The 142,954-nt window shown below is 47.7% G+C and overlaps 4 protein-coding genes and 3 non-coding genes across 11 annotated transcripts in view; 1 reads left to right on the top strand and 6 right to left on the bottom strand.

Annotated features, from left to right (window-relative positions):
• PCARE (photoreceptor cilium actin regulator) overlaps positions 1-2,610 on the top strand; it is a 7,995-nt gene extending 5,385 nt beyond the window's left edge. The window contains exon 2 of the mRNA XM_040992756.1: positions 2,418-2,610. Coding sequence (XP_040848690.1) covers positions 2,418-2,610 — 193 coding nt within the window. The remainder of the gene's footprint in view (positions 1-2,417) is intronic.
• Positions 2,611-11,335: 8,725 nt separating this feature from the next.
• On the bottom strand, positions 11,336-44,642 carry TOGARAM2 (TOG array regulator of axonemal microtubules 2). Of its 4 annotated transcripts, none has more exons than XM_040993969.1 (19): positions 44,615-44,642; positions 43,927-44,040; positions 42,540-42,818; positions 41,410-41,594; positions 40,544-40,740; positions 38,664-38,710; positions 37,013-37,182; positions 35,821-35,971; positions 34,889-35,050; positions 32,908-33,061; positions 32,048-32,153; positions 31,044-31,279; positions 29,744-29,902; positions 26,570-26,687; positions 26,100-26,194; positions 24,436-24,565; positions 22,677-22,893; positions 15,010-15,096; positions 11,336-11,658 (listed from the first exon to the last, which is right to left on the bottom strand). In XM_040993969.1, the coding sequence occupies exons 1-19, from the start codon at positions 44,640-44,642 to the stop codon at positions 11,342-11,344; spliced, it is 2,952 nt and encodes a 983-aa protein (XP_040849903.1). In that variant the 3' UTR covers positions 11,336-11,341. The 4 variants fall into 4 exon arrangements, with proteins under 4 accessions (XP_040849903.1, XP_040849901.1, XP_040849904.1 ...); XM_040993967.1 differs by having other exon boundaries at positions 24,436-24,628; positions 41,425-41,594; XM_040993970.1 differs by lacking the exon at positions 34,889-35,050 and having other exon boundaries at positions 24,436-24,628; positions 41,425-41,594.
• An 18,429-nt stretch (positions 44,643-63,071) lies between these two features.
• Positions 63,072-102,326, bottom strand: WDR43 (WD repeat domain 43). Its single transcript, XM_040993011.1, has 18 exons — positions 102,099-102,326; positions 94,120-94,257; positions 89,141-89,262; positions 86,875-86,995; positions 86,014-86,153; positions 84,811-84,913; positions 83,359-83,423; positions 79,894-80,065; positions 78,787-78,873; positions 77,961-78,092; positions 74,615-74,743; positions 71,329-71,415; positions 70,403-70,434; positions 69,482-69,545; positions 68,695-68,808; positions 68,292-68,361; positions 64,327-64,373; positions 63,072-64,227 (listed from the first exon to the last, which is right to left on the bottom strand). Exons 1-18 carry the CDS (start codon positions 102,321-102,323, stop codon positions 64,057-64,059), a joined length of 2,019 nt encoding a protein of 672 aa, XP_040848945.1. The 5' UTR covers positions 102,324-102,326; the 3' UTR covers positions 63,072-64,056.
• Positions 77,511-77,585, bottom strand: LOC121165485. The gene has a single exon (XR_005885266.1). It is a non-coding gene; the product is annotated as a small nucleolar RNA SNORD53/SNORD92 (small nucleolar RNA).
• LOC121165484 lies at positions 78,321-78,399 on the bottom strand. Its single transcript, XR_005885265.1, has one exon. It is a non-coding gene; the product is annotated as a small nucleolar RNA SNORD53/SNORD92 (small nucleolar RNA).
• Positions 86,438-86,522, bottom strand: LOC121165486. Its single transcript, XR_005885267.1, has one exon. It is a non-coding gene; the product is annotated as a small nucleolar RNA SNORD53/SNORD92 (small nucleolar RNA).
• A 12,699-nt stretch (positions 102,327-115,025) lies between the features above and the next one.
• On the bottom strand, positions 115,026-140,939 carry SPDYA (speedy/RINGO cell cycle regulator family member A). 2 transcript variants are annotated; one of them, XM_040993965.1, is made up of 6 exons: positions 140,687-140,939; positions 138,512-138,570; positions 135,213-135,298; positions 131,556-131,727; positions 121,144-121,423; positions 115,026-115,714 (listed from the first exon to the last, which is right to left on the bottom strand). In XM_040993965.1, exons 1-6 carry the CDS (start codon positions 140,919-140,921, stop codon positions 115,626-115,628), a joined length of 921 nt encoding a protein of 306 aa, XP_040849899.1. In that variant the 5' UTR covers positions 140,922-140,939; the 3' UTR covers positions 115,026-115,625. The 2 variants fall into 2 exon arrangements, with proteins under 2 accessions (XP_040849899.1, XP_040849900.1); XM_040993966.1 differs by having other exon boundaries at positions 115,026-115,735; positions 121,159-121,423; positions 140,687-140,936.
• Between the last annotated feature and the right edge of the window lie 2,015 nt (positions 140,940-142,954).

Here is a 142,954-nt window from a genome sequence, read left to right as displayed (position 1 = left end):
GCCAACACTTGGGGTTTGGGGGGACTTGTCGCTTGCAAAAGAGAGGAGGTTGCATAAAAGGGAGCCTAGCCCAAGGTCACATAATGACAAACCCCACTCCCCTGCCATTGGCACCCCCACACTTCTAAGCCATGCCAAGCTGTGAGTAAGTGATGGGAAGATGCTCAAGCATGAAGCTGGTGTCTGGGAGCAGAAGCGCATCCGTCACAGGGCCATGAGTCTTTGCACAGGGCATGCATCTTTGTCTGCCATCCTGCATGCTGGGAGCTAGCACCAGAGCACTGGTTGTGATTTCCCCAAGACTGCACAGCAAGCCTGTGCCAGAGAGCTGGAGACTGCTCAGCACAGTCTGTTCCCCCAAGTAGGGACTTGCAGGAATGCAACCACACCCGTTGTGACTTGCAGGTGGACAGGCCTCCTCCCAGTCTTGACTCCCATCCAGTCATCCTCTGCTAGGCAAAAGCTTCCTCTTCACAGAGGAGGCGGTTAGTGTGTGTTTGTATTTTCCTGGACTCAGGGCCCTGCGGAATGAGAACGGTCCTTGGAGGCTCCCCAGCAAGCTCTGTTTCTGAGCACATCCTGAATACCCTAGTGCAGGCACCTGTCTCGAGGTCTCAGGATGCTGCAGCCCTACGCGAAGGCAAGAGAGAGCCAGACCTCATGCTCCAATGGCACAGTGTCCAGTCTCTGCACTGTGCAGTGTCCAACCTGGTCTGTACCACCACCCATGCTCTGTCTCAGTGACCAGCAGGACGGCAGGCGGGCAGCCTGCTTCCCCAGCAGTGGTAGAAACATGGCCTCATGGTGCCAGCTGGGTGTGCTGACAGGGCCTTCCTAAAGCTCCAGAACCTCCTAGGGATTTGGGAGATACAGTCCTAGACCCACCGTGGCAGTGTCCAGAGGCTGCCCGCCACAGATGTCCCTCTGGAGATGCTCTCTGCTCCCTCTAAGCCCTTGCAGCCAGGGAGCAACAAAGGAGCAGGTCACAAAGTGCTTTCCCCTGCTCCAGGACAAGTGAGTAAGGTGGGATCCATGGAGGCCCACCAATCTCAGTGGCCCCAAGCACCTGCAGGGACCTGGGGTAGGACCAGGGGGCTACATGGATGAGACTGGCTGTGACCTCCAGGACACTACCTTCCTGTCTGACAGCCATGATATACAGCAGTCTCAGCACCCACCCATCTTGTCCAAACCCAAATGTAAACTTGTTCTCTACCAATCAGCCTCCAAGGTAGGCCCTAAGTGCAGAGCTGGGGACACTAGGAAATAAGGTTCACATAGTGGGCAAGTATGTGCTGCCGGAGGGGAGAAGTAGGTCTTCTGGTCCATGTTGTAGGGAGCAAGGCTCCCATCCTGGTCCTGAAGTGAGCGAGTGGGCACTCCGAGTGAGGTCTCACCTGCCAATGGTTGGTAGTCCTGGAGTGCCAGTCAGAGCACTTCCTCCTGTGAAGCAGCACTACAGTGCCAGTTACCCACCTCCTGGCACACTCAGAGCCCTGTGCACTGCCTCCAGCAAGGATGCCCATGAGTGCCCAGTGAGACACATGCTGAGATGCTGATTTCCATGTTTACATAGGAGGGTGTGGAGACCCAGAGATACGGATGAGCCACAGGGCATGCTGTGCCCACTGAGTGGGATGGCCACAGCTGGCCCTTGCCAGCCAGTTTCTGACCTCTACACTGTGAGGACCTGAGACCAGCCTGCCAGTGAACAGCCAGTGTGCCCCCTCTCCCCAGAGCTGGTCTCCCTTCTAGCTGAGGCTTAACCTGTGCTGCTTTCTGAGTTTCCACAGCATGCAGCCACACCGAGGACCACATGGGGGGGGGGGGTCCCTTGGCACTCACAGCTCCCCCTGGCTCTAAGCCAGCAGCTAGGACTCTGCATTCTACTCCAATGCTGGCTGGGGCTGGATCAAAGTGTTTCTGTTTGGCTTCATGTTGGAAAAAGCACAGCAGCTGGCAGAGCTGGTTTGTGTTTTGCCATTTCTTGTTGCTGTTTTTAATCCAGCCAGCTAACTCCAGCCCGTTATTAAACAAGAAGTGCTTTAGAAACAAAAGCAAAACAAGAGCTGGGCTCCCAGCACTCCTGTGCAAATTGCTTTGTTCAGAGCGGCAGGGCCCTGGCACCAACAGAAAGAACAGAACTCCACCTGTCTGTCCCAGGACCCAAGCTGACTTCCCACAGAGCCCAACCAACCACTGCAGGCTCACAGCCCCACCCACCTGATAGGGACAGTCTTTGGCACCACAGAGGGATGGGGCGGGGCCAGGGAAGGGGGGAGGGCCAGGAGGGCCAGGAGGGCCAGGAGGGCCAGGGGGGCCAGGAGGGCCAGGGGGGCCAGGAGGGCCAGAGGGGCCAGGAGGGCCAGGAGGACCAGCAGAGCAGGGTCTGATCTCACCCTTTGTCTCTGCAGCAGCAGCAGTGAAGAGAGCCCCAAGCAGGACACAGAGACCTGGGGCAGCCCTTGCAGCCAAGGCGGTGGCAATAGGCAAGCATCACCCCCGGAGCTCTGTGTGTTGGGCCACGGGCTGCAGCCAGAGGCCCGCTCCAGCCACATCCAAGACAAATCCCAGCTGGAGACACAGCCCCAGCAGAAGAATGCAGCCTGACAGGCTGGCCACCAGATCACACGGATGCCAGTCACCACAGAAGGCAGAGATGGTGGGTGAACAGCTACTGCCGAGATGTCCCGGAAAGCAACCTCAGCAGGGCACTGCCCAGCAGGTCTGCTTGGCCTCAAGCAGGCACCATTTTTTCAGATTTGGCTCTTGGTTTGCCTTGGGGTTCAGCGGTTACCCAGAACTTTAGACTCCACAGTGGAAACTCTGTAATCCCTCAAGTGCCTCCGTCTTACTTTGGGGTGGAGAAGAGGTGGTTTATTACACACTTCATAGGCCAGGCACTTTCTCGGGTTAGCGCCATCCTCACCACAGCAGCATTCTCGGGTTTGGCAGATAAATGCTGGGGGGTAGGGGCCCCCCTACCTTACTCCCTCAGAGTCTTGCCTGAGGCCTCAAGGCTGAGAAGAAGATAGAATAACACCATGCATGGACGGTTCTGGCTCTTTCTATCTCATCTCATTGCCCACGATTCCCCCACCACTCCATCTGCTGAAGCACACCCAGCTGTACGGATGGTTGGAAGGCACTGTGTTTTTAAGGTTGAATCATGGCATAGCACTGAAAGCCTCATTAAGATCTTGGTTTCTATGCTGATTAGCTAGCAGCTCCCATCAGGCACAAACTGAGCTGGGATCAGAACACACAGCCTCTCCCACCCTCTTCCTCTCTTGCTTGCCAAGCCCACCCCAACACCAGCGAACTGGTTCCATACCACCTCCCGGCCTCAGCAGAGTCCAAACACTGTTGCCAGCCTAACCCATCCATGGGTTCTCCTCCGAGTGGGCACAATCCAGCCTCCCAGACAAGATGCCCTGTGCCCTAATGGAGGCACTTGTGTGACACGCACATGACTGTCTCCTTCCACCACCACCCAGGGCTTCTTGGTGGAGTGTATTCCCAAGTCATCTACAGAACTTCTGCTGGTATTGAAAGAATGGCCAGGCATGCCAAAAACCTGCTTCTGCCGATGAGCTGTGCGCTTGCTGCACATCTTGGAGTTTTTCCACTGGAGGCTGCGGAGTGCTCTCTGTGTGGAAAAGAACTTGCAGTAATTGGGTGATTCAGTGCCTGCTCAGTGGGTTGTCAAAAGATAAGAACACTCACCCAGCATCATAGCTAAGCGGCCCACCCTCAGATTTGCTGCCAAGTTGACTTTTTGAATCTGGGGGAAATTATAGGCCTCAAATCCTTTCTTTTCAAATAGAGCATGGGCTCCCCATGTCTCAGGGGCTCAGGCTTCCTCCCCAGAGAGAGGTTGACTATGACTAATAAATTCTACCTGCTGGTGTTGGAACTGGCTTGTCTGGTTACTAAGGAGGAGGTAAAGGCACCCAAAGCTTAGCTGATTAAGCTACCAACAGGGGCCACCACCCACCCCTCTGGGGAGAGAGGGCTTTTTATGCCCAGCCATGCACTTATATTCACTTGTAGAGTGGCACTACTGACTTCAGAGAAGGTTCCAGGCCATAGGCAGACCAGCAGATGCACAGGCAGAACCATACCTATAGCTGGACATGTGGGGACCACTTGTACCGTCAGCCACCCAAATAGTTGGGGATGAGGTAAGAGCATGGGAGGGAACCAGGCTTGGATGTCTGGTTCACTCTGCCTAAATAGGAATGACAACATGGACAGCAAAGCAGAGCTCCAGGTGAGCTGGGCCCCGGCTGAGCAAGCAGGAGCTGACTGGCAGGTGGCTCAGGGCAGACAGGTTGGCAAGGGGGCCTTACCCCGTGCTAGGGTTTAGCAGCAGGATCCTAGGAGCTTTGAAGAAACAAGGTCTGGCTGCAGGAACACAGGACAAAGTGGATGAAAGTGTGGTACCCTGTGGGGGAGTTGCCACAGAGGTGATAGGGTAGAACCGGGTTAGGAAGAAAGAGCAGATGAGCCCTGGACAGGAAAGAGGTCTGCTTCCTTAAAGGCAGAGCTGGGTTGTGCTGGAGGCTGTGTGCCCTCTGCTATGGCAACCAGGGCTAAAGGCTGGAAGCCAGCCCCATGTTTTCTCGGCAGAAAGATGGCCTAAACGAGCCTCTGCTGCCCCCTAGGATTGTATGTGGCCAGAGGCTCTTGGTACAGGAAGTCACCTCTACAGCAGGCCAGGTTGGGAAGCAGCAGCAGCAAACACCCCCCTCCACAGTGCCAGTGACAGGAGGGGGCCAACAGCACCTGGGTGGATCTCCCAAAACACCTTGTCCCTCGAGGGAGCCTGACATTTATGGAGAGCCTCCTGTGCCATGAGTGGACCCAGCTACCCCAGAACCAGGCAGCAGGGATGATAAGCTAATATAACCCTTGTGTGACCTAAGGGCTGTGGGAATCTTCACTCAGCTTATCCCAGACAGATGGAGAGGGAGCACTCAGACAGAGGAGCTGGGGAGCGGGTGGGCAATGAAGGGCAAAGGTAGAGCAGGTGCACGGAAGATGTGATTTTTGGCTGCTGTAGTAACTCCCAGGTCTGATTCAGATCACATGTGAATTGGACTTTGGGCTACGACATCCATTGAGGGTTCTGCCTTGGCCATTGCTGGTAGCCATGTGCTCAAGCCTGACTGCACAGTGACTTCTCTGATGAGCCTCTCTTGCCCGCTCGCTCTTCCTGCACCCAAGAACCGCATCCTTGCTGCTGCCAACTCCACTCCCTCAGCTCCAGGGAGAAGGGAGGATGGCTCTTCTCTGTTTAATTGCCCTGCTGTTAATTAAGGCCACAGAGTCAACCCTTGATGGGCTTGGGTCCACACATTTTGTACACAGACCTAGAAACCAAGAAGGAGGGCTAGGTGTAAGACAAGGAGAAGGTCCCCCAGCTCAGTTCGAGGGGTGCACATCACACCGAGCTTTGTATTTGGACCAACACCCTCCCAGGAGTATAAGTCTTCAACTCATCCTCCATACCCACACAGACCCCAGATCAGTGCAGAGGTGTGTCTAAGCCCAGCCTTTCTCCAGCACATTAGTAACAACAAACACAATTTTCTGGTTCCTTCCAAAGGATTCATGGAAGGCAGAAAAATCAAATCTAATACTGTGGCAGAACCGCGATAGGTTTTTGCAAGTATACGTACAATCTGAAATGAAATGCAATCGCTGTTACAGCATGAGCCTGTGGCGTTGTTTACTGCAAACAAGGCTATTTTCCTTCCTTGCATCATCAGCCCATTTTAGAACCTAGAATAATCCACGCTGATTGAAAACACAGGGCAGTCAGACCAGGGAGGATTTTCTTTCATTGTCAAGGGCTTTTATCTGGTAAGACTTACTTCATAAATGCTGCAGTGTGAGTGGAAGGGGTTTTGAGAAATATCTTCTTTTTCTAAAATGAGCCAGTGTTTTGCACGTATCAGGGGAGCCAGTGCAATGAACTGAAGTGTGGACATGTTTATCAATGGACTGTTTGTCAGTTGACTGTTACACACTGCCAAGCACCCACTCCAACTTCCAAAGGAATCTTCTCAGAGGTAATAAATTTTTAAGTAGCTCCACAGCAAAGATTCTGAGGAACTGCCATAAAGTAAATGGGCTCTGAACTTGGATTAACAGAACATGTTATACTGTGCTAACGTCTACTCCCTGGGCTTACCTAAAGTTTAAATAAAGTTCCATCAATCCATCCAGACGTTTTTATGAAATGTAATTAAAGATGTATTGCACATGAAGAGGAACAAACAGTTAATTCGCTCAGCACTCTAATTCAAGTTTATGGAGGGCTCTGGGTGCTTCCGGCTTGATTAAATTCAGGGACTTGAGAAAGTAACTTCCTGGGTGTGGGATTCTGCTGGCCTAACCCCACCCCAGGTTCTCAATGAGATCATCCCAGACATCCCAGAGGTGTAGCACACAAGCCAGGGACGTTTTACGGCTGCAGGGGTGGCAGTAATGGGACCCAGTGTCATCCATAGACAACAACGCTGAACAGCCTGAATTGGAGGAGAGAGAACAAGCAGGAGACAAGAGAGGAGGCCACTTGCAAGTCGCGGCAGTCAAACTCCTTCCAGTGGTTGGGACCGGGTCACAGGAGCCTGACTGGCCCTGGGCACTGGCTTCCCTTCACCTGGAAGGCAGGGACAACACCACCCACTGCTTCTCCAGTCATCTGCAAAACAAGGCCAGCCGGTTCTTTCCCAGCCCTCAGTGTGGGTTCTCTCCCAGCCCTCAGTGTGGGTTCTCTCCCAGCCCTCACTGGGAGCCACCTTGGATCCGTTGTCATGCTTTGTTCTAAATGCTCTCTCTGTACTCAGAATTCTGACAAAGAGAAGAGCTTGCTTGCATTTCCCCCTCAGTCAGAGCTGTGCCTTGATGGGACACAGCTGTCAGAGTCACAGAGTCACGGAAGGGTTCCTTGTCTCTCAAGGTGGAAAGAAAAGACTTCAAAACATGTTGTTTGTGATCACAAGTACAGATGCCAAACACACTGTGAGAAAAAGCAAATTAAGCCCCTCCCTCACTCATCTGTTCCCACACAAGAGATGGTCTGCCAGAAAGGCACCCGTTGACATGTGTGTGGACTGGATAGTGGGGCTGGTTGGGTTGAACCAGGCTTCAATGCCCATTGACATGTATGAGAGCTGAATGGATGTGGGACAGACTGGACTAGTCTGCTGTACATACTGGCAAGCACGGGAACCAGGGTAGGGGGGCAGGCCCGGTGGGGGTTATTTTGGGTCACTCCAACTAGGCTATAGCTCCCACTGGTTTATGTGAGGGCCGAGTATGTGCTGGGCAGAATCAGGCTGGACTGCAATACCCATTGGTTCCAGTCGAAGTCGGGGCTGGAAACAGAACTGACCCAGCAATTGCAACCACCAGCTGATCGGGGCAATGAGCTGTACCAAGCCCTGTACTTACAAGTACACACAAGAATCTGGTCTGGGAACACCTCAGACAAAGTTTCTTTGGAGATCTCCCCAATCAAAATGCCAGACTCAGAACCCTAACCATGAAAAGACAGAGGACAGAACAAGTCAGTCAACTACCTCAGCCATATGTTGGCAGTGAAAAACTGGGCAAACGGAGACTCTATCATGGACTATGTCAATCAGTGGATTCTTTAGTGACCTCATCGTGCTTGGAACGGTGAGATTGGCAGCGATTCATAACTGTTGAACTATCAAAACCACTTGAGCAAGTCCCTTGGCACATGCTGCCCCACATCGGGACCTGGGATGGGTGGGAGACTGGGTGGGGCTTCTCCCTTTATCTCCCCCTTTACCCCAGATACATGAAGAAAACAATGTGGAAATAATAGTCTTACCCACTTTCCTGTAGCCCTTGAGCTTTTTTGCCCTAATTAACTATGTAAAGATTGTCAAAAATAAAGAAAAAAAAGTAAAAAAAAGAGAGAGAGAGACGGTCTGCCGGTCAGACAGGTGCTCAACACACACCCTGGGTGGCTCCTGAACAGCAGCTCTTACACTAGGAGATAGGCCAAGGCCAGGTCAATAACAATGATATCCTTTCTCCGTAGGTCACATTCCACCCTTTCAAATATAATGATCCATGTATTTCATTGAATATTCAAGGAGGAAAAATCCTATGACATTATGAACCAAGTATTATTTTAGCAACATTTACAAATGAAAAAGAAAAATGAGCCTGAGAGATGGCCGAGGCCCTCCTCCAGCCAACGGCAGAGGAGGCTGCAAGCTCTCACTCAGCCGTAGTTCCAACACCTGCTGTAAGTGGTATTCTGATTATTCCCGAAGGACAGATCTACAGGAGATTGCATGGTGTTCTCTGAGAACTTTTTTTCTCTGAAAGCTGAAAGGAGTAATTGAGGAGAATAATTGAGGTTTACAGAAGGGATTATTATAACTATTTTTAATTTATTTGTAAAATTTTAATTTATTTGAAAGGCTACACACACACACACACACACACACGAGAGAAAACAATCTTGTATCTGTTGGTTCAGTACCCAATCGCCATCTCAGCCAGGGCTGGGCCCAAGCCTGCAATTTCTTCCTAGTCTGCCATACTGGAAGCAAGGGCCCCAGCAACTGAGCCATCTTCTGCGGCTTTCCTAGGTGCAACAACAGGGTGCTGGGTTCGAAACAGAGCTGCCCAGACTTGACCTGGTACTCAGATGGAATACCAGCATGGCAGGCAGTAGATTAACTTGCTGTTCTATAACTCTGGCCACTTATTTATTTTAAACATTTTTGGAAAGGCACAGTTATGAGAGAAACAGAGAGGAAGAAAGAGATCTTTCATTTGCTGATTCAAGTGGCTGCAATGGCAGAGGAAACTCCATCTGAGTTTCCTATATGAGTGACAGGGTCTCAAGTACTTGGCCCGTCTCCTGCTGCTTTCCCAGACACTCTAGCAGGGAACTGGATCAGAAGTGGAGTGGCTGGGTCACAAATCAGTGCGCATATGGGATGCCAGCATTGAAGTGGCTGATTAACATACTGTGCCATAATGCTGGCCCTGGAATTATTATTATTGAGATTTATTTATTTTTATCTGTGAGGCAAATTTATAGAGAGAGCAGGAGAGACAGACACACACACACAGAGAAAGAGAGAATCTTCCATCCATTGGTTCACTCTCCAAATGGTGCAGTAGCCAAAGCTGATCTGATCTGAGAGCCACAGGCATCCTGAATCAGAGGTCAGGACTTTGTGATCAGAGCTGAGCCCCTTTCCATTCCCACAGAATGGTCTCCTACGGCCCCCACATCAGCAATACTGCCTGGAGCTTGTGGGTAACACAGGGTCCCCTGCCTCACCCAGGACTCCAGGCATGTCCCGTGCATTGGCTCAAGCTGGCTCCAGCCGGCGCCCAAGCACTCTGCCTCCAGCAGTGCTAGTGAGAGAACGGGAGAGAGGAGGCAGACTGGAGCAGCCACAAAGGGAGAGGAGCACCCAGATCTTCTTCTGATGGGAGGGGGGACAGGAGGAGATGGCGGTGAGAGCAAGAGACATGGAGCTAATGTTATGCCTGGGGGCAGGTGACCATGGAGTGGGTGCCACTGGCAGACGCTGCCGGAAAACTCACTGGCACCTGTCACCAGACTAGGCAGGTTTCTTGGCAAGGACCAAGGTGCTGCACCGAAGTCAGCACCCTGCTAGACCTACCTCCCGCATATTTGTAGTCATGGCCTGAGCTCCAATCATTTCTGCTCACACCACTACTAACCCCTCTTGGCCCCAGCCAAGGCAGAGCCACCCTTACTGTGCCCAGAGCCTGAGCTCCACATCTCAAGTCCCCCTGCTAGGAGCTGTTCTGCCAGCTGCTCCCCAAGAGGCCCTCCCCTGCTCCCTGCCTCCCCATTCTGCACCCCCCCTCTCCAGTGCAGCCACATGACCTGCCAGTGGCAGCCGGGGGCTGTTGTTGCTGAGCCCGTGTGACATCTGTATACCACATGGCATTATGTACTCCTCCAAGTGTTTCCACTTAGGATGCTTCAAGGGTCAAGAGTCCTCCAGTCCCCTTCAGAACCAGCCAGAATAGCAACTTCTAGAGTCCAGAGGAAACATTCAGACACAAAGATGTCAACAGCGCCTTGTCTCTCGCTGAGCCTGCAGGTGCTGGCAGAAGGTTCCCACGGCACCAGGCTGCTGCACTGCTGAGCTGGCTGGGCTCAAGCACACAACATCCCCATGCCAGCGATAACTGCACTGGCCTTGAATCACAGCTCAGAGGCCTGGAGGGCTACCCCCCTAATCACAGATGGGGCACTCTTCCCTCAAATGGGGTGACTCTTTATCTCCCCAGCTCTTCACCTCCATCTGACCCACAACTGGCTTTGCTGCTCTCATGTTTTATTTTGGTTGGCATCAAATCCAGCTACTGGAAAATTCTCTTGAAGTTAGAAATGTTCAAGAGATGGGGGACAACCCTGTAACATAACGGGTAAAACTACCACCTGCAGCACTGGCATCCCATATAGGTGTTGGTTCAAGTCCTGGCTGTTCCAGTTCTGATCCAGCTCCCTGCTAATGTGCCTGGGAAAGCAGGAGAAGATGGCCCAATTGCTTAGACCCCCTACACCCACATAGGGAGACCTTGACAAAGCTCCTGGTCCATGGTTTCAAGTCAGCCCAGCTCTAGCAGTTGAGACCATATAGGGAAATAAACTAGTGGATGGAAGACCTCTCTCTCTCTCTTTATCTCTAACTCTGTTTTTCAAGTAAATAAATAAATCTTTACGGAAGAAAGAGAGAGAAGAAAGGAAGATGAGAGTGGGTGTTTAGCTCAGTGGTTTAGACGTCCACATCTCACATCAGAGGACCTGGACTCGACTCCTGGCTCGGCTCCTGAATGCGGGTTCCTGCCAGACCCTGGGGTGCAGCAGCAGCTCACGGAATTGGGTTCCTGCCACCCAGTGGGACAGCTGGCAGTTCCGGGCTCCCAGCCATTGCAGGCACTTGGGGAGTGGACCAATAGACTGTAGTGCCCTCTTGCTCTCTCTCTGGGTTGGGAGTCAGTGGGTCGGAATACTGTGTGTGTGTGTGTGTGTGTGTGTGTGTGTGTGTGTGTGTGTGTGTGTGCATTCCTGTTTCTCCAATATGTGAACAAATAGTCTTTCAAGTGCAAGGAAAAGAACTTAGAAAAATAAGCATCTCTTTTATTTCTACTTCAAAATAAACTATATACATCTGGAACTCTATGGGGAGGGGTGAAGCAGGCCAAGAGATTATAGCATCATAAAAATAAGATTGAAATCTGAATTGCCCCATTTCAGCCTCAGGCTTCCTCCAGCTGCTGAGGGGGCAGTGCGTCAGCTACCTGTCATCTTGCTGTCCGGTGGCAGCCCTCTGCTGATGACCCTGCGGCTGCCTGCTGGTGGTCTGGCATCCAGGAGTCCCTGCAGAGTTTTGAGGACATGTTCCGGCTGGCCAGTGGCCGCGTCCTGCAGGCGGGAGCCCATCTGCTCCCACAGGCTCCTGGTCAGCCGACGTACCACTGCACCCACATTACCACAGTGTCCAGGCAAGACGCCGCTCCCCAGCATGTTGTTCAAGAAGTACCAGAGGACGGGCAGCACGTGGCGCTCCACAGCTTGAGGTTTCCGTGGGTAAGCCGAGGCCACCAGCGCTGGTGAGCAGAGAACAGGGGTGGGCACTTGAGCAGGGCATGCACCTCCTCTCACAGGCCAGCAGCTCTGCCCATTCAGAGCCCACGCAGGAAGCAGCTTGGGCTGGCCCACCACCACCCACGTGAGGATCCCAACAGGCTCCTGCAAGCCCAGCGCAGGGGCAAGAGGCAGCCACACCTGGTGACAAACCTGACTGTGCCTGCCAGCTGTGCATGCCTGAGCAAGCCACCCCCATCTTTCTGAATCTTTCACAAAGCTGTCAAGAAAGGGAATTCAACGCAAATCAAGCTCTGAAAATGTTTACAGATTTGATTTAAAGTATATATATATATATATACATATGCATGTACTTCAAAAGGCCTGCCCGGAAGTCAAGGCATCCGCATCCCACGTGTTCCCAGCTGCGTTCAAGTCCTGCCTGACGCAGCTTCCTGTTGATGCAGAGCCTGGGGGCAGCAGGGCTCAGCTCCCACGTCCCTTCTCCCAGCCTCAAGCAGACACTTTGTCCACTCCATGCCCTCTTAAGCATTTGGGGAAATCTGAATTAAAGTTATTCTGGTGCAAAAATAATAATAATGTATAATCAGTGTTTTTATCCTTTATGAAGACCCCTCACGTGCATGAATTTCAACCTGATCTGCAATAAAATAAGCTTCTCTGTTGATCCCACTTCTCTGGGAGGTTTTTGAAGTCCCATTACCTGTGCGCCATGATAGGCAGGCGACGACACTAGCTGGTGTGTCGCATGGGTCTACATCACAGTCTAGGCGTGAGAGGCCACACGGGCACACGCTGTTCCACAGAGGGAAGTCAAGACGCAGTGAGGCGCCGTGGCAGGTGGAAGCAGCTGGCAGGGAACAAAGCCACCAGGGACCTCCCAGCCTCTGGGGATGCCACGCACAGGGCACAGCAGCAGGCCACAAGGTTACAAGCCTTGAGGCTCTGCACAGACCTGCCCCCTTCATCACAGCCTAGGTTTGCAAGGGTTATTCAACCTCTCTAAACTCCAGAGAACCCAGCAGCCAGCTCCACCTGCCAGCCAACCCTCTATTGCCAGAGGACCTGCAGCCAGCATCATGGGCTATGCTGGGTCACCACACGGGGACCATGCCAGCCATGGGGTGTGGCCGCATTGCCCCATGTGCGTTGGTGTGAGCCATGCCTGCTTGCCAAGCAGTCTGTTCTGCCTGTGGTCCTGCCAAGGTGAAGACAAACAAAGCTGAGAATGAGGCTGTGTGATTCACAGGCAGAGACACTAAGTCTCCACCCCCGAACCCAGCTGCTTCCAGCCCCTCATGGCTGTTTTCAGCTCAGGGCACCTCTAGATTCAGAGGCTGGCCTGGCGTTTTGCTTGAAACCCTCAATTTGTCTTCTCTCATAAGGCTATCAGTATCCAACCCCCACCCCGGGAGCCCCTAAGACCCCTCTGATTTCAGGATCAACCCAAAGTGTTAGAAGCCAGAGCCGACCTGGGTCCCTGCTCAACCCCAGAGCTCTTGTAGTGGCACTTCTCACTGAGTGCGTATGTGGGTTGCAAGGCCACCCCCTCAGGGTTTCTTTATCCCAACCTATGTTGCCCCACCCCCGGAAACGTGCAGAGGTCCTTCAGAAGCCAAAGGGTCGTAATCCTCATAGAGGCAGGACTATGCCCCGTGGAGACAACCCCAGCAGTGACCAAGAGTCTCAAGCAGAAAGAATCGTTCTTGTGGGGTCTGGCCCTGGCTCCCTCAGCACCAGTGGCTCCTTCTGGGGTCTTCCCCCACTGCTTCCCTTGAACGTGTGCCAAGCAACTCGAGTGTCTGAGGTGCCAGTGACTGGGGGGGATAGGTGGATGCCTCTGTGAGGTGTGCCCCTAAGAAGTGCACAGAGTCAGAGGAAGAGCACCCAGCAGGGCTTGGTGGGCAGGGGAGCACGCGTGGACAGGCCAGGTGAGTGGCTGGGACAGCAGGGAGGGCTGCAGGCTGGCGCCGGGAGGCTGGGGAGAGGACACTCAGGGACATGCACACAGCGCGGAGGCTGTGGCTCTGCAGCAGCTCCTGGCTCACATCCGACATTGCCCCCAAGGGACACTTCCCCATTCCCTTTTTCTGATCTCTATAAAAAGGACATTCTGGGGGGTCTTCCTTGTGGGGGTGTCAAGAGGACTCCAGGATCCACTGCCTGCAAGTCTGGGCAGGAAAAAAGGATCCAGGCCTGTGTGTGCCCTCCAGGAGACTATGACATCATCCTATAGACAGCTTGGGAGCCCGGCAAGGATCCCAGCAGAAGGATGCCATGACCGGTCTGTTTCAGGGGGCGCGCCCACAGCCCTGGACATAGAGACAGTCAGCCTCAGGCCACCCAAGACCCTACCCTTCTGAGGTCTGGAACAAAGAGCTGCTTTGGGCTAGCTAGAAAGCTGATCAAACTAAGTTAGGGAACCGCCCACGCCTAGAGCTGGAGGCGGCAACCGAGCCCGCGTCCTTCCCGGCGCTGCCACCAGAGGGAGCAGCTCTCGGCCTGCGATGACCGTGCTCGAGGCAAAGCAGGAGGAGGGTGGGAGAGTCCTTTCCTCCGCTGATGCCTGGAGCCACGGCCAAGGACCCAGCTCCCCGGGACACCGGAATGTATGCATTTCAGAAGTTTCTGTATCAAAGAATTCCATCTTTTGCTTGTGTTTTCCCACGAACTTGCTGAAGCAGCCTTATGTAGTCCCAACCCCGCTCTGGGCAGGGCCAAGGGCACTGCAGCCGCAGCCACAGTCTTGGGCACTGACCAAGGCACGCATCCTCTAAGGGCCCTCCACCTGGAAGGGGCAGCCTCCCCTGATGCACACAGAGGCGCTCTGTGGGCCAGGGGAAGGTGCACAAAACCAATCCCCATCCAAACCAAAACAAAGATTTTCTTCTGGCAATGTAGACTTATCACCAATAAATAAATCAAAATAAAGCCGATCATGACCACGGGAGCTTGACCTAGTTCTGAGATGCCCACAGTCGTCACCGGAGTGCCTGGGTTGGACTGTGGCTCTGGCTCCCAGCTCCAGCTTCCTGGTAATGCAGACCAGCAATAGGGGATACCTCAAGTAATTGGATTCCCCATTCCCCATATGGAGGACCAACTGAGTTCCTTGCTCCTGGCTTCTGTCTAACCCAGTCCTGACCATTTCAGACATGAGGAGAGTGGAATATGAGAGTTCTCTCTCTGTGTCTCTCAAATACTATAAATCTGAAAAAGTGAGCTATCAAAAATGTGAAATGGCCTTTGGGGATTATTTCAAATCGCAGACAAGCGGGTGGCATGGCCACATGACAGAGAGAGGTACAGAAAGAAACTGGAAAGCCACAGTCAGGGGTAGACGTGGTGCTCACCTGCCAGGCGCTCCGTGATGTCCAGCACCGCTCGGCCACTCAGGAAACGCACCCGCCCCGCGAACGTCTGCAGAAGGCAGAGATGGTCTGCAACAAAGACAGCATCAGTGACCACGAGGCTGGGGGCCAGACCACAGCCCCCGGTGCTCCCAGGGCAGCTGCCCACAGCACCTGCACAGAGTGGTGGCCCAACCTGGGAACACATCCACTGATCCAGGTCACACTGGAGCCGCACGAAACAGCAAATGCGTGTGTGGTGCTGGGGAAGATGGAGTGACCTGAAATTAACTGACTATCAAGCGGCCTCAGCTCCTGCCACAGATCTGATTCCTATTGTCTGCTCCTCAAACAGGGCAGACGCATGAGAGAGAGAGAGAGAGAGAGAGAGAGAGAAGGAGGGGAAAAAAAGAAGGAAGAGATGGATGGATTTAAAAATAATAGGTGAAAGGCATGGATGATGGAAGAGATGGGTGGATACATAGAAAATAATAAAGAGATGATAGATGAATAAGGACATTGATGAATGGGTAGACAGATGATTGACACATAATAATAAAAACAGTGGATGATGGAAAAGATGATGGATGAATGTGCAGATAGGTGATCGCTAGATAAAAGACAAAGGAGACAGATGTTGCTTAGATGGATAGAGACATGAATATGTACATATGCAAATGTGGTTTCAAGGGAATTGGAGGCACTGATCCATGTACACACCAGGTTAGGCACTGGCTGCCCTCAAAGCCTGCCCTGGGTTCTAACCAATAGGACATGCCCACGCCAAGGGACTGTGTGTCCTCCTCACTTGGAACTCACCCACACTCTCTGTCATAGGCTCTGAGCTGGGAACTAAATAAGTCGAGGTCCCCACCTCCACACCTCAAGAGGCTCCTCTGACAAGGACTTGACAAGGGTGGGAGCCAGTGTGTTCAGGAAACCGAACCTGGGGCCTGAAGCCAGGGTGGGCGACTCATCTTGGCCCGCCAGGCCTGTTCCTTTAGCCCCTGCATCCCTGGATGATGGCTCATCACCAGGAGCAGAGGCACCTGCCAGCCCGTTGGGGGTCAGGAGGGGGGCGGGAAGACAGTAAGAGGAGGGAGGTGTGCATCAAGGGCATTTATTACTTCTCAATGACAAATAGAAAACCTCCCAGCCTGGCCTGATTTCTCTTTGGTTTTGAACCCCAGTCTGATACCCAGGCTCCAGCACTGACAGACTTGCAGCCAGCAAAGTTCTTTCTCCATCTGCCCCAATTCACCTCTTAGAAGGCTGAAGGTTAGAAGAATGTTTAACCTCTTTTTCCTGAATTATCCCAGTGCCTTCCCACACACCCCAACCCCAGGAGCACAGCTCACCCAGCTACCCAGCCAGCCCTGGACTGAAGGCCGGGACGGAATGCTTCCACACTGGAATCTTGACAGATTAGCAGAGAGGCGTCACCAACAGGACAGCCACGGCCAGCAGGGAGTGGAGGTTCTGAGGTAAAGGACCCCTTCAGCAGCCAGATGTGTTTCCATAGTCAACTCCACAGGACCCCACCTGCCCCGGACTGGGACGCCACCCCCTCCTTCCCACACATTCTCCAATCATTAAGATTGAAGCTGTGCCTTCCTCAGAAGGACATACAGACAAGCCTTGCCCTTTTCAGGCAAGCTGAGCTACCCTAGGAAATGCTCCAGACCGGAATGTTCTTGTACATCCATGTTGTCCCTGCCATGACTGGCTGGCGGGGCGGGGGAGCGGTCCCAGCACACCTGCCTGCCCGTGTTTTACAACCCCAGCAGTCGCAGCCTAGATCAGTGGGAAGCAGAGCAAGTAAGAGAACATCATTGTTTAGGAATGAGGTCTTGGGGTCTCTTTGCACCTGTCAGAGAGAGGAGGATGGGAGGCCTGCACAAATGTCACCAAGGCGGCCCCAGCCCAGCGTCCTAAGGTCTCAATCTGTTCTCTGCTATTAGAGCAGACCACCACAGACTAGGAAACTTAACAACCACAGACGCTTGTCTGCTTCAGGTTGGGATGCCCTGGGGATGCCCTGGCACCTGCCAAGGACCCTTGTGCTGCTATTCTATATGGGGCACCAGTTCATGTCCTAGCTACTCTACCTCCCATCCAGCTCCCTGCTTGTGGCCTGGGAAAGCAGGAGAGTACTGCCCAAAGTCGTGGGACCCTACAGAGACACGGTAGGCCCCAGCTGGCTTATCGATCCCAGAGCACCAGGACTGCCTTCCCGCAGCAAAAGCTGCCCTGCTGAGTCACTGCTGGGTCACATGCAGAGGGGGTGACGGATAACACAGCAAGTGGGCAGGTTGTGAATCACCTGTGTTTGAACCCTAGCTTTTCTGTGTGAGGTTAGACAAACCACTTTGTCCCCTTCTGCCTGAGTTTACCCCTCTATGGAACAGGGATGGGATGAATACCTTTGTTCTGAAGATGCTGTGATAGTTAAAGGAGTTTTCATAATGCTTAGGTCAGTGTCTCAGGACTGTCGTGAGTATCAACCATCAATGCTACTGTTATTACCCTGGAATGATCTCAAAGTTCCACATTGGAGAGACCAATCAAGAGGCTGGAATCTAACCAGTGGAAATGACCAGACAGGTCCCCCAGCCTTCCCTGGAGTTTCCATTGGCTCCTCTGGCACCACACAAGGAAGTCCAGACCAGCCCTGCATTGATGAGCTGGTTTCCAAAGCCTTGCAACAGAGTGGAAACAGCCACCAGTAGCAAACTGGAGACCCCCTTCCCTGGGCTCCAGCTCCTCTGTCCACAGGGCAGGGGGCCACAAGGCTCTGGCATTTCCTATTCAACCAAACTCCCAGGCCACTAGACCACACCGCCCTCAGGTCATGGGAAACAAGAGATGAGGTTTTAAGAAACTGAAAACCACATAGTACAGACGGTAGTAGCAAAGACACAAGAGTCCAACTGGACCCTCAGCAACAAGCAAGACTCAGAAAGTTACAACATGTGTCATAGCTGGCTCCTCAGTAGCTGCCTCGTCTGTGCAACTCGGGACAAAACTGGGAATCCACCTGCACTGAAATTCATGATTTTTGGCACATCACAATGAAATGACTGTTCAAAATAATTCAAGTGTAAATGCTCACACTCTGATTTTTTTTAAAAGCAGGACGCAAATTCACACATTTAATGCTACAACCAAGCACACAAAGAAACACAGAAAAAAAAAATCTAGTAAAAAAAAAAAGTAAAATGAGGGGCAGGCATTGGGCCTAGCAGTTAGCTACCTGGGCACAGTACCCTACTCCTTACAGCAACAGTGATGCTTCAAGAAATTGGATTCCTGCCATTCACATTGATTGAGTCCAAGGTACCACACTTGGTGCCCGGTCTGGCCCAGGGTCGCTGTGAACATTTGGGGAATAAAACAGCAGATACTTCTCCTAATCTCCCTGACTCTGAATTAAAAACGACAATGACCAAAACAAACACTTTGAAAAAATAAAAATTTAAAAATAATTAAAATGTTAAAAATTGCATCACAAATATAAATAATGTTTTTAAGGAGCTAGAAGTTATTAGAAGAGTTTTCTTCCTTCCAAATGCTTTGTATTTTCCATTTTCTCAATACTTGAATAACTACATTTTTTTTTTAAATTTTTCATATCTGAGAAGCAGATTTACAGAGAAGAGAGACTGAGAGAAAAAAGAGTTCTTTCCAAGAGGCCACAACAGCTGGGGCTGAGCTGACCCAAAGGCAGAAGCCAGGGGTTTCCCTGGGTCTCCCCTGTGGGTGTAGGGACCCAAGGTGTTGGGCCATCCTCCACTGCTTTCTCAGGTCATAAGCAGGGAGCTAGATAGGAAGTGAGGCAGCCAGGACTAGAACCAGTGCCCTTATGAGAGGCTGTCACTGCAAGGTGGAGGATTAGCCTGTTTTGCCAGCCCAATAAGTATGGCTTTTACAGTAACAGAAAGTAAACTTTATATTTCTTAGTTAACTTAAAAGAATACATGGTGTCATGTGGAAGACTGCAAAATAACATAAGAAACTGACTATTGTTAAATGAAAGAGCCAAAGTCAGAATTACATGTACATTACAATTGTTCACTAGGGAAATTTGTATACTGATAGATAAGAAATAGAAAAATGACATATTTCTAAACAGTTGCTATGTTGAAGAGGCATCAAGGATGGGTTTTTTAATTCAACTAACAATGTGATATTGAGAGTATGATTCATGCAAAGCAATGAATTTAAAATCAGACAGCAAAATAGTGAAATTGGACCTGAAGCCACCCCCATTCCAAGCTTATCTGCTGTCCCCAGCACTGGCTGGAAGCTAGACTCAATTAAAAGAGTGTCTAGTGGCCCTGAGCAGCCTGAACTGGTGGTCTGACCCAGAGGGGATGAGCTGTCGGCAGCCTGACGCTTTCATTAGTGTGGGTCCTCCCATAGCTAACCCAGCCACAGGGCCGGCAGGCTGCCAGCAGAAATCAGCCTGCACTCCGCAGGTCTAGATGCTATCAGACAGCCCCCAAGGCAGGCAGTGATGGGCAGACAGCTGCCCAACACTTCTCCTTCCTCAGCACTCCCAAAGGGGACATGGACCAAAGCCCCCACCCATTCCATGACAAACACAGCACTCAACTTCACCCATGCTAAAGAGAACAAAGAACAAGTCCAAGACAATGACTTTGGTGAATGGGTCCACCACCACATTGCAGAATCCAGAAGGAATGGCAGAGGTCACCTGAGTTGGCCAGCATCTTGGATGGTCTGGGCTGTCTGGGCTCCATGGCAGAAGACAGCCTGACCAGGCACCATTCTTGGTCTCTGATCCCATAGTTAGCAGAAAACCCTGTGACTGGCTAAGCAGTTGCTTTGTGACTTCTTGGAGCCTAGAATCCCAGGGGCGTAGAAAGCAAGCTCTGGAGAAATTTTTTCCCATCAAAGGATTCCAAGCATTTCCAAAGGGGGCTACAGGGCAATAATTCTGCCCTCCTCCCCCGACTCCAACCAAGGAACCACTAAGACCACCAGGCTCAACTTGGATGGCTTGGGAAGGCCACTGCCACTGCCCCTTGAGCCAGTTCTGCTGCCACCACCCATCCAGACCCCTGCTTAGTGGGCACTGTGGGAGGCTTCCTTACATGCACGCACCTCAGCCTTTGCGAGCCAGATTCAGGCCACGCCAGCAGGTGAGAAGCATCCTGGCTCTGACCTGCATGGAGGTAGCAACCAGCTGTCACCACACAGATAGCACTTTCAATTCCAAGGTTGCAGGCTGAACTGAGAGGATGTGACTCATGGGAAAGCTCATGATCACACCGGCAAAAATGACCTAGAGCCAAGGCAGTGCCTTTCCTCATGTGGTTCCACAGGATCCCCCTGCCTGGGATGTATCAAACTCTATGCATCCCCTGAAGACCAAATCCTCCTATTCCCTCCAAGCCTGAGCACCTACCTCAGTGTTACACAGGAAGACAGTTACCCCTCACACCTGCTCCATTCTCCCTGCATCCAAGTCCTTGGAGGTTGGACCAGGTAAGGCATCATGAGCCACATCCAAAGAAATGGAAAACATAGGCCTGGTCCTGGCAGGTGCGACCCTGACTGTGGCACAGCCAGACCTCTGTAGCTGGAATGTGTTTTTCCCTCTTTGAGGCTCACATGTTGGCTGCTTGGTCTCAACATTAACAATATTGGGAAGTGGCACATACTCTAAGAAGTGGGGTCATCAGGTCCCTGGAGGCCTCACCTGCCCAATGGGATCCTGCTGTACTGTGACAGTGAGTCTGTTCCCACGGCCCTGAGCCCTGGATCCCTGTGTCCCTGTGTCCCTGTGTCCCTGTGTCCCATGTGCCTCCAACCACCGAGAGACCCTCACCAGGGCCAAGTCAAAACAAGTGTTCTGGGACTTCAAGCACTGGGAGCTTAAGAAACCTCTTTTCTCTACATTGCTCTGTCTCAGGTATTTTGTTATAGCAACCAGTGAAGGACCAGCCATCCCACTCACCCTCCTCTCCACGTTATGGAGGGGAGCCAACTTCACAGCAATGTAAGACATCAGGCTCTGCTGCCCAAAGCTCCAGACAGCCCTACCACGATCAAGGAGAACCGGAAACTGAAACAGCGAGAAGAGGAAGAGTTAAAAATCCCTTTCCCCAGGTGTGGGTGCTTATCCTCTTCAAATAGCTAAAGCCTATTTTGCTTGGTACAAGTTTTCCCAATAAATCCAGGGCCCGCAGTGATTTACCAAAGCCTTGGTTATTGGCAACAGCAATCTCACTTACCCAGGCAGCACGGAGAACAAGCTGTAATTTAGAATGGGATTTATATTGTTTGTTCTACAGCAACAAACTCAGCAAATCATAAATTCCCTCTGAGATGAAATGCGGAAATTGACAATATTTATGAACTCCAGAGCAGAGAAGGGTTTGACCAGGCCTTTGATTTGTAACCAAAACTCCTCCTGGAGGTTCCAGCCAAGGACGAGGCAGCTGTCCCAGCCTCGGGGTGCTGGCCCTGGGCCAGGGTGTGGGGGCACAATGTACCAGGGGGTGTTTCCAGCCTCCAGCCTCACCAGGACACTTAGGGCTGCTCACCAAGATATCCGCAACAAGGTAACTAAAGCCATTTTTCAACCAGAAGCTTCCTCACAACTTATTTGTGAAAATCCACCATTCCCCTGGTCTGGACTCACTTCTATTATCACAGCACACCTGAAGTTTTGAGCTTGCACTTTCCTCTATGAATAGATCTGCCAAATGCCACCTTCTAGTCACCCATGAAAGGAATAAGAGAGGAGTCAGTACTGTGGCTGAGTAGGTCAGGTTGCTACCTGCAACCCCAATATCTTATATCAGACTGCCAGTTTGAGTCCGAGCTGCTCAGCTTCTGATCCAGCCACCTGCTAATGTGCAGGGAAAGGTATCAGAAGATGGCCCTGGCAGTTGAGACCCTGCCACCCACGGGGGACTCTAAATGGCATTCTAGGCTCCTGGTTCTGGGCTCCTGGCCCAGCCCCAGTCATTGCAGCCGTTTGGGGAGTGAACCTGAAGATAGAAGTACTCTCTTTCTCTCCCCCTGGGTCACTCTGCTTTTCAAATAAATAATATACATCTTTGGGGAAACAAAGTGCAAATGTTTCATCCAGAACAGCAGTATACACATTCAAAACAACAACAACAACAACAACAACAACAACAACAACAACAACAGGAAGGACAGGAGTAGATGCTGCACAAACTCTCCCTAACGCTCAAAAAGCAGGTTGAGGAACAGGGATTTCCTCGCCCTTCCTGATGTCTCCTCCAGACCTCCCTCTTTCTGCTCTTTCCTCTCCCACCCTCTACTCCCTCTGCCCTCCCCACCCTTCACCACAAACCCTGCACCCCAAGCTCTGACCTTCTTGGGCCCTCCCAGCACACCTAATCTAGCCCTGGAAAGAGAGAAGGTTCCATCACCTTCCTCATGCGGCAATGAAGCTAGGCCAGGCCATCTCTACCTCACATCCACTTCCAAGTGGTCTGGATGCATGGGTGGTCTGGCCGTGGAAAACCCTGCCAGCCAGAGCTGTTGAAGCCCTAGGGTGCCAGTTCTGCCCAACGAAGCCTCGAGGGCAACATTTGTCTGGAGACTGCTCAGGGCAGTTGGCCACTCTGCTGCAGGAGGCTGTGGGAGTCGGGAGCCCCGCAGCTCACCCAGGTTCTGGACCATGGCATCCAGTGCGATGGCAGCGGCGGCAGAAATCCCTGAGTTCTTGGAGTTGAGGTTGTCTGCAACAGCGACCGTGATGGACAGCAGCATGGGGTGCAAACTTCCTTTGAGGATGGGGATCATTTTGGCAAAGGACTCCAGTGCCCACTGGTTCACCTTCTTGTTGGAATCCTGAAGCCTTGGTGTGAAGGCATCGAAGACCTAGGGAGGGAACAGACACCAAAAGTGCATGGGTATCCAAGCTAGCCAGGAGTCCCAGAGCACCAGGCACGTGGAGCCCACCCTGCTCTGGCAAGCACCTTGGCATTCTGGAGAGAAGTCCTCCAGTGTTTGCCACAACAGTCCAAGGGATGCGCAACTTGTTGTCCCAAAAGTGGGAGTGAGCACGAGGCCCTCACTGCATGTAGGGCACCTGGTTAGGTGCCCTGCACCCTTGCCCTGAGCCACCTTAGCAAACCATGAGGCCTGAGTTATCACCCTATCTCCTCACAGACAACAACTGAAGCTGGGAAAGGCCAAGCAACTTGCCTCAGATCACACAGCCAGTAAGAGACTGGCATGACCACCCAGGGCTGCTGGCTCCAAGCCCTCCTCGTCATCAACCCTGCAGAGGAACAGGAGGTCCAGAGCATCTCAGAGACTTTCCAAGGTGCCCAGGAGAAAGCCTGGCCCCTCAGCTGCCCCAAGCAGTCTTTATTTTCTTTCTCAAGATTTATGGGTTTGGGGCCCAGCACCGTGACCTAGCAGTTAAAGTCCTTGCCTTAAATGCTCCAGGATCCCATATGGGCTCTGGTTCTAATCCCAGCAGCCCTGCTTCCCATCCAGCTCCGGCCTTTGCAACTGCTTGGAGAGTGAATCATCAGATGGAAGATCTTCCTCTCTGTCTATCCTCCTCTGACTTTCTAATAAAATAAATCTTTAAAACAAAAGATTTATTTGGGCCCACCACGGTAGCCTAGTGGCTGAAGTCCTCGCCTTGCACAAGCCAGGATCCCATATGGGCATCATATTGAATCCTGGCTGCTCAATTTCCCATCCAACTCCCTGCTTGTGGCCTGGGAAAGCCCTGTACCCAAAGCCTTGGAACCCTGCACCCACATAGGAGACCTTAAAGAAGCTCCTGGCTCCTGGCTTCAGATCAGCTCAGCTCTAGTGTTGCGGCTGCTTGGAGAGCGAACTAGCGGATGGAAGATCTTTCTGCCTCTCCTGTTCTCTGTTAATCTGACTTTTCAATTTTAAAAATAAATTTAAAACCAGATTTATGGATTTACTTGAAAGTTGGAGTTACAAAGAGAGAGAGAGAGAGAGGAGAGACAGATCTTCCATCCATTGGTTCCACTCCCCAGATTCCACAACAGCCAGGGCTGGGCCAGGCTGGAACCAAGAGCCAGGAAGTCAGAGCGTCTTCCAGCTCTCCCGTGTGGGAAGCAGGTCCCCAAAGCCTCCGCTGCTGTTCCTGGGTGCATTAGCAGGGAGCTGGATCGGAAGTGGAGTGGCTGACACATGAGTTGGCATCCATGTTGGTTGCTGGCATTACAGGGATGGCTTGTCCTGCTATGCCACAGCACCAGCCTCCTCAGGTAGCCTAAATGTGCTTCTTGAGTGCCTTAAGTCCCAAGAGACCTGGCACAATGCCCAGCTACTGTCTTCTGAGACTTCTAAATTGGAGCTGCCCCCCCTGTTCCCCCACCCCAGGGGAGACAGGCAGGAGGGCAGTGGGAGTCAGGGCCGGCTAGGCCTCACCTGCATCAGGTTGGCCGTGATGAGCTCCGGCTTGGTCTCACAGTGCTCCAGGAGCCGCCCCACGCCGTCCATCCGGGACTGGTACTCCTTGGCCTCCAGCAACCGCATCAGCTCCCGGAGCTGCTCCACTCTCTCGGTGCCACCCCTCACAGAGGAGCGCAGCCCCACCAGGCGTGGGTCATTGGAGCTGAGCCTGTGTGCGAGAAGCATCTGTCCCCTGGGGAAGACCCTGCCCCACTTTGGAGATGAAGTCACCTCTTGTCCCCTAGCCCTTTCCAAGTACAGGGCAGAGACACACTGTCCCCCTGCAGCTTAGTCCATCCCTAGCTTTTCTTCCACCTGCTGCTGGGAGACACTGGACATCCCCTTTGGGAGCTTGGGGCTTCTCTTGTCCTCAGGGGACAACCATGTGATGGCCTAGGGACACTCTCTCACTCAAGGGAGAGGCCTGGCTCCTTGTCTCTCTCCCTCCCTTTTCAGAAAGTACCAGCAGAACAAGAGGGACAGAGCAGAGTGAGAGGAGAGGATGGTGCACACGGGCCCTACGATGGAGAATGGGCTCACAGGCCCTCTTGCACACTTTCTGCCTGGTGCTCACCTCCTCCTGAGCCCAGGCAGCCAAGGCCCTGCTCACATGCCTCCCGTGGCATGCTTCCTGCTTCCTTTGCATCGGCCCCTCTCAGCCCAGGTGAGAGCATCCCTGCATGGACCACCTGGGGAGGGGGAGTGGTCCCACCACTTGCTGGGGCTCACAGCCTACCCATACCTCTCTGCCACTCAATTCCTGCAGTCTACTCTTGGCCTCCTGCGTGTCAAGAGCTGGGTTGGTCCCTGAGAACAATGAGATGCAGGCCTAGGCTCTGCTGAACAAGTTCACAGAGCAGTGAGAGGGAGAGAAGTCAGCTGGAGTGATGGGATACGAAGAACAGGGGACCGTATGTGCACCCCAAGACCAGCAGGGCTCCAAGGGCCCAAGGAAGCTTCTGGGAGAGAGCCAAGGGGGCACTAAATCTCGCAGACTCATCAGGCATGTTCTAGCCTAGGCATCAGGCGCAAGCAAAGGCACAGCAGAAGGGAGGATGCTGAAGGGCAGGGAGCATGACTAGGAGAGTTCAGGAAATTTCCACTGAAGGGTGGAAGGAGGGCTTCCCCTGGTGCCTTGCTGGGGAGTCCAGATGGGTCCTCCTGGGACACCGCAGAGGGTGTAAGTCGTTAGCATTAGGGTGACAAGGGATTCCCACTTGCTTTCCGGTGGCTCTCAGCTCCTCCATCCCTGCCTTCTCCTCCATCTTAGCTCCAGCACTGCCTCTGAACCACCACAGGGGTTAAAGGATCTGCTGGTATGAGAAAGGCTCCATTCACACAAAAGCCCAACTAACAATACATCCTGCCCAGAGCAGTAGGACTATAACCCCTCCGCTAAGACTGCAGGAACCAACTCAATGCGGGCAGATGCTCCTCAACGCTGGGTTTGGTTTCTTTAAGATTTGGGTAGGGGAACACATCCCTTGGATACATCCCTTAGAACTACAGACCCCGCTGGGACTCAGCTACGACCTGGATGCATACATCCACTCTGGGGCTACCCTTGGCCATGGGCAAGCAGAGCATGCCTCAACTGGCAGCCTTGCACATGGAGCACGAAGCGACAAGAGTGGCCATACCCCTCCTCCATGGGCATCCCGTTCTCATACGCCAGCAGACTCCGGGACACCTTGCGCCCTTTGGCGGATGGGACTTCATCACTGTCTTCCGTTCCCTTGAAAAACACAGACAGAACATGAACCAAACAGCGTGCCTCTCTGAGAACACCCCCTCCCACCCAGGAGAGCACTCGCACCCTTTCAGAACCCCCAGAACCCCAGAAGGATCGAGGGCAGAGCTCAAAGCTCCCATTCGACACATGAAGCTGTGGAAGCTCTGGGAGGCTCCAGGGACACAAGCAACAAGAGGAGACCAAGTGTAAACAGAGAGGACGGACTCTCACTCCCCCTAGCTGCCAGGCAGAGCGGGTGAAATGAAAGCCGTCTGGCATACCCTCCTCACTCCCCTGACCCACTCAAGGGCTGCCAGGCTCCGTTCCAATCCACCAAACCCAAAAGCCCACAACCCACTCGCTCCCACAGCAACTCACCCACTGCTTAATGGCTGCCATGACCTTCCGCAAGTCATGAGATGGGAGGGACTGCTTCAGAAACGCATCAAACTTGGCGTTAGCCATCAGGGCGTTCACCATCTTCCGGCCGTAGAACCTGCCATCAGAGGAAGTGCAGGAAGAGGAAACAGCCTCTGAACTCATGACAGTTCTGCCTTCCTGCTCTGCCCACGGCCCTCACTCCCGCAAGGAAGCCTGGGATGCTGTCTCCAACCTTAAATCTCAAACTTCAAACTAGTCATGGAAGAACTTACAGCAGCCAGAATCCCGTTAGCAAAAGGAAAGGAAGGCTTCATAAAAGAGATGAGCCTTGGGTTGGGACTCAAAAGATGAGTAGGAATTCACATATGGGGAGGAAGTAGAAGGAGAAGAGCCATTCCAGGGTCATGACACAATTCAACATGCCAGCAGGATGTGGCTGGAGACCAGTGGGCAGGGGCTGGGCAGAGGAAGGGCACAGCTGCAGAAAAAGGCAGTGCATGTTCAGCAAGGCTTGAAGGAGTCAGGCCTCAGCCCTCAGGCAGGGGGACACTGAGGGGTGATCTGATTTGCCTGTTGGTCAACAAGCCTTGCAGCAGTGGACAATGCACTGGTGGGCACATGGCTACGGGCAGGGAGACCCAGAGGCCACCCGGCCAGTCCAGGACAGGAGTGATAAAGATCTGAAATAAGGCATCAGAGTGTGGATGAGAAAGGGCAGGTCAGAACTGCCAGAGGCTTGAAACTGTAGGATCTGGCAGCCAGAGGCAGAGCAGGAAGCATCTAGAATTATCATAGTTCATCCAACCTATGACTCCATTGATTATATACCATTTATCTCCCACTTAAAAAAAACTTGGCAACTTCCACCATCTTCCATGATGCTCCCCCGTGTAGGAAGGCAATCCTTTCACACACCACATGGATATTTTTCCTCCCTTAGGTCGGGTCAAGGTCATGAATATTGCAAGGTTAATGTGAAACTGTACCCATTCATTCAACAATTAAGTTTGCCCTACTGATGCCTAGTAGATGCCTGTGCTGTGTTTTTATGCCTTTTCTCAGATCGGTAACCTTTCATTTCAACGTCAAATGCTGGTGGAATATTTTTAAGATGTTTGAAATGGCAAACTCAGCAATTCTCCAAGGAGCATGCAAAATGCCTAATGCCTTCTTTTTTTTTTTCCCCAAAATGCCTTTTTAAAATAAACCAAGAGTTGACAAGCAGAGAAAGGCTCATCCTATAGTTTCCTCAGTGTGAGATGGAATTCAAAAGTTGACGCTGTGAGCAACAACGGCCAAGTTGGCCCTTCTGTGGAGTCAACCCCAAATGATAGTGGCTGCCCGTTCACCAGCAACTGTGGGACACTTCTGACTGTCAGACACACACTACTTTGAACATTCACGTGTCTCAGACCAGTTGAAGTGTGGGAACTCCCACTTAGCATCCTGGGTGGTTGGGTGACAGGCAATGAGCTCCTTAAGGGACACTTTGCTCTGAAGACGACAGTAGGACGTGGCTGCTGGGTCCAGGGTGGTACTGCGGATGCAGCGCCGATGCCCAGATGAGGGTGTGAGCTGTGGAGAGTAGCCAGAAGGCATCAGAGCCCCACGGATGACCGGGGCCACAAGAAGTGAAAGGTGTTAGGGCAGCCACCTCCACACTGACAGGACAGGACAAGTGCGAGAGGCAGAGCTGTGGGTTCAGGGGAGGAAAAGGAAGTGTAGCAAACGTCACTGAAAGGAGAAGAAGGTCAGACCGCAGAAGGATGCCAGTCGGAGGGCCAGTGGGTCCTGCCTCCACTTTCCTCCTGAAAATCTAACGCCAGCCTAGCAGCTTCTCCACGGCTGTCTCGGCTTTCAGCCACGGGCACTGTGCTCACACCGGGGTTGGTTTAAATACCTCAAATCCTCTTCAAAAGCTTCTCTGTGCACATCCTGTTGGCTCTGTCTTCAAAACACACCCTAAGCCACCTGCTACCCTCCTCATCAGAGCGTCAGCTCCCACGTCCTCCCCTCCACCACCCCACAAAAGATTTTGTTTCATCAGAAATGCTGCTCAAGAGAGAAAGACACTCATAGTCAGTAAGCAAGGGGGGGAACCTGGGAAAGTGCCTTGAGCTGAAGCCTTTACCTGTCAGTTGGATGGACAGAGGTGCAGAGATGCAGGGAGAGCTGCATGGTGGCACAGCCATGCAGGTGGTGGATCTGGGTGCCACACTGCTTCTGGGCTAACTGCCAAACACCTTCCCATGGGGCCAGGGGCACCAATGGCAGGCCTTGGCTGTGCCCTTCACAATGGTGAAGCGGGAGGCGGGTTGGGAGGTGGGAGGGTTACATAGCTGCACCCCTCCAGGCGCATCTGTGGACATGAAGCCTGCCACATGTAACCCCTGGAGCCCTACACCTCACAATGTAGGCATGGCCCCTGGAGCCCGGCTGGTCCTCAGCAGCCATGGGGGAGCCTCACTCACATCCAAACCAAAGTGGTGATTAGGTGTCCAAATCCAAGGTCAGGTGCACAACCTCAGGGGAGCTACCTGCCACTGCCCATTCCCCTGCTCCATCTACCTGACTGGCCTACTCCTTGGCCACACTGGTGCCCATCCTGGGGCTTTTGTGCCACCCCCTTTGCCTGGTGTCTTGACCCCAGATCCTCTCTGGTCATTCAGTCCTCAGCTCAAGCCTCATTCTTTCAAAATGATCTGCCCCAACCCTCAGCCCCGACACCATCTGTCACTGCATCTTGGTTTTTTCCTTCCTATCCCTTCTCTGGATCTAAAATCCTAATGGCTTCTTTATGACCTGTCTCCCCTTGCCAGGAGGTAAGCTCCAAAACAATAGGGGTTTGATTTTTCTTATTCACTGCAGTAGCAATAATAGCAAAATGCATGCTCCTGAAGCCTCTCTCTATATATCTCTCTCTAAAAATGACGGGTCTAACAGCATGTGGCTGGCTGGGGAAAAGGAAGAGCAGCAATGCAGTGGGTGGAGGTGGGATGGAAGGTGAACAAGGGTGAACGAGGCATCCCGCCTTGGCCATGATGTGGGAGGGAGGTGGATGACAGCTGCAAGGAGAGGTTGTCATGTCTGTCCCTCTCATGGTCCCTCCTCATTTTGGGGATGCTGGACCGCAGAGTGCTGAGTGGCCCCTGGCCCCTGGCCCTGCCCTACCTGGTGTCCTGGTTGGAGTCCTGGGCCAGCCTCACCAGGTTGTGCACCAGTGTGTCCGTGCTATCCCGCGTGCCCGACAGAAGCTTCTCGGCACCGATCTGCTCCAGGACAGTCAAGAGGTGCTCAGCGGTGCACTTCCGGACTAAAGGGTTTCGGTGGCTGAAACAGAACACAAACACAGCCAGGGGTCAGGGGTGGGGTAGGGGAGCAGGTGTGCCCACACGTGATCGACACTTGCAGCCCCATGTTTGGAATCAGCCAGGAGCTACAAAATCTGTCCTGCATGGTTACAGGGGAGGGTCTCAAGCAAGAAGTCCTCTCCTCCTAACAGGACGGCAGCAGGGGGAGTGGGGAGAACAGTGACATGAAGCTACAAGGGGGCCCCCAGAAGGCAGCCCATCCCCGGCACCCCGAGGCCTCCCTGAGCACTCACATCTTTCCTCCTATCCATCTGCACTTACCCAACTCCTCTCCCAGCTCACTTGGCACCTCAGCCCCAGGGGTGGATTCTGATATTTGCCTGGGAGTAGCTCTCTCTTTGTCCCTGGGGCAATCCAGCTGTACCATGTGACCTGCAGTCTGGCAGCCAGCTCCCTGGAAGCACCTGCTGTATCCACCTGGAGCCCCACATATGCCCCACCCTCAGCAGGTGCTTGCTGAACTGACAGTGGGAGGGAGGGGACTCATGGGGTTTCATCATCTTCACTGAGTTCTGGTAAGAGAAACCCATCTGGGTCACCTCCTTCCAACAGGGCCTCTTTGTCACAGCCATCAGGCAACCTGGGCCCCCACCACCCCACCCAGGCTTTCACCTAGGGGAAATGCAAAGAAGAGCATTGGAGCTCTCCACACAGAGCAGCCCAGAGGCCAACAGCACCAGCACCGGGATCAGAATCTGCATGTTAGCAGGTCCCCAGCGCATGAGTCCCAGTCAGGCTCCTGCCAGGCCCCTGGCTCTGGTTGACAGTGATTGGCTGCCCCATCCTCTCCTGTGCCACCAGCATCAACCCAAGTGTGGCATTTCCGCACCTTGTGCACCTTATAGACCTGGTTTCATCAGAAGGAAGCTAGGCTGCACCAGTTGAGCAGGAGCCCAGCAGTCTTGTCTCCCCAGCAGGCAGAGGGACCTTGCCAGGACCACCTTGTACACTCCCTGGTCCTAGCTCCTTTCCTTATTGGAGCCTGTCCCGGAAAGCTGGGGAAGCTGAAAGCCCTGGCCCTTGTAGGGAAAGCACCTTGTGCACTGTAGCCCTGGGACCCTCCTACTTCTTCCCCACCCAGCCAATGCAGCAGCCCATACTAGACGCCTGTGGAGGTGAGAGCCACCAGGGCGCGGGCGGGGGTCACACTCTCCACCATGGCCCCCAGGGAGCGGCTGGCAGCCCTTTGGATGAACTCGCTGCTGTTTCCCATCTTTTGCAGTAGGCAACGGGCCACCTCCTCAGCCTCCTGGTCCATATTCTTCTTCAGGGCTCGGAACAGGTCACCCAGGGTGCTGATGGCCAGGCGGGACACCTTGGAGCGGAGGTTGGTGACCTTGACAGAGAGAAGGAGAGAGAGGAGGGGGTCCTCCACAACTAAACCTGCCAGGGTCTTGAGCACTGCGATATCCTCCCACCACCCTTCCCTCAGTCCAGGCTAGCAAGTGAGGGCTCTGGCCAAACCGGAAATGAGAGGTAAATCATGCAGCCCTGGGCAGAGGGGTTCCCCGTGTCGTCAGGACTCCCATGACACTGTTAGCACCTGAAACACACAGCTGCCTGCAGGCTTCTACGCGCGTTTGTAGAGAATGCCCAATTGGAGTTTCACAGCTGTCCTTGGGGGTGCAGGAAGGAAGCTCACGGTGTGCAGGAAGCAGGGAGCTCAGGCCACTTGCAGGCCGGTGGGTGGCCAACCCACCCCATCCCTGGTGTCAGCACAGTGTACGGGGTGCTCTGTGGTCATGCCCACTCCTGAGCCAGGCATCGGTCCAGTGAGTTCCCTGATCTCTTGTTGCTTCTCCCAACCCAGCCTAGGCCAACTCCAGCCACTGGAGGAATGTGACAGATGCCCAAGGTTGGGCCAGGGACACCCCATCCCTCCTGGTGGGAGTGCAGGGGAGGGTTGAGCAAAGAGGACAGTGTTCACTGCGAGAAAAGGCACTCAGCAGTCCAGCTGCTTCCTTTCCAGGCAGTGAGCTCCCCCACCCACCACTCCATAGCTGCCACAGAACCCCCCAAAGCAGCATCTACAGCAGGGCAGGGGAGCAGTGGAGTAGGGGCAGGGGACACAGTGCATGGTACACAGGCTATGGGGTGCCCTCACCTCCCCGGACACTGCCAAGGAAACGTCGTGCAGCCTCCCAGCGAGCACTTCGGGGTGACAGGTGGCCAGGCGCTGGACGCTCAGCAGGCCCTTCTCCTTCACCTGCCTGGGGAGCAAGGTGGGACCAGTCACTGTGCGTGGGAGGAAAGGATCCCCTGCCTTCCTCACACCTGGGCCACCTGCTCCTCACCCTCCCCACGTCACCTCACAGCAGGGTGGGGGTGGCCCTGGGGTAGAGCTCACTGGGATGACCATCCCCTACAGGACTAGCTGCTCAGAAGGCGCCACCTTTCCGGGGTTGGGGGGGGAGGCCACCTGCCCCAGGACCCATCTGGGTCCTTGACATCAAGCTGAAGCCCTCTGGAGAGGGCAGCCCGAGGCCTGCAGAGGCTACTCCACGCATGCCCAGCACCCTGAGTCTGTGCTTTGCTTCTGGCTCTGAGCAGGTAAGATGTGATTCGCAGAAATAATGGTATGGGCGCTCCCTTAGGTCCAGGTCCTGGAATCAAGTTCATACTTGTTATGTCCAACTCTGGAACCACTTAGAGGGTCCCAGGGCTCACACAGGGGTCTGGGAGACATCCACATAGGCACATGCCCAAGCACAGGCACACACATACACCCAAACACATGTGTGCACACTCACACACACACACACACACACACACACACACACACACACACACACACACACACACACCTAAACACATATGTGCACACACCAGAGCTCATACATGCACACACACACTCATCTCCCCACAGTACCAGAGCCCAGGGAGGGACTGCCAGGCGGCTGGGGGACAGAGCAGTACCCCACCTGGCGCCGGCCCCAGCACAGGCAGGAGCAGCCAAGTCCTCACCAGTCAGCGCTGCCGAGGCATTGCAGGGCGTCCGTCAGGCCCAGCTCGGGATTGGAGAAAGGCCTCAGTTCCCGCAGACCTCTACCCTCCAGGTCCTCCTCCTCTTCCTCCCACTCAGGAGAGCCCAGCGTGAGTACCGCGGGCAAGGAGTTAGCTGTGGTCACAGAGAAGGAGGGGGCAGCAGCTGTCAGCCTGGCAGATAGGCCGTCACCTGCCCCAGCAGCTGCCCCTCCCCAGCCTGCCCACCTAACCCGCAGAGGCCTGGCAGGCAGCACTGGGCCCACGGGTAGCAAGGGAGTGGTAGGAACAGGGAAGACATCCCCGGGCCACACTCCCTGGGCAGCCAGGGGAACCACCCGGTGCTCCGTGGACTACTTCGTGCAAACTTTGCGCATTCCCACAGTTACTGGCCTGAGGGCCATGGCCAGGTTCACCTGCATTCCTGCCCTGCCTATGGTGGCAGTGAGGCTCAGTGAGCTGGTCACAGAGGCCCTCTGTGCTCACGTCACACCCAGCATCTGAGTGACCAGCACCTCCCACCTCCTCCTGGAGCACTTGTGAACAGATGAGTGCCCCAGCAGTACAGCCACGAGAGACACTGGCAAGACAGGGGAGCCACCCAAAGGCTCGCAGCCAAGGCCTGGCCACCCCTGCAAAGACTGACAGCTGGCCGAGTGCTGTTAGCCATTAGATTGGGCAGCTGGCACGGAGCCCAGCCGGGAAGGTGCCTGCCTCCCACATTGGAGGGCCTGTGTCCAGTCCCCAGCTCTGGCCCCTAATATCAGCTTCCTGCCAACGCAGACCCCAGCAGGCAGTGGAGATGGCTCTGGTGTTTGAGCTCCTGATACCTAGATTGAGTTCCAAGTGCCCAGCTCCTGCTGGCCCCAAACCCTGGTCATTGCACGCATTTAGGAAACAAAGCAATAGAAGAGAGCTCGCTCTAGTCAATGAATAAATAAAATTGCTCAAGTAACTTGAGTAATTCTTTGCTGACTACCAGGAGAGGCAGGGGCGTGCAGTCGCATTCAAACTCAGCTTCCCAGGAGATGGTGAGAAAAACTGAGAACGTTGGAATTTTTTTCTTATCTCCAGCAACCTAACTTCCCTGAAGACCTGATTTCTACCCACTCACCCTTCAGACACACTCAATCAAGAGCCATGGGATAAGGTCCTAGTTCCCGTGGCCACCACCACCTGGGGTGACCCTGGGTGACCGTTGCAGAACCAGGTCTCAGCTCTGCTGTTCCGACCCGAGTGGGCTGCTTCGCACAGCCCAGTTCTTCCAGGAACCACCTCTCAGCTACCACCGCGATGATGTCTTCCTCTGCTAGTCTTCTGAACTTACCTCAACTTTCCCAAATACTGCACTTTTCTTCAAATTCTAAATAAATTTATTTTCGAGGGAATTCCATGTCCCTGCCATAATGGGTAAACTAATATTACCTGTCATCACATACGATAAATACCTGCCGATCGCAGTGAAACGCTCTGACTGGAGCACAGCCTGTTCGGCGCGGCTGTGTCAGAAGACACGGAACTCAGCTAAGTCTCTGTCTAAAACCATCAAAAGGACAGAAAGGGGGCTTGGGAGGGGAGAGGAGTGTACCTGTGACCCAAGCAAGGCAAACTAAAAGCTTTTGTGGCAGACAGGCAGCCAGAGCCCCCGCCTCTTCCCCCAGCACCTTCCCCAAGGCGCCTCCAAGGAATCTTAGCACCTTCTTTTCCCGGTTACTACCTGTCTCCTACCCAGTGTGGCTCAAGTGTTGCTTCCTGGGATTGACTCTAGGACAAGCCACACCAGCTGATGTAATATCTTGGCTCCCCTGGGTCCATAGGCAAGTAAGAATTCCAGAAACTCTATGACAAGGCAACCTCCATCTCAGGTTGCCCCCAACTTCAACATGCACCATGGCAGAAGCTGAGTGGTCCAAGGTGGCACCAGCAGAGGTCCACCTGTCCACCTGTTGGGTCTGGGCCGCACCTGATGCGTGCCGGGCAAAGTTGGGTTCCTGCCTGCTGACCGGGATGCTGGGCAGGGAGGACCGGCTGGCCCGCTTCCTCAGGGGCATGCCGATGTTTCTGCGTGGGCTGTTTGTCCCCGTGGGCACAGATTGAGTTCCGCTGGTCCGGAGGGGAAGGAGGCCTGTGGAGGCAAACCAAATCCTAGGGCTGAGCTCCAAGTCCCCCTGTAGGTATGACCCCTCGGCAGGCTACCCCCAGCCCCCTGCCACTCTCAGGGGCAGTGGGAAGCCAGGCAGGGAGGTTCTTCTTGAGGGCTCAGCTCAGCAGGTGTTTTTGCACAATGGTTAAGCCTCAGCTTGAGAAACCTGCCTGGTTTTATGTCCCCACTACCCCGCTTCTCCCAGTCCAGCTTTCTGCTCTCACACGCCCTGGGAGGCAGTAACGATACTTGGGGACCCTGCCACCCGTTTGGGAGACCCAGAGTTTCTGATTTTTAGCCTGGCCCAATCTTGGCTGTTGCAGGCACTTAGGGGTGTAAAGCAACAGATGGAAAATCAAATGCAAAAATAATAGGGGCCGGCATTGTGGCACAGCGGGTTAAGCAGCTTCCAGCAACGTCAGCTTCTCACATTAGAGTGCTAGTTTGAGTCCTCGCTGCTCCATTTCCCATTGAATACCCTGCTCGGACACCTGGAAAAGCAGCCGAAGACAGTCCAAGTGCTTGGGGCTTTTCTAGCCATGAGGGAGACCGAGTGGAGCTCCTGGCTCCTGGTTTTGGCCTGAGCAGCCATTACAATCATCTGGGAAATTAACCAGAATGAAATGTCTCTCCTCCCCTCTTTCTCTCCCTCTCCCTTTCAAATAAATAATTTTTTTTATAAACAATAACAACAATTTTCAGAAGAAGTTGGACAAGCAGTGTCCCCAGCTGGAGGGATCCTGCCCCTATACCTTCCTTGGCCACGGCCCTCCAAGGCAGGCTGTGAGACGCGAGCTCCCGGGCCGCGTCTGGCTGCTTCGCCCTGTACAACACCTCCAGCTCCTTCGTCTGCTGCTTCAGCCGCATCTTCTGCTGGGCAGACTTGGAAATGGTGACGTGGATCTGGCACAAGGTCAAAGTCACAGGCTGTCAGGGACCCGCCCGTCCTCCCTCTACCTTCCCCCACTGAATCGTCAAGGCCACCAGTGCCCCCTGCAGGCCATTCCCAGTTCTGGAATGGAAACCCTGGTCCCCAGGAACTTCATGGGACAATGCAGCCCCTTACTGGCCCAGCAGGCAACGCACGTTCAAGGAAGAGCAGAGAGACACAGAGGTGGCCCAAGGGACGCCCTGTGGAGCGACACAGGTAAGGGAGGGAGAGGGGGAGAGCCATGGAAGAGGCCCCAAGGCTGGGGTGTGCCTGGGGCAGGCAGGGGACACTGTGGACCCCAGCTGGACTGCTCACCCACAGGGCAGAACCTGACTCCTGTTTAGTGGCTGGACTCGGGGGAAGGGTGAGAGCACTTGACCACATGGGGCTGTTACTGCTGTCGCCCCTGCTGGAGTGGGAGGCCTGGGAGTCCAGGACCATCCCCATTTAGCGCCGAGTGGGTCACCGGCACAGAGCATGCGCCCAGTTGCCCTTCAGAGCTTTGTGCAACTGCCCGGAAGCATCTCTGCACAGGGCATCTTTGCCCAGCTCAGATACACTCCAGGGAGAAAGTTGTCCCAACCCAGCGACGGGAGCTACCTCTTCAAGGTCACCTTGCATCAGGGACATGTCAGCCTCTCAGGCCCAGCCGTGGGCCCTGCCATCGCCACCACAGTCAGCTGCTTCCTCGGGCATCCATCCCAAGGATTCAGCGTGGTTCACCTGGGTCCCTCCGTGCTGTCTCCCTCCCTGGCCTCCCTTGACCCCAGTGTCACCTCCTACTGTGCTTCTTCAACCCCCACCCCACCCTTGGCAATGCTCTGCCTTGTCCCTTCATCCCTAGCCCCTCATCCTTGCCTTTCTTCCCTTCTTCAAACCCCACCCGGAATCCCACTGTAGGTTCTAGGCTTTCGGGGAGGCTGCCTTGGCTCCATTCTCCCACACGAGGGCGCCACACTACACAGGTCAATAAAAGCCTCCTGGTGTTCCGCCAAGCATCCACTGCCAGGTACCTTGGTGCTGGCCTCCTTCGTGTCCTCCTGTTTCCACAGGGGATGGGCTTCTTTGGCATGGCTGAAGGAGAAGGCTGTCAGCGTGGGAGCTGACCGAGATGAAGGAAGGGCAGGCTTCCGGGAGGCGGAGGCTGACCCCTCTCTGGGGGTTGGGACTAAAGGTCTGGGCCCTGAGGAGACAAGGGAAGGAGTGGAGCTGAGGGCGCCCAGCACCCTGGAGGCCCCAGTGCTCCCTGACCCTGCAGCGGCTGCCGCTTTGCTGCCCAAGCCCTCAGCCTGCCCCGAGCTTCCCTGGCAGGGCAAGACAGAGCTCAGTGGGCAGTTCAGGTGGGTAGGAAGTGGGCATTGTAAGGTCCCACACTCATGATGGGAGGCTGCTTGAGACTGGAGTCCTGCATGGCTCCTAGGTCACCCCCAGTCCCCTGTCTAGCCTGCAATGACTAGAAAGAGTCCCCTGTGTGGGACCCGGGCATAAGAGGGGTATGGTGGGGCCAGCATGGTGATCCAATTGGCTAATCTTCCACTTGCAGGTGCTAGCATCCCATATAGGTGCCTGTTCATGTCCCAGCCACTCCACTCTCCATCCGGCTCAGCGTGGCTCACCCGGCTCCCTCCGTGCTGTCTCCCTCCCTTGCCTCCCTTGACCCCAGTGGCACCTCCTACTGTGCTTCCTCAACCCCCACCCCACCCTTGGCAATGCTTTGGACACTCGGCAGACACCTTGGTCAGCCTGTCTGGAGCAGCCTACCCTGTCTGCAGGCCCCCGACCCTAACTCAGGCTCTCAGGGTTTCCTCTTCCAGGCCATGCTGGGGTGCCAGTATGTGTCACCCCAGGAGAAGCGCAAAAGCAACTGCCACACAGGCTTTGTGCCTTTCCCTTTCCCTGTGGTCAACTGACCATGCTGAGCAAAGGGGCCTGTCGATGAGTCCCCTCTTTCCTGGCAGCCCAGGCTCAGGATGTTGGGCTCCCCAAATGGGAAGACAGGTCCGAGGTCAGTTTCCACCCCACCTTACTTATCAGGCCCAGAAGGGCTGGCTCAGCCCACCTTTAAAATGGCTGTCCTCTGGTCCCGGTGCAGTAGCCTAGTAGCTACCTTGCCTTGAATGCACCGGGATCCCATATGGGCACTGGTTCTAATCCAAGCAGCCCCACTTCCCATCCAGTTCCCTGCCTGTGGCCTGAGAAAGCAGTTGAGGATAGCCCAAAGCCTTGGGACTCTGCACCCGCGTGGGAGACCCAGAGGAGGTTCCTGGCTCCTGGCTTCAGATCAGTTCAGCTCTGGCCGTTGCACCCATTTGGGAAATGAATCATCAGATGGAAAATCTTCCTCTCTGTCTCTCCTCTCTGTATATCTGACTTTCCAGTGAAAACAAATAAACTAAAAACAAACAAACAAACAAAAAATGTCTGCCCTCTAGCCCTCACTCCCTGACTGGGCTAACCCTGATCCCATATCTGGAGGAAGGGGACACGGTCCCCCATCTGGGCACCCTGACCACTGCTCCTCTCCCATCCCCACCCTCAGGCCTGCCGCAGCACCCCCACCCCCTCTCCGAGTGCCTTCAGCTCTCCTGGAGCCTGGCACACCTTGTCGTGGGCAGGAACACACACGCAAGACAGGTGGGAAAGACACACGTGGGGAGTACGTACCCAGAGACTTGGGGGTCCTCTCCCGCGGGCCATGGTCCAGAGCCAACCTTGATAGAACGGGATGAGCACAGTTCTAAGAAGAGGCTCCAGAGCGGGGCCGTGCCACCCTGGGGCACAGAGCGGGGCCGTGCCACCCTGGGGCACAGCGGCTCATCTGAATACTGCAGGATGTGCAGCTCCTTCTGTAGGCACGAGTGACCCAACCCCAAGGGCCCGCAGGAAGGCCTGGCAGCAGGCGGCATGCCTGACACTGGCTTCAGCTGTTACTGTGCCGATGCCAACTACCACTTCCTCATTCAACAAATGTGTGCCGAGGCCCCAAGATGGGCCGGGCACTGTCCCAGACTGCGCGGCCGGGTCTCCCAAGGATTAACTCCACAGCACAGCTTGTTTCTCAAGGGTGTAACAGGAAGGGCAATCATGGCCTGATACATTTAGCCTGTGGCTTGACTGCAATCTCCTTCCTTCCTGCTTCCCCTTGTTGCATGTCCTTGGGGGAGCTTAGGTGTGGCTTAACCATTGGGAGGATCCTGGGAGGGGCCAAGCAGACTATAAAAGATGCAGCTTGACTTCAAATAAACAGCATTCTCCTCACAAGAATGACCCACTGTGTCTGTGTGTTGTCTGTCTTGTCTGTCTCATAACCCTAGTCCCTCCGCTCGACTCGGAGCTCGGGGTACGTGGCGACACGGGCGTTGCCAACACCAGACCCCTTAGCACTGGGCAGCACCAAGATTTCCAGGATCCCAGGTTCCCGGGGAGACCACCTCTGTGCGACCACACCCTTCCCCTTGCAGGAAGTGTGCTGGGGCCGAGACCCACGCCGCGTTGGAGTAGCGCGAGGCCATTGCCAAGGGCAGGAGCACAACGGGCTGTACTCTGGCCTCAGACTCACTCACAGAATGACCCACAGGAGGTCAAGGACTCCCTGGGTCCACTGAGGGGCCAGACCTCAGACTGTGCCTGGGCAACAAGACCTCAAGCGCCTCTTCTGGGGAGTGCAGCCACACAGAGGACCACAAGCAATGCCACTCACGACCTGTCCTGGGCCAGGGAACTCGCCACTGCCTGCCACACTAACGGACTGGTGGGGTCGGCGACAGGGCAACAGGAGCCGGGAGCCCCTCTGTGTTCCCTGACTTCTAGGACCTCATGGGGTCTCAGGCATTTCCAAGGGAGCTCCTCCTCCGAGGCACAGCTCCATCTGCCAACAGCTCAGGCTCTGCATCCAGGGGCGGGCTGCCTTTCCTCCCCTCCCGCTGTGGGGAAGCCCCTTGCTGCCCCTTTCCCTGAAGACCCCTCAGCAGCAAAGATGGAGGCCCAGGCTTTGCTCCCACCCCTAGAGCACAGAAACCCACAACTGCTGTGGGCCTCCAGGGGGCAGTGTTCCCAAGCCTGGTCCACCACACCATCGCTGTCTCCACAGCGCGCTTGGGAACTAGGCAGCTGCTGATGCAGGAGCCCAGCTCAGCACCCAGTCTGTCTCTGCCTCCCACATACCCCTGGGCATGCTGCTCAGGGGTAGGCAGTGCTGTGCAGGGGTGAGGGAGAGGCAGGGGCTGTGAGGACAGTGGAGAGAACTGCAGAGACTTGGTACAATAAGTCCTCAGAGGAACAGGACGGCAGGGGCCAAAGTCGTGGCACAACAGGTCAAGCGGCCACCTGCTGGTATCCCTCCTAAACGCTGGTTGGAGTCCCCACTGCTCCACTTCCAGCCAGCTCCCTGTGCCCCTGCACCCACATGGGAGACTAGGAGGAAATTCCTGGTTCCTGGTTCCTGGCCCCAGAGCTCTACCCCATGGCATGGAATCCAGGTAGCACCGATCTCAGCGGGCAGACAAGGAGAAGGTGGCAAGGTTGACAGGGCTTGGGGCTCTTACCGGGTGCTTGGGGGTGCCAGCCCTGCGAGGACGTCCTGGCCTGCAGGCAAGGGTCCAGAAGGGGAACCCAGCAGTGCTGTGGAGGAAGCAGCCCTGCCTGACGACCCAGTCTTCGCAATGGGTGGGATCACCATGCCTGCCATAGACTTGAGCAGCTTCTCATCCTTGCAGTGCAGGTACTGGGGGGACACCTGCACCTAGGGGCAGACGCAGGGAGGGAGGGCGGGCTGCAGGCTCCCCTCCCAGGGGTACTGCCTCCTCCCAGGAGCCGCCCAGGGGCAGAGAGCTGGCAGGGGTTCCTCTGGCTTCTCTTCCCATCCCTGAGACCTTCTAAAAACTCCCTTGCTCACCACCTCTAAGTAGGAATACTGGATGCCCCTTCTGTTGCTAGCATTTGCTTTTCTATTGCTCTCATTCCAGAAAAATCCTAGGACCTCCAACCACATCCAGTCCAAACCTCTAGTTCTATAGATGCAAAAACTAGGGCCCAGAGAGGGAAGTGACCTGCCCAAAGTCACACAGCAAGGCGTGTGACCCCTGCCTCGTCTCCACCAGCATCCTTTCTTCAGCCACCCTCCCCCCCCTGGTCTACACCTAAGGCAGGTGGAATTTCAGGCATCTGGACCAGAGGGGCCCTAGGGACCAGCAGGTCAGAGACAGGTGGCTCTGCAGCCCCTTCCCTCCACTCAGCCTCCCTGCCCAGCTCAGAGGTCTTGAGTGTAGAGTGAGGGGGTTATGAAATGAGGGCCCTGGGCCTCCCCCATCCTGAAGGGCAGCCCCGGGGGCGCGCAGGATACAGGAACTGGCACTGGTACAGGATGGAAAGACAGGATGGGGGCTGAGAAGCTCCAGCTCAGACGGACCGCAGTGGGAGCACTCACCTCTGGGGCACCCTGCCGGCTCCCTGGCGGGTCCAGGCCCCTGTCCTTGGGCTCGGGGGTGGTGGGGATGCTCTGGATGGGTGGCATGGGCCTGGGCACCCTCAGCAGCCTCTGGGAGGTGGCACGTGGCACAGTGCTCCTTAGGGGAACACCACTGGCATCCAGGGAGGCTTGCGGAGAGGGGAGGAGTGGTGTTAATCCTGGAAGGCAGGGAAGGGAGGGAGCTCCCGATGGGACCAGGGTCTGTGTCCTGGGAGAGGGCAGAGAATGAGAGAGGCCTGTCTGCCCCCGCCCCCGTACCCACCAGTAGACTAAGTCAACATTCTCGTTCCTGTGAAACTAGGGAGCAGGACCCGATCAGTCACCACTCAAAACTCAGAAAATAAGATGCAGATTGGGGTGGCCAGCATGACAGCTCAAGTGGCTAATCCTCCTCCTGCTCGTGCCAGCATCCCATATGGTACCATCATGTCCCAGCTGCTCCAGTACCATCCAGCTCCCTGCCTGTGGCCTGAGAAAGCAGTCCAGGAGAGCCCAAAACCAAAACTTTGCACCTGCGTGGGAGACCAGGAAGAAGCTCCTGGCTCCTGGCTTCAGATAGGCTCAGTGCCAGTCATTATGGCCACTTGGGGAGTGAACCAGCAGTTGGGAGAGTTTTCTCTCTGTATCTCCTTTTCTAGGTAAATCTGCCTTTCCAAAAATAAATAAATCCTTTTTTTAAAAAAAAGAAAGGAAACACACACTCTGATATGGATTGAATGTTGGCATCCCAAACAGAAAAAAAAAAAAGCAGATTGGGGGTGAGAGGGCTAGCGTCATGGCATAGCAGCCTGATCCTCCACCTATGGGAAGCTCACAGAGCAGTCACTGTGAGGAGGGAAGAGGCGTTGTTTCAGAAGCACCCCCCAGGGAAAGACAGGCAGTGTGGAAGCTGACTGGGGGCTGCAGTGGTGACCAGGAGGAGATGCTGTTACAGGGAGGTCAGCACGCCACACAGAAGGCACACGCTGACCAGCCCCAAAGGTCCCCAGCATACACCCAGGCAGGTTACCTGCTGCTGGTCACCTGGGTGACCTGGGGCCGATGGGCACAGGCGGGCAGGGGCTGCAGCTCACCTCGAGCAGACGCTGCCAGGCCCTCTGAGAGCCTCCTCTTCTTGAGTTTGTCCTTGATCTGGATTGTGTCCCGGGCCACACTGCTGGCCTGCGACTCCAACGAAGGCAGGGGCGCCGGAGGGCGAGGCCCCAGAGACAGGAGACCAAGGTCCTTAGGGTGACCATTCCTGGTCTGCCAGCCCTTCCAGAGAGTGTCCAGTTCGAGGCCTCGTGAATCCCCAGGTCTGTTCAAGAGCTGTGATGGCTGCTCCCCAACGCTAGGCTGGGCCTGGAGGGAGGCTGAGGGAGACAGGGTCATGAGCAGGCAGGACCCAGGCTGGCACTGCTGCAGCGCCATCTGCTGGCCACCTGCAGCCTGTGCCAAGGCTGAGCCTGGACAAGACCCGGGTTATACTCAGGGTACCCGAGGGAAGGGACAAATGTGGGTCCTGTCATAGCACAAATGGGAGCCATCAGCACTCAGAGGCCTCTCCAGGACCTGGCATGTTTGTGGAGTGTGCCTGACACCTGAGTGATGCTGGAAGACTGGGAACAAACTCAGTAGACATGAACCCATCAAGTTCTCGATCAGCAAGCACTTAGCGACCAGCACTGCCCAGGCAGGGGAAAGTCAGAGCTGAAGGGGGTGCACTCTATTACTAAGGGACTTTCAACGTATGCAGGAAATCAGCCCACAGGGAAGTTCAGAGCCAGGTCTCCATGAGATAAGCAGTGAGTTCGAGACAACTCGCTGAATGCACTCAGAGGTGACAAGGAACCTAGCAGGACTTCAGGCACTGGCGGCCTTTAAGCTGCACCTGGGACAGAGAGCAAAGCGAAGAGGACTTGATGACCAGCTTGCTGTAGCTTGGCTATGCACACACCCCTGGCATGAATTGTAAAGCCCTGGGACCCTGGGCCACAAAGGGAAGGAACTGCAGCTGGCACCAGCCTCAGGGCCACAAGGAGGCTGGCAGGACATGGGGCCAAGTTAGGGCACCACCAGGTTCTCCACCCAGAGCCAGGGCGCCAAAACTCTGCAAAGCTAATGAGAACGTCACGGAACACAGAGAAGTGCCAACCAAAGAGTGAGCCAGAACCCACCCAGCAAAGCTGGACACCCCCACCTCCGACCCTGAGAATAGCGCCTTCTCCACACTGCATAGCCAGCCCACCCACCCCATCCCTGGCTCCCCCGCCTAGGGTCTCCTCCAGTCCCTAGGGTGCAGAGTTGGAAGCACCTGCTTACATCAGCAGAGAAGCCCAGCTTCCCCTAGGGCGAGGCCCTCCGTTGGCTGTGACCACGGCCCTGGCCCCAACTGACCAGGTAGCACTGGCCAGCTGAAGCCCCCAATCTCTTTCGAAAGCCTCCAGAGAGGCCTGGGACTTTGGCAGGTCAGCATCTCACCTTCTTCATGAGCAGGCAGGCTGGGGCTGGCACTTCCAGGTGGTAGCAGACGGGGCTCGGTGCTGGTCCGAGGAATGGTGCCACAGTACACGGCCATGGGAGCCACCACCTTGGCTGTGGACCGAGCCACACAGGAGCTGTTCCTCAGAGGCCTCCCAGGCCAGGGCGAGGGAATGGCCGGAGTGCACACTGGTCCCCCGGGGTCTCCAGGCTAGCAGCCCCAGCTCCCGCCCAAGGATCAGCAGCTCTGCACCCCACAGCACACCAATCAGTGAGGCAGGACCCATGCTCGCCTCTGAGGGGGAAGTTCAAGGCCATAAGGCAGGCCAGGCGTGGAGCTCTGGCTGCTGATGCTAACTGGGGTCACCTACTGCCTGTGAGGGCCAAGGAATCAGGCCACGCTCCCTGCTACCCCCACCCCACGCCACTGGCCCTCATCCTCAGCCCTGACTCACACTCCTGGCCCTAGAAGAGCATCAGCCCGCCTGGCCTCTGAGAGTGGAGACAAAACTCAGGCCAAGTCCCCAGAGTACCCTGAGCCGCTCAGCAGGCAGAGCCAGCACCAGGGCCTGACAACCAGCTGGGCTGTTCTCTGCCCCCTGCCCCCAGACAGCCTGAGCACCCCCTGTGTGTTAAAGAGCCTCCAGCCTAGGACACAACAGCAAACAGCAACCCACATCGCCCTTACCTGGGGTGGCATCGTCACGGGTGCCCATGCCAGCGGTAGAGAAGGTACCTGCAGGTCCACCCCAAGGCAGCTGCTGTTCTGTGATGACCGTCCTTGGGAGATACAGAGGGCTGTGCCCAGTGACAGCCAGGGCCCTGTGTGGAGGCCACGGAGGGGTCCATCAGAGCCTCCACACAGGGCCCTGGCTGTCAGCATGTCAGAGAGGGTGGAACTCAGACACGGCCATCTTCAGTTGGTTCCATTCTCTGACATCTGAAGTCCCAGAGGAACACGGAATCCCTATGCCCTTGGCTGTCGGGACTGGCGTGGCCTCCCCAGATGAGGCACTGTCTGCCAGCACTAGGCCCTCACCCCCACCTGGGTGAACAGCTGGTAGGGCCAAGCCTCTGGCCCCTCAGCTATCTCGGCATTCCGGGGCCCTACCAGCTGTCAGTTCTTGGGCTGGATCTAACTTCTGTTTCCCTGGGATGCAACCACTTTGCAGCACTTGTGAGTTCTTTGCAGACGTTAAAGGCGGCTCCTATGTCCTGACAGCAGGGAGGTGCACCGGGGGTGGAGTCAGCGGGGGCGGGGCCAGCATTTGTCACAACAGTTAAGTCACTGCTTGGGATGCCCACTTGCCATGTCTAAGTACCTGCCAGTACACACCCTGGGAGGCAGCAGAGACTGGCTCAGGTCCTTGGGTCCCTGCCACCCTTGGGGAGACTGGCTCTTACGAGCATTTGAGGACTAAACCAGCAGGCGTCAGATCTCTCTCGATCTATTTCTCTTTCAAACAGACAGTAGAGCACCTATTTCTAGCCTCCGGGAGCCCCCTGGAGCTCTCATCTGGAGACAGGGCACTGGGCTGTGCCAACTTCCTTTGGCTGAACTGCTTGGAAATTGGCAGAACCTGTCTTCCCACTGGAAGCCAGCCAGCTACTCTCCTGTCGCAGGCTCCAGAAGGCAGCAGCTGGGACTGACCCCACCTCCCCAGCCTGGCTCAGCCTTGGACTGTGAGCCATGGGATCCCCTGCATAGGGAGGCCCAAGATCAGAATTTATTTAAAGTGGTCATGAGAGTGAGACCCAGCACCTTCCGCAGACAAGGTGTAGAGGAGGCCGTCTTACACATGCCAGCAGGTGTCTGGGAAGAGGCTCCTTCCTGGGTAAGCCCCACAGGCAGCCCCACAGACAGCCCCACAGACAGCCCCCCTGCTGCACTGGTTTCTGAGTGACTCCCCTCCCTGTCGATGAGGGTGTCAACCACATGGAGCATGTTTCTTCTGCATCCTCTGAGATCCGCGCAGTGTGGAGTGGGAGCCCAGTGTCTGTCCAGAGCTGGACCTGGCATCCCACTGAGCCCGGCGCTCTCAGCCCCGCTGGGTCTACACCCACCTGGGGGGGTCTGTACAGCAGGCAACCAGGGTCACTCAGGGACCCGCAACCGTGTCTGATGTGACAGTACCAAAAGGCAGCTGGTCAGGAAAATTACTGAGACCTGGAGGCCAATGAAAGATACACAGCCAAACCTCAAACGCCAGAAGCAGAGGCGGTACCCCATCCTGGAGTGCCTGGCTCAAGCCCTGCTGCCTGCTCATGATGTAGATGTCACTTGGTTCCTACCTCCTTCAGCAACCCTTAAGAGGTCAGACATCTCAGAAGGGAATGGAGTGGCACAGGCAGATAGAAAGCTTAGACTCGGGAACTAGAAGTCATACCACCCTTCACCCTTTATAATACAGTCTGCCTACTTGTGAGTCAAAAGGCACTTTTCCCGGGCTGGACTTCCTCTCACCTGGGACTGGAGGATGGCATCTCGCAACTAACTCCCTCCCCAAGGTCATGAGATGCCAAGCAACAGGAAGGAGCACTCTCTGTCACATACGGACACAAAATGAACACAAAAGCATTCCTCGCCCATATCTCTGTCTCTATCCTTGAGTGTGCCTTTGACTTTCTCACCGCTTAAGTACACTTGACAGAAAAAAAAAAAAAGACCTGGATGCTCCACTTCCATCCCAGCTCCCTGGTAACGCACCTGGGAAGGCAGCAGAGGGGCCCCAAGGGTGAGCCCCTGCACCCACGTGGGAGACCCAGATGGAGTTCCAGGCTCCAGGCTTCAGCCTAGCCCAGCCCTAGCTGATGTGGGCATTTGGGGAGTGAGCCAAAAGATGCAAGATCTTTTCCTTTCTCTCTCTCTCTCTCTCTCTCTCTCTCTTTTTCTCTATCTCTGCCACCCTGTCTTTCAAGTCAATCAATGCTTTTCAAAAAGTGTTCTTTGCTAATATACAGAAGGAATAGTCAGAGCCCACATGGCCCAGGTGACAAAGGGCCTGTAATTGGTGCTGAAAGCTACAGAATCCAAAGTCTCCCCATCCTGCACCTGCCTTTGGGTAGCACATGGATGTAAACAGAAATTGGAGATGAAACCAGATGTGCACGGTGACACGACGCAGTTGCCTACACGTGCTTCTCCCGTTCACCCGTGACTTCAAGCAGACAGATCCTCACAGCTCATCAAGTTCAACTGGAGGCCCTGAGCACCTGCAAAACCAAGCTTTCACTTTCCTGGGTCGCCATAACAGCCCCCCAGAGGCTGGGCGGCTGGTGCAACTGATAGAACTGGACTTCACGGTCACAGGACCCCTGCTGAGGACTCTTCCTTGGCTATGGCAGCCACCTGCTCCCCATGTGTCCTACAGCAGAGAGGGCGCTCTCTGGGCTCTTCTAGGACATTAAACCCATCACAGGGGCCCAGCTCATACCTCATCCAACCCCACATGCACCTCCGTCCCCCCTCAAGACCAGCACATTAGGGACAAGGCTGCAACATACAGGGGGACACAACTGTTGTGTCGGGAACACACACCCATGGCCTTCAGGAGTCAGTCCCCACGCCAGCACATGGTGACAGCCAGCAGCCACCAAGGCCTCCAGTGGGGCTGCAAGCAGAGTGGACTTCTGTAGCTGCCCACCAAAGCCCCAGTACAACAGCTGCCACAGCCCTGTAGGCCCTGGGGCGAGCCTGTGGCTCTTGTGTGGCACCTGCATGACAAATCGTTGCAGTGAATCCTGCTGCAGCCATGGGCTGGGGACTTCCTGCCATGGCTAAACTGTCCACCCTGGAGGAGAAGGTTCTAGCTCTTGGCCCTACTCCTGGGGACTTGACAAGAAAAGTGTCCAGCTCAGGGCTCCAGGAATGCTGTGTGCAGGGGCTGTTGGAGGAATGCCTGCTCCACCAGTGGGAGCCCACACCTCCAGCCTGTCTCTGAGCCCTGAAAGTACCCAGGGCTCAAAGTAACTGAGTGACTGAGATCCCAAACACCCTTTCCCATGACAGTCCCTGCAAAGCTGCCACGACCGGACTTGGGCATCGACTTCTCTGTCATGTGCCAGGAATGGGCACATGACAAGAATGTCCCTGCAAGGAGCTCAGAGGGCTCCAGTCGCAGCTCTGCCCTTCCCCCCACAGTCCACAGGAAGGTGGACTCTCCAGGGACAGGCCTGGACATGCGCCTCTCCAATTCATGTGCTCAGCTCAACCTCAGAAACATCAATGGCTTTCCCCGAGAAATCCACCCCGCCTCCAACCTCTCCCCGCCCCGCCCCCGGGCAGGGACTGCAGCTGGGCTGAGCCAAAACCCAGGGGCTTTGAAATGAAGCCGGAGTCTCCAGCTCAGCCACAGAGGGCAGGTCTGTAGCATGAAGCTCAAGGGCAGAGAAATCATGCTGAGGAGTGAAGCCCACCTCATAAGATGGGAGAGGCAGGGGGCGGGGGGCGGTGCAGAGGGGCAAGGGGGCAGTGAGATGCCCAGAAGGGAAGGAAAAGTAGGAGGGAAAGATAGGCTGGAGGCAGGTGTCCAGCTGCCTGGCAACACAGCTGCCACCCTACCAAGACGGGCATCCACAACAGTGAGTGGTAGACCTACATGTGGACCCAGACCAGGCTGACAGGGGTAGGCATAGGCACTCCAGAAAGTGGCCTGGCCTTGACTACCAGGCCCAAGGGCCTAAGGGCCAGCGACTCTGCTCCTATATAGGCTCACACACAGCAATTGTCTGGATGGTGGCCCAGATCTGGAACTGACCTGAACGTCCCACAGGGAAACAACAGGATAAATTACACTGAGCGTGACTGGAGGATGCTGCTGCCTCCAGAGCAGGTGTCCCCAGGGCTCGGGCTGGCAGCTCCCACCCCCCATCCACTGCTGCGCCTGTCTGCAGATCTGGATCCACGGGTACCCATGGAGCCAATGTAGGCAGCCAGGTAACCTGCACCACAGAAGCTGCTGGGGCTTCACAAGGCACAGGATGGAGTCCAACCTAGGTCCTGGGGCTGGGCACCAGCTGACTATGCAGCCTGCCTCCCAGGTGGCCCTGAGGTCACACTAGCCCTGCGAGGTCCCCAGGCAACAAGTCCTGGAGAGGTACTTGGTGAAGCCTTAGTGAAGGGAAGGGCCATGAGCTCCAGGGCAGAGCATGGCAGTTCCTGTGGCAACAGAAGTGACCATGCCAGCCAGCCGCTCTCTGACCATCTCCACTGTCGCAAGAGGCACCCCACTTTACAGCGGGGAACCTGAGACTTCGAGACGGAAGCAGCCCAAACCCACATGGCTGGTAAGAGCATTGCTGATTTGGTGTTAGAGCCCAAATCCTGAGCTCGAACCAGACACCCCCATGCCTGCCGCCCATCCCTCAGGACACCACCACCCTTGGCACCCCCTGGGAGCTTTACCCCCAAACCGAGGACACTGCCCACTGACACAGGCCACGAGAGGCAGCCCCTCCTCCTCCTTCTTTGGAGTGAACGCACAAAAGCCCAGAAAGGGGCAGGGTCCTGCCCACAGCCACACAGTCCTCTGGTGTCACATCTTTCCTCTCGCCACACCCCTTTTGCCCTCCAAGGACTTCAGGGGTCTTACCCCTCCCTCCTCCTCTTCCTCACTTTCCTCCAAATAGCCCGTGGACCCACAGTTTCTCACCTCTCTGTCCAGAGGTCAAACCCCTGTCCCCGAGGAATCCAGGGTCCTTGATCCCTCCAAAGGCAATGCTGCCCGTGAATCCGGTTGGGGCAAGGACAGGGCAGCCCCAAGCTTGGCCCGCCCTGGTCCCTGCCTGCCCTCCTGGGCAGCAGCCTCCTGTCTGGGCAGGTGCTGGGGCGGCCGCTTCTGTGTGCCAGACTCTCCTTGGATAAACAAGGCTGCATAGCAACCAGTCTCTGAAGGAGCCCACAGCTTCCCGGAGCCTGGAGACCTGTCCTCTGTGGGCACTCCCCAGTTACCTACCTGTCCCCTGGTGGCTGTGAATGCCAGAGAGAGAGAGAGAGAGAGAGAGAGAGAGCTTGAGAGAGAGCAAGCACACAGCCCCACCATGTAACAATCAGCAAGGATGGCTTGGGGAAGGGCTATTGGTGCCAAGCCCGTTTCTGCTCACTGGCTGCTGGGCATGGTCAGGTTCGGCAGACAGAGGAGCAGGTGGGGTGATCAGCTAGGTATAGCTGAGTACGAATCCTGCCCCTGCCAGCTGTGCATCCTCTGACCAGGACTTAACCTTCCTTGGGCTCGGTTTCCTCATCTATAAAATGGGTGATATAACAATATTGATCCAATGGCACAGCCCTCTGCCCTTTAAGCCTAAGGTTCATGAAGGCTCCAACAGGAGCAGTCCCGGGGGCTGCATGCCCCCTGGCATCTTGAGAATCTTCTCATTCAGCTCACCTCTGGTCAGCCCACAGCTGTCTCCCCAGCCAACACCCACCTGTTGCCCAACCTCACACCTGACTCCTGGCTGTGTACTTCTCCATGTCCGTATCCCCACTGCTCCGAGAGCCCCCTGAGGACAAGGCCTAAGGGTGACTTGGTTCCACACACCCAGCTGCCACTAAAAGGCCCATAGCCCGCAGAGCTGACACACAGCAGCCTTAGAGGACTAAATTTACCTGCCTCCTGGATAGTGCCTGGTCACCAACCAGGAGGAGGACCTGGAGAGCCCCAGGTAAGTGGCCGTGCTCACACTCACCTTCATCCGGCCCAAATCCACTTCTGAAAACCACTAAGATCTCAGAGGGACAGCTTCTGTGGCTCAGCGGTGGATATCTACCTCCCATGTCAGAGTGCCTGGTTTGAGTCCCAGCTACTCTGCCTCCTACTTAAGCCTGGGAGGCTGAGGATGACGGGCCAAGTGCATCATCACTGCCATCACCCACCTGCCTCCTGGCTTCGGTCTGGCCCTGCATTTGGGAAGAGAATCAGCAGATAGAAGATAGCTTCTCTCTCTCTCTCTCTCTCTCTCTCACACACACACACACACACACACACACCTCTAGACCCTGGTGCTATAAAGGTCAGGGTCTGTAAAGACACTTGAGGCAAGGGCTGAGAGCAACACCCATCAGATCTTTCCCTTCCGTGTTCACGCTTTGTCTCTGCCCAGACCTTATCTTTGCTGCAGACAGAAGTCTGGCCACCACACATGTAAGGTGGAGGCCAGCCAGGGGGCCACTCTGACATCCTTAGCTGGCGCAGCCCCAGCTGGATGTCAAGTCACAGGTCCCTCCTTGTGGGGGCCCCAGGGAGGGGGATGCTCAGGCCACGCCTACCATCCTCTCTGCATCCAGGCTCCGCCCCCACCCCAAACAGGATTAGGATTATTGGTATGTGACAGGCCCGAAGGTTCATGACAAGGGGACGGGAACTCGGCTTCACAACTTTGCTGTGTGGCCTCCTGCAAGCCCTGCCCACCCTGGACTTCCACGCTAACATGTGCGACAGGAGGAGAAGTGGTTGATGTCCAGCTCCCTGGACCCTGGGTTTCCTGGTTTCCTATAGTCTGGAATCCACTCCAGTCTGGAAGCTTCTCTCCCTTTCATGAAGGAGGCAGGTTGGCACTGTCTCTGGACGAGACCCCTCGGTAAGGAGGGTCTCAAAGCCCCTTCCCCAGCACAAACCACAACTGCCCCAAGTGAAGAGCAGGGGAAGGGAGGACAGAGCCAGACTTCAGAGCCTAAGGGAGCACTGCTGTGAGGAAAGGCAAGGCCACGGTCAGACTGACTCCTGCTCCCCCGGGGAAGGACACCAGCAAATCACAGCCTGAGCAGAGGGAAAGGACGTGGCAGGTAGGACCTCAAGGTCACATCACAGAAGCTACGGAAGACACCGCTGGGCTGCGGTCACTGCACGGTCACATTGTATGGGACAAATGTGATCAGAAATAGGAAGAAGGAAGCCCTGGCTTTGAGAACAACAAGCCAGTTCATGCACATCCCACATCTCCGAGTCTGCACTGTGCACTGTGACATTCCAGGAAACAGCGGAGCAGGAGGCAGCTTCCGCACCTGCAAGTCCAGAGAGACCCACTGGTTCATGAAATATTTCTGAAGACCTGATTTTTCAAGAACACATAGCAAAACCACGGCTGTAGTCTGTCTTGAAGTTGCTAAGGCAACAGACCAGAACTTGAGTATCATCAGATAACAAATGTATCATTCAGTTCAAAAAATATTTTGCTTCCTGAGACCAGGGAGAAAAAGCAGATCTCATGAAAGGTATGCGAATGGTCAGGTGTTGTCCTCCATGCCACCCTGCCCCGCTTGCTCCTGTTCTCTCTCCAGCCTACCCAAGGACATGTTTGCTGCGTCCCTCCAGAGAAAGCATCAGAAATCTAAAGAGAAGATAAAGCCAGAAGTCCGGGGTCAGAAAGGAAAGAACGCAACTCCCACTGCAGGAAAACCAAAGCGTGAGGTCCTACAGCACCTGCTCCCTTCTCCAGAAATCTAATCCACAGAGAAGCCTTTGTGAGCAGTGCCAAGCCCCCTCCAGGATGTCCCAGACAAAGTCCCCAGGCATCCCACCTGCTAGCTGGGGTGCTTGGCTTCAGGAAAGCCCCCCTTGGCTGTGAGGTACCAGCACTGGCTGCAGCATCCAGGCCTGCTGGGCCCTGGGATGTGGGGTGAAGCTAAGACAGAAGAGGTTCTGACATCCTCCCGGAGTGGACAAGCCAGGGCCAGCCAGCCAGAGGACAGCCGGGCCCGCTGGGCTCTGGGCACCGACTCTGTCTGATGGCAATAGGGACAGACTCGTGTTTCTCACCATTCCCAGAGTGACAGTTGCCACGACTATAATTCAGTTTTTTGGTGACTGTGCCTCACAGTTGAATATCAAGGAAGTCACAATCAGACACATACAGGGACTGAAGCAACAGTACACACACACACACATACACACACACACACACACACACACACACTTGTGGGCCTGTACTGGACCCTTGGGTGGACTCCTTCTCCCACACACATCCACAGGCAGGGTGGCCGGGAGCCTGAGACATCCACAAGGCAGCAAAGCCGCAGCTGCCAACCGAAGTACCGGAGATGCTTACCCAGTTACCTGCCCAATGACCCTTGGGGCACATGCCCTTACACTTTTCTGAGGCTCGAGAGGGTCCCTGGGCTAGCAGATGCAAGGCCAGGGTAAAACCCCAGCTTGTGGGGTGAGCCTGGGGTGCATCTGTTAAGACAGTTGTTGGGGGTCTCCCCTCTACAAGTTCCCAGCTCTGCTCCCAATCCAGCTTCTTGCTAATGCACGCCTAGAAGGCAATAGGGGATGTTCCAGAACTTGTTTCTCTGCATGGGAGACCCAGATGGAGATTTTGGACTGCTGGCTTGAGTCAGGACCAACCCTGGCTAGGGTGGGCAGTTAGGGGATAAACCAGCCAATGGAAGATGTCTCTCTATGTCATTCAAATAAAAAGAATTAAATACCAATTTAAAACATCAAGGCAAATGTATCACTGAAGCCAGAGCATCTGGCTGTGAGGCAGCTCCGGGATGGGAGACTGCAGTCCCAGCCAGAGCCCATGGGGCGGAGGCACCCAGAAACGGGCCTTCAGGGTGATGATGGAATGGCCTCCATCTGGAGTATGTGGCAATAAAGAGGCCTGCACACTGGCTGAGCCTCACTGCCTGGAGCGGCACACTTAGGATGTACTTTCATCCACTTCACACTGTATTTCCATGACCTCTTCAGGGCAGCTTACCTAGCAGTGGCGTGACCCAGGCCTTGATGCGCTGCTACACATGAAGTACTCAGCCTCACCTCCAGGTCTTGTCAGGACTGTCCATGCCAGACACCTGCATGGTAGTACAGTGGGTTAAGCCACTGCTTATAACACCGCACTTCGGATCCAGCTTCCTGTTCACATGCCTGAGAAAGCAGCAGAAGATGCCCATGTGCTGGGACCCCTGCTATTCTCACACGGGAGACTCGATGGAGCTGCTGACTGCTGGCTTTGGCCTGGACCATCCCAGGTCTTTGTGGCCATTTGCGAAGTGAACCAGCAGATGAAAGATTTCTCTCTCTCTGCCTTTTAAATAAATAAATAAACCTTTAAAAAAAAGGGGGGGGGGAAGCAAGCACAATAGCCTAAAGTTCTCACCTTGCATGCGCCAGGATCCCATATAGTCGCCACTTCTAATCCTGGCAGTCCTGTTTCCCATCCAGCTCCCTGCTTGTAACCTGGGAAAGCAGTCGAGGACACCAAAGGCCTTGGGACCCTGCACCCGCGTGGGAGACCCGGAAGAGGCTCCTGGCTTCAAACAGGCTCAGCTTCAGACACTGCGATCACTTGGGAAATGAACAAGCAGATGAACTTTCTCTCTGTAATCTTGACTTTCCAATAAAAATAAATAAATCTTAAAAAAAAAAAAAAGTCCAAAGATCTGCTGTCCCATCCCAAGCCACTAGTCACATGTGGCTACTTAAAGGTAACTGAATGAAAATCATACAAAGGCAGAAGTTACTCAACCATCCCAGCCTCACTTCCACCACATTGTGAGCACACACAGTATCACCATCATCAGCAACAGGTTCACAGGAGAGGGTCAAGACATGACCTCCAGATCCCCCAAAACACAGGACAAAAACCCACAATAGGGAAACCACCAGACCTGGTCTGTGGCTCACGCCACCCAGCAACCAGTGTCGCCAGTGCCACAAGGAAACCAAGGGAGCAAAGTGGATCCAGATTCAGGGGACAGAGTGACCCAGGAAGACAGAACACCCAGACCCCAGGAGTGGATCCTGCTGGGCCCTGATCTGGGGTCGAAAACATCACCCAAACAAGGTGACAGCAGCACACTGGGTATCCCATGCTGAGACGTGACTTTTAGTGCAACAATGGCACTGCATGGTCAGCAGAATGTTACTCCTGACTCTAGGTACCATGCACTTGGGTACCTAAGCTATCCTCTTAACTCCTCTGTAGATGTAAATGTTGCTTAAGGTAAGAAAAATAAATGTGGGGCCTGGCACGGTGGCCTAGCAGCTAAAGTCCTCGCCTTGAAAGCGCCGGGATCCCATGTGGGTGCCAGTTCTAATCCCGGCAGCTCTACTTCCCATCCAGCTCCCTGCTTGTGGTCTGGGAAAGCAGTCAAGGATGGTCCAAAGTCTTGGGACCCTACACCCGTGCAGGAGACCTGGAGGAAGTTCCTGGCTCCTGGCTTCTGATTGGCATAGCACTGGCCGTTCCAGTCACCTGGGGAGTGAATCATTGGACACAAGATCTTCCTCTCTGTGTACCTGACTTTACAATAAAAATAAATCTTTAAAAAAGAATATATAAATGTGATTCATGGTGTACATGGATGGGTCTCATGGACAAAGGCTACAGACGGTGCAGGAGGGGATCAGCAGCTGTCACAGTGTCGCTGCTGGTTGGGACTCCTAGCAATTGATGCCTGTGGGTGGCTGCAGGAAGGCGCAGAGGGACCAGCTGCCTGCCTGGGAACTCTGCCCACAACAGCGTGGCTTGGAGACCCCATTGCCTCCCCATCCAGATTCCTTCTGTGAGAGGCATTTGGGCCCTGCTCCAGGACCTGCAGGCCGTAGAAGAAAGGGTAGCAGAACGTTCAGTGCCACCCTCTCCTTGGGAGCTGGTGTTGGGAAGCATCCCAGCCACTGCTGCTCTGGAAGCTGTCTAGGGCTGGAGAACAAATTTGCAAAAGGCAAGGCTGACACCTAGTGGTCCTTGTTATCCTCACATGTGCACTCCAGCAGGGCAGTCTGTGGAGGTGATGTTCAGATAACCTCGATGCGCGTGTGCTATAAAATACAAACACACACAGTCCAGTAGGGAAGAAAGAACAGGCGAGGTAGTTTAGGCTCTGTACACCTCAAACTTTATTTTTTAATACTTTTTTCTTATCACCATTTTATGATACAGTTCCATAGGCCCTGGGATTTCCCTTCCCCCTCCCCATGTTCTCTCGCCCCTCCCCACTGAGTTCCCCTATATTATTACTATAGTATAGTTCTTCATAAACAGTCATATGTCCATCGTTGCGGGCATGGGCGGTGGCAGAGAGTTCAGTATCCTATTGTCAAGATACAGTAAACAGTTTCGTTAGGAGTCCATCTTTGGCTAGAAGTAGAGATGCATATTGCATTGTATCCTCACATCTGGATACTATAGTCTCCATTACATAGTTACTATACATCCCCTTAAATGAAAAGCCACAATACAAAATCAACAACAGGAAGAAAAATTTTAAATGCCATGAAGTTAAGTAACATACTACTGAAGGACTAATGTGTCATTGAAGAAATGAAAATCAAGAACACTCTTGATGATGCTGCTGTATGATCTATGAGTCAGTGAAGAATTTCATAAGGAAGAAAGTTTTTGAAGAGATGAAATTAAATTTTTAAAAAATCAAAATCCATGAGATACAGTTTCTGCTTATTTATGTTGGTGAGATATATATTCTGCAGGCAAAAGAATAGATGGGTTTTGTTGTTTTAGTCTAGTCTACTAATCTATGACCTTTGATTGATGAGTTTAAGCCATTTACATTCAGGGTTAATATGAATGGGTGGTAATTTCATCCTGTCATTTAGTAATGGTTTGTTCATTGGTTTAGTCTTCTGTTATTTTACTAGGATGTTCTTCACATTTGCCTTTGTTTTGGTGGGTGCTATTCCTCTTCTCTATCAAAAGAACATCTTCCAAATATCCTTTGTAGGGCAGGTTTGAAAGAGGCATATTCTTTTCACTTTTCTTTACTGTGGAAGAATTTTATTTCATTTTCAAAGACAGAGAAAAACTTTGCTGGGTACATTATCCTGGGCTAATAATTTTTGCTTTTAGAATCTAGATTATGTATCTCCATTCTCTTCTGGCCTGTAGAGTTTCCTGTGAGAGATCTCCTGTGAATTTAATTGACATTCTTTTATATGTCAACTGACTTTTTTCACGTGCACATTTAAGGATGTTTTCCTTATGTTTAATTGAAGAGAGCTTGATTATGATGTGTTGTGGTGAAGATCACCTTTGGTCAACCCTGTTGGGAGTTCAGTGTCCCTCCTGGATGTTGTTTCCCAGTTTTTTATGGATTTGGGAACTTTTCCTTTATTATTTCATTGAATACACCTTTAATCCCAGTTTCTCTTTCTGCATCTTCTGGGACGCCCATAACTCTTACATTTGGTCTTTCAATAGTATCTTCCAATTCTTGAGTATTTTTTTTTGGCCTGGTCCAGCTCTGCTTCCAGTTTTTTGTTTATTTTCTCCTGGTGACAGGAAGTATCTTCTAATTTTGAGATTCTTTCTTCTGCCTCCTTCATTCTATTTTGGAGACTCTCCACTATACTTTTAATTTGCTCCACTGTATTATTTCTGATATATCAGCTTTCATTTGATTCATTTCCTGTGACATATTCCTTAAATTCCTTGAACTCCTGCTTTACATGCTTCTTCTTGTTGATAAGAAGCTTTATAACAAGTGTTTTGAATTCTGTATCCCCCATTTTCTTGATGTTTTCCTCAGTTAACTCTGAGGTTGGCAAACTTTTGCTGCTTTGCAGGGGAATCTTCAGTAATATGCATTGTGCCTCTGTCTCTTATTTTGCTCTTGGTCATTGTACTTCTGGTTAGCAGATTTTCTCCTTGGGGCAGGTTTCTAAGCTGTGTCACCCACAGGTCTACAGTTCAATTTTACTTACTGCAGTTGGTACACAGCTCTTTGTTTGCAGTCATTTGTGCCACTCCCTCTGATGAGTTCCAAGTCTGGGTTCTTATGTTAGATTTCCGCCACGGTCTCTGTAGCCCCAGCTCCTGGCTCACCACTCTCCTCCTATTGTGATATCGTGCTGAGGTTGCACTGTTGTCTGTCTTTCTCGCACTTTCGGTTGGAACAGGTCCCAGAATTAGGGAGACACCAGGTGTCCTATATAGTTGTTGGTGCTGATCTCGCCAGAACCTGTTGGCTGTTAAGTCTGAGGGCCACATGGACCTATTTTGACCAGTACAATGCTGAAGTTGGTATTATTTTCCCTGTGGGACCAGTGCAAAGGACTGAGCTCAGTGAGTCTGCTCCCTGATCAGCGCATGCGCAGCTCACTGTTGTCCCTGCAGTCTTAAAGCTTTTCTACACCATACAAAATGGTGCCTGATGTCCCACTACTAGAGTTCTTGACCTATTGGCCATCAGGTCTGAGGGCTACCCAGATCTATTCTGGGTGGAACCTGTCAGATGCCACATTGTTGCACTTCACTAGAAATGAGTTTGCTTCCAGCTCTGTGAATATGCAGTATCATCACCCACAGCCTTTCCTTTCTTATACAAAATGGCGCCCAATTAGGTTCTAGAGGGGCAGACTGGGCTATGAAATCTACCCTGTTATGGCAACACCTGTCTGGGACCTGCCACTGTCTCTGCTCCTGGTCAAATCAAACAGACCAGCAGGATGGGCAATTCTTTGGGTTCCCCTCTTGAGCTCCAAGAAAACACCCCTTCCCACCTTGTTGCTGGTGGAATTCCAGCTGTCAGTGCAATTCAGATTGCCACTTGCTGAATGTAGCCTGGGTATCAGTCACTGCCAACACCACACTGTTGTGCCCGCTCCTTTCCTGTATCTGTCAATCTCCAAGTGCCCTTCTGCTGTCATGTTGTCCTTTCCCATTTCCTGGTATGTGCCCTCTCTGCTTTGCACTGGCTAAGGTTTCTCCATCTGTTTAAACATGTCCTTACCCTATTCCACCATCTTCCATTTTCTTTCTTAAAACTACTTCACAGCATGGGGCAGAGGAGGGTAGCACCAGCCCTGTGGCACAGTGGCTTCAGCTATTATCTGCTATGCCAGCATCTTGTATGGGCAGAAGTTCAAATCCATTTCTGATCCAGCTCCTTGCTAATATGCCTGGGAAAGCAGAAGAGGACAGTCCGGATGAAGCTCCTGGCATCGACCTGGCCCAGCCCCTGGACAGAGTAGCCATTTGGGAAGTGAATAAATGGACAGATCTCTCTCTCTCTCTGTAACTCTGCCTTTCAAATAAACTATTTAAAACAATAATTCTTGGGCCCAGCACGGTAGCCTAATGGCTAAATCCTCACCTTGAACACACCAGTGGCCGCCCCACTTACCTTCCAGCTTCCTGCTTGTAGCCTGGGAAAGCAGTCAAGGATGGCCCAAGGCCTTGGGATTCTGCACCCACATGGGAGATCTGGAGGAGGCTCCTGGCTCCTGGCTTTGGATGAGAGCTCTGGCCATGGCGTCCACTTTGGGAGTAAATCAACGAACAGATCTTCCTCTCTGTTTCCTCCTCTTCTGTACATCTGACTCTCCAATAATAATAATAAAGACATTCGGGCCTGGCGCGGTAACGTAGTGCTTTAAGTCCTTACCTTGAACATGTAGGGATTACATAGCGGTGCCGGTTCTAATCCTGGCAGCCCCACTTCCCATCCAGCTCCCTGCTTGTGGCCTGGGAAAGCAGTCAAGGACAGCCCAAAGCCTTGGGACCCTGGACACACATGGGAGACCCAGAAGAAGCTCCAGGATCCTGCCTTTGGATTGGCTCAGCTCCAGCGATTGCAGCCGTTCAGGGAGTGAAATATCAGAAGATCTTCCTCTGTCTCTTCTCCTCTCCGTATATCTGTGTTTCCAACTTGCACAGGCACAAAGCACAGTGCCTAACTGGAAATATTTATTTTGAAAGAGTTAACAAGAGAGAAGATGGAAAGAGATCTTTCATCCACTGGTTCATTCCCCAGATGGCCACAAGAGCCATGACTGGGCCAGCAGCCTTGAAGAGCCAGGTGCTTTTTCCGGGTCTCCCACATGGGTGGTAGCAGCCAAAAACATCTGGACCATTTTGTTGCTTTTCCCTGGCATCAGCAGGAAACTGGGTCAGAAGTGAGACAGCTGGGTCTTGAACCAGCACCCAGACGGGATACTGGCATCACAGGTGGTAGCTGTTACCTGCTGCGCCACAGTGCCGGTTCACTTAGCATCTCTCACCTGCTGAAGCATGATGCAGTACACAACAGCCAGGCAGCACTGCTTTTGGTGTGGGTTCAACACTGACTTCGAATTGCAGTAAAAACCGCCCACACAGGGTTCTAACGGGAACAGCACATGGAGCTCTATCCTGCCAACCAGCCAGCAGTATGGGGCCAGGCACCAGCCATACCATGCCTTTTCCCAAGATCCCCAGCATGAATGCTGCTGTAATCCTGCTACAACGCTCTGGTCCCTCATTCTGCCACTGCTCCGTGAGCCAGCGTACAACTTTCAGCATGAGGCAGTGCTGAGGTGCCTCTACAAAGTCTGATTTTATCCCTCCGTTGAACACAGGCAACCATATGAAGAGTACTGTGAAAAACCACGGCCCTCTTTACAGAATCAAAGGTGATGACACCCAGAGCCTATCACCCAAGGCTGCTCACGAACTCAACTGCAAGGAGCCAGGAGAACAGCCTACCTCCTTTCACTCAGTGGCCCTGGGGCTCCATCTTCTTCCCATGCAAGAGATCCAGGTCTGTGGGCTTCTCTGTTTATGGAAGTTTTTGTGGTTAGTTCACAATTCTCTGGGCTTATGTGGTACATCCAAGCCAACACCACCAAACTGGAGACTCCATCCCAAGTCCACCAGCTATATCAGTGTCCCCTAGTGGAGCTCCAGAGCATAACACAACTACCCCAAAAGCCCCTGAAGCCCACCACTGGAAATCCAATGTCAAACAATCCCCAGAACCAACCCATTGCCCTGCCACCACCACACACACCCCACCACCCTGGTCACACACACACCACCATCTCCTCTCACTGACTGCTGCTGTTTTCCTTCAACAAGGAAAAATGGAGGCCAAACTCCTCAGCTGAGGCGCCACAACACCCTTTCAGCTCCAGCATAAGCTCATCCCATCATGCCACCAGACCTTTCTGATCCAACCCTGCAAAGTTTCTCAAGGGCACAAGCAAGCTATCACCAGCACACTACCCTTAGCTCAAGCTTTCCTTGCTCTCCACCTAAGTTGGCTAAAGGAATTGGCTCAACCTGAGTGGTATGGCTGGCCCTAAAGATTCTAATCCCTGGATTCAAGACACCATTCGCTTCTGCAATGGATACAACCTGCTGGCCTGGCCTGGGCAGAACCTAGCTACCACCCCCTGCAGGCAGACCCCAGACTTACTGTACTGCTGACCAAAGGAAGCTCCTGAGTACCACTAACCAGAAATTCAACATGACCAGAGTATGGGCCTCTCAGCCCAATTTCAGTAACTTCCCTGGGAGCCCAGGGGATTGAGCCATGGCTGTCCAGCTCCGTACTCTGCAAGTGAACACCTAGCCCCATCCCCACCCCTACCTCAATGTGCATCAATTGGCTATCTGCACAGTGGGCAAGAGGATCCAGGTTTGAACCAGGAGGAAACTGGTCCAGGAAACTTGGGAGGCATCATCTTGATGGACTTACCCCCGTTTTGGTCACAACCATCTCTTGGTGTTTTGTTATGTACACACACACGCCTTAGTCTCTGCTTGAGGTGTGGCCTCTGCCTGAACTTTCTCTTCCCCAGAGGCACACTTGGCAAACACTTGATCCCCTGTTCTCTGCACTTTCTCTCTTTACACTCAGTCTTACCTTCATGCAGTCAGACCACAACCCCCAACCTCCTTACTCGTTTCCCTGGCCTGTCTCGTAACTCAAGGTGCAGAGCCCACTCAGCTATGACGCACTGCTTAACACCACCATCTTCATGGCAGAAAGGCATTGCCCTTCCAAAGCAGTCAACCTGCTTTGTTTTTATTTTTAAGGTTTATTTATTTGGTAGGCAGAGAGAGGGGAGATTTTCCATCCACTGGTTCATACCGCAAATCACTACAAAAGCTAGAGCTGAATTAGGTCAAAGACAGGAGCCAGGAGCTTCTTCTGGGACTCCCATGTGAGCACAGGGGCCCACTACCTTGGGACACCCTCTGCTGCTCCCCCAGGCACATTAGCAGAGCACTGGATTCAAAGAGGAGCAGCAGGGACTCCAAGTGGCATCCACCCGGGAGCTGCTACACCACACGGGCAGCTCATCTGTACCTGAAGAATTAAGCTGCCCAAGTTCCTTCCACCTACTCAAGTCATACTCTAATCACGGGGTACAGTCAACTGACAATGCCGGACACTGTGCAACAGTTTCACTGGGAGCGCATGTAAACAAGGAGACCAGGATACATACATATATACACATACACCAGGAGTTGGGAGGGGGGAAAGAGTATTATGGATAAACAGAGCTAAAGAACACCCGCTGACATGTGGCTGAGCATGGCTGAGCAACCTTGAACATGAGATATTTTTCAAAGAAATAAATGGGGAAGAAAAATCAATCCCTAAGTTAGCAAAATTTTGTTACGAGTCTACATTAAGAATAGAACAAGACACTGAAAAAGTCTGAAACTTAAAAGTTCTTCTTGTAAGGAACCTAATTCTGGATTTTCCTAAAGCAGAAAGTAATTAGTGAAAAATCCCTAGATGTTTGTCTGTTACGTAAGTTAGGGGGCATGGGGAACGTGACCCCTCACAGCAGTGTTGGGTACTGGTTACAGGGATGAGACGTGACAACCTGTCACTGCAGTCGGGGACGGTAACTAGCACCCAGCCAACAGGCGAAACCGTTGTCCCTTCTTTGCAGAGTCTCAGTGACCCCACAGGCCTGAAAACATCGACCTACAAAGGCTGGAGGAGGAAAACTGCTTTCCAAAAATCACACCACGAGCCCAACCACGTGGCCATGTCCTCCACACACACAAGACAAGCACCAAGGAAAGATGAGTGTTTATTTACTTTACAAAGAACAATGGCAGGAAACCGCCATCGACAGGTCCACTGATAGACAAGTCACTGCACATCCCTCCAGAAGCTCGGGCAGGCCTGCCCAAGCTGCTCTTCCGGCCCCACTTGCTCAGCCGGGCACGGAAATTGCTGTTCGGCTGCTGATGCTGAGCAGTCCCTCCGAGATGATGGTTTTGTTTTACATATTCACAGGTGGGAGAAAAACCAATCCGCGTGCCCAGACCTTCCTGAGCCGGGCCGCCTCCGCCTGGGCCGCCGCGAGCGTGAAGCCCATGCCTGCTCAGATCCCCAATTCTTCTCAACAGGCTTCCATAGCACGCCACAACACTTACAGATATTTATACACACATAAAAATCTCTTGAGTCAGGTTTATTATTTTTTTAAAGATAAACAGATACCCTAACACTGCCAGAGTGGATAATGAAAAGGAAGATAAACATTAAATTATTGGATTATAAAAATATTTTCTTTGGAAAAAACTTCCAACAAGGTTATCAGTAATATCTAAAACCAAAGAGAAAAAATAAACAATTGTCCTTTGATCCATTAGTAATTTAAATAAAAATGAAAACCTCTTCAAAAGCAGCAGTCACTTTGAAAAAGTCGCAGGCGAGGAGCACCTCGCTCTATACATGGTGATCGTTACAGGCAAGCGGCAGTTGAGAGAAATCCTTAATATGGCTAACTCTTTCATTATTAATTATCATAATTTTCTTATGTTGTTCTAAAAAAATATTTCACATGACAGTTAAAAAATAAGTGGCTCTCCTGGGGAAGCACTCCAACGCTCCACCTGACTCAAGCCACATCACCACAGACAGGAGATGTGTGGGGAACATGGCCGGTGTTTGCTTAAAACCTCCATCATTTTGACTCTAGCTTGCAATTACCCTTGTTATCTCATGAAAACGTAACAAATTTAATGTTCTGCTTGTGCTGTCCTGCACTGGACTCACCGGGAGGAGAGCCTGTCGACAGTCCGGCTCCTGAAGCCCAAGGGGATGGGGCTTGAGGTTAATTCTGGACACAACCAAACGTACTAGGATATTATATTATATTATAAAAATATACCGTATATTGGACACTGGTGTCATACATTGCAGAAAATGTATCTATTTACTGTGTAAAGTTTATTAACATTTGAATGAAACACTCTTATTTACACAGTAGGAGTCTGGGGTGCCCAGGACAGCAGGGTGCGCGGGACTCACAGCTATGGCCTGGGCGAGGCGGGCGGCCCCGGGCGGTCCAGCCCACGGCCCACCTCCCCAGGAGGACTCGGCAGCACAGCACGAGGCAGGCCAATGGGCGCTCAGTCTGGGGCTGGCTTCTGCAGGCTTCATTCTTCCTCACTCTCATTCTCCGGATCTAAATCGGAATCTCCATTTACTTCTTTTTCACTTTCTCCATCTCTGTCCTCACCATTTTCTTCACCATCCTCATCGTCCTCTTCCTCGACATCCTCATCAGTCTCACTGTCTTTCTCTTCCTCATCTTCATCCCAATTATCCTGGTAGGAACATCAAGGCAGACACACATCATGAGGCCTCATTCTGACAGGGCACAGGACAGAAAGGCAGAGCCACCCACCGCCAGCACAGCCACTTACGTCGGAATCCTTATCCGGCAGCTCATCCTCCGACTCCTCCGATGATTCTGGCAGGGAAAGCAATAACAGAAACACACGGCTCAGGATTACCACTGCACACACAGCACAGCACAGCCTGCACATTCAACAAAGCAATAGTGCTGAATGCACTTTCACAAACAGGGACACGCAGCGCTCAGCCATCTACGAGTCACTGCTGTACCCTAACCCTTATCTGCTTAGAAGCACACTTGCCTTTGTAATCTGAATCAGATCATGCACTAAAACCTCATCTTAGAATTGTTACACATTTCTGGAGTACCTAAAGCCCCAGTTGATAGGAAGAATTCTACATGAAAACTTTACTTGAGAAATGTGTAAGAAATGGAAATCAGCATTACCTTATAATCACATAAGAGTGCTGATTATATACTGTGAATTGACACACTAAATGTATTTTGTAACAAATAAAATACTGAAACATCCCCAAAAGCTGGCTCCTATTTTTTTTTTAAAGATTTATTTATTTGTCCCAGAGTCAACATCCCTGCACGACATGGTAGCAACTGCCAGGGCTGGGCCACATTGACCCCAGCAACCAGGAGCCCCATCCGGGTCTCCACTCGGGAGGCCAAGAGCCACATGGAAGCACAACAGCAGGCCTGGCTTGGATTTGTGGAGCAGTCTGGGGGGCTCCTCCGTGCTGTGCTTTCCTTGTTGCGCGAGTGAGGCCGGCCTTCTGCAGTGCTTGGGGTGTGAGCCAGCTCAGGGAGAGCACTGTGGCACACACAGTAAGCCACCACCAACACTGCAAGCATCCCCTCGGTGCCGGCTCTCCTGCTTCCAATCCAGTTTCCAGTTACTGGGCCTGAGAAAGCAGATGAAGCTAGCCCAGCCCTGGCCATTGTAGCAACTTGGGAAGCGAACCAGTGGATAAACTGTAAATGATTTTCAAATGAATAAACAAAATCATCTTCCAATTATTTTTCTTAAATATTTATTTATTTTTATTGCAAAGTCAGATATACAGAGAACAGAAAAGACAGAGAAGAAGATCTTTTGTCCAATGATTCACTCCCCAAGTGACCAGAATAGCTGGAGCTGCACTGATCTGAAGCCAGGAGCCTCTTCCAGCTCTCCCACACAGGTGCAGGGTCCCAAGGCTTTGGACCATCCTCAACTGCTTTCCCAGACCACAAGCAGGGAGCTGGATGGGAAGTGGGGTCACCAGAACTAGAACAGGCACCCATATGGGATCTCAGCAAATTCAAGCCTAGGACTTTAGCCACTAGGCCACAGTGATGGGCCCCCAGCTATTCTGTTTAAAAGGAGGTAAATCCACAACCACAAGATGGTGCATCTTGCTAGAGAAGCTCACCAATGCCTCTAGCAACTCTGAAAGTAATCCTTCCCAGCTGAAGGGGTGAAACACCCCAATCCTGGACTGAAGCCTACTCTCAATAAACAAACTATCATAGACATTTTCAGGATACGAAGTGATGCATGAAGGTGAATCAGACACTGCATAAAGAATTTGTTGGGGGACCTAGCACAGTAGCCTAGTAGCTCGAGTCCTCGCCTTGAATACACCGGGATCCCATATGGGCGACAGTTCTAATCCTGACAGCCCTGCTTCTCATCCAGCTGCCTGCTTCTGGCCCTACATCCACCCAGAAGAGGCTCCTGACTCCTGGCTTCAGATAGGCTCAGCTCCAGCCGTTGCAGCCACTTGGGGAGTGAACCACTGGACGGAAGATCTTTCTCTCTGTTTCTCCTCCTCTCTGCATGACTTTCCAATAAAAATGAATCTTAAAAAAAAAAAAGAAAGAAAAAAGAAAAAAATTTGGTTTGTGTATTAATGTCAGCCAAAAGAAGAATATATATTTAGTAAAACACTCTAAAATTTTACTTTTTATTTTTTTAAGACTTGTTTATTCAAGCGAAAGGCAGAGTTATAGAGTGATAAGTAGACAGATATTCCATTTACTGGCTCATTACTCAAATGGCCACAAATGCTGGAGCTAGGTCAGGCCACAGCTAGGAGCCAGGAGCCAGGCTCCTCCTCAGGGTCTCCCAGGTGGGTGCAGGGGCCCACACATCTGGATGGAAAGTGAATAGGCAGGACATGGGATGCTGGCAACAGATAAATTCCCCTTGTACCCATCTCCCTAGATCTGGCACTGTGGCATAGCAAGCTAAGCTTTCACCAGCAACACTGACATCCTATATGGGTACTGGTTCGAATCCCAGGTGCTCCACTTCCAATCCAGCTCCCTGATAATGTGCCTGGGAAAGCAGTAGAAGATGGCCACATATCTGGGACCCACACCCCACATGGGAGATTCTGGCTTCTGTCTGTACAGAACACAGCACCGGGACTTGATTTTGTGACCAAACTTATCCATGTTGTGTCCCCACTTGATGTGATCTAATTTAACACTGCATCCACTCAAACAGGTCACAGACAAACATAATTAACAATTTTTGAATATCTGTCATGATCCTCAAGCTTTTTGGTCACAAAAACATGAGAACCCTTAAAGCTCTTTTTCATACTGAATTAGTCCATTTACACAAAAAGCTAAAATGCAATTTCTTACTTTAAAATGTGCAGCTTGGGTGGGCACTGCAGGTAAGGTGATGTTTCAGGCACCTGCACCTACAGAGCCCAAGGTTCCTGCCACCCAACAGGGAAGACCTGGATAGAGTTCTTATTTCTCAAACAAATAATAACATTTTTTATAGGTAATTAGCCATTAAAAGATCCATTTATTGCATGTCAACATAAATACAAAGTCTAAAGAAAATAACAATGTTTTCCATATAATTTTACTGTTAGCAAGCTTTTCATAGTCGCCACTGCATTCTGTTCTTTGGATATGGTGACGTTTTTAAACTACACATACAGAAAATCAGCACACCGAATGTGCACTTACACTCCAAAAACTCCACATGGAGGGACTGACTCTCGGGGATGCACAGAAGCGCGTTACCCACAGTCTGTTACGAGTACACCAATTAACAAGCAGCAGGTGCAATGCAGTGTGGTGCCCTCTCGATGGACCATGAGGAGCCACCACCGATGCTGCCAGGGCTGTTGCAAGTGAGGCCTGTGCCTACTGATAACTCCCTTTTCCACGGTCCTTTTTTCACGTTTCTTCTAGTTCTATTACTTAAAGGTTATTTTATCCCTTATAAAACAAAAACAAAACCCATCTGGGGGCCTGGCACAATGGCTCAAATGGCTAATCCTCCCCTCTCAAGTGCTGAGATCCCATACGGGTGATGGATCATGTCCCAGCTGCTCCACTTCCCATCCAGCTCCTGCTTGTGGCCTGAGAAAACAGTCAAGGATGGCCCAAAGCCTTGGGACCCTGCACCCACATGGGAGACTTGGAAGGAGCTCCTGGCTCCTGACCGGCTCAGTTCAGGCCATTTGGGGAGTACACCAGCAGATGGAAGATCTTTATGTCTCTTCTAATCTCTGTAAATTTGCCTTTTTAATAAAAATAAATCTTTTAAAAAACCATGTTTAAAGATGATCCAATGTTACTTTCCTGCTAATCTGTCTCCAATAGGGTTACAACTGTAGTTTACCAACGAAATGTCAAAACTGTTTGCACATGACAAAAACTACTTTTGAAGTCCTGACAAAATTGTTCACAAAGCCTAAAGGCTTGGTATCTTGTGAGATGTTTTGATTAAGTCAACCTACAACTGCTGTTTTGTGTGCTTGGATTTTAAATTTGTAGGTCGACTCTGGTCCTTAAACTTTGTTGCAAAAAAAAAAAAAAAAAAGCCCAGCATCCCATCGTGGGCGAGATGCACCCAGGTCGCTCCCAGTGCCGCTGCACGGACATCTTCTCCACATCCAGTGCCTTTCTGCAGCCTCTCTCACGTGACCACGTATCTGCTAAATCAAGGCCTCACACAGTCACTGAGAAACAAAATGTCCCCATTCTGGACTCTACCTGACCAACACTTACCCTCTTCATATACCAACTTTGCATTCTGTTCAGGAGAAGCCATCTCCTTCGCTTTCTCCGAAGCTGTGACCTGAAAGACCACACAGTGCCATTAGGAAGCGTGGTAAGCACCAGCCACCTGTCTCCCACCTTCCAACCTTGCAATCAATGACCTTAATACAGTGTGGATTATGCATACAATAAAAGTGCTTCAAATAAAGAAAGAACTAACTCTGTGAAGCTGGAAAGCTCTTTGTGCACCTTGCTCACAGTCATGTGCCAGTCTATGACAGCGGCAATGGAACTGTGGGGACACTGGGTCTTAGGTGAAACAGACACTCCTCCCAGCTGTCGCTGTTCAAGGTAACCACTCAGCACTCTCCCTCCCTTCCAATCACTCCCACAAGCTGGACTTCCTGCTCACCTGCGTGATGAGAAGGATAAGCTTCCCATGAAGGTGTGAAAGTTTCTGAAAAGTTTTGACTCTGCTTTCCATGAGCTGATAGAGTGTTCCCAGCTGGGGTACCAGGTCAGGTAACTAAGAAGAAAGGTCATTTGATACCATCATCACACTCAAGAAACCACCACGCAAATCCTGCCCAGATCTGTCTCCGGGCCAGCCACTGCACCGCATGCACTATTCACGAGTACTTTCAACAACTTGTGCTGTGGCAGAGCCCAGCAAAAGAATGCATGTCGACTTTTATGGAAGGCCCTTACCACAACAGAAAGAAACAGCAACTTTCAAATAATCTGATACAAAGTCAGCAGCGAGGACTCACAAAATAGGACAAAATGCAGGGTAGACCCATCTTGTGCTAGTAATCACGTCAGATAAGGTCAATACAAAATAGACAGTAAAGAAAACCCTGCCACACCTCTGCAAGGTGAAGAGGACTTTCCTCTGAATGTTCCCCCGACAGAAGCCGTTAGCATGAGCTCCAGCCAGCTAGAGGAAACACTGCCCAGATCCCAGAGATCAGGGAGACACACACGCAATCCCGCATCCTGTTATTGCACCTGGGAAAGCAGAATGAGACCTGGGCGCAAGTCCCAGTGGAAGCTCCTGGCTCGAGACGAGCCCAGCTCCAGCCGCCACAGCAATTTAAAGAGTGAACCAGCAGATGGGAGATCTGTTTCTCCTGTCTGTATAACTCTGCCTTTCAAATAAATAAAAAGGAATCTTAAGGGGGGGGGGGAGAAAAACTTACCGTGGACAGGTACGATGCATGAATCGTTAATACACACTTCAGCCACTGAACCATTAATACAGCACTGGAAAAAAAGAAAACATTACCAATGTAAATTAACATTGCCAATTCAAAGCTAAATGTAACTAAATCAGAAAAATCCAAAATGAAGGAACTGTGCTGAGAAGATGGCTACAATAAATTAGTCTCTGTGCATTTTAAGGTGTGTTCATGAACATTCCATCTCTGACTGTGAATATGGCTGGAAAACAGGATGAGAATGCCTCCCTTCAGAACAGCTCAAACCCAAATCTTGAGCCTTACTTCCTAACTGAGGTCAAAGCAATAATCTTCCAGTCAAGCTAACCATGCATTCTAAGGTCACGATACTTGAACCCATCAACTCATTCAATCAGGAAACAAGCAACAAAGTCTTTTATGACCTTTAATGACCAAAGACATGAAAACCAGGCCTATTACACAGCCTAGTTAGTTTTTCTCTTGTCGGGAGCTCAGAAGGCTAATAACTTAAGTAAGAAAGACCACTATCACAGACAATAATATTCTGTAAGCTTAGGATCTTTCAGACTTAAACTTTGTATTTAATGCTTATCCAAATTTAGAATAAAGGTCCACAAAATTTAGTCTTAGCTAATATACTTCTTCGTTATCTTAACACAGGTACCAAAGGTTGGGTAAATTCCGTAAATAGCAATTTTATACATAATAATTAAGACAAAATTAAGTAGGACTAATCCATTTAATGATCTCATAAAACATATATTTTCAAAAAGAAAAGCTATTGAAATCCAGGAAGAGATAATATCTGACACTTATGACCATCTGGGGCCACCTATGAGTTAATGTCACACTGTGAGACTTTCAATAGTCACTTTTAATCTATTTACAAACAAAGCAACTGAAGGCGCCGAAATATCTTACCTATTAGGGTGTCCTTGCAATCTCTTTGTAAGCTGAGGGGGAAAAAAAACACTGTTAGCCATCCATGCATGTCAGATTTAGCCATTTCTGTCAATTCCCAGAACACAAGGATCATATTCAGAAGTATTATTACATTTACTAGTCTAGTTTAGTCCAGTAACATACTCTGAACATGTTCCACAGCGATAAAAATAACCCAATAAACATCTAAGCTAGCACTAACACGAATCAATGTTGAGAACCAGCAAATCCAGAGACAAAACAGATGAATGGCTTCTAGCAGCTGGGGAGGGGAGTTTCCTTAAAGGAAGTAATGATGGGAAATTAAATTCAGTATATGGTACACCCCAATGAGCTGGTGCCAACAATGGCTTCAAATCTGGGATCTCATTGATTGGGGGTTCCTGGGCCCCACACTCTGGGACTACTTTCCTGTCTTAGCTGCTACCCAATCCATTACACTGTTCAGCTGGATTATACACAGAGACAAAACTTCTACATGTGAGAAATGCTCAAGTTTACTTGGGCACAGGCCAAAGGCTGGGGAACCCTAGTGACCAAGGAAATTTTATACTAGCAGACATACAGATTAACAGCTTGTGTAAAATAAAGAAATGCAAAATGTAAAAAATAGCTTCATATTAAGTTCAGTTAGCTTACAGGATGAAGTAGGAAAAACAAAAATAAGAACAAAGGAGCTACATGTAATAACTTACAGTCCCAAATACTTCCAAGCTAGACACCTGCCCTCGATGGGATACAAAGGCACAAACGCTGACGACATGCTTCAAGGATTCACTCAATTCACTCTCCTAGAGCTATCCACTTATCACTCCTCTCCGTCCTTACATCTTGCAAGCCCATCTCTAAACACTAGTCTTCTTAAGGCACAGCATTAGGACTTCAAAGTTAAAACAAGCAGTTACCTCTTGCAACAATGGAACAACAGCATGCAAGGGCATCCTTAACACAGTCTTCTTTATTAGGTTTAAATTCCTAGTTTGAAGTACTTTCTGTGAGAAAATAAAATGATTATCAAGATGAGCATACTCACAAGCTAACGGTACTACAGAAGAAACTGTAACAATGACTTAAAATAGACTGAGGCTATGAACTAGCCACTGAATTTAGCAAACGGAAGCTGGAGGAACCGAGTGAAGAATGCACATCAAATCCTAGTTAGCTATCTGGACATTCATTTATTTATTAGTTTTTATATTAAGCACAGAAAAACAACTCTAGGTGTTTTAGCATCAATTTCTAACAAAATTTAAGATCAAACACAATCCCATTAAGAGGGCTTCAAACTCCTCAGGGATGGCCAGACAGAGAAGCCCTGTCTCCCTAGCGTCCGGAGCAGAGAAAACAGAGTTGGTCACCCCAGCTCAAGCCTTGGAAGCTGCTTCCTCGTGGCAGGGGTTCCCACCAGCTGAGTTCTTCCAGGTCTCCCACACCGCGTGCTCTCAAATACTGGAAATAGTACTTACTTCCAAAGGGCTACTATAGCCTGCCCTCAGTGCCCATGCACACTGTGGTGCTGCTGCTATCCTTACACTCTAAGTCATGCTCAGAGGACAAATGACAGATGTACTCAAACTGCAAAAGACAGCAAGCTGGTTTCCAACCTATTTTAACATTCCCTAGCGATCTTTTCAGAATTCCCCATAAATTTGCTTATAAAATTACCTTTACATCAAACCCTTCTAAATCCATCAAGTACTATTTTAAAACTATCACCTACATAATTAATTTCTTGTGCAAAGGAGAGGAACACTTTAAAATCACTGGAGAGCTGAGGGATGGACTGCCTTGACTTCCGTTTCAATTAACCTAAATATTCATTTTCCTAAAACCAGAATGTAAGATTCAAAGCCAAATATACTGATCATATCAACAATTCAGACATTAAGTATTACTTGATGATAGTTAAGTATTCCTCAAATCACATATACCAATTGTCACAAAGTTTCCGTGACATGTTGGAAAGCCAGAGGACACAAACTGTGTGAACTGGTCTACAATTTGAGATATAACATATCGTGTTGTATTTCAATTTTCCTAAGATATTCACCCAAACCACCAGGCATAATTATCTTAAATGGTCAAGTACAGTAGCAGCACTTCAGGTCAAAGGAAGCATCAGCCTTGAATATGCTGCTCCATCAGTCACACCAGGGTTAGCTAAGAAACAGTGGGAGACTGAGGACAAGATACAAGACCAAGAAAAGAAATGAGTTATGCTATCTACCTGTGTTCTACATATAGAGGAGTGGTCGTACAATTTGTTGCCAAAATGAGGACACTGCAGTGATGGAAAGGGATCACCATTAACAACTACACTAAGAGTTGTGAACCAGAACTATCACAGGCAAGTGACTGAACATGTTCTAATTGTTTTGAGGCTGTTACAACTACAAGTAAAAAGAACTTTTAACTAGCTCTTGTACACTTCCTAAGTCCAATAAAGAAGTTCTATGGTTATAATTTTTAAATAAGATAAGCAAATAAAAAATAAGTTGCTCTAAACTAACCAACATAACAGAGGAATCAGCATCATTAACTTCTTCAAACGAAGAACAATCTCTGTAAATCACAGTTGCCAACTACCACAGATGATATGAAAAACATTCTTAGAAAACTCTACCGTAGCAAACTGCTGTATAACAGAAAATATTTAAAGCACATTATCTGATTAGGCAGACAAACACACTTGTATCCATAAAACAAACATCATAAAAAAGGAAGTATTCTAGAGGCCAGCACTGTGGTTTTTACTTAGGTGAAAAATGGCCCAGTATTCAAGACACTACACCCACGTCGGAGACATGGAAGAAACTGGGCTCCCGGCTTCACTCTAGCTCAGCCCTGGCCACTGCAACCATTTGAGAGTGAACCAATGGATGCAAGATATCTCTTTCCCCCTTCTCTCATACTCTCCAGCTCTGCCTTTCAAATTGAAAAAAGAAAAAGTAAATACTCTAGTGACACTGGATTTGGGCTGCTTAACAATCCTTCCACTCCCATTTCTAGACAGCCAATGAACCAGACACCGACTCATGTTTTGTAGAATTACAATAGAGGTCATACAGTACTGTCTTGTTGGTAACTTTTGAAACTAGGTTAAGCTATTCATGGTATTCCACTGTACTACTTTAATTTTTAAAATGTTTTGTAATAAAAATGAAAAAAAAAAAAAAAAAAAAACTGGTACCAGATTCATTTGTACCTACCGAGGAAAGGTTTAAAGTATAGTTACATAGAAAATGACACATGACATATTACATGACGTTCCACAAACACCAGTTGTTTAATGCCTCCCTTCCCCTACCTCCACTGAGGCTTCTATGCCCTGACACACTAAAATCCACCTCCCAAAACATACTAAATACCAAACCGTTGTAATGTAATTTTGAGCTTCTAGACTTGCTGGCTTTTTCCTCTCATTTTTCCAAATCATCTTAGACATAAACATAAATGTAAAATTCTAAGGTCAAATAAGACACATACAGTGTCTGAAATCTTGATATTGCTACATCAAGAGAGTAAATGTAAGCTGCTTTCATATGACCAACAGGGCTTAAATCCAACCGCCCCTCATATTTAGTTTTTCATATGTAGGACATTGTCAAAATGTGCAATTTAAGGGAACCAAATGAAGTAACTTCATACAAGCAGTCACCAACTTACACATAAAATCTGTCTCTGCTCATTTAAAGTGTCAAGTAATTTTATCTCTAAGTATGTCACAACATAACCCCCAACCCTCTTGAACTTTTCCCCAAAACCTCCTACCCATTGCCAAGGTTCCACCTCACCGCCCCCTCTCACGGCCAGGGGGGGAAATAAGTTTCTGGAATCCAGAGTAAAAACTCAGGAACGCATTTTCCTACAGAAAAAAATATAAATTGTGATCTAGAATGCTGAGTATTATAGATGAGCTATGCTATGTTCATAAGGCTTTGGTGAACTCAGAGCAAGCCTAACGATTCACAACCATATTTCTATGAGAAAATGCATTCCAGGTTCACAAGAATTCAACATAAGCCCTTTGTAGGTTGGTGACTGTCTGTATAATGCCACCATGTGATAGACATTTGACTAAATTCAATTTCAAACACTAAATAACATGACTAATCATTCACTGAACGTGCTATGCCAATCACTAAGAGAAATTAAGCAACTTAATTCATTTACAACTGCTATAACACTTACATTTAGCATTTCGAAGTCATTGCTTTCTAGCCCCTGTGTGAGGAGAACTGGGAAGCTGGTCGTCTGCAGGTCCTCCTTTCCCTTTTTCGTATCTATATCCAGGGCTCCCAGACGCTCTTCTATGCTAACCTGCAGAGCAGAAATACATGTTCTGTTCAACAGACAGGTTTGAAGCAACAAAGTCTGATTCACACCTCAACTCTGAAAAATCCAAATATGCCTACTCCCATTCAAGCAGAATCTCATTCCCATAACGCCAATGCTGGAGATCAGTGAGAACCTCTGCAGCCCAGATTTCTAGATTGCCATCACCAACCCACAACAAAATAGCTTCCCAAGAGGCACACAACTGGAAAACTCCTCCGCAGAAAGATCAAGGAAAAGCTGTGGGTAGGGGTGAGGGGGAATAGCACTGGGGCCCAGCAGGTCAAGCCACTCTGGGACGTCCCAATCCAAGATCAAATGCCAGGTCAAGTTCCAGGTCCTCTCCTGATCCTATTTCCTGCTGCTGTGTCCTAGAAAACAATCAGGTGATGACTCAAGGGCAGAGGCCCAGGGTCACCCACAAGGGAGACACAGACAGTCCTCAGCTTGTCTCAGCCCTGACATTTGCAGGCATTTAGGAAATAAGTCAGCAGACAGAAGATTTAAATGTTTATCTGTTACTGTGCCTTTCAAGTACATGAAAATAAAATTTCAAAAAACACTTAGAGTAGGCACAGCATGGTAGCACAGAGGCTGAAGTCCTCGCCTTGCATGTGCCAGAAGCACATGTGGATGCTGGTTCATGTCCTGGCTGCCACTTTCCATCCAGCTCCCTGCTTGTGGCCTGGGAAAACAGCACTGGATGGCCCAAAGCCTTGGGACCCTGCACCCACGTGGGAGACCTGAAAGAAGTTCCTGGCTTCGGATCAGCTCAGTTCTGGCCATTTGGCCACTTGTGGAGTGAACAAATGGGCAAAAGATCTGTCTCTCTTCCTCTCTGTAAAAAAACCCACAAATATAAATAAGAACACGGCACATGATTACCAAAGACATATTATCACAGAAGCTCTCCCCACCTGAACTAGCCCTTGGCATCAACCTTAGCTGTCTAAAGGAAAACAATATCAAGAGTTTGGAAGATATGACCCCCCCTCAAAAATTACTGAAAAATTTATTTATTTATAAGATTTGTTTTTATTGTAAAGGCATATCAGATTCTCATTCACTGGTTCACTCCCCAAATGGGCGCAACAGCCAGAGCTGAGCAAGAGCTTCTTCTGGATCTCCCACACAGGTACAGGGTCCAGGGTTTTGGGCCATTGTCTGCCGCTTTCCCAGGCCATAAGCTGGAAGCCAGATGGAAAGTGGAGCAACAGGACATGCACTGGCACCCATATGGTATCCCAGCACTTGGAGATGGAGGATTAGTCAATTAAGCTATTATACCAGTCCTCCCCCTCAAAAAGCATAATTTCTGAAACACCTTATTAGTGACCTATAAAATGGATAATTTTCAAAGTATCCCTGATAAACACTTAATATTTAATTGTATTTCACAATGGCCAAGATATGGAACCAAGGAGTGAATAGATACAGAAAATATAGTTTATTTGATGGAATATTATTCAGCCATCAAAAATGGAATTCTGTCAAAATGCAGCAACAAGGACCTCTTGAATAACATGTTAAATGAAATCCGTAGAGTTGGTCTCAGAGAAGTGAACAGCAAAACATGGCTACAGAACAACATGGCTGGGGGAGGAGGGTGGTGGGAAAGACATGGCTACAAAACCACAATCAGAAAGCAGGAACAGGTCCTAACATCCACCTCAGCAGGTAGCCATGCTCCGCACGCACTTGCCAATCGCTGTAAGCCAGCATGTTAACTTTTACCATAGAGAAATGAAAATCAGTATCTTCTGTTGCCCATGAAGCTGACCACCCTGATTTGGTTTACACGTACTGAAACATCACACTGTATACACCACGAATGTTCAATTATGATGAGTCGGTTAGAAGCAAAAATTTTAGCGTCCTAACATATTTTATGTATAAATAAATGTCATAGCATTTGCAGTATGAAATTCAAATTGTAGAGAACTGATTCTGGAATAAAGCAAACAGACCAAGCCAGCTGCTGGAGGACTAAGCAACACAATAACCTGTTCTATGACTAATAATGGACAGATGTGTGTGGGTGAAAGCCCAAATGTGAGTTACCCTAACATATGAAAAAACAAAACTTGTTAACTTGCTTTAAAAAAGGAAAGGAGGAAAAAAAAAAAACAAGAAAGGAGATTAGAGTGCACACTCTAGCCTAAGTTAAATAGATTTGACACCTTATTTTTAAGTCAGATAGCTCATAATTGAAGGATAATTTTCCTGAGCAGCTATGTTATCCACCAATCTCACCATCACCACCAAAACTGCAAGACATTTACAATTCATTGTGAAGAAGCAGCATCTTTCTGTGAGGATAAAACAGCCAAAATCCTTGAAGCCTTGAATGGAGGGGCACAGAGCACCCGGCAGAGAGAAATGCAGGTCAACCCCAACCAGGACTATAGGAAGGCGAGCAAAATGACAGGGCTACCACTTTTTTTTTCATTAAAATGTATATATTTCTTCTATTTGAAAGCCAGTCATCCTTCAGTCTGGTTCACTCCCCAAATGGCCGCAACAGTCAGACGGACCTAACCTGATCCAAAGCCAGCAGCTTCTCCTGGATCTTCCACACTGATCCAGGGGCCATCTTCTGTTGGCTTCCCAGGCCATAAGCAGAGAGCTGGATGGGAAATGCAGCAGCAAGGATGCCAAACATCGCCTATATGAGCTGCAAGCCGTTCAAGCAAAAGATTACTGTGCTATACCACTGTGCCAGCTCCCAGGGCCTACTCTAGACCAGGCAGGACTGCTCAGACAGCCAAGAGAGGACGCATCACTGAGGGTCAGCAAATTGCGAAACCCAATGGAGTCATCACAGCAAGTCCTGGCTCACTTCATTCAGCCACACTGCATCCAGCTAACGGTTAACAAATGGCTCCAAAGCACCCTCATCGACTAATGAAAGTTTCATGTACTCAATGTATGGGATAGAGGCCCAATGTTTTATGAAAGTGACAATCTGGAATTTGGGGATCCACAAAGAAATACACACGGATTAAAAATGTTTCGCTTCTAAATAAACAGTTTTTAATCCCCTTCCTCCACCAATTGTTTGACTGCCTCTCCAACAGGCTGCAAAGCACGCAGCAGCAAGCTTGGCAAATCTCTCAGCACTCGACTCTGCAGCATCCTCCTGAGTTTCTCCCAAGTTACCTTCAGTCACAAGACCAGGATCTGTACGAAGCAGATGCCTTACCTCATTGCCTCCCGACTTCCTCTTGCTCTCCTTTCCCTCAGCTGGTGGAGGAGCAGGCTTGATGGCCGCATGATGTCCAGGAAGTCCTGGCACCAGAACTTTTGCCTCTGCATTCATTACTGGGGTCCTCACCTGTCACACAGGAATGGCAGAAGGTAGAAAAGGAAACCACGAGGCCTCAGGCATCCCCAACCACCAAATAAACAGCTTCACAAGGCCTTCCTGAGAGTTGGCAAATAAACTGTTACATGATAATCTGAATGTTCAGTGCTTTAAAGCTTGCACCACCACCTAAAAATACAAACCCCACAGATTACTCCTGGTTCTAGAACACTTAAAGGAAGCTGAACTTTGCCCGACATGCTCAGACAGCCAAGAGAAGAGGTGTCATCTCTGAAACTCAGCCAGACGCGAAACCATATGGACGTCATCACAGCATATCATGGCTTTCTCTTCCTCATGGAACCGCCAAGTACCATGGCTCCCACACATAAGCACCATGCTAAATCCAAAACAGAGCATCAGACACCCCGTGTACGGTGCCAAACGCCAGCCCCACACAGCATTCCTCTCAACAAAGCCACATCCCTCTGAGTATGGAGACTCATAAGGTTGTTTGTGTACAAATTCGATGTGCTGTTTATTCCTGTATACTTCCTTGCCCAGAGTTCTGGAGGATGGGCAGGGAAGACCTAAATTCAAGGTCTTCAGCTGCTAATTACCCATCTACTTACCCATTTAACAAACAAAGAGTATAGAAACAAAGCTTCATGATCTTAACATCAAAGACCAGAATCCTTAGGAGGATTTGTATGAATATACTCACCTTCGTTATGGCCGTTTCTACTTTTGGGGCCCAGCAATTTGAAATATCCCTTATTAAACACATATGATTCTCTTTGGAGGTCAAAGCCTGTGAATATATATTTTTAAAAGGGAGAGTGGGGGAAAAAAAGATAAGATGCCTGGAAATCAGAACAAAAGCAAATGGCTATGCTTTTTAATAAAACTCTCACTCAGGTGGCAGGTGAGGAGTGAACTACATACAGAGACCCTGGGTGCAGTGGAGCCTTTGCTCAGGTAGGAATTGCTCAGATTTTTCATAGTTATTACAAGACCAAGTGACTTTTTAAAACACAAGAAAACTTTTAAAAAAAGCATTTGTTCATCACCCTATTAAAGAGTAATGCATACTCAATCCTACCTTAAAATGTGTCACCCTTCCTATAGCAAATCAAAGATGAGGCAATACTGCTGCACAGCCTAACAGGCTCTGGGGGCGGGAGACACGTTGCACCCAGTACCAATACAGGTTTATAGTCACTTGTCATTGCACATGCTCATGGACAGTAACTGTCTGGGATTTGACATGGTAACAGATAACAGTGGCTGCATCCAGAGAGATGGCAAGGATGCCTATTTCCAATGTCATACTTTTCTCCTCTATTAATTAAATCATATGCAGACTAAAAGTTTGCTGTTTTGCTTTTACAGAAATTCACCTAGTACTTGCACTTAATATTCTACTCATGGCCTCATATTACTAAGCTGTCACATTAAGTTACAAAAATTAAAGATAAATCACCTGTTGGACAAGCCTTCAAAGAAAGTTCTGCAGCAAAAACTGCTAAGTCACTACACTGCCAAAACTTTTCCACAGAAACTTCAACAGTTGCTATCACTAAGGGCTCTTCTTCTTTGTGTAACTGGGCTAGGAATGTGCCAATACTGAGAACTTCAAACGTAAAGATTAACTGCACACAAGGTTTTCAAGAAGTAAGGGAGACCTGGAGGACAAAAATGAGCATGTGACTCACACATTCTTCTGATCTAGAATAATGCTTTATACCTGGCCATTTCATGGCTCCTAAATGACCCTTGGCTAAGCACATATTGATGCTGTGGGGGTTAGTTCAGAGTAGCATCTACGTACCAGTCTCTCAATAGCAGGCTGAAACCAGTTGCCATATACAAGCAACAATGACGTTTTGTCTGAGCAAAACCCAGCTGCAATAATAGGAATGGGTTTTGGTGTTGATTTCTTGCTTTTACCAGGTGTTGCTATCTGAATTGTGCAGTTTGACGTCAGAGGCTTTTTGCAGTACCTACGAATAAAGGGAAAAGTTAAAATTAGAAAATCTGAAATGGCACCTCTTATTCAAATCTCTGACATCACAAAGTGTAGCCCTCCTCCAGGTTGCGTGCCACCAGCAGTATGGCACAGAACCCCCCGCAAGACTACAAGTGTTCAAGACTTCACCAACCCCGACCACATCCAAAACTTCACCAGGCTCAGCCTTAGCCCCACATGCCTCACCGCATCATTCTATCGGGCCCCAAAGAGGCCCTGAACGCCGGTTATCTCTCATAGCCCTATTCTTCACCCCCTCTAAGTTTTGCGCATGTTCTAGCCCAACAAGCCCTGGTTTCACGGCTCTCTATTCCCAACAGGTACACCATCAATCCTTAACACAGTTCTAGTGGAGACACTGGCCACATGTCAGCTCCTGGGCTCTCCTACCCTTCTTGCTGGTCCCTGCCTCATCCCTACAGCCCCCAAAGGTGGTTCTTCTGACACACCTGTGGTGCCAGGAGCCTCTGACATAATTCATGTGTGCTTGCTGTTCCTCACCAATCCACAGACCATAATTTGTAGCCTGATCTCTACAACTTTTGAACTGCTACTAGTTACTAGCTACTTCTCCCCTACCAATATCCAATCATATCTGAATGACTCTCCTACATTTCTCAACTATTCCTCAAAAGGGGTTTTCATACCCAGCATCAAAGTCAACAATGTTTCTAATGGAACAATCTGGTCACTGAGTCCCTATCTCCTACTGATCACGCGCACCACACGGGATGACCAAACAGAACCACTTATTTCCATCCACTTTAAGCAACCCACCATCCCTCTTTATAACTCACTATCCTGATTCCACAATTAACCTTAAATCCAGGATATGGGTCCCTGCTTTGGTCTTCACTCATTTGAGGTCTATTATCAACTTGTCAAAAGGAATCAGTATCTTAAAGCTGGGCATACTCCATCAATCCTCAGCTTAAAATCTGTCAGTGGCTTATATGATCCAAGAAGCACCAAGCACTCAGGAGGCCCATATTTCTGGTCCCTAGTTCTTCAGAGTCTCATGTATCAATGTAAACAAAAGCCCAAAGTGTTATACACAAAAAAGCCAAAAACTGCCTCCTCGAATCCAATGGAGACAAATTCAAACTTGGGCCAGTGCTGTAGCTCAGAAGGTTGAGCCACTATGTTCAACACAGGCATCCCACGAGTACTGGTTAAACTCTGGGCTATTCTACATCTTCTATAGCTCCATGCTAATGCACGAGAGAAAGCAGCAGAAGATGGTTCAGGTACTTGAGCCCCTGCACCCAGATGGGAGTTATGTGAATGAAGTTCTAGGCTCCAGACTTAGGCCCAGCCCAGCTCTGGTCACTGTGATCATATGGACAGTAAACCAGTGGATGGGAAATATCTGTAACTACTCTTGTCAAATATTTAAAGCAGAAATAAAACCACCCGCAGCCACAGGCAACATCTTAGGTTGCCTTTTACCTGGGCAAGTGTTACATAACTGGGAGAAAAGCAGCCAATAGCTGGTGGGCATCCTGCCACCTGCAAAATTTGTTAATTATACTGGTGTGTCAGCATAACTGCCTATTCCATTTTTTTTTATTTTGTTCATTATTTATTTCTTAAAGATATATGGGGGGATCTGGTGCCACAGGCCCCCAGCCCAGCTCAGACTGGCCCATTTTATGAGTGCCATTTGGCACTAGGCACCCCATGCATTCCTGGACGCAGGGCCGGTGGACTGACCACAAAAAGAGGCAAGGGAATGTGTGGGAGGAAAGGCCGCTGAGGGAGTTTGTTGCAGGTGAGGGATGACTTCCATCGACAAGGCCACTTGTTGCTTGACTGTGGAACGCAAGTGTCAGAACTGGGCCTCCTCAGTGCCTCAGACAGAGTAAAGGATGGAGGATATGGCAGTCCACTAGGGCCTGCAGGAGACATCTATGTGGTACCACAGCAGAGGATAGAGGGCAAAATGAATTGGTCAACTACTCTAGCAAGCACTAACAGCAAATATCTGGGTGGCTGGAGATGCTAAGTTGGAATATGTCAGCTAATGGACCTGGGCTGGGAAGGATTTTTCATCCTTGAATCTGTGAGATTGACAGCATTTCAGAACTATGAAAACCACCTGAGCAGAACCCTCGGAGCATGCTCCACACTGGGGACCCTGGGATGACATCTGGTTCCCCATCCCTGGGTATTGAGGTGGTTGGGAGGCTGGGTGCGACTTTTCCCCTTATCTCTCTTCTTCCAAAGACACGGGAAGATCTGGAAACAATGGTCTCACTCACTTCCCCTTATCCTCTACCCTTCCCACCCTAACCAACCATGTAAACATCATCAAAAATAAAATTAAATAGTATCTAAAACTAAGTAACAGAATGGATATTTGATGTAACATTTCATATGCTACTTGATCAGTGCTGGATTCAAGTTCTGCCTCCACTTTCCGACCAGATTCCCATTCTTACATTCCTCCAGTAAGTAGGGCCCTGCCAGCCATTGGGAGACCACTGGCTGAGTCCCCGATTCTGGCCTTCAACTCAGGCCAGCCCCAGATGTCACAGGCAGCTGAGGGACTGAACCAGCAGACAGCAAACCTGTCTCTATCACTAAGAATTGTTTAAATAATAAAAATAAGCATATAATACTTTCATAGTTCATATTTAAATAACCTTATACTAGTATTCTAAAATAAGGGATATGAACAGACAATGAAATACTAAAATTATTTTAACATTTAATACAAGTAAACACATATAACTCAGCCTAAGACCATGTTTCTAGTTTGCAAGATCAGATAAATTTTCTACAAAGGGCTACATGGTAACCATTTCAGGCATCTTGGACTCATTGGATTTGATTTGGCCAAGATCGTGGTTTAGTAAACCCTGGTGAAATACTCCAAAGAACTCATCCAACACATCTCCCTTTCTGCCCACGAAAACAACAGCATTGGCATGCTTCTGTCACCCAAGCACAGAAGCAAGGACTGGCAAAGCGTTGAATCTCCACACAAGGCACTGTCCTTGAAATGTGTAAACAGAATCATCAACATTTACTAAGCATGCATAACTAGTCATTTCCCAACCATATGGTTACAAAATCACCCCTAACTCCAAAACCATCCATTCTTACTGAGACTGCACGTGTTCATATGGATGCATAAAGAATAAGGAATGCTTTTCAAACAATCTAATTGAATAACATAGGCAAAGATGATGAGGTAGGAATCTGAAATGAAACAGGAATGAAAGGGAAAGAAAAACGACTAATTAAAAAAAGCTTCTTACTTACCCATTTAATATGTGTTCAAAAAGATGGACTTGGCCATCTCTGCAAACAACAGCTAACTTGACAGGCTGCAAGACAAAGTAACTGATTAGTGAATTGTAGGCTTCAGCCCTCGGCCTAACTTGGGAAAATTCTACCTATTCTCCCTGCCCTGCCATAAAATAACCAAAGAGTAAGTTAAAACAGCAAAGAGGCATTTACAATAATTACCTCTGTCAAAGTAATAAACCTGTCTTTCAAATAAAAACAAATCTTAAAAAAAAAAAAAAGGCAATACAGTTGGAGCCAACAGGGCAGCACTGTGGGCTAATCCTCTGCCTGCGGTACCAACATCCAATATGTATGCCAGTTGAGGTCCAGCTGTGCCACTTCCCTGCTTATGGCCTGTACCCACATGAGACCTGCTTCTTGGCTTTGGACTGGCCCAGCTACTCTTTGCAGCCATCTGGAGAGTGAACCAATGGATGGAGGATCTCTGTCACTCCTTCTTTCCGAACAAAGTTCCTACCTACAAACCTGGCAACCTGGCCTGAAGGCACAACTCCTAAGGAGGCAGGACTACTGGAAAAGCCATCCAGCCTGGTAGATGGGAGTGAGAAGTGAGAAGTGAGAAGCCCTGCTCACCTCTCTTCCTCCCATCTACCTTCAATTCTAACAGCCTTCTTGGCTGGAGCTGCCCAGACATGGCACTTAATTCCTCCCTCTTGCCCCCAAGAGTTTGTGCAGCAACACTTTGAACTTTGTGAATGTTCCTTAAAGGAAGCTTAACTGAATAATCAGCACTTCCAAAAGTTACTAACCATCGCTGTAACATACAATTCTAATGGGAGAATTTAAGGAGTAGCCAATGAAAATAAAATACGTGAAAAGCTGAAGACTAACTTGGGGAGTTGCTGCTAAGGCACAGCAAGTTAAGCCACTGCCTGTGAGACTGGCATCTCTCATTGGAGCACCTGACCGTCAGCCTCCGGGCCACCTGAGGAAGTACTTGGACCGACCCCTGCCACCCAAGGTGAAGACCCGACTAGAGGTTAGGGTCCTGACTTTGGCTAGGCCAAGCCCATTTCTGTGGGCACTGGGGTGGTAACCCACAGGATGGGAAGGTCTCCCACTCACTGCCATTTTCTGCCTTTCCAATCAAGGACACTGTGAAAGCACTTCAGAGGCTCTAACAGGTAGTTATCCTGCACCAAGAAACAAAAATCTCAGCAAAGATGTTCTGAAATGCTAAATCCACCTCCAAAATGTGCTGCCTTCGTAGACAAAATATTCCTTCCCTCCTAGGAGGTTATCCGGGTGACGCAACAGTCCAATAGCCTTTTAAAAACTGTTACCTTTTATTGCTACTCCCTCATGTCTCCCCCTTCCTAGGTTGCTAAATCACCTGAACATCCAATAACATCAAACACAGCTTTATGAAACACAAAAGCAAATTCCTGAAAATGGAGTCATTACCTCTTCTTTGTTTTCTGACATGGTCAAGTCAATATAAACAGGCTCATCCGTAACTGTGAAAGACATCACTGCATTCTTCTCTTTGTTTTCTGACCGGACCTGCCTAGATAGTAAAACCAGCAATGAGATATCAAAACTCAAAAAAAAAAAAAACCCTAAATAAAGGCAAAGACCTTCAGGAGGAACCTCAGCATTGGATGAGCACCAGCTCATTCATGTTTTGACAGCTAATTGAGGTGACTATAGATCAAAGCAAGGGAACCATTCAGATGACGTCCAGACACATTTGTGGCACATCTAACCAATGAGCAGCACCCTCGACTCTCTCCATCCCTCTATTTGTCTAACTTGAAGCCAGCCAATCTTACATTTTCTTGACCGCCATATTTTGCTTGACAGAATGTCCTGAAATCAGACATTGTTAGTTCTCTTGTTTTTTTAATTTCCAAAATCATTTCAACTGTGATTTGTTATTTTCCATTTGAACTTCTGATTCAGTTTGTCATTTTCAAGAAAAAAGTCTGCTAGGTTTCTGACTTAACTATTGTACATGCTCATTCAGTCATGTACAGACCAGTGAAGATTTGTACCATGCTGTCTTCATTAGCGGTGATTTTTAAATTGCCCCAAGCATAGTGCTGAAGTATTAACGTTCTTAGGCACAAAAATGGGGTCATGTGCTTTATGGGGTATACAGCAAAAATGTGTCAGGTGAGTTTCTATCAGGCGGGAGGTACTGGCTATGACTTTAAAACCAGCGAAGCAATAGTGGTTGATTAGTCCGTCTTCGGTAGAGGTTTCAATGATTTATTTTGGGTTGAGGAACCCAGAAACACTTTGAATGTTAACAGAAGTTGATTTTTATTCCAGAAGGAATTAGTTACATATATCAGTTAACGTGCATGGGCTACACCTCCAAAGGCACAGCAGGCTCCCAGGTATTCTTAGTTCAGGAGCACAGTTAAGGTATAAAGAAACACACCTCACTGCGGAGCCCTCCACGTCAGCAGAATCAAAGGTTTCCCACAAAGATGTGTCTTCGCTGCACCTCTAAACCAATAGAAAGGCACTTCCATGGTATGACATTTGTAAGTCCTTCATTAGAAATTCATGTACTTCATGCAACAAAGCAGGTCTCATACTCATCACTTAGAGAACGGCTCTGACAGAGCCTCATCTCCCAAGCCCAAAAGAACTACATACCAGACGTTAAGTAACCGGTCGTGTACAGCTCCAGATAAGAAATAAAGACCGGTAATGCCATCGAAGGGCTGGCTCTCATTAGGAGGTCTGACGGTGGTGAACCTAAGCGATGACACTGGTGTGGCGTGGCCTGTGAAGTGCTGGAGGAAGGGAAGTCTCGTTTAGAGGAGAATGGACTCCAAACAGCGCAGGGGTTAGGACGCCCTACATACCACAAACATATTACAGACATCTGAAAACCAGGCTCCATGATGAAGCAAATTAAGCATGACTCTAAGGAGCTGAGATCATCTATGCTATAATCTGACTTTTTATCATATCGAGTTGAAAACACCGAAAATTAAATGTCCTCATGCCACCTCCATTTCTTTCATTTCTGAAATAAAGATCCACTTAATTCTACCCATGTCTGTGGGGTATGTGGGTGCTCAGACACAGCCAAGGAATTGTTGGTCCTCATTCTGCACTCAGTGAGTCGAAACCACAATTTAAAGGCATCATCACCGCACCAACACTTAGAAACCCCTGGGCACAACGGCTTACGACTCTTCAAAAAATGTACTAAAATTCACATTAAATATTGGAAAAAGACTAAATGCTGACTGCCAACAGGCAAGTGACCACAATCAAAGCACAGCAAAAGACTCTTACTTCACCTTCCATGTATTCGTTCATTTCTTCCTGCAGGTCAAGTAGACATATCGATTCTATCTTACATTAATACATCAGATTGGGAGTCAAAATGCAGTGTGCTTCAACAACCTGAATGTTTTACACTAATATGGCATGACACAAACGTTTGTTTTTCTCCAAGCTTCCTCTATGCAATTGGTAGGCTTACAAATAATTCGATTCACTCACTCTGTATATTTCTTTGGTCTCTAACACCCATAGTTTGATTGTTCGACCAGCAGAAAGCAACATCTTTCCATCTGGGCTGATTCGCAGGGAGCTGACGCTGCTGTTATCACCTTTCCACTTGCTGTAATGTGAACACAAGCAAAGCAACTTAACAAACAGGGAAATAACAGCAGAAAAAATCCTATGTTAACTGCATTCCCTACAAAGTTGGTGCCTGGGAACTGATCCCGGAGCTAGCAGTAAAGTGAAGCCTCCCCAATAGGGTGCTCTCAACATGGCATAGCAGGACAGGATAAAGATTCTCAAGAAGGATCAAGAAACAGAAGAGTCACAGGAAGTCACCTGCTAAAGTCATGCATCCTCCAACCCACAAATGGATGCAGTCAACACCCAGGCAGGATCACCTCAGCTGGAACTCCCACGCCAGCTCCAGTCCAGCTCCCTGACTGTGGCCTGGGAAAGCAGTCGAGAATGGCCCAAAGCCTTGGGACCCTGCACCCATGTGAGAGACCTGCAAGAAGCTCCTGGCTCTCGCTTCAGATCGGCTCAGCTCTGGCTGTCGCAGCCATGTGCAGAATGAACCAGCGAATGGATGTTCTGTCTGTCTCTCCTTTTCTCTGTGTAAAAATCTGCTTTTTAAATAAAAATAAATAAATCTTGAAGAAAAAGAGATGTCTGAGAAAGCATAGAATACAGGGGTCAGTGCAATAGCCAACAGGCTGATTCTCCACCTGCTGCAGCAATAGTCTATATGGGGGCTGGCTCAAGCTGCTGCTGCTCCAGTTCCTTGTTTATGCTTGGGAAAGCAGTGAAGGATGGTGCAAGTCCTTGGGCCCCTACACCCACATGGGAGAACCAGAAAGCAACTAGGGCTCCAGACTTCAAATTAGCTAAGCTCCCGCCACTGTGGCCATTTAGGGAGTGAACCAGCAGATGAGGACCCATCTCTCTGTTGCTCCTTCTTCCTCTTTAAAAATCTGCCTTTTAAATAAAAAGGTTTAGAAAAAAAAATGCAGAATACTAAAAATAATTTACACTATAAAGAAAAAAAATCTTCAAACTTCTTAGGGCAAAACTAATTTCAACTAAAAACTACATCCTCAAATCTGCAACCTACTACATTTGACCACCAGAACATATGAGAACAGCAGACTATGAGAACAGGATTACTTGTGAACCAAAACTCAAACTCGCCTCTCACACATTCTTTCTGAGGAAGGTAGTTACCAAGTACCATGCCCCACCCAGCAAAAAGGAGGGAGTAAATCACAAAGGGGATACTGGGAAAGGCAGCTCCACCTGCCAGCACATCCCTTCAGGATGATGGTGAAAAACCCCTAGGGCAATCACAGAGAAGCTTGCTAGAAAATAGAAAAGATCTGAGCACCTGTGTCTAAGAATATCTGAAGATTTTACTACCAATAATTACTGGTAAACATATACAAACCCAGGCAAATATAAAGCAGGGCAATTAAAACCCCTACCAAAAACAAAAAACTTGCACTGAAAAGAAAATATAAATTTTCTAGTCTTAGAATAGTCTGTGAGGATATTTAACTACTCAAAATGGCAATTCTTACTCAAACTTAATGAGTCCCATCCAAAACAGATTGGATCAAAATCAAGTGCTATTAGCAGATCATCTATGCACAAACTACTACTTCAGGTAACTGGTGCAAAGCTCACGAACCCCCCACCCAGACAGGTGACCTGCTCACCTGCACTTGTACCTCCAGCCCCAACCGCCCCTTAAATTCCAAGCATTTCTCACAGGGCTGCCTGCAGGGGTCTTGCCTTTCACTGGTCAATGCCAATTAAGCTCATCCAAAAGCCTCAAAACCCTGCCCCTCTTCCACCACTGTGTTAACTGGAGGATACACCATCTATCCTCTGCCACAAATTACCTCTCAGGATGCTCCTCCTCTAAATCCCTGCACTAATTCAGCTCCCTCAGGTCCCCTGCCATCTCCTCACCTTCCTCTGCACTGTCACTTCTTCCAGACCTTTCCAACACTACCCTACCCATGTGAGAAGTAATCACATACCACCTCAGGGCATCCCTGCACAGCAATTTACTCTTATACCATCATATAACTTTCATGTATCAAAACCTTGTGCATCCCACTGGATTAAAGGTTCCTTGAGAATAGGTTACAAACTAATATTCAATACTCTCAACTGTTTCCACCACAATTAACCAAACTCTAACACACTTCCCAACAGTAACTAACATCCCCACTACCAGGCAGCTGTCAATGCTACTCACCATTTTACTTTGCATGTCTGTACGTTCCATTCTACAATGTGTTTATCATCTGAACAACTATACAAACAGCCATTGTCTTGATGCCACTGTATGCAATTAACTCTGTTGTCATGACCACCACTCTGCAGATTAAAACAAAGCAACAATAAACAAAAAGTAAAATACACATAATATGAAGCTTAGAGTGGGTATCAGTTAACCATATTATCAGACCTCAACTAAGCTTTAAAAGCACACACACCTACATCCCTCCATTTTAGTTGTTCAATGTCAAAACTGAAATCAGCTAGTTATTTTCTACTATATTATATCAGCTATTAATTTTATATTCTCTATGGTAAAAATCTTCTACACCCTAAAAATGCTAGCTCTAAATGCCAGCTGCAAGTGTGACAAAATACTCTACAAAAATGACAAGTTTCACACTTGAGTGAACTACTGATTTCAAATAACAGAGTCTAAAAAATCAATGCTCAAGATAGAAATCAAATCTAGCAAATCTATCCTTGGAAATCTCTTTGAAAAGAAGTGCCAGGGGACAGATGACTGGCCTAGCAGGTGAGACTCCCTTTGGGACACCTGGACCCCATATCAAGAGTGCCTGGTTTTGAATCCTAGCAACACTACAAATTTGAGCTTCTGGATAAAACTCATCCTGAAAGTCAATTTTTTTAAAAGATGTATTTATTTTCATTGCAAAGTCCGATATACAGAGAGGAGGAGAGACAGAGAGGAAGATCTTCCATCCGATGATTCACTTCCCAGACAGCCGCAAAGGCCGGAGCTGAGCCAATCCAAAGCCAAGAGCCTAGAGCCTCTTCCAGGTCTCCCACCTAGGTGCAGGGTCCTAAAGCTTTGGACTGTCCTCGACTGCTTTCCCAGGCCACAGGCAGGGAGCTGGATGGGAAGTGGGGCGGCCAGGATCAGAACCAACACCCATATGAGAATCCCAGCTCATGCAGGAAGAGGACTTTAGCCACTAGGCCACCATGCTGGGCCCCAGAAAGTCAATCTGTAATAGCTCAAGAAACATGCCACTCACAGAGGAGACCAATACTGAGCTACAGGCTCCAAGCTTTAGCCTGGCCCAACCCCAGATGCTGCATGTACTGGGGGAGTGAACCAGTTCACGGGAGATACCTCTATTTCTTGAACAGATTTTTAAAATGTGTGTGTATGTATCTATGCAATAGAATTATGAAAAGGGAAAGTCAGAGAGAATTCTCCACCTGGTTCACTACCCACGTGGCTGCAGCCAAGGGCCAAAAGCTTTCTCAGGTTTCTCTCACAGGGAGCAGCACTCCAAACACTTGAGCCACCTTCCACTGCTTTTCCCAGACAGTGAGCTGGATCTAACATGGGGCAGTCGGGGCTTAAACTGGTGGCCAAATGGGATGCCAATAGAACAGAAGGCTATGCAATACCAGGCCCAATAAATTTGTTTCACAACACCAAACTCTCAAAAATGAAACCATAGACAGCCTTTGTTTTAGCTGGCATGCCTACCCTGAGATGTCTCCATCTCATAACCGAAGTACCTCACCTGAGTTCTGACTCCACTCCAAACTCCAGCTTCCTGCTAATGCCCACACTGGGAAGCAACAGGTTAATGGGTCAGACACCGGGTTCTCCAGCACCAATGTGGGAGACTTGGGTCAAATCCTTCACTTCTAACCTCAGCCCCACGTAGATCCTGCCATTGCAGCAATTTCAGGAATGAGCCAACAGAGAAGTTCGCCCTCCCTCAAACAAACACTGAATGAATAAATAGCAATTATAAAATGCTTTCAAAAAAGAAACCACTATGCTTTTTGAGAATGCTAAGTGCTTCCTTGGTCATGGATCATGCCTCGTGGACAACACTTTATATACGTCACAGAGAGATACTGGCTCTCCTGAAGCACACAGACACTTATGGAGCAACAAGTTAAGCCACCACGTGAGAAACCAACATTTCGTGATTTCCAATGAGTCCCAGCTGCTCTGCTTCTAATTCAGCTCCCTGGTAATGCACCTGGGAAATCAGCAGAGCAAGCCCTAAATGCTCAGGCCCCTCCCACCTACACGGGACACCCTGGTCTGTGGCCTGGTCCAGCTCTGACCGTGGGCATTTGGGATATGAACCAGCAAATCTGTCTCTTTGCCTTTCCGATAGAAAAGGAAAACAAATTAGTAAAAAATTAAAGAACTAGGTCCCATGTTGCACATACACAAGAACAGAAGAACTTTACAGAAAGAAAAAAAGTTCAAAAAAATTCAATCTTGGAGCTAGCAATGTGGCATTACAGGTAAGAATTGCTGATTGCATTAACAGTATCCTATATGGGCAATGGTTCATATCCCAGCCATGCCAGCTCTTCTCAGTTTCCTGCTAATGCCCTGGAAAGCAGCAGCAGATGGCCTGAGGATTGGTGGTCCTGTCACTCAAATGGAAAAGCTGAGTGAGGCTCCTGGTTCCTGGTTTAAGCCTGGCCCAGTCACTGCAGCCATCCAGCGAGCGAATCCATGGCGGAAAGATCTCATCTCTCTTCGTTTAACTCTCAAATAAATAAATGAATCTTTAGAAAAAAATTAAACCTTGCTATTCAGCAAAGAAACACAAACCAAAACAAACACAAACCAAAGTAGCACTTTTTAATCTGTTCATTTAGTAATTTGCTTACACACAGATTGTTCCTGCTGGTGAGGATACAGTAAGATTGTAAGCTGCACACTATCCAGCACTGCCAGAGCTGGGAGCGTAACCCTATCCTTTCAGATAGCAATCTGGCAAAGTGTCCATTAACTCACTCACCCACTCAACAAACATTTACTAAATAGCAAATGTATACAGTTTCAGTATCATATCTAAGTCTCAATAAAGTCATGCAAAATATGCTGTAGAACACCCCTCAAAGGATCACATAACCAGCAGGATTCAACCTCAGGACACACTAGTTCCAAAGCCTGGGCCCCTTCTATTTCACTCTTTCACACCAACACCCCTCACCCTCTCTAGGTTCCTTTTTGATAAATTCATGCCTCTTGAAGCAGGTACAATCCTGTGAAGTACTACAGTCCTCTAGCAGGGGGTTCTGGGCTCCTCAGCACACCACCACGTGGCACAGGATGCTGAGCACGACCAAGTGCAGAGGCCCACTCAAATGCAGAGCTCAGCTGAAGAACACATTAGACATGTAGAGCAGGAGAGCCAGATAAAAATGGACTCTCCTGGGCCTGGCATGCTGGTCTAGTGGCTAAAGTCCTCGCCTTGAACGCACCAGGATCCCATATGGTCGCCGGTTCTAATCCCTGCGGCCCCGCTTCCCATCCAGCTCCCTGCTCGTGGCCTGGGAGGGCAGCTGAGGATGGCCAAAGGCCTTGGGACCCTGCACCCACATGGGAGGCCTGGAGGAGCTCCTGGCTTCCTGGCTTCAGATCGGCACAGTACCTACCGGCCGTTGCGGTCACTTGGGACATGAATCATCAGACAAAAGATCTTTCTGTTGCAATAAAAATCAATAAATATCTGACTTTGCAATAAAAATCAATAAATCTTAAAAAAATGTGAATGAAATTATTTTTTAAAAATGAACTCTTCTAGCCATTTAGATCTAAGTGTTTCATACAGTTGGCAGTTCATTATTATTTGCAAAATTTTAATACGAAAACAAGGACTCTATATCTACATACAACGTCAAAATCAATTTCCCATCCACCAAATCAGCTGCTTTCTGTCACCACTGTCACTGCTGACCCAAGCACAAATTAGGGAAACATTTTGGGAAGTCTCTCTCATGTATTAAAAAAAACCCAACAATGAAAACCTTTACTCATTAACTACGACTTAGTTATTCTGGAAATCCTTAAGAAATTTTTTTACTGCTTCGCAAAAACCTGAAACTCTAAAAGGTCAATAGTAAGTATAAATGGACTACCCAAGTCAGTGGGGTTTTAGGCAGTCATTAAAATGGTTGCCATTAGTCTTGACAAATATGGGAAATACATTGAGGAAAAAATAATCAGAATACACCATAAACAGAACCAACTATTTTTCTCAAATCACACACAGAGCAAAGAGATTGTTTACACATGTCTTGGCAGGTTAGGCTATTCCTTCCTCTCCCCAACATTACATAGTGCCAAATTTTCTGAGATATTCTTTGTAACAGAAAGCATGTTTAATTCACATATCCAGAAAGCAGTGCTATACACAGGAGTTCAAGAGCAAAAACAGTGTTAACTAATAGTCTCTGAAACAAATTATGCCAGTTAACTGGGAACAGCAGCAGAAAATGGTCAAAGTGCTTGGGTCACTGCACCTGTGTGGGAAACCCAGCTGAAGCTCCTGGCTCTGGTGTCCATGGAGGTCATCTGGTGTGTAATATTTTCAAAATAAATCCTTAAAAAAAAAACTGTTCCCATATTCTCTCAAGGCAAAGCTGCCCTTCCCCACTCTGCTGCTGGTGCTGGGCTCTGCAGGCTGAGCCAGTTAGACATACTAGAGGGAGTTCTGGTTGCAGAGGAAACAAGGACTTCTTACCACCTGCCTCCTGGCTTCTAGCACCGCAGCAATGGTGCTCTGTACTCCAATGACTGCCATTCAATTAATATTCCTGCAACAGCTATATCCAACATGCATTTTTTCTATCACTGGGAGACCCTGTCTCAGAACTCCCATTGGACACAGTACCAGGCAGCTGCAGCCCTCCGTGGAGATCGGATCCCGGCCCCACACAGCTGCTCCACCTCCCGATACTGGGGGCAGCACAGCGGCAGCCAGCCGCCTCAGAAGGGCTGCCCTGGTGGGCTGCTCTCTATGCTACTGGGCCTTTTCAACTTGACACCAACTCAATACTCCCTCAGGCTCTGACCCACAAGACTGTACCTCCTGCATGGACTCCAGCACACACTGTCTAGATTTTCATTTTTAATGAGTTCTTACAGTCCTGTGTCTCCTTTTTGTATCTTTTACGTGAGATGGACACATATCTACTTACTGTTAATTTACTGTGCAATTCTCCTTTTACTGTACTGTATAGTAAGATACTTCCAACTGCTGTGCCAAGAGCCAACAAGTCCACCTGGTCACCTGTTCCTAAAGCTTCGGATTTCCTTTTTTTCCTCTGAGGACTTTCCTGAAAAAAGAAAACACAATGTTTTTATGTAGCATTTCAAACACGAATACATCATCAATGCATAGATACAAATGCCTACTGCCTTGCAACACCCACCTTCCAAAAGGGGCACGATCTAAGATGATGTCTATTACAAACGCAAATGACTACAACGGCCAGAGAGGCTGGTAATGCTCTGGCCAGCTCGCACACCTGCTGCCCTCTGGAAGGAAGGTGAAAACCAGCACAGCTTTGTGGCCCTGATGGCCCTGTCACAAGGCCAAACAGCCCTCTGACCCTGACCAATCCAGGGAAGTCTCGACTCCCCTGAGAGATCCGTACCCAGGCATCCTCCCCCGCTTGCTGGCTGCTCCCCCAAAATCCAAACCCCAAAGTGTCCAGGAAAAGAGACTAACAATTTTACATTCACAGAATCACCATTATAAACATGCATTAACTTCACACGTTAAATTCAAGTCCAATAGCTATGACTAGGAGAGCAGCAGAGGACACGCCCAAGGCTGCTCTGGGACCGACCAAGGGCTGGGCCGGCAGCTCTGCGCTGCAGGGGCGATTCCAACGGCTTCAGAGGCAAAGTTTCAATCTCACAGTAAATGCTACTGAACTTCAATGAATCATTTCAAAAGTGAACAATCTGCATCTGCTCAGCAAAAAGACAATCAATGGTCACAATGTGAAAGTACGTTACGTTCAGAAAGCTGGAAAGTTACATTACAGATCTTCACTTAAACATCTTTTTAAATTAGAGCTCATCAGCCTGTAGATTTTAGCATGAAGAAGCTCAGAGAAATCCTTTTAGTACAGGAGGAACATTCTTTATCCAAAAACCCTGGGATCAGTAGTATTCTGACTTTTTCAGATTTTTGGATCATATGTATATAAAAACAATGAGACATCTTAGGGCCAGAACCCATGTCTAAACACAAAATTCATTTATGCTTAGCATAATGTTATGTGTATGACTTTATGTACATTTTTAAAGATTTATTTATTTTTTGGAAAGTCAGAGATACAGAGAGGAGAGACAGAGAGGAAGATCTTCCGTCTGATGATTCACTCCCCAAGTGACCGCAACGGCCAATGCTATGCAGATCTGAAGCCAGGATTCAGGAACTTCTTCCGGGTCTCCCACACGGGTGCAGGGTCCCAAAGCTTTGGGCCATCCTCGACTGCTTTCCCAGGCCACAAGCAGGAAGCTGGATGGGAAGTGGAGCTGCCAGGATTAGAACCGGCACACATATGGGTTCCCAGCACGTTCAAGGCAAGGACTGTAGCCGCTAGGCCACACTGCCAGGCCCTATACAATATTTTTAGTGGCTGCGTTTTGACCACAACTCATTCCACAGAGTCAGGTATGCAGCTTTCCACTTGTCCGACTTGTCCAGACTCAAAACTTGCAGATTTTAGAGCATCTAGGACACAGGGATACACACAATGCTCAACCTGTACAAAGTAACCAACGCCACGGAAAAGGAAACACCTTTTAAGTGTGGTAAGATCACTGCTCTACCACACAGAAAAAGGAAAATCCTTCCTAAAAAAAATCGAACCAATCCAGGAACCACCAATGAGCACATAAATACCCCCATGTGTGTCAGTGCCTTTTCATCAGATCCATTTGAGCAACCTGATTCACTGGACAGCCAGGAGAACAGAAAGACTTACCCAAAGGATGTAAGTTTAAAGGAAAGAAAACACTGCAAATCCTTACAAATGTACCTACATAATAAGCTCAAAGAAGCTACATCTAAAAGGCCATGGTCTCATTAGTAACATTCAATTTGCTGAGAACACTGCAACCTTTGGCTGAGCAATGTCCTGGTCCCATCTTCAGATTTTGCAAGAGGTTTCTGCCCAAGCCAAGGTGGGTGGGTGCTGAAGTACATTCACCTCCTAACTCTGCTCAGAAAGATTCCAGCAGACAGTTCCTCCGTTCCTGGCTCCCAAAACCAAACTAACCACACACTGAGGCTTCTCAAAACATGAAAAAAGGCTGGTCCGAAATGTATGCTTTACCAAAGATCTTAACTTCCACTAAAAGGCAGAAAGAGGGCCCAGCTCCACAGCCTAGTGGCTAAAGTCCTTGCCTTGCATGCTCCAGATCCTATATGGGTGCTGGTGCCAGTTCGAATTCCGGCTGCACCACTTACCATCCAGCTCCCTGACTGTGGCCTAGGAAAGCAGTCGAGGATGGCCCAAAGCCTTGGGACCCTGCACCCAGGTGGGAGACCTGGAAGAAGCTCCTGGTTCCTGGCTTTGGATCCACTGAGGCCACTGGGGATTGAACCTGCAGACAGAAAATCTTTCCCCAACTCCCAAATTTTCCTATCTACAGATTCCTAACTATTTTTGTGGAAGTCAAGCAGAAGCAGTATCCACAGGACTTATATCCAACTTTGAGGATCACCAATCTAAGCCTAAATAATTCAACCACTTAGTCTAATCTCAAACAGCCCCATTCCTGGGCTCAGAAAGTTTTTCAAAATAACTTAGCAGGATAAGCATGTCCAAAAAGGGACCACTGTCACCATATCTGGGGTTGATACGGTGGACGTTCTTGTGAAGTAACAGCCCTTCCTAAGTACTTCTGAACCCAAGACTTGGGAGCTATGTTGATTACACACCATGACAGCCACTTGTTGGCAGTCTGAACCACACCACTCTTATGATCAAAAACACCAACCCCCCAGGGTAAACTCCACACAAACAGCTCTGTGATATGCAAAAGCATCCAAATTGGCCTTAACCCCGTTCTCCAGCCTTATCCTGGACTCTATGCGGACAACACATCCTCAACATGCAGGTATGTTTCCATTTTGCCCCTGCTTTTCCCATCACCTGTGGGGTTCTTTCACACTCACCTTTATTTTCACTGCTTAATAATCTTATCCACATTTCATGATGCACCTTAAATATCTCTACTGAAACCCCTTCTTTCTGTTAAGATACTCATTACAAACACAGTAAATCAGAATTGTCAAAATCTCTTCTGGTACATCTTAGTCACTTAGTTGCTTCCATGTAAGGGCCCAGCACAAGGTCACATGCACATTAATTATATTCAAACATGTAAGCACAAAGCAATATAAAAGGTAGGCTAAGAACTCAGCACATATATTTAGAATTAAAAAAAATTCTTGGGCTCAGCAATGATGGCTCAATTGCTCAACCCTCCACCTGCAAGTGCTGGGATCCCATACGGGCACCAGGTCTCCCAGCTGCTCCATTTCCCTTCAAGCTCCCTGCTTGCGGCTTGGGAAAGCAGTGGAGGTTAGCCCAAAGCTTGGGACACCCCCGTGAGAGACTCAGAACAAGTTCCAGGATTCTGGCCTTGGAGCAACTCAGCCCCAGCCACTAGGGCCATTTGGGGGAGTGAGCCAACGGATGGAAGATCTTTCCGTCTCTTGTTCTCTCCATAAATCTGTCTTTCCAATAAAAACAAATCTCAAAAACAAAAACAAATAAATCTCAGTTTCTGAAGGCAGAAAGAATAAAGACCTTAGGGTGTGACTTCTTACATGAGACTTCCCCAGCAGGCAGGGCAGCCTGAGCAAAGACACACCTGTCTGATGAAAGCCCATCAGCACTGGATCCACAAGTCACCAGAACCCTGAGGAAGTAGGAACAGCACAACTTAAGTTGGAAAATCAGATACAGAGAGAGGAGGAGAGACAGAGAGGAAGATCTTCCATCTGATAATTCACTCCCCAAGTGACCGCAACGGCCGGTGTTACACCGATCCGAAGCCAGGAGCCAGGAGCTCTTCTACATCTCCCACGTGGGTGCAGGATTCCAAGGCTTTGGGCCGTCCTCTACTGCTTTCCCAGGCCACAGGTAGGCAGCTAGATGGGAAGCGGGGCTGCCAAGATGATGAGGGGCAAAAGCAAAGAGTCTAGCCAGGAGATGAGAAGTCTGGGTTTGACCAGCAATGAGGCAGCACCCTTCCTGACCAACTCTGGAGTGAAGAGCTGACCTGCGCATGGACAGCCAGAGGACACTCCTAAGGAGATGAAGCCATAGCAGAACCGTCCCACAGGGAACAGTATTAACGCTGTCATAAGCCACTCGGCTCTACTTTACAATCAACTGATGAACCAAAACTACTTCTGAAAATTACTGATTTTTAGACACTGAAAATTATGCCCAAAATTTAAATTTCATCCTGTAAATAATTCCCATTTCATTTCTTAGCCCATCATGAACAAAATGTGTACATTTAACCTAAAATTACCAAGTGTTTAAGTTGAAACACTAAATTGTACTGCACCAAAACTTCTATTTCTGTCCCAGTGGATCCAGACAGCAACCTCGTACCTTAAGTTTAAGCATTGTAGGGACCGCAGGACAGCACATGCTCTGTAAGAAACGACCTGCGCACATCCAAGGATGGTCCATGCGAATACTCAGCCCAGGTTCTCCCTGGAAGCATCCTCCACGTGGCCACAATGAGCCTGCCTGTCTGGTGTCTGACAGGCCAAGGGCTCCCCACAACAGACCCTGCACCTGCTGGGCCCATCCTCACTGCAGCGATGGCAAAGCCGCCTGACAGTCACGGAGGCAGCTAGAACAGCCAGGGTCTCTGCCAGCAGGGCAGGAAGGAAGCTTTGGGTTTGTTTTTAAGTTTCAGAAATGTTAACAGAGGTAACAGAGCTGCAGGTCCACAGAGCTCAGCCACTGTCTGTGTGGCTCTGCTCTGTCATTTAACATCTCAACCCCAGTTTACACACAGAAACCCAAGCAATATCAGAAAGAGTTCATTCGTCTGTCCCCTGCGCCTTCCCATAGTACTTCCTGTCATGAACAGCAACCAAACAGAAAAATCAGCTGTACAAAAAGTGTGAAAATCCTCTAAACACAGCATTGTGGCTTAATACAGTAAAGTACTATAACCAGTCTGTGACTAAGGACAAGTACCAACCTAATTTTTCTAAGCATCTAGGTTTTGCTAACCCTAACCTGTTACCCAAATCACCCACCATGAACTCATCTTTCTCCGCTGACTGTAACACTGTCACCATACTTGGTCAGTCCTTGGTAGCAAACTGCCAATTAAACCAAAAGCAGGATACTCTGACAAACTTACACCAGGCCATGTGGCATGAGATGAAGGGGAAAAAAGCACCCCACAGCTGATTCATTTACTAGGCTCTTAAGTGTCTCGTATACACTGCCCCTTTTAACCCTGTGAGAACCCAAAGGTGCACAGTGTCCCTATTTCAAGTCCAAACGTCCTTCATAACCAGCATCTCAACCAAATGTGGAGACATAGTTTTTGAAAAACTTCCTTTTTATGCCAGAGCCTGTTTAGCCTCCAATATGAAAAATATCAAATTTAGCAAGAGCTCCTTTAATAGCAAGGCCATAACCCAGGGAATGAAGCAGTTGTTACCAATGACTTGCTTTTCCATCTTTAAGAATTATCTGACTCAGGAGCTGGGGTGATAGCTCCACTGGTTAATCTTGCACTTCCAAGCGCTGGCAATCCACACGGGGTGCCAGGTCATGTCCCAAATGTTCCACTTCCCATCCAGTTCCCTGCTTATGACCTGGGAAAACAGTGGAGGATGGGCCAAGTCCTTGGGGCCCTGCACCTGGATAGGAGGCCCAAAAGAAGCCCTTGGTTCCTGCTCAGCTCAGATCCAGATTGCAGCCATTTGCAGAGTAAACCAGCAGACGGAAGATCTTACTCTCTACTCTCTGTAAAACTGCCTTTCCAACAAAAGTTAATAAATCTTTTTAAAAAATCATGTGACTCATATATTCTATACCTAATCCATTTGTGAAGTGTGTTAATAACACTCCTGCCCCACTCCCTCACTGGGGGTCCAAGAGGATACACTGTCGGTCTTCCAGGGCCCCGCCATCACTACAGACCCCCAAGTCCCTCAATGCTGTGACGAAGGGTGAGGGTGTGGGGCATGACAGAGAGCCTGCCTTTAGAGGCCACAATCACTTTTGGGGTTAAATTCCATTCAAACAGCTTATCCTCAGTAGCTCTGACTCTCAGTCAGTTGTCCCCAACCTGTCAACTTCAGGGCATGTCACAGCTGTATGGTTAAAACAAGAGTGCAAGTAAACAAAAAGACATAAAATCTGCAAGAACTTTTTAGAAATATAATCCAATTTTTCAAAAATTTTCCATATTAAGGTAACTCACTCAGTAAGACAAAAACAAGTCCAGGTTAAGACGTCAAATCCCAGGATTTTCATCTATATCACAGTGACCTAGACTAGGGAAGTTTCATTCCTGGACATACAACGTGATTAGAAGTCAACAAAAAGCAAACTGGGAAAGTAGTTTTTTCCAACAAGTAACTCATTATTTTGTACAGATAACCAAAAACTGAGCGAGCTCAGAGGCCCTGTGCTCCCGTCCCGGTGCCCACCAGCTGCCTTAGTCTTTAGCCTTCTGTAAGTTGCTTAGTGTATCCGTCCTGTGGGACTACCCCCCAAACACATCAATAACAACACAGCACTCACACGCCAAGAACCATGGAGTGCTCTGTGCCTCATGCGCGATCTTCAGCAGCACGGACTAGGTAGGTAATTCTGATGCCCCCATTCCCTAAGCAGGGACTCAGACTCAGTTATCGTGGAGTGCCCAGGTTCACAGGCACGCAGTGAGGTCCAGGCCCCACCAACCCACCGCCCCATCTTCCTCCTCAGCATTAGCATGATCCGTGGTATCACCACTTCATAAAACTGCCAAGAAAAACTACTGCTGAAAAGAAAATGTATGCGGAGTATTATGCATTTATTAATATTCTAAACATCAAGTTACGTGATTCACTTATAAGCCCTGACTGCAGAAACTACAAAAAGGATGCCTAAAATCTGAGCTATACAGAAACATACTTGCCCAAAGGAATGTAACTTGGACAGAACTCTATGTCCTACCTAAAAGTTAGCAGAGGTACCCTCAGGCCTCCTACAAACCTCATCACGTCTGATAGTCTGACACATAATCAATCAGGGCCACAGGTTAAACACCGCGAAACCTGACGCTGCCCTGTCGGACTGGAGTGATTCTCGGTCTGGTTCTAACTGCGGGGACCACGTGCCGCCAAGTGTCTCCTCAGTCGGGATCCCCAGCGTGTGGCATTTACCTGACAGTGAAACACCTTCCCTATCTGTGGAAAGCTGACCTGCCCTGACTTCAAGGCCGCCACTCCACTCCACTCCACCTCTCCAGGTTGAAGGACTAAGGGAGTGGCGGGGGACAGATGCCTAAAACGCAAGGGGACTGACTAGAAAGGCGGAGAATGAGAATGAGTGTGGGAATGTCTCAAAGTTTCAAGAGTGAGAGTCCTCCTCCGGCGTGGACCACGCGGGGAACACGTGTTGAGCCTGAACCCAAGAGACAGGCGTGGGGGTGGGGGTGTCCCGGAAGCAAGCAGACAGACCTGCCCATCCCAACTGCCCAGGGCTGAGCCCACGAGCTGGGGTCAGGGATGCAGAACCACAGCACGGTCCCACCAGGAGGCTCTCCCATGGGTACCCGGCCGAGGAGCGCGGCCCGGCACCGCGGAGCCGTCCCAAGGGGCACCGGGGGCCTGGGCGAACATGGCGGCCCGCACCCCGTGCGGAGCCGGGAGCCCGCCGGCCGGAGCCCGGGTCCACGGTCCACGCGATCGTGCCGCGCCCTCACGCACTGCCCTCTGGAAAGGCCGCGCACCCGCCTGGCCGGCAGCGTGGGCCCGGGCGCGCCGCCGCGCGCTGCGCCTCCTCACCCCGGGGGCGCCGACGGCCCTGCACGAGGCCGGATCCCGCGCCGCCCAGCTCCCGGGCGCGGGGGCCGGAGCGGGGAGGGAGCCCGTCCCCTGCCGACCCGCTGGCATTACCTTGGCCTGCAGCCTCGCCGGCGCCCAGGCCAAGCAGGTGCAGGTACCGCTGAGGTGCGCGGAAGGCACGTACTCCTGGTGCAGCCGGTTGTTGGCGGTCTCCCACACTCGCAGGTGTCCATCGGTGGAAGCCAAGGCGAAGTAGGCCTGCCCGTGAGGGGAGAAGGCGCAGGGGACCCCCGCCGGGGCCAGGGGGTCGCCGCTACCGCCGCCGCCCGCCGCCATTGCTGCTCTGGCTCCGCGGGAGCCACGTGTTCGTCCGTGCGCAGGCGCACCGGCGGAGGGCGGGGCCTCGAGCAGGAAGTGGAGCGGGGGCGTGGCTGCCGGCGGCGCCGCGGAGCGTCGGGCGGGGCTGGCCCTGGACGGTGGCCCGCTGGGGCCGGTTGCTGACTCGGTGTGAGGAGATCCTGTTGGGGAACCTGACGGGAGAAGGGAGGGCACGACCCGTCCCTTAAGGGCGGGGAAGGGAAAGCTATATGACAAGGTTAGACGAGATGCGTAGAAAAGAAATATTCGTGCTGCGAGCGTTTGCGTGGCGGCTAAGACGCCTGCGTTCCATATGGGAGTGGGTTCGAGTCCCAGCGTTCCAGTGCACCGAGGGAGGAGGCAGCCGGTCAAGTCCCTATGTCCACCTGGAAGACTGTAGGTCTTCGCCCTGATATAACTGGTTGCTGCAGCGTTAGGAGCTGAACCAGCCTTGGGCGGTCTCTCCCTGTGTCTGTAGGTTTCAAATAAATAAATAAATCTTCACTTACCAGGCTGACTGTGACAACTGTTCCCATCTTCTCCCATCCACTTCGGAGCTGTCATCCTGCACACACGTAATTCTTTCCATCAATTACTGTAAAAGGAACAGTGAAAGCAGCTACTGTTTCTTAAAAATTACAATTTGTATCCCATGCTGTAGCTCAAACAGACTTTTTGGGATCTCCTTAACATCTCTCCAAGCCGAGGCGTTTGAATTCTAGCTACTATTCAGCCCAAGCCAGGTTTGTTGCCTTCCGCCGCAGTGGGAGAAGACAGGGACTTTGACACAGCTGCAGAATGGCACAGTGGGGCCTGCGTTTTCAAAGGATGCTTGGCGGCGTGGTAACCTAGTGGCTAAATCCTCGGCTTCCACCCGCCAGGATCACATATGGGCACCGGTTCCAGTCCAGGCTGCTCCACTGCCCATCCAGCTCCCTGCTTGTGGCCTGGGAAAGCAGTGGAGAATGGTTTAAGTCCTGGGGACCCCATACCCATGTAGGAGACCCGGAAAAGCTCCGGGCTCCTTGCTCCTGGTTTTGGATCAGCTCAGCTGCAGCAATTGGGGCCACTTGGGAAGTGAAGCAATGAACAGAAGATCTTTCTCTCTGGCTCTCCTCTCTAAATCTGGCTTTTCCAACAACAACAACAAAAGAAAGGCACCTTGCGGCAGTGCGATGACGGTTTTGGAAGGGAGTGTGAATACGGCTGGAGTGCACTGGAGGAGTTGGCAGTGGAGACAGACAGTGCCAAGAGATGTTTATCAGGGCCCTGGGACTGTGGTGCAGTGGATTAGACTGCCATTTTTTAAGGATTTATTTATTTTTATGGGAAAGGCAGATATATAGAGAGGAGGAGAGACAGAGAGGAAGATCTTCCATCCAATGATTCACGCCCCAAGCGGCTGCAACGAGGCTACAACGACCTATGCTGTGCCAATCCGAAGCCAGGAGCCAAGGACTGCCTCGGGTCTCCTACGCAGGTGCAGGATCCCGAAGCTTTGGCCATTCTCGACTGCTTTCCCAGGCCACAGGCAGGGAGCTGGATGGGAAGCAGGGCTGCCGGGATTAGAACCGGCACCCATGTGGGATCCTGGCGCATTCAAGGCAAGGACTTTAACCACTACCCTATTGTGCCTGGCCCTAGACTGCATTTTTGATGCGAGCATCCTGGCTGTTCTGCCTCTGCCCTGGCTCCCTGCTGATGCAACCGGGGCCGGCAGCAGATAATGGCTAAAGAGTCATTGTCAGCCAGTGAGTGAATGAGCCAGTATGTGGAAGATTCTCACTCGCCCTATAAATCTTTTTTGGAAGATACTTTTTTAAAAAAATTGTTTTTCTTGGAAAGGCAGATCTACAGAGAGAGAGAGAGAAGGGAATAGCAAGATCCCCCATCTGCTGATCCACTCCCTAAATGACTGCAACAGCCAGAGCTGAGCCAATCCAAAACCAAGAGCCTGGAACTTCTTCCTGGTCTCGCATTCGGATACGGGGTCCCGAGGCTTTGAGCTTTCGTCTGCTGCTTTCCCAAGCTACAATCAGGGAGCTGGATGGGGAGTGGAATAGCAGGGATGTGAACTGGCTGTCTATATGGGATGCTTGATGCTTGGAGGTGAAGGGTTAGCCTATTGGCCCAAAGCGTTAGCTCCAGAAAATATGCTTATTAAACACAATAGATGGAATTTCAAGAGGAATGAAAGGAAAAAGAAAGGCCTAGAATAACTCCTTGGGCTTTTACGCCAAGAGATTGCTGGGTGGGATCCAATTCACACAGGATAGCAAATCCTAGAGGAACAGCTGGTTTGTGAAAGGTGATGTCACTTTTAGTCTGGAAAGGGATTCATTCACTCACTGGAACAAGTTGAATGTCTGCTGTGTGCCCAGTACCGTCCTAGGCAACAGCATCACATCAGTTACAGGAGACAGGATTCCTGCTCCCACAGAGCTTGTGCTTCGGACAGGAGAGCAGATAAGAATCAGGTAAGAAGGTAAATCCCCATTTCAGGTAGTTTAAGCTCTGTTTTTTTTTTTTTTTTTCTTAAAGGAGTCATAAATCAGAGGGTCAGAGGAAAGACCTTATCGTTGAAGGGCATGGGTTTTTCTCAGAAAGCTTTCCTTAAGCCATGCAGTGCAGAGCAGCTCAAGCAGAAAGAGCAAGGGCAGGGACTCTGAGGCAATGAAGGCTTTGACAGACTGAAAGAAACGGCCCAGGCTAAACAGTGAGAAATGGAAGAATCAAAAGTGAGAGGTGAGTTCAGGCCCAGCCCTATTCATCATAGTAAACTGTTTGGATTTTATTCTAAGTACATAAATAAGCCACTGGATTATTCTGAGCTCTATTGGTAAAACGTCGTGCCTGCCAGGTAGAGTCTGTAGAAGAGCCAGGGAGAATGAGGTCGGAGGCTCTTGCCTAGTGTTTGGAACGGAGGACAGTGATGGTTAGAACGCTGATGAAAGCAGTGGAAGTGGTGAAAAGTGATGCAATCAGAAAGGAGGGTCAAAAGAACTTGCTGAATGGGTTGGTGGTGAAGGGTGAGGGAAAGAGAAGAATGTATAAAGATGGCGCTGCTTCAGCGATTCACAGACGGCGATACACCAAGGGTAAGTTGAAGAAACAGGTTTGGGTGGGGTGGAAATTAAGTGTTGTTTTGGACTCTTAAGTTTTAGATACCTGTTATGTTAAATAAGGTTGTTTGCTAGGAAGTTGAACACGTGAGTTAGGACTTGGAGAAAAGATCGCAGGCGGAGACACACAGTTTAGAAGCATTCGCAGGCAGATACTGTTTGAATCAGTGGAACTGGCATGCTCATGTTGGGTGTGGGTACAGACGAAGATGGCTTAGCCTAAAGCCAGGCCAATCTTCAGAGGTGAGGAAGAGGATCCAGAAACGGAAATTAAAAAAAAAAAATAAAGAGAGAGAGAGAGAGAAATAGGCACGGTCAAAGCTTAGGGGAATGAGGTGCCTTAAAATCAGAAAGGTATATGTAAGAATTTTAGAAATGGGGCCCAGCGTGATAGTGTAATGGTTAAGGTCCTCACCTTGAACATGCCGGAAATCCCATAATCCTGGCAGCCCTGCTTCCCAACCAGCTCCCTGCTTGAAGCCTTCCCCCCCACCCCCCACCCCCCCCCACTGGGCAGCAGCTTTTAATTGGAACACTTTGAGATCTTCGGTCCACACCTGCAGTCACATCTGCAGTGGGCTCAGAGCCTGAGAGTGCAGCTGCCACCTGTCAGAGCCAGGCTCCACCCTGCCCCGGGGGGTACTGATGCCAGTTCAGCACCTCACAGGGACACAGGCCATGGATGCGGCTCTGTCCTCAGTGCTGTCATCTTTTCATACCCACTGTGTGAGCTCTGAGAGCAACAGCCAGGTCACTGCCCCACAGGGAGACTGTACAGGTCAGAGGTTAAACAGGCTAGCAATGTGCAAGGATTGCTTGTGGCTTGTGGTCAAGGATGGCCCAAAGCTCTGGAACCCTGTACCCATGTGGGAGACCCGGAAAGAAGTTCCTGGCTCCTGGCTTCGGATCGGCGCAGCACTGGCCATTGTGGACACTTGGGGAGAGAATCATCAGACGGAAGATCTTCCTCTCTGTCTTTCCTCCTCTCTGTACATCTGCCTTTCTAATAAAATAAATAATCTTAAAAAAAAGAATTTCAGAAATGAGACATAATAAAGTGATGCCAAATTGCAAGATGAAGAACTAAGCAGTGGGCTTGTTAAGATCGAGGTCACAGATGCTCTTCCAAAGCATTATTAGAACAGCGATGGAGAGAGAAAAGTGATTTTAAAAAAGATGAGAAGGGCCCGGCACGGTGGCGCAAGTGGTTAAGATCCTCGCCTTGCACGCCCGGGATCCCATATGGGCGCCGGTTCTATCCCGGCAGCCCCGCTTCCCTTCCAGCTCCCTGCCTGTGGCCCAGGAAAGCAGTCGAGGACAGCCCAAGGCTTTGGGACCCTGCACCCGCGTGGGAGACCCAGAAGAGGCTCCTGACTTCGGACTGGCACAGCACTGGCCGTTGCGCTCACTTGGGGAGTGAATCATCAGATGGAAGATCTTCCTCTCTGTCTCTCCTCTCTGTATATCCGCCTTTCCAATAAAAAAATAATAAAAATAAATCTTTAAAAAAAAAGATGAGAAAATAGAGATGTATACACAGCTATCACAGAGATTTTTGTTATAAAAGAGCAGTCATGATTTGCATGAAATCTCACCTAGAGTTAGATGTTTGCGAGACATAAATAAATAAATAAAATTTAAAACTTAGGGCCCGGCGTGGTAGCCTAATGACTAAAGTCCTAGCCTTGCACATGCTGGGATCACATATGGGTGCTGGTTCTAATCCGGGCTGCTCCACTGCCCATTTTGCTCCCTGCTTGTGGCCTGGAAAAGCAGTTGAGGATGTCCCGAAGCTTTGGGTCCCTGAACCTGCATGGGAGACCTGGAAGAGGCTCCTAGGTTCTGGCTTCAGATCGGCGCAGCTCTGGCCATTGTGGCCATTGGGGATTCAATCAGTGGACGGGAGATCTCACCTCCTCTCTGTATATCTGAGTTTCCAATGTAAATAAAATAAATATTTAAAAGAATTCCAGGTGAAAACATTAAATTCTGTGATGCTATGAAAGAAGAGAGCAATTAGACCCAGTACGATGGCTCAGTGGTTAATCCTGCCCGTGCAAGCACTGAGATCCCATATGGGTGCTGGTTCGTGTCCTAGCTGCTGCACTTCCCATCCAGCTCTCTGCTTATGGACTGGGAAAGCAGTGGAGAATCGGCAAAACCTTGGGACCATGTAACCAACTGAGAGAAAGAAAGCAAGAAAGTTTCATTTCTTGGGCATAGTACGATTGCTCAGTGGTTAAATCCTTGCCTTACATGCACAGGGCTCCCATATGGGTGCTGGCTTGTGTCCCAGCTACTCCACTTTCCATCCAGCTCCCTGCTTGTGCCCTGGGACAGCAGCGGGGGATGGCCTAAAGCCTTGGGACCCTGCACCCATGTGTGAAACCAGGAAGAAGTTCCAGGCTCCTGGCTTTGGATTGGCTCAGCTCTGGCTGTTGCAGTCATTTGGGGAGTGACTAGCAGACAAATTTCTCTCTCTCTCCCTCTCTCTCTCTCTCTTTTTAAAAGATTTGTTTTATTTTTATCGCAAAGTCAGATATATAGAGAGGTGAAGAGACAGAGAGGAAGATGTTCCATTTGATAATTCACTCCCCAAGTGACCGCAACAGCCAGGATCTGTGCCGATCTGGAGTCAGGAACTTCCCCCAGGTCTCCCACACGAGTGCAGGGTCCCAAGGCTTTGGGCTGTCCTGTGACTGCTTTCCCAGGCCACAAGCAGGGAGCTGGATGGGAAGTGGAGCTGCCGGGATTAGAACTGGCACCCATATGTTATCCCAGCACATTCAAGGCAAGGACTTTAGCCACTAGGCCACTGATCCGGGCCCTCTGTCTCTCTTTCTCTCTGTAAATCAGCCTTTCCAATAAAAAGAAAATATTAATGAAAAGAGATTATTTCTCTTTAAATTTTATTTATAATATACACATATTTATAAAATTGAAATATTTTTTAAAAACAGAAAGTTTCTTTTCTTTATTTTTTTTAAAGATTTATTTATTTATTGGAAAGTCAAAGATACAGAGAGGAGGAGAGACAGAGAGGAAGATCTTCCATCCGATGATTCACTCCCCAAGTGACCGCAACAGCTGGTGCTGCGCCAATCCGAAGCCAGGAACCAGGAACTTCTTCCAGGTCTCCCATGTGGGTGCAGGGTCCCAAAGCATTGGGCTGTCCTTGACTGCTTTCCCAGGCCACAAGCAGGGAGCTGGATGGGAAGTGGAGCTGCCGGGATTAGAACCAGCATCCATATGGGACTCCCGGTGCATTCAGGGCGAGGACTTTAGCCGCTAGGCCATGCCACTGGGCCCAAATGAATAAATCTTAAAAATAAAAATAAATACAGGTCTTAGTGATGCTACAAACAAGAGGAAACTCCCCAGCTCTTCTGAGAGCAGCATAAACTACCCTTTAATGGAAATGTGAGGCTGATTCCTAAAGGGCAGAGGGCAGGTATAAAGACAGAGGGAGAAAACTCATGCAAAGGGCTGGAGGACATTGTGGAAGCAGAACATGTGGTCTAGTTTGGTGGGATGTTTATCAATGTCACCATTTCTCCATAACATGTCTTTGGCAGCTCCTTGGGCTTTAAGCAATTGCCAAACCAAAGGTCACTGGGCAACAGTGTCTTTCTTTGTCTTATATCACAACATGAACATGATGAGTTGACAATGACTCATAAATTCAAAGAACAGTTCCAATGTACAGGCTGATAATCTTTTTAAAGATTTATTTCTTTTTATTGAAAGGTAGGCAGATTTACAGAGAGAAGGAGATACAGAGAAAGATGCCCCATCCACTGGTTTACTCCCCAAGTGGCTGCCATAGCCGGAGCTGAGTTGATCCAAAGCCAAGAGTTTTGGGTCTCCCACATGGGTGCAGGGTCCCAAGACTTTGGGCCACCATCTACTGCTTTCCCAGGCCACAAGCAGGAGCTGGATGGGAAGTGGAGCAGCCGGGACACTGGCTCCCATATGGAATCTCGGCACGTGTAAGATGAGGATTTAGCCACTGAGCTATCATGCCAGGCCCAGCAGGTTGAAAATTTCATTTGAAAGATAGAAGGAAGAAAAATGAGCCGAAAAGAGGAGAAAGGCACACATAATGACTTTTTTTTTTTTTGAGAGTTTTAGTGCTCATGAGCTAACAAGATTAATCACAATTTTCAAAATATATTAATGTATCCCACTAGATGTATAAAGCAAGAGAAAGAAGGGAGGCCATATGTTTCCGGTTTATCTACAAGTCAAAATACATGGATTTACTTTACAAATTTTGACCTAGTTTAATTTTTTTTTGTTCCCTGAAATAACAGCCAAGCATCATTTAATAAATACTCAAGAGATAACAAAGTAGGTATTATAAATTTAAAAACCATCATTTGGGATGGCAGCACTGTGGCATAGCTGGTAAAGCAAATGCCTATGGCTTTTAAGTTGCAGCTATTCCACTTCAAGCAGCTCCCTACTGATGCAACTGGGAAAGCATCAGAGGATGGCCCAAGTACTTGGGCACCTGCACCCATATGGGAGATTCCTGGCTCCTAGTTTTGGCCCTTTGCAGGTCCCGGTCAACTGTTGCTGCCATTTGGGGAGCAAACCAGCAGGTGGAAGATTTCTTCATGTCTACCTGTGTCTGTAACTCTACCATTAAGATAAATAAATCTCTTTTTTTCCCCCCTAAAGATTTACAGAGAGAAGGAGAGACAGAGAGAAGGATCTTCCATCCACTGGTTCACTTCCCAAGTGGTCGCAATGGCCAGAGCTGAGCTGATCCAAAGGCAGGAGCCAGAAACTGCCTCCAGGTCTCAGAGCGATCGCACCGGACCCCAGGGTGCCAGGGCAAGGATGGTCAAGACACATCAACAGTACATTCCTCACTCTGCCTGTATCCAGAAGAGGAACCTTTTGCTTAGTTTTAGGAGGGAAATCCAGATTTTTACTTTAATTTAGGAATTGCCAGTCCCATTTGAATTAAATGAAGACTGTATTTTTCTTTTTTAAAGATTGTGTTTATTGGAAAGTCAAACTTACAGAGAGAAAAAGAGACAAACAAATCTTCCATCTGCTGGTTCACTCCCCAAATGGCCACAATAACCAAAGTTGAATTGATCCAAAACCAAGAGCCAAGGGCATTTTCCCAGTCCCCTATGCAGGTGCAGGGTCCCAGGGTTTGGGCCATCCTCTACTGCTTTCCTGGGCCACAAGCAAGGAGCTGGATGGAAAGTGGAGCAGCTGGGACATGAACCTACATGTATGTGGGATCCCAGCACCTGCAAGGTAAGGATTTAGCCACTTGATCCATTGTGCTGGGCCCTCTACTTGTTTACTGTGAGTGGTGGGGACCTACTAGGCACATAATAAGAACCCTTTTTTATGGTTATTCTTAAGTTTGCAAGTTCAGTATTCAGCAAAGTGTTATTTTGGGGGGGAGGGAACAATTATGTAAAATCATTTTTTAAAAATCACCCTAATAATAAGATGTATTGCTAAAGGTGTAAGTTATTTTTATCTTTTTAAACAGAATTATTTAGTTTTTATGGGAAAGGCAGGTCAGATTTACAGAGAGAAGGAGAGACAGAAATATCTTCTATCTGCTGGTTCACTTCCCAGATGGCCGCAATGACCAGAGCTGAGTTGATCCAAAGCCAAAAGCCAGCAGTTTCTTCTAGGTCTCTCATGTGGGTGCAGAATCCTAAGTCTTTGGGTCATCCTCTACTGCTTTTCCAGGCCACAAGCAGGCAGGTGGATGGGAAATGTAGCAGCCGGGATTTGAACCAGGACCCATGTTGGATCCCAGCATGTGTGAGGACTTAAGCCACTAGGCTACTGCACTGGGCCCAGGAAATTACTGATTCTGAAATCAGTAATACTGATTTATACTGAAAATTTCAGCAATACTGAAAATACTGATTACTGAAAATACTGATTCTTATCTGTAATGTAACTAAAGCCTATAGTTTCAGTGGTGTAGTCTATTAGACACAAGACCACAGTTCTTTTTCGTTGTCCTTGTTAAGCTTGCATCTTTTTGCTCATAAGCAGGGATGGATCTATAGGCCATTTGTAGGAATGTCGAAAATACCTGGGAGGTTAGTTTGTCAGTGGAATTTTGTCAGTGGACATAGAACAAAAGGATTTTAACAGTGTTGTTGCAGCTTTGTGTAAATCTGCTGAACTGTTCTGATCTAAAAAGAAATCCACTGACTAGGATTATGCGGTTGAATCTCTCTTGAATAACAGTGGCAAATGGGAAGTCAGTATAGGAGAATATGGAAGGTAGGAGGATGTTAGCAACTAGGGAAGGAGTACATGTTGTTAGGGCCAAAGAACTGCTGTTGACATTCATAAGTAACTCATGATACAGAACTATCAAGCGAAACATCATGATGAGTTTTGTTTTCTACAGGGAAGTGATGAAAAAATTGTTACTTGGTAAAAGTTTGGGTTATAGGTAGGTATCTGATCAAAAGCCAAAAGATTTGTATTAAGTATAAATTAGCATACATTATTTTATTCTAAAAAGATTTATTTGAAGGACAGAATGGTTCACTCCCCAGTGGCTAGAGCCAGGAGCATAATCCAGGTCTCCCATGTGGGTGGCAGGGATCCAAGGGGTTGGGCCATATTCTGCTGCTTTTCCAAGTGCATTTAGCAGGCAGCTTGAGCAGAAGCAGAACAGCCAGGACTCAAACTGGCAGCCATGTATTATGATGGTGTTGTAGGTGGTGGCCTAATTTGCTAACCCACAATACCAATCCCTCTTGTGTTTGTTTGTTTCTTTGTTTGTTAAGGCCTATTTATTTGAAAGGCAGAGTTAGAGAGAGAAACAGATCTTTCATCTGCTGGGTCACTCCCTAAATGGCCACAACAGTCAGGTCTGGGTCAGGTTGAAGCCAGGAGCCAGAACTCTATTTTTGCCTCCGACAGGGTTCAGGGACCTGTTGCCTGCTGCATTCCCAGGTATATTAAAAGGAAGATAGGCTCTTCCAACGGGGCAGGCTTGGTAGGGGTCCTCAGAGATCTTCCTGATTAGGCCACAGCACCCGTTGGTACAAAAGCCTGGTGTGGCAGCAGACCAGGCTAGACTAGGTTACAGAACCCAGCAACATGCATGAGGCAGAGCTGGGGTTAGGTTGGGCTGGGCTGGGCTAGGTTGCAACCTGTCAGTCGAAGTGAGAGCCAGGTCAGGGAGCAAGCCTGGAAGGGGGCCTTGGGGATTTCCCAACTAGCCATGGTACCTGCCAGTAACAGTAAGGGTCAGGTTTGGGGCAGGCCAGCCTAGGCTAGGCCACAGAACCTGCTGGCATACATGTGCGCTAGGTCTGGGCAAGGGCCTGTTTGGAGTTGTTGGAGATCACCCTGACCAGACCACAGCACCAGCAGGCACACAAGAGGCTGGGTCGGAGGATGGACTGGGCTGAGCTTCAGTGCCTACTGGTGTACATGAGAACTGGATCTGGGGACCAACTCAATAGGGGTTCTTAGTAGCTGGCCTGATGGGTCACTCCACCCAATTCCCAACCTCAGGGTATACACATCTGATCTGACCTCGAAGCACATGTTGTGGGACTGGTCTGCCTCCATTGCTGACTCCCTGTAAAGGGACACCACACACTGGAATGCACCCAAAAGACAGGACAGCCGGCCTCTCTGATTCAACACATCAATTTGAGTGCCTCAGCAAAAGGTGGAAGGAAGAGCAGGTTGAATAACACTAGAGGCCAAATTCTTCACCAAGCATCTAAGGCTATGGACATACTAAAACACAGACAAGCAAATATGGGAAGTGGTATCTTAACATGGCGCAATGCAACAAAGCCAATGCCACCCGTAATACCCTAAGGACAGTCTTCTCCCCATTAGGACAAAACCAGAGGATTGTCTCTGTCTCTTGGCACTGATGTGATCTGGCAATGGCTGGAGCTGGGCCTATCTGAAGCTAGGAGCCAGGAGCTGGCCAGCCCAGATGATTATTTTTACAGATTTATTAATTTTTATTGAAAAGGAGAAGCAGAGACAAAGAGAAATATCTTCTATCCACTTAGTTCACTACCCAAATGGTCTCATTGGCTGGAGCTGAGTTGATCCAAAGCCAGGAACCAAGAGCTTCTTTTAGGTCTCCCATGTGGGGGCAGAGATTCAAGGCATTGGGTCACCCACTGCTTTCCAGGCAACAAGCAGGGAGCTGGATGAGAAGTGGAGTAGCTGGGACATGAACTGGTGCCTATATGGGATCCCAACACTTACAACATGAGGATTTAGGCATTGAGCCACTGTCCTGCCCTGCCCCCACATTTTTTTTTCTAAGATTCCTTTTATTTATTTGAAAAGCAGAGTGTAAGAGAAAGATTTTCCATCTTCTATTCATTCCCCAAATAGCTGCAACAGCCAGGGTTAGTGCAGGCTGTGGCAGGATCCCAGAACTCCATTTGGAGTCTCCCATGTGGGTTACAGGGGTCCAAGTACTTAGGGCCATAATGCTAATTTCCAGATGGATTAGCAGGGAGCTGGATTGGGAATGCAGCCAGGACTGGAACCAGCGCTCTGCCAGGGGATGCCAGTGTTACAGGTAACGACTCAACCTGTTGCACTTCAGTATCAGCTCCTATTCTTTTTTTAAGATTTATTTATTTTTATTGGAAAGTCAGATATACAGAGAGGAGGAGAGCAGAGAAGATGATCTTCTGTCCAAAGATTCACTCCCCAAGTGGCTGCAATGGCCGGGGCTGAGCTGATCTGAAGCCAGGAGCCTGGAGCCTCTTCCAAGTCTCCCACGTGGGTGCAGGATCCCAAGGCTTTGGGCCGACCTCGACTGCTTTCCCAGGCCACAAGCAGGGAGCTGGATGGGAAGTGGGGCCACTGGGATAGAAGTGGCGTCCATATGGGATCCTGGTGCATTCAAGGCGAGGACTTTTAGCCGCTAGGCTACTGCACTGGGTCCTCAACTCCTATTCTATTAAAAAAAAAAAATCTATGGGACAGAATAATGACTTTTCATATCTTTTAGATAAAACTCTGGTATCTTTGAAGAATTTGGCCTCTTACCATATTCATATTTTGCTTATTCTGGGGAGTTTGGTTTGTGTATTTATTTATTGGAAAGGGAGAGAATCAGAGGGAGTACTCATCCACTGGTTCACTCCCCAAATGCCTGAAGCAGGTAGGGCTGGGGCCCAGGAACTCAATCCAAGTCTCTGTTGTGGACCGCAGGAACCTAAATGCTCGAGCTACAATGGGCTGCGATGTGTTAACCACTAGGCTAATCACCCCACCCTTTGTTGTGTTTTGGTTTTGCTTTTTGTTAAAGTTATATCAGTGATTATTATTGCAGGGAATGAAATTAATATGACCCTGATGTGCACATATCTCCAAAAGTAACTGCTGGGATGTTGTTGGAATTTCGCAAAGAAATAGTTTAGGTCTTGGAGAACACACAGATTCAGACTAGCAACGAGGTTTCTAGTATCAAATAAATTATGAATTTATTCATTTGTTTCTACAACCTTAAATATATTATCACATAATCATTCACAAATTGTTTCAATGCATAACTGGCAGGATAGCTTGAAAACAAGTGCTAATAAAAAAGAGGAAAAAAAACCTACAGCAGAGAGACAGTAGTTTGTATTTTGTATTTATAGAAATTTTATATTTTAATAGTTTTGTAAACTTATAATTTATAGCACATATTTTGTTCTACACAGAAGAATCCTATTGTCACTTTCCATATGGATCATTTCCCTGTTTTGCTAGACTTCCACACTGGCAGACTGGTCACAGAGGTGAACAGTTTTTAAGCCATTTCAAATGGTGTTTTCTAATCAATATAATAACCTAAGTTTTTCTCTTCATTGAATTAGCTTTTCTTGTCAAGTTGAGGAAGTTCCAACCACACCTTGCTTGAGTGCACCAGAAGACAGCAGCTAATTTTAACATGGAGACATAATGAAATAAAATTTTCATAGATGAAAACTACTTTCATAGATTGTTATTTTTAGCTATTACTATGGTTTAACTTTTATGAATAATTTCGAAAAAATAACAAAAGCTAAATATGTGTAATACTGCAAAACTGCTCTAAATGTCGTTTTTGACACTTGTCTCGCAGTTAGTCTGACGTTTTGTAGTGGTGACTCCAAACTGCCTAAGTTGAGCCATTTCATTCTTCACTTCCTGTAAACCACTGCATAGTTCTGTCTTCCTTCATCAAATTCATTTCATTTTCTTTGTTTGATGGATGATCATTGGCTACGGAAATAAAATATGCATCTTAAGATAACTTTTACATATCTGTATATTTTAAATATATATATTTTAATGGCTTGTAGTATATCTTCAAAAATAATAAATCTGGGTTATAGCAACTAGTAGATAAAAACTGGTAGGAATGCATAATTACCTTCAACATTACAACAAAATATGTAATAATTCCTAAATCTTTTATCCCTCTCAAGATATTTTTAAGTATATTTATTTTTATATATTGGAGAAAATGAGACAGAATCATCCACGTTCAGGCTTACTCCCAAACGCAGCAAACAGCCAGGACGAGGCCAGCTGGAGCCTGCAAGCAGGGTCTCTGCTCAGGTCTGCCATGGGGCGGCAGGAGCCCGTCCTCAAGTCGTCATGTGTTGCCTCCCAGGGTGCAGAGAAGCTGGGCTGGAAATGGAGGTGGACTCCTAGCGACTCTGACACTCCCAAGTCATGGCTTAAGCAGGTGTGTCACAATACCCTCAGAACTTTTTTCTTTTAATTAAGAGATTTATTTATTTGAAAGGCAGAGTTACAGAGAGAGCGAGAGAGAGAGAAAGAGAAAGAGAGAGCAAGCAAGAGACACAGAGAGAAAGCTTCTCCATCTACTGATTCACTCCCCAAATGGCCACAAGGGCCAGTGCTGGGCCAGTGCTGAGCCAGTGCTGAGCCAGGCCCAAACCAGGACCAGATGCACACTGGTTGCAAAAGCAGAAATTTTAGGATAAAATTATCCACATTCTTCTACAAAAAGTTATAAAAATAATCTTAGCTTGGGCAGGCATTTGGCACAGTGGTTAAGATGCTACTTGGAGGGACTGTATTCATATTGCAGTGCCTTGATTTTGAACTCTACTTCCAATCTACCTTCCAGCTAATGGACACCCTGGAAGGAAGGGATGGCTCAATTAAATTTATATTTTAAAAGTTTTGTAAGCTTAAATTGTGAACTTATAATTTATAGTACACAGGTTGAGTGGGAGAGAAGGAAATACAGAGAGAAAGATTTCCATCTGCTGGTTTACTCTCCAAGTGGCTACAAGGGCCAGAGCTGAACCGGTCCAAACCCAGGAGCCAAGAGTTTCTTCTGGGTCTCCCACCTGGGTGCAGGGTCCCAAGGCTTTGGGCCATCCTCGACTGCTTTCCCAGGCCACAAGAAGGGAGCTGGATGGGAAGTGGAGCAGCCGGGACACAGTATTATCTAATGTGAAAGAAATAATTGAACTTCATGAAAAATAATTCAAAACATTCAACCTAAGGAAATTCAACATTAGAGAGAGAATAAGGAATACACAATTCAAAGAAATGAAAAAAAATGCATGCTGGAGAAATTGAAGATTTAGAAATTATTAAAAAGAAGCAGTCAGAAATTTTGTGGCTGAACACTCTAATGAATTAAAAAATACAGTTGAGATATAATATATCACTAAAATGGACTGAGCAGAAGACAAAATTTCTGATATTGAGGATAATACTTGAAATAACCTATTAGAACAAAAACAAAAGAATGAATAAGACCTTTGAGATATATGGAATATCATTAAATGAAGAAATAACCATATTATGAGGATAACTAAAGGAAAAGAGAAGGAAAATGCATTGAGAATTTGTCTGATGAAATAATAGTTGAAAGGTTTCCAGGTTTTCTTTTTTAAAAAAAATCTTATTTATTTTTATTGAAAAGGCAGATCCACAGAGAGAAGGAGAGACAGAAAGGTCCTCCTACCACAACACCAGAGCTGAGCTGAGCCGATCCAAAGCCAGCAGCCAGGAGCCTCCTCCAGGTCTCTAATGCAGGTGCAGGGTCCCAAGCCTTTGGGCCATTCTCGACTGCTTTCCCAGGGCACAGTCAGGGAGCTGGGCGGAATTGGAGCAGTCGAAGCATGAGCCAGCGCCCATATGGGATCCTGGCGTGTGCAAGGCAAGGACTTCAGCTAGTAGGCTACATCGCTGAACCCGCCTTTCCTAGGTTTGTTTTTTTTTAAAGATTTATTTATTCTTTAAAAAATATTTATTTTTATTGGAAAGTCAGATATATAGAGAGAGGAGGAGAGACAAGAGAGGAAGATCTTCCATCTGATAATTCACTCCCCAAGTGGCCACAACAAATGGAGCTGTGCTGATCCGAAGCCAGGAGCCAGGAACTTCTTCCAGGTCTCCCACATGGGTGCAAGGTCCCAAGGCTTTGGGCTGTCCTCAGCTGCTTCCCCAGGCCACAAGCAGGGAACTGGATGTGAAGAGGTACCACTGGGATTAGAACCAGTGCCCATATGGGATCCTGGCGCATTCAAGGTGAGGACTGCAGCTGCTAGGCCACCATGCTGGGCCCAAAATTTATTTATTCTTATTGCAAAGTCATATATACAAAGAGGAAGAGAGACAGACAGCAAGATCTTCCGTCAGTCTGATGATTCACTCTCCAAGTGACTGCTACAACTGGAGCTGTGCTGATCCGAAGCCAGGAGCCAGGAGCTCTTCTGGGTCTCCCCCATGGGTGCATGATCCCAAGGCATTGGGCCGTCCTCGACTGCATTGGGCCGTCCTCGACTGCTTTCCCATGCTCAATCAGGGAGCTAGATGGGAAGCAATGCTGCTGGCTTTAGAACTGGTGCCCATATGGGATCCCAGCACGTTCAAAGCAAGGATTTAGCTGCTAGGCCACCATGCCATGCCCAAGCTGAAAGAATTTACTCTCAGATCTGGAACAAGACTAGGATGTACATTTTCAGCATTTCCTCCCCCCCCTTGTCCTGGAAGTATTAGCAAGAGAAGTTAGATATGGAAAAATAAAGGGTATTAAAACTGGGAAGGAGGAGCTCAAAATACCCATGTTTGGAGATAATATTAGTTTGTACATTGAAAAACTTAAACACTGTATCAAAAGCTGTTGGAATTGATAAATCAACTTGTAAAGTCACAGGACACAAAGCCAACATGCATGTAAATAGTAGGAGTTTTATACCAGAATAATAGTCTTGCTGAACAGGAAACCAAGAGAAAAAAAAAAAAAAACACACACACACACAACTGCATTCACAACAGGAGTAAATTTAACTGAAGAATTAAAGTAGGTCTACAATGAAAATTATAAAACACTAATGAAAGAATCATCAAGTACACACAAAACATGGATTGGAAGAATTAAGACTGTTAAATATCCATAACACCTAAAGCCATCTATAGATAAATGCAATCTCCACAGGAATACCAATGACATTCCTCACAGAAATAGGAAAAAAATCTAAAAATTTCTATATAACCATGAAAAGGAATAGCCAAAGTGAACCTAAATGAAAAAGTAGATCTAGAGGCATCATGATACTTGACTTCAAAACATGCTACAAAAGTATTGTAATTAAAGTAGCATCGTACTGGCATAAAAATTGACACAATGATCAGTGGGAAAGACTATAACCAAGGATGGGCAGTGAACTGATTTCCTGACAGACACCAAGGACATGCATGGGAGGAAGAATAATCTTTGTCAATAAATAATGCTGGTAAAACAGTATATACATATGTACAAGAATGAAATTAGATTCATTCCCATCATTTATACATTATCAAAATGGTCCAAGGACCTAAATGTAAGACATAGCACTATGAAACTGCTGGAAGAAAACATAAGAGGAAGAACTTCAGGACATTTGATGTAGGTGATGCTTTTTTGAAGGCTCTAAAAGCACAAGCAACAAAGCCAAATTAAATGGGATTATATTGAACTTAGAAATGTTTAGACAGAAACAAACAACCAACAGAGTGAAGAAGCATCTGGCAAAATAGAAGAAAATATTTATAAGCTGCTTATCTGACAAAGGATTAGCTCAGATAATATCCAGATAATAACAAAAACTCATAAAGCAACAAAAGAAACCCAATCCAAGTAAGAAATGAACATAAAAATCTGAATACATTTCCAAATAAAAATATAAATGAATAAATACATTAAAAATTCTATCACTGGCCATGAAGAAGATGTAAATCAAAACCACAATGAGGTAATACCTCAGCTCTATTAAAACAGCTATTACAAAAAAGGCAGAAAGTAAAATTTACTGGCAAGGATATGGAGTAATGGGGAGTACTATATACTATTAGTAAGAATGTAAATTAGTACATCCAGTATGGAAACAGCATCGGGATGGTTCAAAAACAAAGTTAGATGTAGAGCTGCCACTACTGAGCATGTATCCAGAAGAAAAGAAAATGTTCCAGTCGAAGAGAGATTTGGACTTAACTGTTTATTGCACCAATACTCACAATAGTGAAGATATGGAATCAATCAAGATGTCCATCATTGGATGAATGGATAAAAATAATGTAACGTACACACACACACACACACACACACAGAATATTATTTATCTGTAAAAAAGAAATGTGATTCTGTCATTTGTAGTAAAAATAAGTGAAACTGGAGAATATCATGTTAAGCAAATGGAGACACACACAGGAAGACACATACCACATGCTCTCCCTCATTTGTATAAGCTAAAAAAAAAAAAAACCACACACACAATTTGAACACAGAATAGTGATTTCTGGAGGCTGGAAGGGGTGGCAAGAGGAACAGAGGGAGTTTGGATAACAGCGACCAAAATAGACTTAGATCAGAAGAATAAGTTCCTAGTATTATATAGCATAATATGAAGAGCACAGATTACAATTACCTAGTATATATTGTTTGAACTAACAGAAGTAGCAGCTCCATGCCTCCAATCATAGTCAAAGAAGTTGAAATGTTTATTACCTCATTGTGATCAGTACACATTATATACATGTTTTGACATTTTATCTCATTCATAAAAACACACATTGTTAGTAAGTTCTTAAAAATTACTTGAGTGAGAATTGTATTGTGGTTGTTACTTCCAATTAGTAAGATAATTTTCTAATTAATGACATGTATTGTTCACTCACCTAAATCCCTACAAAAATAAAATATTCAAGCAAATTGATATTTAAACTAGATTATAATTAAAAATCAGGTTTCAAAGGAAATCACAAATATTAAAATACTTTATAATAAACAAAAAAGACAGGCCTGGATTGGTATGGTTCTAATCTTAGCAGAAATAGAAGAAAACATACAATTGGGTGATGAGATTATAAGTAAATTCATTTTCTTCTTGAAACCCTTTTTGAACAGAATAAATATTCAAAGAAATGGTGGTTTAGGTTCTAAAACTTGAAGTTCATGGTACATTAGGCTTTGTTTTCACATGAATCATGTTAGAAATTCTTTGTTGAATTAGGCCAACAAAGACAGGGATACAAGATGAAATGTGACCACCAGGAATATGGGAAAACATTTAATACTATATAATTAATTTCTGTAGTATATAAATATGCTTCCTTATTTGTAAGGACTAGAGCTCAATAAATAACATGACTACATTGAATTCTGATAGGTCACTAAATCATACCTTGAGAATAGTTACATGCTTGAAAAGGATTAGCTGTTATATTCATTGAAAATGAGTTGTGTGGCTCCAACTCGGCTGTATCACTGGGTGAAGATGATGCTGAAGACAATCCTAGTCTAACATATCTCCCTCTTCTACCACAGAGTGAACAATCCGCTGGCGTGGCACTAGGTCCTCGGGGCAGTTGAACTTCATGTCGGTTGTAGCTTCTGACAGCTCCACTGTGATGCACAGAACGTTCTCGTTGCCAGATGTAATGGGTTGGTGCAATGGCCATAACCTATAGAGGAAAGCTTATTTTTAGAATTTTATTAATATTTTTAAACAAAATAAGCATAAAATTATAACTCAGGAAAAGCTGTTACTGAAATTGAAATACAACTTGTTTATTAATCAGAGAGAATGAGTTCCCATCTGCTACATCAGTCAACTGCCTGTAAAGGTCAAGACTGGATGTGGACCACACTGGGAGCCAAACACAATCCAGCTTTCCCACAGCAGCCCATCACTGCTAGTCCCAGGGCCTGCACTGGCAGGCAGCTGTGGTTAGGTACCAGAGCCTGAACTTAGGCATTCTATCCAGTGTTTTAACTCCTAGGTCAAACGTCCACCCCTAAATTAACCAGTTTAAGATAGCAACGAATTGTTTCTTGATAAGGCAGTCTTATTCTAAGTTTGGATGAAACAGTACAGTTAATCAAAATCAACACAAAATTCTTTTTTAAAAAACAATTTATTTTCATTGGAAAGGCAGATTTACACAGAGAAGGAGAGTCAAAGATCTCCCTCCTCTGGTTCACTCCCCAAATGACTACAATGGCTGGAACTGAGCTTATCTGAAGCCAGAAGTTACTTCCGGGTCTCCCATGCAGGTTCGGGGTCCCAACGCTTTGGGCCATCCCCCTCTGTTCTTTAGGTCACAAGCAGGGAGCTATATAGAAGTAGAGCAGCCAGGATACACGCCAGCATCCATAGGGGATGCCTGTGCTTGCAGATGGAGGATTAGTCAGTTGAGCCAACACGCTGGCCCCAACGAATACACATTTTATTCTTCAAAAACTGGAATATGTCAGGTCCATCATTTTTTTTTATAAATTGATGGCATTAGTATACACTAATAACTCCACAGCTAAGAAAGAAATTATAAATATAGTTCCCTTTAAAATAGTGAGAGAAATCTTAAATATCTTGGCATTAACCTAAGATGTGAAAGACTTCTATAATGAAAATTACAAAACATTAGAAAAAGAGGAAGACATTATCATGTTCCTGGACTGGCAGGATCAACATCATCAAAATGTCCACATTACCAAAAATAACATACAGATTTAACAGAATTCCAACCAAAATCCCAGCAACATTCTTCTCAGAAAATAGAAAAGATGATACAAAAGTTCATCAGGAAACACACGAGACCACAAATAGCCAAAGCTATTCTGAAGAATAAAAATCTAAGCTGGAGGAATCAAGGTCCAGACCTCAAGACATGCTACAGAGCAGTGGTCATCAAAATAGTCTGGTACTGGTATGAAACAGAGAATAAGATCACTGGAACAGAATAGAAACCCCAGAAAGGAGCCCACACATATATAGCCAAGTAATCTTAAGAAAACTGAAAACAGGGCCTGGCAGCGTGGCCAAGCGGCTGAGGTCCTCGCCTTGAATGTGCCAGAATCCCATAAGGGTGCTGGTTCTAATCCCGGCAGCTCCACTTCCCATCAGGCTCCCTGCTTGTGGCCTGGGAAGGCAGTCAAGGATGACCCAAGGCCTTAGGATCCTGCACCCGCGTGGGAGACCTGGAGGAGGTTCCTGGATCCTGGCTTCGGATTGGCACAGCACTGGCTGTTGCGGTCACTTGGAGAGTGAATCATCGGACGGAAGATCTTCCTCTCTCTCTTCCTCTCTGTATATCTGACTTTCCAATAAAAATAAATAAATCTTAAAAAAAAAAAAGAAAAAAGAAAAGAAAACTGAAAATAATACAGGGAAAAAGTCTGGTTTCTTCCCAAAAAATGCTGTCAGGGCAATTGAATAATAGCCTGTAGAGGTAAGAAGCCAGACCCCCCCACCTGTCACTTCATATAAAAATAAGTTCTAAGTGGATCAAGGACCTAAATCTGCACTTGGAAACCATCAAAGTATTAGAGGAAAATATGGGAAGCATTCTCCAAGATATAGGAATAGGGAAAGATTTATAAAAGTCACCAAAAGCACAGGCAGTCAAAACCAAAATGAACAAACGGGACTACACAAAAAGCTTCTGTACAGCAAAGGAAATGATCAACAAAGCGAAGAAACAATCAACAGAATGGGAGAAACTCTTTTCACACTACAAAACAGATAGGGGATTAATATGCAGGATTTACAAATAGCTTCAGAAACTCAACAACAGCAAAACAAACAACCCTGTGAAGAAACAGGTGAAGGAAATGGACAGACATTTTTCAAATGAACCAATTCAAATGGCTAACAGACATGAAAAAATGCTCAAGCTCTCCAGCTGTCAGGAAAATTAAAATGAAAATCACGTTGAGGTTCCACCTAACTCCAGTGAGACTGGCCTACATTAAGAATCCTACTAATACCACCTGCTGGTGTGGATGTGGGAAGAAAGGTACCCTCCTTCACTGCTGGTGGGATTGAAGGCTAGTATAACCACTATGGAAGTCAGTATGGAGAGTGCTAAGAGAACTGAAAATTGTACTGCCATATGACCCAGCTCTCCCACCTCTGGGAATATATCCAAAGGAAATGAAATCTGCATGAAAAGGATCTGTAATCTTTTATTTAAAGCAGCACAATCTACAATAGCAAAGATGTGAAAACAACCCAGATGCCTGTCAAAAGAGTGGATAAAGAAACCATGGCGCATCTACTTCACGGAATACTAATACTATTTGGCCATTAAACAAATGAAATGCTACCATTTGCAACCAAATGGTCCCAACTAGATACCATTTTTCTCAGAGAAATAAGTCAATTCCAAAAGGACAAATATCATATGTTCTTTCTGATGTAAAACAACCTTCATGCAAAATATAAGACCAATAGCCCTTTCAACATTGTTTTTGCTATATCTGATGGATTTTGACACTTTTGTTTTTCATTTCTTCAAAAACAATTTCTTTTTACTGATTTCCACACTGACTCATAGGTCATACAATAGCATCATTTTCTTCAGGTTTTTCAATTTTTTAATTTCTTCAGGAACACATTGGTCATTTGGTAGCATGTTATTTAACTTTGTGGTTTGTAAATTTTCAATTTTTCTTCCTGCTGTTGATTTTATTTTATGGCTTTTTATTTAAGGAGTTGTATAATTGTGTAATGGACACTATCATATCCAGATATGAGGATACAGTACAGTATGCATTCCTACTTCCAAATCAAAGATGGACTCCCAAAGAAACTGTTAAATATATCTTGACAATGGGATGCTGAAATGTCATTGTCCTTACCTACAATATTAGGAGACATTTAAACAGCGAAATGATGGGCTTATGACTGTTTATGAAGGACTGTACTACTGTAATACTATGGGGGAAATCAATGAGGGGTGGAGGGCATTTGAGGAGGGGGAAAGGGAAATCCCAGAGCCTGTGAAATGTATATACTAAAATTTTAAAAATTTAATTGTGGTTCCTGACTATTAATCTTAAAATATTTGCAATTGTGGCAAAATGTGTGGTGACTAAGAGCAGATAAGTTGCTTAACCTTTTGGTTTCTCAGCTTCTTATCTAAGTAACAGTGTGTTTTAGAGACTTGCTGCAAGGATTAGATGAGGTTTCATTTATAAAACACCTGAGAGTCTTCACCATTTGTCAGGCACTGTTTTATAAGGTTTGCTAAATAAAACATGGGTTTAGAGTTAATAGATTGAATTTTCTTTTTCTGGCTCTGCCACTTGCTAGCTCCATAACCCTGGGAAAGTTATGTCTTTATTTTCATTTTATATCTTCCAGCCATTGCCTCAATGCTCCAGGTACCCCAGCAGTCAGGGATAGGTCAGACTGATGCCAGGAACCAATAACTCAATCTAGGTCTCCCATGTGGGTAGGGGGTCCTTGTTCTCGAGCTATCCCTTGCTCTCAGGATGAACATAAGCACAGAGCTGGAGACAGACATGAGGGCTAGGATTTGAGCACAAAGGCATTCTCATCTATGATGTGAACATCTCAAGTAGCCCAGAAAAAGATTATCTGCCCAGTATAGTTATATGTGTCAACTGTAAGAACAAATGCCTGTCCTGGCAAGCAGCCTTTCTGTGATATCTGTACAATACTTACAGAAATGCCTGTCAAGTTCTCAAAACTAGCTATATTACTTTCACTTTGAGTCTCTTACCTTCTCTGCTAAGCTTTAAATATCCCTTATATGTGGTTACGCATCTTACCTGTTGATCATTTAATTAGTCATTTTCTTAAGCATGTATGTCTAAATATCAAATCCATTATCTTCTCAATAAATCCATTTGCTTCTTTAGCTTTTCACATCATTCTATTTATTATACAGGTTTGGAACTGGCAGCTACCTCTCTCCTATGCCCTATATCCAAATGGTCACTCACTGAGTAATGATAACTTTATAACATTTCCTATTTCATTTTCATTAGTATTGCTATTAGTCTGAAGCAAACGCTTGTCTTCTTAGCTGTAGATGACCGTGCAGTTTCCAGTATATTCTCAATATTGGCTTTCTTCTGCATATAGTCATTGGATTATTCAGTCCAAAACATTGCTTATTTTAGCAGAACAGGTTGGACAACTCTCCTGGTCAAGCAAGGCAGCATGCTCCTGGGTCTGTGGATATACTAAAGTAGACATGGACAGCCAACAGACCTTGGATGAATTTTTTCAATCCTGGTGCAACAGAGTCAACAATGTCTCAGAACTATCAAAACCACTCAAGTGACACCCTTGGAACATTCTTCCCCACATCAGGGTCTCTAAGGTGTCATCAAATGACTACCTCCCATCCCTGGATGCTGATGTAGTTCGACAGCAAGGAGTGGCCCTCTACCCTTCCCCCTTTTGAACACAGGAGGGAATAAAAAAACTGAAACATTTGTCTCTCCACCTTCCTCTATACCTGACCCCACATCCAATGGAGGGTATGCATCCCTTTCAACACTGTAAGTACTAAATTAAAAAAAAAAAACCTGCTGATTTTATATCACTATTTTTGAAAACTGAGCTAAAAGTGGTAAGAAGACACACTAGTAATAAAATGCACTTCAGCTGATATGATTAAGGATGATTATGATTCTTAACTTCTTTGTAGTCAATATTTTAAAAGCACACACATTACATAATTCATTATCTGAGAGAAGAGCTTCTGCGCTCATTTGGACAGTGGTGTATAATGGAGAATTTAAAAAGTTGCTACTTAATGAACTTTATACCTATGGACAAGTCAGTCTAAGACACAGTTTTTTTTTACCTGAGAAATGGGAAGCATATTTATGCTGTTTAAATCTCAAGATAAAGATACATTTCTTAAACTACCCAAATTTACAAGCAGCTTATATGGAAACTGAATGCTGAAGTGAAAACATAACCCTGGGAAGTCATTAGATGTGAGGTCAAATTCTGGCTCAGCCATTTACTTGAATGACCTTTAATAAATCCCAACCTCCTTGCTTCTGCTTCACCAATCTGGAAAATAATTCCACCAGTCCCACAGGTATTTTTGTGAGGCTAAGAGAATAATTTATATGAAAATTTATAATTTTATAAATAATTTATAAAGCATTGTACAAAGTATTCCTGCAAGCCAATTTGTAGCTACTATCCTAAATTGGGTTTTAGACAATAGAAGTAAAGAGATGTTGCATTTGGCACAATGCCAGTACTAGGCTTTCAACAATAAATGTATAGAATGCTTAGTTCAATTTCTAACAGCGTGTTTGGATACTTCAGCCAATGTTGGGGCAGAGATGATGTGATTTTCCTTTACAAGTGATTCCCCACACCACTGGCCTTAGTGCTCATAAAAAACTAGCTGTTGCATGGCATTTAATACAAGAGGATGAAGTCGAGGTAGTTGTCTTTTCTATACACCAGTACAATTCAAAAATACTGGCTGCAACAACCAAAAAAACCAGCGCATGTATCTGCCACTGCAGTAAGAGGCAGTACAAAGTGATCACACTGAAGAATTATAGTTTTCCTACTTTAAGAGGATATAAAAAGTGACTGAAAGACTTAAATCTCATTCATTCTATCCATCACCAAAATTTGTATTTATTACCTACTGTGTGCCAGCACTGTTCTATGTTACTTGGGATACAGTAAGGACAAAACAAGGACCCTACCTTCTTAGAAGTTATATTTTGGTATGGGAAACAAACATACGTAAGACAAAAAATTAAAAAAGCATATTATAGGATGGCTGAGTGATATGATATGATGGAAATCAGAACTGAGAAATTTTAAAGTGATAGCAACAGATACTCATTATTTTTAACAGCTTTATTGAAATAAATTCAAACACCATATATTTCACCCAAAACCCATATAAAATCTACAATTAATGATTTCAACATACTGAACTATATAATCACATCACAATCAATTTCATTTTAATTACTCCCCTGTAAAAGGACCAGTCATTCCCCATTTCTCCCTTTGCCTTTCTCAGCATCTGATAAGCACTAATTTACTTTCTGCATATATTTGTCAATCTTGGACATTTCATATAAAACAAAATTTTATACCATGTAATCTTTTGTGACTTCTTTCACTTAATGCTTTCAAGTTTTGTAAACAGGCACAGAGTGGCTTTTTTTTTTTTTTTTTTTAAAGATTTACTTATTTGAAAGCTAGAGTTGCAGAAAGACAAAGAGAGGGAGAGGCAGAGACAAACAGATCTTCCATCTGCTGGCTTGATTCCCAGATGTTCTGCAAGAAAGAGCTGGGGCTAGCCAGGCTGTCTTCTGGATCCCTCATGCGGGTGGAAGGGGTCCAGGTATCCCGGCCATCTTCAGATCATTTGCAGAGAGCTGGATCAGAACTGGAGTAGCTCAGACGTGAACTGGTGCCCTTATTGGACACTGACGTTGTGGGTGGTAGCTTTTACCCTCCATACAACACCGGCCTTGCCATTAGGTTTTTAGTATAGACAAATGAATCTCCAAATTACTTCAGCTTCAATTTTCTGAGTCTGTGGACTACTGCCTCCCTCTTTGTCATTCAAATAAGTAAATAAATCTTAAGACAGTAAAAATTTATAAAACTTTGAACTTAAAATTTAGGCTTGGTTGAAATTTTACTAGAAATCTGTTTGCTTACCTAAATCCTCTCTACAACATAAACAGGAAGCTTTTAAAAAAGATTTACTTTAGGCAGGCAAGTAGTCTATCACATTAATCCTCCACCTGTGGCTCAAGCAGCCCTTTTAGGGGCCAGTATCAGTCCTGCCTGCTCCACTTCCTATCCAGCTCTCTGCTAATGGCCTAGGAAAGCATCAGAAGATGGGCCAAGTCCTTGGGCCTCTGGGACCATGTGGGAGAACTAGTAGAAGCTTCTGGGTTCAGATTGGCTCAGCTCTGGCCTTTGTTAGGGAGTAAACCAGTGGATTTCCTTCTCTGTAGCTCTAACTTTCAAGTAAAGTAAAATTTTAAAAAGTTTTAAAAACTCATTTGAGTGGCAGAGAGAGATTGATTTTCCATGTGTTGACTTATTTGGCAAACGGCCATAATGGCTAGGGCTGAACCAGGTTGAAGCCAGAAGTTAGAAACCTCAACCTGATCCCCCACATGGGTGGCAGGGGACCAGGTAAATGGGGCATCTTCTGCTGCCTTCCTGGCTGCTGCAGCTGGGAGCCAGGTCACAAAGTGGAGTTTCCAGGACTCAAACCAGTGATCTAACATGGAATTCCAGCATTACAAGCAGCAGTTAACCAGCTACTTAACTTACAGCTCGTTGTTTTTTTTAGATCACCACTGTCAGATCACTGCCTCTAGCAGAATCGACCTCATTTTCAGAGAGTTGTTAGAATAACAGTTTTTATGTTGAGATACTATTGCTTTTGATTTTTTGCTCACAGATCTTAGTTTTCTGTCATAAGACAAATGAAATATTCTCTGATTTTTAAAATATTTACTTGAAGACAACTAGCAAGTTTTCTGCATCTTTCTTCATCTTACTAAAATCTCTGATCCTTTCCATTATTCTACATAACATTTTTGTCTTGAGATGTTCCTCTGTTTGAGTTGCCACCCTCTGGCTATGCAGTTGCTTGCTGAAGTGGAATGCAGTAAATTCGGCACTGTAGGTGCCATGTGATGGCTACCTTGTCTCTGCAGTCTAGGTCTGGACTTTTCTGTAGGTCCCCATTACACAACTGAGTTTATAGTTGCTAAAACGTTTTAGTCTTCTAGTCACATTGCTATCAAGTCACTTCAACTTCTCTGGCTCTTTTGTAATCTACTAGTGGCAGCCATGGTAAGTCCAAGTCCAATAGTATATGTTAATGTTGTTGCATTTAAGATGCTAGCCAAAGCATCTTGAAAATGGATGGGCTATCTGAAATTAGAAAAGCCACTGTCAGTACTCTGCCCTCTTGCTTCTGATGTGTCATCTATGCTTTTAGCTGATTGTCCTGTGAAGTCTGAGGCCTTTACTTAAAAAAAAATTAGAGTGTTTAAATATGGCCCATCATTACATCAGCAAGTGTGCAAATTAACCACTCCTTACTTGAGAAAATGATAATCAAAAATATCTTCATTACAGGATTCCTTCAATTCAATGCCCTGCAATTATAATGAGTCTGGTTTGAATAGTTTAGTTCCATGAATTTGGGGGTGGTCTTATACAATCAATTTTATATAATTTTCTGTTGAATTTAATCTTGGTTGATTATGTATCTTTTCTTTAAAGATTTATTTATTTTTATCAGGCAAACTTACAGAGAGAAGGAGACAACAATCTTCCATTTGCTGTTTTATTCCCCAAATGGCTGCAGCAGCTGGAGGTGAGCCAATCCAAAGCCAGGAGCTTCTGCCAGTTCTCCCACATGGAAGCAGGGGCCCAACGCTTCGGGCCATCCTCCTCTGCTTTTCCAGACCACGAGCAGGGAGCGGGATGGGAAGTGCAGTAGCCAGACAAGAACAAGCACCCATATGGATGCTGGTGCTTGAAGGTAAAACATTAGCTTGTTGAGCCACGATTTAGACCCTCAATCTTTTTTTAAAAAATAGTATTTTGACTTTTGTTTAAAATGTATTTATTGGAAAGGCAGAGTGAGAGAGGGAGAGACAGAGAAAGATCTTCCATCTGCTGACTGACTGCGAACCAGGTCTGGGCCAGGCCTGGAATATCTTTCAGGTTGCCCAGGTGGGTGGCAGGGTCCAGGTTCATCGGACCATCTTCCACTGCTTTCCCAAGAGCACTGACAGGGAGTTAGATTGCAATAGCAAGGATTCAAACAGGTGCTCCCACAGGGCATGTGGGGTCATAGATGCAGTTTAAGCTACTGTGCACAATACTGGCCAATTGTATAGTCTTCAGAGTTACTGTTGAATCCTCATAGTAGCCCAACAGACAATAATTCTCCCAACTTAATAAACAATTAGGTATATCTGCTATGTTTTCACCTCAGTAGCAAATATAATCAACAAGGTTAGTTACAGGCAGCATTCAGTAACATACCACTAAAGTCTTCCTTCAGGTTGATGGTAATCCATTAGCTGGCTCATTTGACTAAGTTATTTAACCAGACAGAATTTCATTTAATAAGAGCACTATTTAACCCACATCCACAAAAAAAAAATCCTAACTTATTACTAAAGCTTATGGTGAACACTGTTTTTCACTTGATTTCTATTGTAGAATTTTTTTTACTTTGAAACATTAGCTTTCTTTATGAAAAATCAAGAAACATAAAAAAATAGCTGAAACTGAATTATTAGTGTTCTGCTAATTTATCTTGAAAAAAATTTGCAATCAAGGATGCTCACTTAATATATTCTATGTAAAAAGAGGTAGTGTTACACATATTTTAATTACTTCCTGTACTGCTGATATTTTCAATTTTAGGAAGTTGAAATTTCACACACTTTAGTGAAAATTATTATTCAACTCCAATAATATTACCATCACTAATAAGATTGATATATTCACACATGTTCCAATATATTAATTATTGTTTAGACAGAAGAAACACACTAGAATAAAAATAGTTACTACAGAAGCAAGCCACTCTGAAAAGCAGAAATGATAATTTTTAATTACTGTGGTATACAGTTAAAAAAAAACAATATAACATACAATTGTATTCATGATAATGACTAAGGTTAAAAGTCTATCCTTACATGTGCCCCCTGAAAATCTCCAGAACATTAGATGTACATTAAAAAGAAAAATCGATAAAAAGGTAAAGATTACATACATGAATATTTAAAAATCCTTACCTCCTCACAGCATCGCCTGCTCACAATAGCCCTATATTCAATTCTGTCCCAGAGCTGGTCCCTTAACTTTAGGAAATTAGGGAATAGTTTTCTCCAGTTTTTCCCTAAAGCCCATGGGAAAATCTCATACTTGGACTCCTCCTCATCTTCTTCCACAGTGTTAGCCAGGTACCTAACAAACAAGACCAACAACCCAAAACAAGAATGGTAAAGGACAGGCACAGGAGCTGACCAGGCGATAAACACATTCAAGATGTTCAGTCTTATAATTAAAGAAATGCAGATAAAAATGTATACAAATCTTGAATGTTGTTCTAGACCAAACCAAGTTGAGTTACTTGAAAATGGTCTGGTCTTTCAGGCCTCCCTTTCATGCTTCGACAGGTGGATGTAGCGCAGTGTTAGTCCGGGACTAATAATTAGTCCAGGACTAATTATTCCCCACTGCTAAGGCAAAGCCTTTCCTAGGACTCTTCTTTTTCTTTTTAAAGACTTTTTACCTGAAAGGCAGAGTTAAAGAGAAAGGAGACACACAGATCTTCCATCCTCTGATTCCCTACTCAAATGGTCTGAAACTGGGAACCAGGAGCTTCTTCCAGGTCTCCCACATGAGTAAAAGGACCCAAGGCTTCGGACCATCCCCTGCTTCTTTTCTGGACCATAAGCAGGTAGCTGGATGAGACTGGAGCAGCTGGGACTTGAACTGGTGCCATATGGGATGCTTGTGCCACAAGCTGTTGATTAGCCTGGTATGCCATGGCACTCACACCCTAAGCGCTCTTCTTAGTACTCCACGAATTACAAATGTTCACAGCCTGGCTGGTGGGAATAGGCATTGTTTCTAGTCCTGCATGAATGTAAGTTCTGATCTGAGCAGATCCAAAGTCAGGAGCCTCCTCTAGGTCTCTCACACGGGTACAGGGTCCCAAGGCTTTGGATCATCCTCCACTGGTTTCCCAGGCCAATTCCAGGGAACTGGATGGGAAGTCGAGCACCCAGGACATGAACTGGAGCCCATAAGGGATCCTGGCTACTGAGCCACCACACTGGGCCCAAGATCGCCATTATGTGGCACACATCCCATATAGGAATGGGTTTGACATTCACATCTGGCTCCCGATTACACCTTTCTGCTTACTAAAACAGATCCTGAAAGGCACTGGAGATGATTCAAGTAATTGGGTTCCTGACACCCACCTGGAAGAACCTGGATTGAGCTCCTGGCTTTGGAGTGACCCACCCTCGGCCATCACAGACAATTGGGAAGTGAATAGGTGATGACAGAGAGAGTGCTACTAGCTCTTTCAAATTATAAACTATACATATATATGAACATATATGCATGTATGTATAGATAAAGGAAAATCTACAGTATACTAAGGTGTTATACCAGAGCCACACTGTGCATCTATTCTAGGTTAATTTTTCAGGCTCATTTAGACATAATCTTTTTAAGAAATACACAGAAGTTGTATTTTACATTTTAAAAATCTGGGGAGGGCCCGGCACGGTGGCACAAGTGGTTAAGATCCTCGCCTTGCACGCTCGGGATCCCATATGGGCGCCGGTTCTAATCCCAGCAGCCCTGCTTCCCTTCCAGCTCCCTGCCTGTGGCCCGGGAAGGCAGTCGAGGACGGCCCAAAGCTTTGGGACCCTGCACCCATGTGGGAGACCCGGAAGAGGCTCCTGGCTTCGGATCGGCATAGCATCGGCAGTTGCGCTCACTTAGGGAGTGAATCATCGGACGGAAGATCTTCCTGTCTCTCGTCTCTGTATATCCGCCTTTCCAATAAAAAAAATAATAAAAATAAATCTTTTTAAAAAAAATCTGGGGACCAATGCAGCAGCTCTACTGGCTATCCTTCACTTACAAGCATCAGCATTCCATATGGACACTAGTTCCTGTCATGGATACTACACTTCTGATCCAGCTCTCTGCTTGTGGCCTGGGAAAGCAGTGGAGGATGGTCCAAGTTGTTGGGCCCCTGAACTCACATAGGAGACCAAGAGGAGTCCATTTGTGAAGTGAAGCAGCAGATAGAAGATCCTTCTGTCTTCCCTTCTCTATGTAAATCTGCCTTTTCAGTGAAAATAAATAAGCCTAAAATTATATATAATTATACATATATATTATATATATTTGTATTTGTGTATAAAATAAAATCTTTTACCTAAGTTTAAAATGTATTTGAAAGGCAAAAATGAAGTAAACAGCAGCTTAATTTAGCATTTATTGGATAAATTTTGCCACTGGTAAATCACATCTGAATTTCCACACGAGTCCCACCGCTTCCTAAGTGCAGTTTCCTTATTGAGAAAGTAGATAGAAACATGCATTTCACATAGAATATTAAATGAATTAACATACATAAAAAATCGTGGTGCCTTTCACATTATATTAAGTATTAGTTAATGCTATTATATATTCTTCTACTTTAGTAACCATCACGAAATTATCAAGTGAGGGCCTCTTTAATGCACACGGAAAGCAGCTTCTTCTACTCCTATTTCTTTAATGACTTTCCAATTCTGCATTAAGTTGACTGAATACAATTTTATTTTTAAGGACCAACAACTACTGTATGGTATTCAATTCAAATATTTTTTATAGCTACATTCCCATACAGCATTATATCCAGGTATAGGATAAAAAAGGAAATATGTTGTTAATTCCAACTTAACTAATCTTATAGATCAGAAAACAATGTCACTGAAACCATTTAACAAATCACAAAACTGATATGAATTTTTGTGGAAGAACTAAAAACAAATTAGCATTTCTTTGTCACTGTCTCAGCATGACAGCCAGTGGCTACTAAAGGGATCCACTACAAATAACTTCTACATTATAGACATGCTCCACAAAAAGCATAACTAGAATATTTTCCACAGATAGCCAATGTAAAGAGACAATGATTACTTTTTCACTTATTAACTAAACATTTTAAGAAAGTATTTCAGCATTAAAAAATATATAAGATGTAAGAACAGGACCTGGAGCGGTGGCCTAGCAGCTAAAGTCCTCGCCTTGCACACGCCCGGATCCCATATGGGCACTGGTTCTAATCCTGGCAGCTCCACTTCCCATCCACCTCCCTGCCTGTGGCCTGGAAAAGCAGTCGAGGACGGCCCAAAGCCTTGGGACCCTGCACCTGTGTGGGAGACCTGGAAGTTCCTGGCTCCTGACTTCGGACTGGCACAGCACTGGCCGTTGCGCTCACTTGGGGAGTGAATCATCGGATGGAAGATCTTCCTCTCTGTCTCTCTTCCTCTCTGTGTATCTGACTTTGTAATGAAAATAAATCTTTTAAAAAAAAAGATGTAAGAACAGAATTTGAGATAATTCATGTAGCAGCACTTCAAAAAAATGTAAAAGGAACAAGAAAACTTAGGTATATAATAAACATATCCTATTAAAGCAAAAAGTGAATAGTTTTAGCTGACCTATTCAAAATTACACTAAGATTTTTTTTAAAAAAGATATATTTATTTTTATTGGAAAGACAGATTTACAGAGACAGAAAGATCTTCCATCCAGTGGTATGAGCTGCGGTGTCGGGCCCTATACTAAGGATTTAAGCAGCTTATGTTTCAGTAAGAAAGCACACATATTATAATTAACTAATGCAAAAATCACTTAGTAGAAAGCATACTTACAAAGCAATAAAGAAATTCATTCTGGTATGTTCATTTATAGTAAATTTAGCCCTCTTGAAATAAACAAAGGTCATCGCCAAAAGATACTGTAAGAATAAAGTTAGAAATTAACATTAATGCTTTGCTTTCATAAATAAAATTGCCTTAACATTTCTCATGAATAAGTTAAAACGATACCATTTAAACTTAAATAGTTCTCAGCCATTGTTAGTTTCATAAATTTCATTATAGATAATATTTTTAAATTAAAATACCAGTTTCTCAAGCTTAAGATTTTGAATGTTTAGACACTGAAAAAACCATACTTCTTCACTGAGATTTACCACTTACATTTTGCCACATTTGCTTGACACCCCTTTGTATGTATGTGTATATAATATTTGTTTCTGAACCCTACTAGTTTGTTGCAGAATCTATATTCTTTTTAAAGCAGTCTTTATGAATGACTTCTAGGGACCAGAGCTGTGGTACAGCAGGCTAAACTGTATGGAGTTCTAGGCTCCTGGCTTGAGCCAGCCCCAGTCGTGGTTGTCATGGCCATTTAGGGAATGAACCAGTAAATGGAATACCCCTGAAACGCTGCCTTTCAAATAAAATGAAAGAAAAGGAAATCACATGACTAAGCTGACATCAGAGTACATACCAGGAGGGAATGGGGGAAGGAATAAGGGAAATCCCAGAACTCATGGAATTGTACCACAAAAACTTCTTAAAAGTCATAGCATCCTAATGTTAGTGTATCCTATCATCACAGAATGGCCCTCAAGCAATTCCAAGTTTTCAGGGTAACTGCCAAGTAAAGGACCCTTGGAACACAGTCCTGGTTAGTCACTGTTCAAACACTGCCCTCTTCCGCCCAACAAATTTAATGCACTTAAAGCTGGGGGAAAAAAAAAAAACTCCACAGAATCTGATGTCTAAAATATTCCAAATGTGATTTTTTTCAGACAAAGATTTATTTATTTTAAAGTCAGACTTACACAGAGAAAGAAGAGAAAGAAAGATCTCCCCTCCATGGGATCACTCCCCAGATGGCTCCACGGCTGGGGCTGGGCCAGGACAAAGCCAGGAGGCGAGAGCTTCTTGATCGCCCACGTGGCTATAGGCATCAGAGCACTTGGGCCATCTTCTGCTGCTTTCTCAGGCACATTAGAAGGGAGCTAAATTGGAAGTTGAGTGACCAGGTCTTCAAATGGTGCCCATATGGAATGCCGGTGTCACAGGTGGCAGCTTTTACGCACTATACCACAATGCTAGTCCAGGAGTGGAGTTGTGGTACAGTGGATCAAGCTGCTGCCTGGGTTGCCCACATCCCATATTGAGAGTGGCTGAAATCAAGTGCTGCCTCCATATCTAATTCATTTTTCTGCTAATGTACATGGTAAGCAGCATATAATGGCCCAAGTACTTGGAATCTTGCTATGCATATGGGAGACTCAGGTGAAGTTCCTGGCTCTTGATTTTGGTCTTGTCCTGGCTACTGCCAAATTTTGGGGAGTGAATTAGCCATGAGAGGATCTTATCCTACCCCTCTGTCTCTCATCACTTTGCCTTTCAATAAATAAAACTTTAAATAAATGTTCAAATCAATATTAGCTGAGTGGGTGTCGAATCTTAAATCTAACCTTCCATTTATCTCCTTTTCTGTTGGATCACAACTGTGATGTGAACCTATGCTGAATTTCTTTTAGGACTGTTGGCTCTAACTGGTATTGCTGAAGCAGAAATGGTCGCTAATCATTAAAAGCATAGAAACACCACTGTCTGTAGTTAGACATTCTGTCTTGGAACATTGGTTCCAAAGTAAAGCTTAAATTACTTTGGCTTTAATAAGATTATTTGGGTTTATCTGAATTACTACGAAATAAAAGCATTTTAAAAAGATTTATTGGGCCGAGGTTAGAGTCTAAAGTCCTAGTCTTGCATGCACTGGGATCCCACACGTGCACTTGTTCGTGTCCTACCTCCCATCCAGCTCCCTGTTTGTGACCTGGGAAAGCAGTTAAGGACGGCCCAAAGCCTTGGGACCCTATACCCATGTGGGAGACCCAGAAGAAGCTCCTGGCTCCTGGCTTCGAATCAGCTCAGCTCCAGCTGTTGCAGCTGCTTGGGGAGTGCATCAGTGGATGGAAGATATTCTTCTCTGTCTCTTCTCTGTATATCCGGCTTTCCAATAAAAATAAATGAATCCTCAATAAAAGGTAGTTATTTACTTGAAAGGTAGAGAGAGAAATTCTTCCATCAATCCATCCATCAATTTTGTCACTTCCCAAATAGCCACAACAGCAGGGACTGACCACGACAAAGTCAGGAGCCAGGACCTTTTTCGGGGTCCCCCACATGGATGCAGGGGCCCATGCACTTGGGCCATTTTCTGCTTCTTTCCTAGGCCTGTTAGCAGGGGGCTGGACAGGAAGTGGAGCAGCTGAGACTGGAACTGGTGCTAATATGGAAGGACAGCATTGAGGTGGCACCTTAAGCTGTTGCACCACAGCACCAGTACCCCAGAGAAGATTTTCTAAGTACAGTAAGTCTAGAATATTTTTTCTCCACAGCCTGATGAAAGGTAGTAGTTGTGGTTAAAGGATTAAGTCGGGGTTGACGCTGTGGTACAGCTGCTTAAGCTGACACTCCATATCAGAGTGTTAGTTCCTGTCTCAGGTGCTTTGCTTCTGCTCCAACTCCCTGCTAATGCTCCTGGGAAGTCAGTGGAAGATGGTCCTGTCACCCAGCCAGGAGGCCCACGTGGAGGTCCTGGCTCATCTGACACAGCCCTGACTGCAGCTGCCATAGAAGGAATGGACTAGCAGATGGAAGACTCATCTCTCCCTCTCTGCCATTCTGCCTTTTAAATAAATTAAATAAATATTTTAAAAGCCATTAAAGATGGATTGTTCCCCTGGCCCCAGATTCAGGGGGGAAAATGATGATATCAGTGTGGAAGCAATGGTCTTACCCACTTTCCTGTAGCCCTTGACCCTTTGTACTCTAATCAACTATGTAAGATTATAAAAAAAAATAGAATTTTTGGATAAGTAAAAAAATTTAAAAAGATGGCTTGTCTTTATTGGTTCTTCAATCAGATCTGGACTAAAGGTCATTTAATCAGCAATATTTTCTGAATCTATGCTATATGCTAATTCCAAAACTCAAAGTATAAAGATTCATGAAGGAGTATTACAGGTTAGCTATTTTCCAAATCTTAATTAACAAACCAAAAAATTATTGTAGGTTCTCATTAAAGTTCTAGTGATCATGTAACACATAAAAATGCCAGTTCATATTATCATTACATTTACCTTGTCTGCAATTTTACAGCAGCAGTCCATCCACAAGAAATCTTGAATTAAATCATCATCTACAACAAAAGAAAACTATGACTTGTCTTTTAAACATGGAATATTTCCTTTTGAAGAACTACTATATCAGGAGGTTATAAATGATGCTTAGAAAGCAAACAGAACCCAAGAAACTGTTGAATTTACCTGGACAATAAGATGCTGGACTCTATGCTTGGTATACTCTTGCAATGAAAGAATCTTGACTGAATTTGAAATGTAATACAGCAACAAGGTGGAGGAATCCACCATGGGGGGAGGGTACAGGCAAGGGTTGGGGGATTCCCAGAGCCTATGAAACTGTGTCACATAATGCAATGTAATTAATTAAAAAATATATATTTTAAAAATAATAAAAAAAGAAAGCAAACAGAAGTGGCTGACCCATTAACACTGCTTAAATTTTCAGTTGTTAGATATCTTTATCATTGCAAAAACTGTATAAAAACCCATTTTATTTGACTTAAAATAGCTTGTGTTGGAGGGGGGTGATTGAAGTGCTTGCATTATTAAAAATCTAATCACATTTTGAGAAACATGTTAGGTAACCTTAGTTCTTCTTTTCCAAATCAATCGAAATGGAGAAAATAATCAGTTTTTTAAGAAACCGTGACTTTTGGTTTTCTTAGTATGTTTGAAAATGTCTCTCAATACATTTCTCTATTAACTTTATCCTTAGATTTCAAGGCATTTTTTGTTTTGTATTATTCTGTCCTGTTTATTTTATCTGCAATTAAAATATATATGAAAATATCTACATAAAATCATTTAAAGTAACATTTAATTTTGGAGAAAAATAAGTATTAGAAGAACAAAACCACCAGCAAAAATATTAGCCATACATTTGAGGGGCTGGTGCGGTGGCACGCGGGCTAACTCTGCCTGCAGTACTGGCATCCCTTCAGTGCTGGCTCGTGTCTCAGGTGTTCCACAGTTGATCTAGCTCCCTGCTTGTGGCTTAGCAAAGCAGCAGAGGACGGCCGAGTTCTCAGGCCCCCGCACTCATATGGCAGGCCCAGAACAGCTCCTGGCTCCTGGCTTTGGACTGGCTCAGCTCTGGCCATTCTGGCCATTTGGTGAGTGAACCAATGAACTGAAGACCTCTCTGTTTCTCCTCTCACTGTAAAATCTCCCTTTCAAATAAAAATAATGTTTAAAAAATCCTAAAATGAATTGATCTGATTTTTAAAGGCTAAACAATCTCAAGATACACTGACAGTTGTCAGAGTATAATCCAAGAAAATACTTTTTTCCATTTCTTCCTTTTATGTAATTTGTACATGCTAGGAATACCATAAATGTAAAAAAATACATGGAAACTTGTGAGAATAACTACTAATTTCCTGAGAACAATCAATTTATTTTTATTAACGTTATTTTTACAATTATCTAAAATGGGAGAATCAGGTGTTCTCTCATGACCAGTACTCAGATTTTGTGGAAAATAATTCTGTCCTATATTTAATAAAGGGAAACAAACACTCCAGATCTTAATGATGGAGGACATTTTGCTTTTACTTTTTTTTTTTAAACCTCATCTTTCGTTTTTCACCTGGCCTTCCTATAAACAAGGACGCCTGTGATCTAGGTCACCAAACTGCATTACCCACTTGACCTGGTTTATTCCCAGGGATATTTATCTATCTCACCAACCTATTTTTCTCTTCCCACTCCATTCCTCCAAGTAAAATACCTTCCCTTTTTGATAGAAGTAGTATGCAGAAGTTTATTTTTGTTTAACTATTAAGAAACGTATCAACAAAGTACCAATGCTTCATGGTACGAACAAGTTCAATTTCATTACACGAACATGCTGACAAAGCATAGTTAATTTTTAAAACATTGCCAAAATGTAACACTGAAACTTCTCCAGATGACCAACTTTCCAATATCGGCTTTAGCAATGAAAGTCCTGGAAATACATATTTGTTTAATCACTAGATGAGTTCACTTTTAACAAGAAAAAAACAAAGTAACTCCAATTAAAAAAAAACTAAGTAAAATGAAAATTATTCAATGTAGATAGAAAATCTGACAGAAAACAGCATGCTCTTTTTTATGAAAATGCCAAAATATATGTATACAAATGTATTCTAAGTACTTTATAATTCCACATTTATAATACTTTAAACGTACCAAATAATTTAAAGAAAGCAGTCATTTCCTGACGCTGTATCACTAGGCAAGGTCCTTTGGGACGTTTAGATTTGTTGTTATTATGTGCATTTTTTTCAGAAGCTTGCCAACTATCTTTTAACATAGGACGCTTCAGATTAATGCCTTTTTTAGGCTGATGTGCTCTATTTGGCCCTGGTTTTACGTGGACAGTGACAGTAGGTGGCGTCTCACAATTCATTTGATTGTGTCTCATTTTGGTTTCCCAAGAGTCCTGTAAAAACAAAACATACAATTACTTATCACATTAATTCATTTCTTCACAGAAACAACCATGTGGGTGAAGCCCCCAGTCGTATGAACTGTTACTGAATTTGCTATTACAGATGTTATTTGTGACAGACTCCATTAGAAATGGCTTTTAGAATGCGTTGCTAAAAAAGCTATTCTGCCTTTACATTTTTCTCATCTCAAATAATGAGAATATACTCTATTGTTCCATGGCTATTATGAAATCCTAAACTAAATGTGAAAGTTAATTTCAGAAATTATATTGAGTATACCATTTATCATATTCTTTCCTGATAAATTTTTATTTTAATTTGACATGACTTTTATAACATGGCTGTTTTTTTTTATAACTTTTATAAGACAAGGAAAACTATATCCAGAGTTAAATTATTGTCAGTATCAGTACTATATTAAAAAGCAATCTTGGGACTGGTGTTGTGGCATAGTGCGTTAAGTTTCCCTCTGCAGTGCCAGCATCCCATAAGGGTCCTGGTTTGACTCCTGGCTGTTAATGCACTTGGCAGACCAGCAACAGATGGTCCGAGGGCTCAGGCCCCTGAACCCACATGGAAAGCTGGGAAGGCGCTCCTGGCTCATGACTGCCCCAGCCCTGACGACTGTAACGATTTGGGGAGTGCACCAGTAGATGGAAGGCCTCTCCGTTGCTACCCCTATAGCTCTGTAACTCTGTACCTCAAAGAAATAAAATCTTTTTTAAAAAGTGAAATGAAAATCATCTCTTATACAAACACTCCACAGACCTTTGCATTAGTAAACTCCTTGACATATCATAAAATTAATTTCTTCAGTAACCAGATATTGGAACATAAGGAAGGATTTTTATAAATTAGTATCTCTAATTTTTAAAAGTTGTGAATGTATGTCTATGCTATTGGAGTGACTCATTGTAAGTGTGTGTGAATATACAGTATTATAATCTGAATTAAGTTAAACCATTAGTGTTTAACATGCCTAATAACTACTTTGTTTGGGACCTGGCAAGATGGCTCAGTGGCTGAATCTTGCCCCTTGCATGCACCGGGATCCTATAGGTGCTGATTCATGTTCTGGTTGCTCCATTTCCCATCCAGCTCCCTGCCTGTGGCCTGAGAAAGCAGTGGAGGATGGCCCAAGGCCTTGGGAACCTACACCACAGGGCAGACTCAGAAAAAGGTCCCTGGCTCCTGGTTTTGGATTGGCTCAGCTCTGGCCATTGGGGCCATTTGGGGAAGTGAACCAGAGGATAGAAGATCATTCTGTCTATAAATCTGTCTTCCCAATAAAAATACAGAAATCTTTCCAAAAATTACCTTTTTTGGTGATGATTCATACACATAATTAGTACAAGTAGTACTATTTTTGTGATCAATTATTTCTATGGATGGTAGACATAAATAGGCCCCAATATAGAAATAATTACTAAAAGAACAAATCCTAGTTGAAATGACTATGGCATTTCTAACCTGTAGGTTCTAATTGCTAAAAACACAGCAAATTTAGGAAAAGTATCCTGGCAAAATTGCTAGAAGCTCTGCTTGGGCTATTATCAGATTTCCACAGTTTTGAGGTTCTACGGATCTTTTCCAAATATTTAATTTCACATAATGGCAACTGAAAACCTTTTTTTTTTTTTTTTCTTTTTAAGGCAGAGTTAGAGAGCAAGGTAGAGAGATTTACATTTGCTGATCAAAATGGCTACAACAGCCAGAGCTGGGCCAGGTGAAAGCTAGGAGCCAGGAACTCCAGGTCTCCCGTGTGGGTGGCAGGGGGTCAAGCGCTTTCCCAGGTGCATATCCAGGAGCTGGCGCAGGAGTGGAGCAGCCAGGATTCCAACCGGTGCTCATATACGCAGCTTTTGGCCTCAGCCAGATGCTAGGCGCTACAATGTTCTTACACAATTACACGTACGGTTGTACAACAGAATCGAACAAATCATACGCTAGGAGACGGGAACAGAATCATCACCGTTGCCCCCCCACTCCCACTGGGGTGTGGCCA

Source organism: Ochotona curzoniae, unplaced genomic scaffold (genome assembly GCF_017591425.1).
Source record: "Ochotona curzoniae isolate NIBS_2020 unplaced genomic scaffold, NIBS_Ocur_1.0 contig_883, whole genome shotgun sequence".
Taxonomy (NCBI): domain Eukaryota; kingdom Metazoa; phylum Chordata; class Mammalia; order Lagomorpha; family Ochotonidae; genus Ochotona; species Ochotona curzoniae.
This window is presented reverse-complemented; position numbering and strand designations above follow the sequence as displayed.

Coding starts and splice junctions, on each gene's coding strand:
- TOGARAM2 (XM_040993967.1), bottom strand. CDS start 44,642: ATGGGCACCCGTGACGATGCCACCCCAG. Junction 38,711..40,543: donor CTGGCACCCCCAAGCACCCG/GTAAGAGCCCCA, acceptor CGTTCTATCAAG/GTTGGCTCTGGACCATGGCC. Junction 26,195..26,569: donor TGGCAGCCATTAAGCAGTGG/GTGAGTTGCTGT, acceptor GTGTTTTTCAAG/GGAACGGAAGACAGTGATGA.
- WDR43 (XM_040993011.1), bottom strand. CDS start 102,323: ATGGCGGCGGGCGGCGGCGGTAGCGGCGACCCCCTGGCCCCGGCGGGG. Junction 86,154..86,874: donor AGACCAAAGAAATATACAGA/GTGAGTGAATCG, acceptor CCCTTCCTCCAG/CACTTCACAGGCCACGCCAC. Junction 70,435..71,328: donor TTGTTCCATTGTTGCAAGAG/GTAACTGCTTGT, acceptor TTTCCCCCTCAG/CTTACAAAGAGATTGCAAGG.
- SPDYA (XM_040993966.1), bottom strand. CDS start 140,921: ATGAGACACAATCAAATGAATTGTGAGACGCCACCTACTGTCACTGTC. Junction 121,424..131,555: donor GCAGGCGATGCTGTGAGGAG/GTAAGGATTTTT, acceptor TTTCCTCTATAG/GTTATGGCCATTGCACCAAC. Junction 115,736..121,158: donor AGCTAATCCTTTTCAAGCAT/GTAACTATTCTC, acceptor AGTTATCTTAAG/ATGCATATTTTATTTCCGTA.